The sequence below is a fragment of the Salarias fasciatus genome, chromosome 5 (genome assembly GCF_902148845.1).
Source record: "Salarias fasciatus chromosome 5, fSalaFa1.1, whole genome shotgun sequence".
In the NCBI taxonomy this organism is placed as follows: domain Eukaryota; kingdom Metazoa; phylum Chordata; class Actinopteri; order Blenniiformes; family Blenniidae; genus Salarias; species Salarias fasciatus.
In genome coordinates, this window is record NC_043749.1 from 10,473,052 (window position 1) to 10,612,839 (window position 139,788).

At 42.8% G+C, this 139,788-nt stretch overlaps 10 protein-coding genes and 9 non-coding genes across 23 annotated transcripts; 13 read left to right on the forward strand and 6 right to left on the reverse strand.

The window, feature by feature from the left end:
- Positions 1–7,155: 7,155 nt before the first annotated feature.
- On the reverse strand, positions 7,156–11,997 carry LOC115389187 (zinc finger protein 263-like). Its single transcript, XM_030092646.1, has 2 exons — positions 11,754–11,997; positions 7,156–10,138 (listed from the first exon to the last, which is right to left on the reverse strand). The coding sequence occupies exons 1-2, from the start codon at positions 11,932–11,934 to the stop codon at positions 9,219–9,221; spliced, it is 1,101 nt and encodes a 366-aa protein (XP_029948506.1). The 5' UTR covers positions 11,935–11,997; the 3' UTR covers positions 7,156–9,218.
- Positions 11,998–13,019: 1,022 nt separating this feature from the next.
- Positions 13,020–16,936, forward strand: gnl3 (G protein nucleolar 3). The gene is made up of 15 exons (XM_030092576.1): positions 13,020–13,111; positions 13,290–13,348; positions 13,488–13,628; positions 13,763–13,882; positions 13,965–14,033; positions 14,115–14,250; positions 14,342–14,445; positions 14,762–14,912; positions 15,041–15,128; positions 15,283–15,460; positions 15,554–15,696; positions 15,898–16,034; positions 16,128–16,273; positions 16,475–16,547; positions 16,633–16,936. The coding sequence occupies exons 1-15, from the start codon at positions 13,099–13,101 to the stop codon at positions 16,731–16,733; spliced, it is 1,659 nt and encodes a 552-aa protein (XP_029948436.1). The 5' UTR covers positions 13,020–13,098; the 3' UTR covers positions 16,734–16,936.
- LOC115389367 (small nucleolar RNA SNORA47) lies at positions 14,542–14,676 on the forward strand. The gene has a single exon (XR_003931595.1). It is a non-coding gene; the product is annotated as a small nucleolar RNA SNORA47 (small nucleolar RNA).
- On the forward strand, positions 15,748–15,821 carry LOC115389364 (small nucleolar RNA SNORD19). The gene has a single exon (XR_003931592.1). It is a non-coding gene; the product is annotated as a small nucleolar RNA SNORD19 (small nucleolar RNA).
- LOC115389365 (small nucleolar RNA SNORD19) lies at positions 16,323–16,402 on the forward strand. The gene has a single exon (XR_003931593.1). It is a non-coding gene; the product is annotated as a small nucleolar RNA SNORD19 (small nucleolar RNA).
- A 125-nt stretch (positions 16,937–17,061) lies between the features above and the next one.
- glt8d1 (glycosyltransferase 8 domain containing 1) lies at positions 17,062–20,379 on the reverse strand. Of its 2 annotated transcripts, XM_030092578.1 has the most exons (10): positions 20,296–20,379; positions 19,942–20,185; positions 19,617–19,715; positions 19,258–19,468; positions 19,051–19,168; positions 18,896–18,980; positions 18,471–18,583; positions 18,232–18,398; positions 18,003–18,115; positions 17,062–17,843 (listed from the first exon to the last, which is right to left on the reverse strand). In XM_030092578.1, the coding sequence occupies exons 2-10, from the start codon at positions 19,955–19,957 to the stop codon at positions 17,659–17,661; spliced, it is 1,107 nt and encodes a 368-aa protein (XP_029948438.1). In that variant the 5' UTR covers positions 19,958–20,185; positions 20,296–20,379; the 3' UTR covers positions 17,062–17,658. The 2 variants fall into 2 exon arrangements, with proteins under 2 accessions (XP_029948438.1, XP_029948437.1); XM_030092577.1 differs by lacking the exon at positions 20,296–20,379 and having other exon boundaries at positions 19,942–20,279.
- Positions 20,380–20,568: 189 nt separating this feature from the next.
- spcs1 (signal peptidase complex subunit 1) lies at positions 20,569–21,875 on the forward strand. Its single transcript, XM_030092606.1, has 4 exons — positions 20,569–20,734; positions 21,270–21,329; positions 21,417–21,503; positions 21,617–21,875. The coding sequence occupies exons 1-4, from the start codon at positions 20,699–20,701 to the stop codon at positions 21,740–21,742; spliced, it is 309 nt and encodes a 102-aa protein (XP_029948466.1). The 5' UTR covers positions 20,569–20,698; the 3' UTR covers positions 21,743–21,875.
- On the reverse strand, positions 21,794–29,032 carry nek4 (NIMA-related kinase 4). The gene is made up of 16 exons (XM_030092605.1): positions 28,735–29,032; positions 27,573–27,839; positions 27,266–27,463; positions 26,749–26,856; positions 26,367–26,521; positions 26,069–26,213; positions 25,381–25,986; positions 25,251–25,295; positions 25,023–25,166; positions 24,643–24,801; positions 24,454–24,520; positions 23,799–23,911; positions 23,591–23,679; positions 23,273–23,487; positions 23,053–23,189; positions 21,794–22,638 (listed from the first exon to the last, which is right to left on the reverse strand). The coding sequence occupies exons 1-16, from the start codon at positions 28,822–28,824 to the stop codon at positions 22,540–22,542; spliced, it is 2,637 nt and encodes an 878-aa protein (XP_029948465.1). The 5' UTR covers positions 28,825–29,032; the 3' UTR covers positions 21,794–22,539.
- A 3,819-nt stretch (positions 29,033–32,851) lies between these two features.
- camk1b (calcium/calmodulin-dependent protein kinase Ib) lies at positions 32,852–63,941 on the forward strand. Of its 2 annotated transcripts, XM_030091407.1 has the most exons (13): positions 32,943–32,957; positions 34,616–34,635; positions 38,479–38,592; positions 52,591–52,722; positions 56,632–56,706; positions 58,627–58,765; positions 59,222–59,348; positions 59,516–59,591; positions 59,715–59,827; positions 60,265–60,343; positions 60,521–60,608; positions 60,858–60,987; positions 61,076–63,941. In XM_030091407.1, the coding sequence occupies exons 2-13, from the start codon at positions 34,625–34,627 to the stop codon at positions 61,171–61,173; spliced, it is 1,182 nt and encodes a 393-aa protein (XP_029947267.1). In that variant the 5' UTR covers positions 32,943–32,957; positions 34,616–34,624; the 3' UTR covers positions 61,174–63,941. The 2 variants fall into 2 exon arrangements, with proteins under 2 accessions (XP_029947268.1, XP_029947267.1); XM_030091408.1 differs by lacking the exon at positions 34,616–34,635 and having other exon boundaries at positions 32,852–32,964.
- A 9,971-nt stretch (positions 63,942–73,912) lies between these two features.
- On the forward strand, positions 73,913–73,985 carry trnar-acg (transfer RNA arginine (anticodon ACG)). Its single transcript has one exon. It is a non-coding gene; the product is annotated as a tRNA-Arg (tRNA).
- A 191-nt stretch (positions 73,986–74,176) lies between these two features.
- Positions 74,177–74,249, forward strand: trnar-acg (transfer RNA arginine (anticodon ACG)). The gene has a single exon. It is a non-coding gene; the product is annotated as a tRNA-Arg (tRNA).
- A 13,626-nt stretch (positions 74,250–87,875) lies between these two features.
- Positions 87,876–87,948, forward strand: trnar-acg (transfer RNA arginine (anticodon ACG)). Its single transcript has one exon. It is a non-coding gene; the product is annotated as a tRNA-Arg (tRNA).
- Positions 87,949–88,352: 404 nt separating this feature from the next.
- Positions 88,353–88,425, forward strand: trnar-acg (transfer RNA arginine (anticodon ACG)). The gene has a single exon. It is a non-coding gene; the product is annotated as a tRNA-Arg (tRNA).
- Positions 88,426–89,477: 1,052 nt separating this feature from the next.
- On the forward strand, positions 89,478–89,550 carry trnar-acg (transfer RNA arginine (anticodon ACG)). Its single transcript has one exon. It is a non-coding gene; the product is annotated as a tRNA-Arg (tRNA).
- A 3,726-nt stretch (positions 89,551–93,276) lies between these two features.
- Positions 93,277–102,018, reverse strand: ccdc3b (coiled-coil domain containing 3b). Of its 2 annotated transcripts, XM_030091533.1 has the most exons (4): positions 101,764–101,986; positions 101,540–101,681; positions 97,561–97,735; positions 93,277–94,369 (listed from the first exon to the last, which is right to left on the reverse strand). In XM_030091533.1, exons 1-4 carry the CDS (start codon positions 101,840–101,842, stop codon positions 94,088–94,090), a joined length of 678 nt encoding a protein of 225 aa, XP_029947393.1. In that variant the 5' UTR covers positions 101,843–101,986; the 3' UTR covers positions 93,277–94,087. The 2 variants fall into 2 exon arrangements, with proteins under 2 accessions (XP_029947393.1, XP_029947392.1); XM_030091532.1 differs by having other exon boundaries at positions 101,540–102,018.
- A 1,328-nt stretch (positions 102,019–103,346) lies between these two features.
- trnar-acg (transfer RNA arginine (anticodon ACG)) lies at positions 103,347–103,419 on the forward strand. The gene has a single exon. It is a non-coding gene; the product is annotated as a tRNA-Arg (tRNA).
- Positions 103,420–104,012: 593 nt separating this feature from the next.
- Positions 104,013–107,737, forward strand: sys1 (SYS1 golgi trafficking protein). Of its 2 annotated transcripts, none has more exons than XM_030091535.1 (4): positions 104,013–104,181; positions 105,740–105,994; positions 106,072–106,139; positions 106,457–106,890. In XM_030091535.1, the coding sequence occupies exons 2-4, from the start codon at positions 105,836–105,838 to the stop codon at positions 106,695–106,697; spliced, it is 468 nt and encodes a 155-aa protein (XP_029947395.1). In that variant the 5' UTR covers positions 104,013–104,181; positions 105,740–105,835; the 3' UTR covers positions 106,698–106,890. The 2 variants fall into 2 exon arrangements, with proteins under 2 accessions (XP_029947395.1, XP_029947396.1); XM_030091536.1 differs by having other exon boundaries at positions 104,021–104,171; positions 106,457–107,737.
- Positions 107,738–110,902: 3,165 nt separating this feature from the next.
- Positions 110,903–113,035, reverse strand: LOC115388406 (neuritin-like). Its single transcript, XM_030091537.1, has 3 exons — positions 112,953–113,035; positions 112,034–112,187; positions 110,903–111,316 (listed from the first exon to the last, which is right to left on the reverse strand). The coding sequence occupies exons 1-3, from the start codon at positions 113,002–113,004 to the stop codon at positions 111,088–111,090; spliced, it is 435 nt and encodes a 144-aa protein (XP_029947397.1). The 5' UTR covers positions 113,005–113,035; the 3' UTR covers positions 110,903–111,087.
- Positions 113,036–116,512: 3,477 nt separating this feature from the next.
- On the reverse strand, positions 116,513–120,962 carry LOC115388403 (translocon-associated protein subunit alpha-like). The gene is made up of 9 exons (XM_030091531.1): positions 120,817–120,962; positions 119,760–119,878; positions 119,579–119,663; positions 119,333–119,460; positions 119,072–119,206; positions 118,684–118,760; positions 118,101–118,179; positions 117,422–117,515; positions 116,513–117,268 (listed from the first exon to the last, which is right to left on the reverse strand). The coding sequence occupies exons 1-9, from the start codon at positions 120,884–120,886 to the stop codon at positions 117,204–117,206; spliced, it is 852 nt and encodes a 283-aa protein (XP_029947391.1). The 5' UTR covers positions 120,887–120,962; the 3' UTR covers positions 116,513–117,203.
- Positions 120,963–139,788: the final 18,826 nt, after the last annotated feature.

Below are 139,788 nucleotides of genomic sequence, written 5' to 3' on the forward strand. Positions count from 1 at the left end.
GTGGATCATCGTCACTCCTCTGAAGCCTGATAATGGCCCCTTCAGGAAATCACAACCCTATAGAAAATCTCTCAATAGAGGAAAAAAATGACGCTGTTGTGTTCAGCATCGCCCATCTTCACTGCTTTTGTTAAATCCTGCAGACCAGTGAAACACCTCAGTGATGGATAGCTTCATGAGATTTATTAAGAAGAATACAAGAGTTTCTGATTTCAACCATCTTTTGTCACATTCTCTCTCATTTCTATCAACACCTCACAGCGTGAAAAACACCAAAGGCTCTGATGGCGGAGGAGCTTCTACCAGTGTGGATCTGTGGACCTATTTTAGGCCAGAAAATCACAATTCTCCATATCAGGGTGTTCATACACCACACCTGAAGTACTGGAGCAGAAATGGGGCCCATCACATCAATTCCTGCAGAGATGAAGGTCATCGGTCTATCATAAGACGATCACAAAGAGACAGTCACTCTCACAAGCATGTTGTTGATTTGTGGATGTAAGCTGCAGGGCAGGGAAAACCCACTAATCCATGAGAGGAATATAGAAATATAGAACCAAAAAGGTCTCACTGGCCTGTATTTTTTAAGAAAAAAGCTCTTTGCTATGAGGTGAGAGTGCTAACCATGTGACAGGAAAATGTAGTGTGGTAATTATGTATCATCATGAAGCTGCACATGGGAGAAAGGACACACTCTTCCTGCTGAATGACGGACAACATCTGACCAACCAGCATTCAGAACACACACACACATATACATTTTGTCTGTATATTGATCTTTGGCTGAGAATAATATCACTAATATGAGGTGTAAGATTGATACGGAATCATGTTCTCAGTTAAAGCTAAGCAGAGGAATTCGGTAAAGCATTCCTCGAGCATTTGTTTGACTCAAAGCTTGTCGTTCTGGCTCCGTCTAGAATGCTGGATCTTTTTTGTCTCTCGGCAGCCGGCTCGACAGAGGGCCTGCTAATACTTCTATCCCCTCGTGTGTTAGAAAAATGCTTATTTCTGTCACTTCTGTTTGATTATCCCTCCACCCCACCACCACCATCCCGAAACCCTGATTTATTTGGCCATGAACAACCAGGGAAAAGAGACGCTCTTGTTTGGAGAGATGCTCAAAAATATGATAGTGCATGTAATCCCACAGAGTCGCAGCTTCAGATGCTGCATGTGGACCTAAGCTGTCGTTAATATTGAGAGCTACAGTGAAATACGGCGGGCAGGAGACAGCCGGGCTGCATGAGGCAGGAAGAGAAAAACACACAAGAAATGATTTTGAGAGAATAAGAGGGAACGAATAATTGTAGCGTAAGAGTTCAGATTTGAAATGAGCATTCAGGACTTGTTCACCGTGTTTGTTTAGCATCTTTTACGTCACAGTAAACACGATCCATGGTGGAGCAAACTTTTTACTTCATCTTTAATTGTGCTTGTAATAAATCGTGTTAAAAACCATGTGAAAAATAAAGATTTCATTGCCCAACATTGGGAGAAACACAACATAATTCTTGACATGACAGCGTTTTGCAAATATTTAGACTTCATGATGTTGCAATCTTATATCTCATCCAAAAGGCTTGAAATGAATTTGAAGCTTTTGCTTGTGTAACTGCAGTTTTGAGTTTTGTGTTCTACATTAGGACCTGCCTTGTAAGATAAAAGCTCATCGGTCACCAGCACATCGTTTTCGTCAAACTGACCCAATGTTTAAAGTTCTCTGTCCCCTCTTTCACTGTAATGAAAACTACGGCTTCCATTTTACACTCTTACCAAAGATTTATTCCAAACTGTGTCAACCCTACACAATAATAATTCTCCTAAAGCCTCTCTGGACCCAGATGTTTTTCATCCTTCTTGCATGTTCCTCTCTTCCGCTGTGTATGAGGCTTAGACCATCTCAAGTGAAACTTTCTAGACCCCCGCCCCCTCATCGCCTCCTGAAGCTGGCTGTAGGAGTGAAAAACAAAAAGTCAGATGAGTGCTGTTGTGGCACTTGCAACTGAAGTCTGTAATCCTATTATGCACAAATTAATACCCCGCGACGCTTATTATGGATTTTCCGAGAGATTAAATATAGCCCACATGCCAAATCACATTAGTGTGAAACCAAACCTTTTAGAGACGCCTTAGAGACATCAGCTGCAACTTATAAAGCAAGTAAAAAAATAATGAAGGGGAGGCTGATTTCAGCAATTAGTCCCTAATCTTTAATCTGCAACCGTATTTTTTCTTTCTGATAAAGCTATCTAGAAAGTAAAAAATATTGAAGAAATACTTAAAAATCTACATATTACACTCCTGCTGTTACATATAATGTCTTATTAACTGATTATAACTGTGAAATAACTCACGATTCACTTATAGTTTTGTTATTCTAAAATCAGCTTGCTGAATGTTTGCTGTTGTGTGTGTAAATTGCTGTGAGGCTGCAGAGCTGCTGTCTCTCTCTGTCCTGCACTGTTAGCTTTTGGTTTAGCATTAACTGAAGGATTTTTTTGTGTTATTATTTCACTTGTTTACTGGGAGTATAGCAAAGAGTAGGTGCTTGATACACAATTTTAATGGTCATCATAGTCAATCATCTCCATAATCTATAGCCGCATCAAATTTGAAATAAATGAGAAACTTGAAAAACATCTGGTTAAATTCAGTCAGCTCAAATGAAAGCAAATGACTTTTCCTTTTCGAAACACAGGTCAAACACCCGGACTTACTTCAGATCGTAAAGTAAGACTCTGGATTTCTTTTAAGCGTCTGTTTTCTCTGCGATGTACTAACGAGGCAGCATTCATGCAGCTGCTGCTTTATTTTATTAACTTATTTATCTTTTTATGATTGATTGCCTCTTAGATCACATAAGCCCCCCCTGCCAAAGAGCCAAGCTCGCTTTGGTTTCAGCAGTTCTCCAGAGGGGATATTATTTCATGAAAGAAAAGAGGGATCATACTGCTACAGCTGTAATCCTGCAGTCTGCTCTCAGTGTCGAACCAATCAATGTCGTCGCACAGCAGTCACAGACACACTCAGAGATATGTGAGATTTTAGCAACTAATGTTTTTTTTTTTTTAATGCGAATCTATTATACTTGTGGGCGCATGTGGTGCAACGAGAACCGGAAAGCAAATATGAAAACATCAGCAGGGACACAATGTTTGTTTGTCACCACTGGATAAAACTGTGTACTTTCTCAACCAAAACAACTGATTATAAGACAAGATAAGATAAGATAAGATAAGATAAGATAAGATAAGATAAGATGAAATCATGTTCAGGATGCTTCATGCTGTCTGCTATCGTCCCTGAGCCTAGCTCTCTATAAAACGTGTCTTAGAGATTGATAACTTTAGGAGATCTGTGGGGAATAATGACACACACACGGCTAATTGAACAGCAGATCTTCTGGTCCTGCCCGGGGCGGACAGCAGGAAAACAGCACACAGAGTCTGTGCATTCAAAGTCTGTGGGTGTGGAGAAAATCTGTTACTCATAGCTGACTTACAAAAACAAAACGAGATGAGAATAGGGCCACAGCACCACACTCAAGGGGACACGCACAACATACTGCGCTCAGTATGTGTTGTTTAGTCTTGCAGCCTCAGGCGTGTCAGTGGCGGTCCAGCAGATCTGTGACTGGAATCACAGTTTGTGTATTATTGGACACACAAGCTGCTGTACTTCCCTGTGCCATATTGAGTAAAAAAAGAAAAAAAAAAAAAAAAAAAAAAAAAAAACCTAAATAAACTCATACAAATTCTTTACCTGCACTGATGTTAACCTGCGTCACCCTCAGTGATCCTTTGTTGAGCCTGTGTTTTGTTTTGTTTTTTCAGATCATAATCATCCCTTTTTATTAGATGATCGCTAAGCATGACACATTCACTGCAGGACGCTCCGGGTCCAAATGAGACTGAAACGGATGCAGCAGATTTACTGCTGAACATCAGGCTAAACAATTTAATGAGTCAGAAGTGAAACATTTACATGCAAGTTCAGGTGGATAAATGTGATAAGGACATTTTTCATATTTCAAGCTACATCTCTCTTCTCCAGCCCATCATTAAGGATTTTAGTCTCACAGTTTTAAAGCTGTTCTTGACTGAATTTGTGCTCTTCATAAAGTGAAGATTTTGACAACATCTCCAGGCAAAAGGACCTAATTAGGATGCGTAATAAATGAATGTGTCAGGAAGCTGAAATGTCCTTCAGAGGCGTGCGTACAAATACAAATAACACTTGTGAATATAGCAGAATGATTAGTCTCCTTTTTGGTTTGAAAATAACATTTTCAGTCGTGCCAAATATGACTGCTTTATAGCTGAATATCCACCTGAGCCACTGAATCCCAACCATGTGAATAAAAGTAAACATTTGCAGCCTCTCGGGTCGTGAGCGGCCGCCTTCCCAGAATACTTAGCATGGAGATCCATCATGTCTGAGCTTGTTCAGTCAATCATCAGCTATCAGCCACTGAAGCACTCTCAGCTCATTAAATATTGAAAAAAACAGCTATTTTGGGATTTAAGGAAGAGAATGATTGATCACAGTGTCATCATATTTATGAGAAGTTAGACTGCGTGGTCTTTGAGGGTTTTTTTTCAACAGAGATGACAAATGGAACTACTTTCTGGGTACACCGCATTTTAAAAACTGTTAATTGACGCCACCACGTCTCATTTATGGTGCGACGTAACAACCCAAATAGGAAATATGACAACTATGGGAAATCAACAAGTTCAAAAATAACATAGAGAGGCCCATAGAGAGGAGCTGCGGTTAATGATCCCACCTCGAGGAATGAAAGCTCCCAGTTTAAGATCGACAAGAAATCAATAACATGGATGATGGATGTTTTTACGTCAAGATAACACTGATATCTTTTTTCCCCAAAACTCATAGCTCTTGTTTCCCTCTCAGGTTCAGCTCTGGTTTTGATTTCAGTTTGTATTTGTGTCCCTGCTCCCCTCCTCTGGCCCTGTGTTCTCCTCTGTGCTCCCTGATTACACCTGATTGTTGTCAGCTGTGCCTTGTTGCCCCCCTCTCTCCCCTCTGTGTGTGTTTATGCACCGTCCTCAGCCTTGTTTTGGGAAGCCTTTTGTTTTGGATCAATAAAATGTTCCTGATTTATCCGCCTGCCTACTGGGCCCTCTTTTCGAAAACCACCAACACCGTCGGTCACAGCTACACTTTCTGCCAAACCGAGAATCCGAATGATTGCTGCTCACTGTGAAATCCACAGAATAACAGCAGACACTGTCACCAGTTTAAATAAAAAAAAGCAAAGCTGTTTAATTTCTTCTCTCGGCAGGGTCGGCGCCTTTATTCAAATTTTTTGAATTGCATGCACAAGTCAAAGTAAACTCCAAAAGAAGATGTAATATTTTCATTTAAATGAGAGATTAATGGATTAAAGCTGGCCACTAAAAGCATCTGTGACTCAGTGGCAGTTTGGTGTTTTAATTATATTTCCCTCCATCACAGTTTCACAGGCAACACATACCGGTCTGCCACAAGTTGACACAATGGTGATCAGGGTGATTGCTTGACAGAGGATGAATTTTGACACCCAGATCATCATCTGATTGCACAGCGGTTCGGTTGTGATTACACCCCTGATTTGGTAATGTAATCACACAATAGCAAGAGTGTGCCACTTATTATTGCATGACTTCCCCCACGACCGCTGCAACTAATGCAAACTTCAGCCCGACGCCACCATCTGATAGGAGCAAATGAAATGCAGCGTATCAGCCCATCTCTCTGTGTCTCCTGGCTTCATATCACCGGGGTCCCGGGCCCTTCCTGCTGTGTGCACGGACCGTTTCCTCCCGGCGCGCTGATGAGATGTGGCATCTCCCTGCAGATCACAGTGTGGAGTGGAAATTCAATCTGCTACCGAAGGACTCCTTGATAGTGAAATTATACTTTCAATAGTCATGTCCCCCTGGAAGCAATGTCTGTTTTGTGAATGCGGGAGCTTCGAGCGCCACTGTGACTTTGATAAATACGACTAGAATGAGTGCCATGTGTCATACATCGCTGGAAATGCACGGTACAAGTTCCATTTCTTCATCAATATTCAGATGCATGTTGCTTTTTCACTTTAGCGCCACTAAAAATACTGACGGCAGTCTTGTTTAAAATGCTGCGCACGCTTTGACAACAGGAACGTTTTTCACTTGGTCTTGTCACCGTCCATCCATTGTCAGTCCTTGAGTGATAAATAATCTATGAAGCACCTTGAAATTTTGAAGTTACAGCTCTGGCATGTGTCACAATTTCCCATTCAGGATGATCCAACCTCACAGATCCTCTGCATGTGAGTTCAGAGAGAGCTGCGAAAAGGGAAGTGCCCCACCAGGTGTTGTGAATCTGTTACTACAAAGAGAAACACCGTCTGAATCTGCTATTAATGCATTAGCATAACAACATATAAAAAAAAAGAAGTCATGCATGGTTTCCAAACAAGTTCACACAGTGTTTACGGACTATTTTGCTCTTTGGATATGAGCAAAGGTTCATGTCTTGATATTGTGTGAGTAATATAAAGCTGCAGGGTTCAGAGCCCTGAACAAGTCACCTCAGACAGCATGAGTCATTCCTTCCAATTTTTTGGTTTTTTTTTTAATTTATAAAACACACATCCACCCACACACACAGGGGAAACATGCAAACACAGAAATGTCCCAAAACCCGACTTCATCCAGGGATAAAGGGTATGAGCGTTTAACAGCTCAGTAAATAAAATCTAAGTCTATAAATGAAAGGATTTAGTTGTTTCTTGTGATTATATTTCATATTTTCTAACCTTCATGATGTGTAATTTTGTTTATTTTCTCACTTTTGGATTACATTTTTTGTTCTTACTATTTCTAATAACAGTTCCTTTTCATTTGTTAGTTTTCAAATGTTTTTAATGAATTTTCTTGCATTTCTAGCTCTTATTTTCTTCCTCGTTTCATTATCAGCGAAGCAGTCTAAAATTGCATTCCTGCTTGACAAGTCATTAAGATTTCACCGCTTAAATGGTTTTTAAGAAGAGACAATGTTCTAATCTGTACTATGATCATCCACCCACTTAGTGCTCCTTACTGAAGTGTTACCCTTTATTGATATTTGTATGCAAAACAAGACAATTACAAAGGACGTTCAATTTACTACTTTATTAAAAAATAACATTTAATACGATGATACAACACTGTACAGTGGAGTGTGTGCGGGGGAGCTGAGGCGTCCCAGAGAAGAGTGAGTGAGGGGCTGCTGGTCGGCTGTGAGCGACGCTCGGTCTCATGCTGCATTCACCACACGCAGGAGGAGCAGGAACAGGAACAGGAGGGAGGCGGGACTCGGCTTCAGACAGCCGAAGCTCTGAAGGTACAACAAACTGTCAGGAACGCAGTTTCCTTCACTGCTGTGCAGGGATTCCATCACAATTGATCATTTTTTTTCATTAAAATGGACAGATAATATGGAAGGCCTCCAAACCCTGAGTTGCTATCAGTCGTCGTTCTGGCCCACCCCTCGTGTGATGAATGCAGCATTAATCCTGAGAGGAAGAGTAAGGACTTCATCTTATAAGGGAAATATTGATCATCTCTTATAAAACTCAACTGAGGCCGCTGCTAAAACACCCCACATGTAAAGGATTAGTGTGGCAGTGAGACGAGTCTCTACAAGATAATACTGCAGGGGCGGTTTCTGCATCGTCCTCCACGATGCCGTAGTGCATGTCACACCAGAAGATTCCTCCAGGTTAAAGTCAGGACTAGTGGTACTTGTCAGAATATCACATTATTTCAGAAATTCATGTGGCAGTCTCACGGCCAATTTGCCCATTTTCTGTCCGAGCGGACGACACGAAGCGCAGACGGTGTAAGACGGCAGTGCTTTAGCTCTGCAGACCATGCAGCACACAGAGGAGAAACTAATGTGGGACAGGAAGAAGGTCAAACAGAAGGAGCAGATCCACTCTTGCATATCTGTTAACGTTGACTTTATAAGCTTCTTTTTGCAACTTTAACATCTTTACTTATATTTTATCAGACATGTTGAACCCACAGGTCAGAAATGTCACTGTAACCACATCTGATCCCGACAGCCAACAATCTGCAAATAGTGTAACACATAAAAGTTCATGTAACTAACTTAAGAGCCGGACATTTATATATTTTTGCAAAGTTGGAAGCCATATTTCGTGACAAGTCTGTGGCTCCGACAATGATAAGGCCACCTGTCCCTGTGCTACAACAAGAAAAACAAAAAAGAAAGACACTAATTCATCCAAGGGGCGTAACATGATGGTTCACACTGCAGCAGCGTTTTGAGTGACGGGTAATAGATTGGATCTATTCCTCTTCTTTCCCTCTTCGTCCTCTTGAGGTCGTGGCGGCAGTACGGAGAGCAGATGAGCCCGTTTCCTCCCTCAAAGTCCTCTGAGCTCTGTTCTTCCAAAAGTGAGGGTGGAGATGTAGACAGACGGATAAACGGAGTTTGGTAATACAAAAATAATCTATACCATTCACACCTGGCCGGTCTGAGCTGACTTGATTAAATTCTGATTTCAGTTGAAACTTCAGATTCAAAAATTCGGCTTTTGGGTTTTTTGGTTTTTCAAATTAACATCCGACATGATTTTTTTTTCCTTCTGTCACACTGCTCCACCTTTATCTGCATATTTTCCAGCTGCTGCATCAGTACTGGAAATCATATGTGCCAAACTCCTTCATTGTACCATATAAATACAAAAAAAAAAAAAACAACACAGATGTCCCAAATGTTGAGTTTTCAAACTCGACTTACAGAAATGAAATTACAGGCCGATGACGATGGTGCCGAACAGTCTCATATTTCTCGACGCATCTCAGTCTCAAGGCATGAGTGGAAGACTTCACCATGCTCGTTATACTAAGGAAAGGCTAGATAACTAAGATAGGCTAGCTAATAACTCAAATTGTCGCTTAAAGATTTATTACTCTGTGACAAGTATAAAATTAAGAAAATGACATATTAAACTGGCTAATACAAATTCTAGTGAGGGACTGAGAAGCATTAGTTGGATGTTTTTGTAAAATTTTTTTCCCCCTAAAAAGGTGTCTAAGAGTTGCAGGATCTCTACTTCTTGGAAGGTCAGAGTAAAAGCCTTTTGCGTCCGTTGGCAGCAACTTTAGCTTTCGATAGAAAAGTTTCCGAGCTGTTTTGACGACGCGCCGGCATCATTGCCCTGAGAAATACGTTCCCTCGCGGCTGTGGGTCTGAAGGTGCCTCTTGATTTTGTCGGAGCGGCTGAAGCACTTGCCGCACACGGGACAGCTGTAGGGCTTCTCCCCCGTGTGGATCCTCATGTGCACCTTCAGGTGAGCCATCTGCGTGAAGCCCTTCCCGCAGATCTGGCAGCGGAAGGGCTTTTCCCCCGTGTGGCTGCGCTGGTGCTCCTGGAGTCTGCCGGAGGAGCTGCAGCACTTCCCGCACACGCCGCAGCGGTAAGGCTTTTCCCGGGTGTGCACCTGTACGTGCACGTGCAGGTGCCCGACGTGACTGAAGGCTTCGCCGCAGACCTTGCAGCAGAACGACGACATGTGGCCTTGTAGGGGGGATTTCTGATGGGGGCAGTCCACGGCGTTGGCGCCTTGGTTCCGCATGTGAGAGCCCTGCACCCTGTTCGCCCCGGTCCCCGCTCCTTTGGCGCCGACCATCTGCCCCCCGTTCTCCACCCCGATAATGTCAATGTTGTTCTCGTTGGAGCAGTTTGGGTTGACGGGCGCGAGGGGCTGGGCGCCGCTGTTGGACGGCGTGGAGCCTCTGTGGCCTCCTCCGCTCTCCGCCTTCACGTGTCTGGATGGGACTCGAGTTCCGGGGTCTCTGTCCCTGTTCTCCACCCCCTGACTCTGGGGGATGTTGGACGTGTGCGGGCCATCCTGGGGGTATTCATTCTGAACGCGAGAAGGCGTAAACATGTTCTCCGGTGTGCTGCAAGAGCCATGACCACGGAGCTGCCCGTCTCCCTGGTTGGCCCGCAGGTCCCTCTTGTCCTTTATCTGAATGGGAATCCGCTCCTCGTGGCCCATGCTGGGACTCCACTCGCGCCGTGGATGCTCGCCGTCCTCCTCTTCCAGGAGCGCCATGGATGGACGATCTGAGGAGGCAATGAGAGAGGGAGGTTTCAGCAAAAAAACTGAAAACATGGCTTTACAGGTCAGAGTGTCACAGGTCCATTCAACACATCCTGTTACTCCCAACGTTTGAAGATTCAGTTCGTTCTATATTTAAGTAACTTTAATGAAGTTCTTAAAATGATGTGTTGACACTAAGTCAATACAAGCCCCTTCTATCCAGATATTTTTACACTGTATTACATCTCTCTGTGTGAACACTGCAGAGGCAGAACAGCTTCTCCCAGGTACAGACAGAAGCTGTCTGAAGAGGTGGGCTGGCGCCGCAGGAGATCACATCGTAATGAGCAACTCACTGGACCTCACACACTCTAAGCCACTCGTAGAATCACACATTAGGGAGCCCGGTATTGATTTCCTGAGAACCACTAAAATGAAGTGGTTAACTTTGAAAAAGTGATTTAAAAGTGCACTATTTTCAGAAAATAGCCCCAGAGAGGACACATAATCAATAGCAGGTTAACTCTGGTTTAACTCTACCATGTAGAATTGCAATGTTTGTTGGTTGTTACGCCAACAGAAGCATGCTTCAGTGACACAACAACAGTGTGCATTGTGTTGAATAAGAGCCAGTAGACAGTGTAGTGACATTCCCCAAGTAGTTTTATAGTTTGTGAAAGAATCTGAAGATCAAAGCAGTATGACTTGTATTTTTGGAACACAACTGGCTGTAATAACTGCCAATTTATTCTGTTTCTGCAGCTTCATTATGACACCCAATAAATTCAGGTGTGTTAGAGCAGGAAGACACTGAAAACATACACCACTATACAACCCTCACTTAACAGGAGTGTTCACTTCACAAGCTCAAAGCTGCTGGGTACCAGAACAGTGTCACAAAGTATTCATGATAGTAGTTGTGGAAAACTTAATATGCAAGTTAACATCTATAATATTAGGGTTCGTGATTATGAGGGTAGAACTTGCAATAAACTGAATATTCTGCAGAATGTCTTGGTATTATCCGGAGAGGTTGCCAAACTAAGTTCCACAAATGTTCAGGAAACCTGTGGAAAGTGGAGGCTATGTGAAGCACTACTACGGTTTACCTTTCAGTGTTTTATAAAATCACGTTGTTGTTTATATGTGAGGGGAGCTGCAGATCTAGAATTTTAAATTGACAATGCACTGATGCTAATGTTGTTGGCTAAGACTGACATGTTAGCCGACAGCATTAGCATCTTTAGCTTCGACACAGTCTGACAGAGGCGTCTCAAACCAGAATAAAGAGAGAGTACTGACACAGCACTTATGTGTTTATTTTATTATGTGCCTGACATTTAAAGTACCCCTCGAATGAGTGAAATAAAACCATTAACATGCACCAATAAGTAAAATGCTGTCCCCAAGTGATGCTAGCATGCTAACTTAGCTGGCTAACGAACAAAGGTTGCTAACGTGCCCAGCCGCGTAACAACAACCAGGCTGGAAGCGACCAAACTTAACTTGCTTTAAAGTGATAGATTAGAATTCCGAGGCTGCTACGTTTGTCCTGCATGTCGTCGAGTGGAGCCCAGCTAACCCAGCGTGCCCGCAGCTTCTCTGCGAGCTGCACCGTTAGCCGTGCGCGGAGCTAACCTGGCCATATCTCGATGCCTGCGTCCCGCAGCCTGCGTCTCAGATGGTCGTTCTCCCGCTCCCGGATAGCGATCTCCTCCTGGTACTCCAAGATCGTGTCCTCCACAGACTTGTAAATCTCCTGCGCAGCAAGCATGAGGCGCTCAGTCAGGAAGACGTTGAGGAACTGCAGTTTGGTCATTTTCGTGGATTGCACGGACCTCCTGCTATCATCCGAAATAGACCAAAAAAATGATGCTGGGTCGATCACGTGACCCAGCCCCCTCTTCTTCTTCTTCTTCTTCTTCTTCTTCTTCTTCTTCTTCTTCTTCTTCTTCTTCTTCTTCTTCTTCTTCTTCTTCTTCCAGTTCAATTATGATAACAGTTTTATTTAAAAATTACTTGATATATTCGTATTTTAGGTTTATGATCCTTGTTTGCTGTTTTTTTGGTGCCCCCCCCCCTCCCCCCCACCTGTCATTTGTAAAGTCATGTAAAGATAAATATACAGCTGCATGATATTAGTCAAACATGTAATATCATTACTTGAGTGTTGCCCATTGGTATTGCTACTTTAGGTCTAAGACCCTCAGCATTTACTCTTCCATTCTATTCCTTGGCTGTGGTGGGCAGTGACCCACAGTAGTGACCATCCATTGTGGGTTTGTTTGCACCCCCCCCCCCCCCGCCCCCCCCCCCCCCCCCCCCCCCCCCCGCCGCGCGACGCCAACCCCACCCCCGTGTGTGTTTAGTTATTAGTTACTTTAGTTACTTTGGGTTCCTCCCACATTAAAAAAATATGTATGTGAGATTAATGGCCTCCATTGCCCCTTGGTGTGAATGTCAAAATCAGAATCAAAAACAGATTTATTGCCAGGTATATAGTAAACTGTGCAAAGAATTTATTTTGATGTTGGTGCAAATAGAAATAATTCCCTCTAAATAGAGGGAATTATGAGGGAAAGAAATAACACAACAGCAATAACACAATAAATATGATAGATAAGATTTAGAGAACTGACATGATTTACAAAAATTAAAAATTACAAAGGTAAAAGAATATTTACAGTAATGGTTAGGGTTTGGGTCTCGTTTGAGTAATGTTTAGAATGTGCGTGTGTGGTTATGTTTTTCCCTGTGTTTGATCTTGTGGTGGACAGACCAGACGACCTGGATGTACCTGTCCTCGCCGACTGTTGGGACGTAGTAAATGGGGTGTATTCATTGACACGTGCACATGCGCCTCCCGGTCAGTAGGGGGCGCAGCGTGACTTTTACAGTGACGGAGGAGGAAGTGACGTCACAACAGTGTCGAGGGGCGCTCCACGTGTGACCCGAGTTTCAGTCGCGTTGAGATTCATCTACCATGAAGCGGCCGAGTGAGTATCAGCGAATAATAACTTTACTATAACATCACATGTATATTGTAATCGACTCTGTTATTCCAGGCGTAACTTACTTTTATAACCCGCGGCTGCAGCCTGCGATAGCAGCTTCATGTGGCCAGTCTACGTTCCACGAGCTAACCTGTCTACTTCTTATATTTTTGTTATTCAGAGTTGAGGAAAGCTAGTAAGCGGCTCTCATGTTCCAAACGGTACAAGATCCAGAAAAAGGTAAGCGTGTTTAACTTTGACTAAAACAGCTCAGTATTGGTCCTCGTGCGGCCTGTCGAGGTGTGAAGGGCCTTCGGCTGCTTTGACACGTGCTAGCTCCAGATGAAGATGACTTACTGGCGCGTGTTTTGTGTTTCAGGTCCGGGAGCACAACAGAAAGCTCAAGAGAGATGCGAAGAAGAAAGGAGTGCACAAACGAACGAAGAAGGACCTCGGAGTGCCCAGCAGCGCTCCTTTCAAAGAGGAGGTCCTGAGGGAGGCAGAGCAGAGGAGACTCCAGGTCAGCTGGCCTTAACCTGCTTCAAGTGGGGAATAAACACTAATCCGCAGTGTTATACCTTCACTCAGACCTCCACCTCAAGCTGGTTTCATTGACATTTTCAGTAAATTAAAGCCTTTATTTACATCCTGCAGATTGAAGAAGAGCAGGCGAAAAAAAAACAAGCTAAAAAAGAAGAGCGAGCACAGAAGAGGAAGAAGGAGAAGGAGGCACCAAGCAAAGAAACACAACCTCAAGCCAAGAAGGCTCGCAAGGTAGCACATCAGCGCTGCAGTCCTCTGTGTCTGTGAGGAGAAGTCTGACTGAAATAAACATCTATTTGTTTTGTTTGTGCAGGAAAAGGGTGAAAAGAAAAGAGATCCAAACAGGAACTCAAAGCACTTCCTCTGTGCTGAATTAAACAAGGTAAACCATCCAGTCTGGTCATGGTCTGAACTGCAGGACAGACACTGCAGTTGCTGTCACTCATTTGATCTCCTCTTTCAGGTGATCAATGCATCTGATGTTGTGATGGAGGTCCTCGATGCCCGCGATCCGCTGGGCAGCAGGTGTCCACAGCTGGAAGAGGCTGTGCTGCAGAGCGGAGGCAATAAGAAATTAGTTTTGGTTTTAAACAAAATAGGTGAGACACTGACTTTTAGTGAGATGCGTGTGGTGGTTATTCCGGTTTTTGATACTCGGTTCCATTGTATTGACTCGTTTCTCTGTTGCAGATCTCGTCCCAAAGGACATCGTGGAGAAGTGGATACGTTGTTTACAGAAAGAGTTTCCTGTCGTGGCATTTAAAGCATCAACTCAGGTTCAAGACAAAACAGTGGTAGGAGGTGCTTTTTAACCTTAAATGAAAGGACATAGTGAGAGGTCTTTATCACAGAACTCTACCACAGGACTGTGGTTTTGTGTTACTGCGTTGTGGAGGATTGAGAAGGTTCAACAGCTTGTGTTGTGCTGTTACAACTGGTTATAACCTCCTAAAGTAAGCGACAGCTCACATAATCAAGCCTCTCTGTTCCATACAGAGCAGCTACGTGTGTTTGTTGGTCATCTTTTAAGAGTCCCGGCTGTCATACGCTCTGTCAGCTGTCTTGGTTTGTGTTACAATATGTTCATATTTTTCTTTTTCTGTTCACCAGACAGCCAGAAAGAAGAGAATCGTGGCCTCCAACGATGTGGTGAACATTTCCAGAGCAGCGACCTGCTATGGAAACTCTTTTCTCATGGAGCTACTCACAAGCTACGCTGCTAGCTTAGAGGAGGGCGTTTCACTCAGAGTCGGTGTCGTAGGTACGCAGAAGCAGCTCTTACAATCAGCGTTTGGTTGTAAAGCTCAGGTGATAGAGTAAACAAAAATATTTGAAATAGATTTTCAAAGGATGTAATTTCGATAACCTTAAACCTCTTTTTATCCTCAGGCTTTCCAAATGTAGGCAAGAGCAGCCTCATCAACAGCTTGAAGGGAGTCCTGGCGTGCAATGTTGGTGTCTTAAGAGGCGTCACAAAGTAAGTAACGGTTAAACTTATGAAATTTGATCACTGTCTGCTTGAACCATTTTTGATTTTAATACAAATAACTGGAAAAAAAAAGAATTAAACGTTGTGCCAAAGTTTGCCTGCATGTGTATCAATATTGACCTTTAAAAACTTTTTACTCAAGATCCATGCAGGAGGTGTACATATCGAAAAATGTGAAGCTAATAGACAGCCCAGGAGTTCTGGTGTCGCCGTCCAACCCGCCAGAGAGCGTGGCTCTGAGGAGGATGCAGGAGGACGACGACAGTGACAGCTTGCAGGAGGCCGTCAGGACTCTGCTCAAGCAGTGCGACAAGACTCAGGTAGGCAGAGTTATGTCATGAATGAAGTCGTCGTCCAACCGATCTGGGAAATCACATAAATTAAACAGCGATTTGTTGACTGCATTATTTCAGGTCATGCTTCAGTACAACGTCGCAAACTTCAGAAATGCCCTGGAGTTCTTGACCATGTTTGCCAAGAAGCGTGGCTACCTGCAGAAAGGTGGAGTTCCCAACACCGAGCAGGCGGCTACCACCTTCCTCTCTGACTGGACGGGGTGAGTGTTGTTTCCCCGTCGAAGGGTCGGGCATCTGCAGGGCCTCGCTTATGGACATGAGGACAAAATGCAAATCTGGAGTTCACTGTGAAGACTTCTAATCCAACTCTGATCCAAACAGCGCTGTGCAGCCGCTGGACGCACAACACAGCTCCATTCGTCAGATTTTTTTTAATGGCAAAAATGTCTGTGTCCCCTCAGAGCCAAACTAAGCTACCACTGTAAAGTACCAGAGAGTCACAGCCTCCCGTCGTACCTGTCAGACACGGTGGTCGCAGACATGCAGAAAGGATGGGATCTAGAGAAACTGAAGACAGGAAATAAGGCAACACTGAAAGGTACCTTGCATTGTACACTGGCACTGCAGTTTGATCAACATTCTGTCTCCTTGCAGTATGTAACCACTTCTGTGTTGTTGCTTTTTCTTTCAGGAGTGAAATTCCCACACCCAGCCAGCAGTATAAGCTTCAGCTGTAAGGGCCTGACTGCAGGCCTGCTGAATGTGGCCGACGTCGCTGAAGCAGGGCCTGCAGCCGCAGCCACAGATGAGGCTGAGCAGAATGATGAGAACCACGAGGTAAAACTGCCATTCTGCATTTTTCTAGAATGACATCAGTCTGCTTTCTTGGAAATGAGGAAAATAAAGCTACGCAAGTCTCGATTTTTTTGTGAAGACTTCAGATCCAACTCTGATCCTGCTGGCGGCAGCATTTTCTCAATATCACACTGTTTCTTTGATAACTTCAATTTTAAAGATGTTAAACATCTCTTCTTGCAGCCTGAACCAACAAATGAGGACTTACAGGAAGCAGAGGAGGAGGAAGAGAAACCACAGAAGATGTCATTTAAAGGTAAACTGTCTTGAAGACCTTTTTCTTTTATTGCCTGAATTTCAGCCATTGGAGCTCTTCTTTACATCTCATGTCTTTCTTGCAGAAAAAACCAGTCAAGTGAGGTTCCAGTCTGCCCCCGTTGACATCAGTCTCCCGACCGAACAAACGGACGACGCCTACGACTTCAACACAGACTTTAAATGAGCTCTGCTTCACACAAAGACTGAGATGTGAAACGTGACCCTGCTATTGTCCCGCCACTTCACCACCTGTGCTGTTTTCTCTCTGTAGTGTTGATTCTGGGTCTGATCACTGCCAGTTTCACACAATCCATTGTAAATACCCCCTGCTGTTGAGGGATTGCCTTTTTTGTAAATGCAAAGAATACTGTAAATAGACAACCTGCTATAAACCCTATAAACACTATGCAGCGTTCGGAATATTTCATTGCATCACATTCAGAAGAGGAGACCACAAAACTAATAAACACGTCACTTTTATTTCATGTACAAAAACAATATTTACACCAGCAAGGTGACCGTTATGTATAAAACAAATCCTGAAGCAGGCCAACACTTGGCTGGTAATTCCTCCAGACACTTGCTTAGTGGTCTGAATATGGTCATTCAAAGGAAATGTACTGCTATCAACATAAGTAGCATAATTAGTTATGGAGGAAAAAGATTGGTTATGAAGGAAAAAAAAATGTTCAGTGACTTATTTCACTGGGACTGGTTTAGAGAGTACCGTCGAGCTGCTGTAGTGTGATGAAAGCATCTGCAGCTTCTTAACTCTGAGAAGAGTGTTGGATGCAGCAGATACAGAGTAACATCTTTTGAGAACATCCCATCTGATCCCAGCACTGTTGAGGCAGCATTTGCACATGTCAGCACAGTTATACACAATTTTAAAAAGAATTGAATAAATTCATGTGAAATAAAGTTATTTGCTCTTGGAAGGAAAACTCAAAGCAAGGAGAGTGGTGTAATACTCTAGTCATAAAAAAAAAACAGGAAATGTGCTGTATGAAGCTCCACATGGTGGAACTGAAAAAGGTAGAAGGCTTTGCTTAGATCCTGAGATATATCGAGGTTTGTTTTTGCTCCCAAAAGTCCAGTATAGTCTCCGTCTATCTGTCCCCGGAGTGTCTGCGCACAGGATGAAACTTTCCCGTGGGGTCGTCGATGAACCACTTGTCCCACACGTCGGAGAAAGAAGACACTCTTCCCCACGGCTTGTAGTGTCCGTTCCAGTGAAGGAGCTTTGCTGCTTTTACAAACTGGGCCGAGTAGCGATTTCCAGCACCGGTACTACCTGAAAGGGTTTATAAATATTGTTTTAGTTGTTTAACTAAATAGCATTTTCATTTGAGTGATTACATCAACTGAACCTTCTCATAAAGATAAATTCAGGGAAGTTCCATAACAGCTTAAAAGTTCTCCACTTCTTTATCAGGAGTGAATCAAAACTTACCGAGGTGCCTCACATGCCACATCGGGTCCACAATGGAGTGACGTTTGTAAAAGACAATGAGGAGCGGAGGAGTAATGATGCTCTCTGCAAGTGTTTTACTGTACAAATCCTCCCTGAAAAAAAAAAATAAAAAAAAACACCAAAGTGAATTCATATTTTATACTCAGATGAAACCAATCTTTTCTGTTTCTTCCTCTTGAGCTATCGAGAAGTGAGGGGATTATCTCACTTGGTGTTGAGCTCCATCCAGTGCTCCAGCTGCTGCGTGATGTTTTGGTTCTTCCATTCAGTCAGGTTAACGACGATGACCCCGGGGTTGAAGGAGCAGGTGTTGGCTCTCATCCCCAGCGTCTTGATCGCCTCCTTCTTGAAGTCCAGGAAACCTAAATAGTTATTCTATTGAAAAACAGACATTCAATCAAGCATAACTTTTTTTGTTTTCCTGCTTCTCTACAAAATACAACCTACCTGAGTACCCGCCCCACGAATGATCCCCTTTGAAGATGCTGAGTCGCAGTCATCCGAGAAGGCAGCTGCATGACCTGGTCTGAGGCTGGTTTCGAAAAGCTCCTGAATGTCTCCTAAGATACACCAGAACAAACAAAATGCAGCATTTTGAGTGACGTAACGAACTCCAGAATGTGAAAAGCTCTCATTAACTAATTTCAAAGCAAATTAAATTAGAACAACTGGACTTGGGAAGACATTTTGGCCCCTCATCACACTGTTTTCTCAAGTAAACTGGCCAGCTGGTCAAGAGAACTAACGAAAACAGTTGGACAAGGGCCGAAACATCCTACGCGACATCTGATTCAGTTTGCTTTGAATTGCCGTCGCCTTCTATCAGAACGTGGGAAAATAACCATAGACTCATGAAGTAATGATTTTCATACCTTGCACAATAACATCATCATCCAAATAGATGGCTTTCTCTGCCTCGGGTATGTAGGCTGGCAGGTAATACCTGGCAAAAGTCAACTGAAAAACAAAAAATTAAGAATTTTGCAAGACGTGAATGCAAATATGTAGTCCGAGAGGATTTTCTTACTGGTTTTGTAGCTTCCAGTATCTGAGGATCTTGAGAAATCTTCCCACTGAGGAGGTCAGGATTGAAAACAGCTATCCTGTATTTAACGTGCTTTAACCGTATGTCACTTAGCCACTCCCTGTTGGCAAGATAAGAATGAAAATGGGTTGGTGACATCTGCAGATGTGTTAGTGTCTGTCGAAAGAGAGATTTGCTGTACAATCTCACTTCAAGTGACTGACGGTGTCATTCAAGGTGACAACGGTGAAGACAACGTTGGCTTTGCTGTTCTGGTAAACACTGTTCATGGCAGCAACCACAGCACCGAGTCTGTCCTCGACGGCAGTGATGACAACTGGGATGGCATCTCCTCTTCTCACCAACTGCAATTTGAGGTCCGGGGACAGCTCGGACTCGAAGGGAAGAATCATCCCCACATCTGAACGAAAAGAAACACACCTGAAATTCCACAAATTTCCATTTGATGCACTTAATCTTTGAGAATGGATAGATTTTAGATACACAGCATGAGAACAAGTGTACCCCACTTTGTAGTACAAACCAAAGCACAGAGAAAAAAAGCACACCTGAGTTTTCTTTGTGTAAAAAATCGCTGAGGTTGAGGAGATTTCGTTGAACTACGATCAGAAAGGCCACAGCCAGGAGCACAAGGATGATCACGTTTACTGAAAGGCAGTAAGGATGTGGCATTAATGGGAGCTTGGGCGGATCAGTGTGTGAACAATGAAAGTCACATTTGTAAAGAAGCACATCTGGACATTTTTGGACAGTCGGTGCATTTCAGTTTTAGCCAGCGGGTCTTTTATAATGTGCACTTCTGTATTCAGTCATATTGTATCAGACACTCTGCAAATGCAAATAACACAAACTGCCCCATTCACGTTGACCTACCTCTCCGTAGTGTCATGACAATGGTCTCATTCGTGCCTCCACCTTCTCCAAATAAAATCTAAGAAATAAAATGTCAAAAACGTCTAGTGTGGAGCATGCAATGAATGAGGGCAGGCTAGCTGAGGACAGCGGAGATGAACCCGATCGGCTGAGTGGTGACCCCGGCTAAACGCAAGAGACCTGCTGTCTGCAAAATAGCCGATTTTCACCTGCACGTCGAAGGGCTGACGTTGAAAACACTAGTCTGGATAGTTAAAAGGAAAGAAGAAGAGAGGAAAGTAAATCACGTTTGAAGCCAAACTGCCAACTCAACATCAACAAGTTTATCCCATCCTTTATCAAAAATGCACTCACAAATAGACATCCACGGCGCGCCTGATTGTACATTGTCATATAGGAGTATTTCCAGTCATGAAACTGCAAGAATATGTACATAAAGTACCAAAATACTACAATAACTTGCAATAACGGATAGACATGTAGGGATAAAATATCCAACCCAGAATAAAACTGATTAATATCTGGTCAGGCAGTTATTTAGACTCCTAAATCTCATAACAAACACAACAACAAATTTGACCGTAACACGTAGCGTCGTGCCCAATCGCTTGTGTATGAAGCTTTGCACATGCGCAGTGCACGCCGGGGTCCTGCTCACTGGTGCGACGTAGCGTATCGAATCCCGGAAGTGAAGTTTTCGTGCTGCTCTCGCTAAATCTTCCAGGTTTGTTCTGCCCTCGCCCGTCAAAGTGCAAAGATGCTGGCCATATTCAAGACCATCCCCACGCATATGGTAAGAGACAAGTACCCCATCTGTGTGTAAACTGAAACGTGAAGTGTGTTTTATTCATGCTGGCGCGAAGCTATCGTTAGCTCATCCGCATACATGTAACAGCTGCAAAGCAAATGCTCCCTGCATCATAATTACAACCATGTTACCATTCTTCCCTAAAGATAGCCATCTACCGAGATTATTTTCGTTACTCATACACTCATTTATATATCGATTCATCGCTGCTTTAGCAGCCCCTAAAGAGCTTTACACTGTTAATCACATTCTCACAGCCAGATGGAGGGGGCGCTCTGTCAGCGGGGGGCAACTTGTGGTTCAGTGTATCTTGTTTGTAATGAATAAACTTTACACTTCCAACAACTAAACTTTCAACCACAGTCAGGTCTACATTTGATTGCTTTTTTTCATAGCCATCAATATGGTTGTTTTATTTGACTAATAGGTTAAAATGTCCCTGTTCCTGAATTAATGCTGACCTTTTTTGAATTAATGCTGCTGTTCATCTGTGACCTTTTCTTTTAAAAATGTGTTGCAGGATTACAAAGGTCAGAAGCTGGCTGAACAGATTTTCCAAGGAATAATACTAATCTCAGCGGTAACTCCACACAACACATGCAAAGCAGCAACAAAAAGGTAGAAAGGTGTCACAGTTTAATTGATGGCATCTGTATCCTCTTTATAGGTGATCGGGTTTGTGTATGGTCTGATCGTTGAGCAGTTCGGATGGACAGTGTACATAGTCCTGGGTGGTTTTGCTATATCATGTGTGGTAAGTTTTATTAAAGATCTAAAGCATCTAAGTCCCTATTCCCCCCCCCCCCCACACACCCCCCACACTGTTAATTCTTACAGTGGATCAACTGGTTTTGCTCTTTCCTGTAGTTGACCCTGCCTCCGTGGCCCATGTACAGAAAGAATCCACTTTCCTGGCAGCCGGTGGTACCAGAGAGCAGCGGCGAGTCCGTCCAGAAACCTCAGGAAAGCCTCAAGAAGAAGAAGCACAAATAACTCAAGTTTCCCTGCCTGACTGTTAGTACAACTTTTATATCTGAATTTATTTTGAAGATTTGTCTCAAGAACCACAGTTAACTCATAAAAACTCTTTGTTACAGTGTTTTGTCAGCCCAAAATAAAAGATGTTTAAAAAAAAATACTGATTCTGCCTTCCTGTTATAGATATGGGTTTTGTTAATATTTTTTTCTGCATGGTGACTAAATACAAAACAATCCATCGATTTATTATGCTGCCATCAAAATAAGTATTTATATTTTCAACTTGGGAAAAATGTTTATTACAAATAGTTAAAGTTCTACATTGTTTCTAGTTTACATTATTTTGTTACACAAGTGCAGTAGAGCAGCGAGTGTTAGCTCTTGAAAAATACAGCATAGTTGAAACAATTACTGAAATCCTGGCTTGTATTACAGAGAAGCTGTTAATTCCACTACAGCACATAGAAAAGCATGGTACGTTCAAAGACCTGAACTCTTTTGCATAGGCATCATGGAAACTAATCATTTTTAGATTCTACATTTATACTACAAAAATAAATATGTACACATTTAAACATGATGGAGACCAATATGGAACAGATTTCTGAATATTACACTTGAAAAGGAAACTGTCACAGCATGAGAGGTCCTTTGGGAGGACACGAAATTCTTGTTTCTGCTTGAAGGATGAAACTTTTTGTCCCCAAAGACCAGAAATTCTGCAATGCAACACCTTCCTGGATCCACGCCTCTTCTCCAGCGCAAAGCCAGTCTTCACAGTTGAATGTATATGTCCTTATATGAAGATGTTTTTAAACCTTGAAGGCAATATCCTCAAAGAATTTCAGCTGCCTCACCATCACAGCATACGCCTGGTATTTTTCATCTCCCATCTGGTCTCGAAGGAGCAGCTGAAAATGAATGAATCAAAGCTCAGATGAGAAACAAAGGGCAAGAGGTTCACAGCGGGGCCTCTGGGTAATGCACAGTGCAGGCAAATGAATGACGCTGTGCATGTAGAGGCAAATCCGTCCCAGAGGTGCCTGCTGAAATGAACTGGTGGCTCAGTCTGCTGGTGTTTCTTCACTCCAGGCATGTCAGACACCTACTTTTTAAAGTTCACATGTTTAAATAGTCACAGAAACTAAACTAAAACCAAGCACTGGCTCATTTTTTAAGTTAGAAATCAACCTGAATGTTGGAAAAAAGAACAGAAAAAAAAACTGGACTACAAATGGGATCAGTTTGATCAAGGTCAAGTTTTTGTTAACAATACTGTGTTATGATGAGAACCTGCACATAATGCTAGATGGTGTTTTACTCACTTCTCTTTTGGCTTCATCTTCCTCCTCCATGGTCTCCAGCACTTTGTCCAGCAGCTTGACTCCGAGGCCTTTCACCACATCCGTCCTCAGGTGTTCTACAGCTCGTCTTATCTTGGTCGGTCCAGACGGAGAGCCCTCTGCAGAGACGAGCTTGTTCAATGAAACAGAAGCTCCAGGATGGCCGAATAACTAGAAAGCGTGATGGACAAAAGCATCTTACCTGTTATGACTTCTCCGAGGGAAAGGTTCTCCGCCTCCTCTCGAGCCTTCCCATGAAGCACCAGGGTGTCCCTGTACTTCCTGTTCAGTTTAAATTCTGGCAGAGCGGTCGAACCCAGCCTGCTTTTGGCCGTGTCACCGACACCATCAACGTCCATCCTCAGCGTCTGAGTCATCATGTGGACCAAATCCTGCATGTCGTTGGATTCAGACTTTCTGCAGAGATCCAGATGTAACATTTATTTCAGTAGAACTTGTTATAAAAACCTTTCGAGTTCTGTGAAGTTAATGTTGATCGGTGTGTTGGAAATGCTCTCACCTTTCTCCACAGTCTCCTTCAGAACGCTCTGTGGAACTTGTGGATGAGCTGCACTCGTCTTCATCTGATCTCTGCTCCAGCAGTTTATCCTGTCGTCACACAAAATCAGCCGGTCTTACAAAGTTCACAATCAGTGATCACTGTCCTTACAACAGGTACAGAATTCAGACGGGAATTACAAATACATAGCAAAAAATGAGTGTCATACCTTACTGACAGACTCAGTGATAGAGTCTGAAACAGATCGACTGACCGGGGCCCTGTAGTCCTCAGACGTTGTGGAAGAGATGTCATAGGATGCTCTCCGTGAAGCACCAACACCTGAGGAAGGCAGATTTACTTTTTCAAAGCCTCTGATGAAATGAAAATGTCCAGACATATGTTGTTATGGGCTGGTATGATAACACTGTTGACCATTATTACATATTAACAAACAGTTTTATTTGGCGGCTGTGGTTCAGTGGGGAGAGCAGTCGTCTTGCAGTCGGGAGGTTGTTAGTTCGATTCCTGTCTCCCCCTGTCTGCATGTCGAAGTGTCCTTGGGCAAGACACTGAACCCCGAACTGCCCCCAGTGGATGGACTGAGCGCCTTGCATGGCAGCCGCCTCCACTGGTGTGTGAATGTGCGTGTGAATGGGTGAGTGCGTTAATGCAGTGTAAAGCGCTTTGGACTCTGTCAATGCAGTGTAAAAGCGCTATATAAGTGTAGACCATTTACCATTTACCATTTACCCTGTAATAATGTACTGAATATTTAAATGAAAATGTACATATGTTTTGTTTTCTGGTGTAAAAAAGAGATCCAGAATCAAGCTCCATTCGGTTCAATACTTTGCTTCCAGTTTAAATAAAGCAGAAAGTACCTGAGAGGTTGGTGCTCTCTTGTGACTGCCTCAGTCGTCTTCTTTCTCTGGCAGACAGAGGACGGTCCTAAAAACACAATTCAACATCATCAGTGACCGATTGACGATGTTCACAGTTGCTGCAAAAACACAGTCCAGAAAATTATAATATATGGTGTAAAACACTAAAAAGAGTTGATGCGCTCTGACCTGTGGCCTTAAGAAGCCATCCTTGTCAGAAGTGACCGATGTGGAGGCTGCAGTGACAGGCTCCCTGCTTTCTGTGCTCCTCTTGCTCTTTTTCTTTGGTTCCACTGACACACTCTCAACAGGAAGTTGAGGCAAAGGTCTCTGAGTCTGAAACTTGGACTATTGGAAGATATAACAAGATGACATTTTTGTTTTATTTAACCCAACTTAATACTTACATAAAATAGTTTAAAAACATTTCCGCATATTAGCTTGCAGGTTTAGGGGTTTTTTCTTTTCAAGAATTACAAAACCAATGAGAAAAACGACTGTGAGCTGAATTAACACATAATTTTCTGTGATAGTATTAGAATGATGAAGTTTGTGCATTCTTGGTTCACCTTGCCCTGATCCTGTGCTCGTCTCTGTTTCTCTCTCTGTTGTTTGGATATGGATGGTTCAGATGAAACATACAGAGGAGTCTGGCTTGGCACGGCATGGTTTGGTTTACTGACCACTCCGAGTGATTCCTCTCGAACAGGCTCCTAAACACACACAATCACAATGAAATACTGTTTGGAGTCTGGCATTTCCGGAAAAGATCCCTCCAGATCAACATTTCTACTCACTAGTACTGGAGGTTGCAACAGCATTTCTGTAGATTCAAGGTTGTCCTGTAAATACAAAATAAAACATGTCAAAATTAAAAGAGAGCGCTCCACAAATAAACAAAAGAAGGGTATTGTTATGGGTACTCACTTGAACATCTGAGGTATGTGGGCATTGTGCTGATGCTTCAGTCAGTAGGGTCACAGTGTCATTTCTACCGTCATGCTCTAACTCCGCAGCCTGTCTGATGTTCTCTAAATTGGAGTTCTGCGCATCAGCCTTTTTGAGTAACTCCGCTGTATCTTCCTTACCATCCATATCTGACACGTGTTTCTGCCCAGACACAGAAAATGTATCCCCCGTGTTCGGCGTGGCCTGAGACTTGTTGTCTAACAGTCCATTGGACGCCGTTCTCTGTTCTCTGTCCCTATGGAAAACACCCGATACGGCGTGTAGAGGGGACCTGACGGGGGAAGGAGGGGGAGAAAGATCCGGTTTCTCCTGTCCTCTGCTGTGAGCCACAGGCTCACCGGCTGCACCGTGGTCTGACTCGACCGGCTGGGGTGTCTGCACCTGTCTCTTCGCCATGTGGTCATCCTGCTGCAGCTGGACGTCAATGCTGCTGACCGTTGTCATGGATACAATGCTGGCTTGGAGAGTGCTGGGTGAAGAAGGTTTGGGTGGTGACGGTGACTTTGGCGAAGTGCCGCCTTGCACGCCATTTCGACCTTTCTGCTGTTGTGGCTTTTCTTCTTTCTGGGAACAGAGAGAAAAAAAATCGAAAAATCAAAATCCTCTGTAATGTGGGAGAAAACAGAAGCGTCCCTCATGAACTCACCCGTTTCACCCTGGCAAGAGGTTCAGGTTTGGGGCTTGGAGGCTGCTTCTCAGGTTTTGGCTGACATGACGCCACAGAAGCTGCACTGTTGCTCCTACAGTCAGCGCCGCCACTGACGACCTTCTTTCTTGACTTGGCAGTTTTTCTGAAGATGTGCGGATAAAACAACACAAACACGTCTGAGTGAACTGATTGTTCAGTCTTGTCTTTGCTGAGATGCTTTAAACTTAACTTTAAAATGCAGTTTTTCCATTGAGAGCAGCAGTCATGAGTAGAAGCAGAAGCGAAGGGCACCTACTCTTTAGTGGCTTCCAGGAACATGGCTATCTGTCGCTTTATGTAGGGCTGTCGGAGGATGAGTTTGACATCAGGCCTGTTTTCGGGGTTTTTGCACAGCATGCTCTTGATTAGGTCTCCAAGCTGTGGATCGTACCGACTGGGCATCTGTGGCAGCTGATAATAAGCACACCAGAAGAAAAGGTGTAAAGCACATATTTTCCATAGCATCCATCCATCGGTCTTCTTTACAGCTTAGTCCACATGGGTTCCCAGTGGCGGTATTCTCAACAAAGAACCCAAACGTCTCTGCCCCCCACAACTGTCTCTGGCTGCTCCTGGGAGGAACCTGAGCCGCTCAGTAATCAACCTAATTATTCAGACATAAAAACTGTGAAACTCACCTTTCCCTCTACGATACGATACACCAGTGAGTTCATGTCTTTGGCATTGAAAGCATGTTTCAACGTGGACATCTCATACACACAGCAACCCAAAGCCCAGACATCTGACTAAAGAGAAAAATGCATCAGCTGTAAAGCAGGTACAAGTCATACACAACCTTAATGAAAGCAGAGGATGGAAAACTGAAATCAGGAACTGCGGGCACTATAATGATAAAACAGTGAAGTGGGATTAAACTACTAAATGTATGATAGTCCATCCGGAATAAAACAATTTATAAAGTAATCTATTCTTTGTGTTGAAGAGTGAGGTATATATCAAACTGTTAAACAGATGTTTATCCCACTAGTACATCAAATAACGTCATTGCTCTGTCATAAGAACCTCGCCTTCATTGATCATGTTTTTCAGATTCTAACTAAAATCATTCTGGCAAATGTTCACCTTGAAAAAAATAGTTGTCTTATTCTATCCTAAAAACAAACATGACACATTTAAAACAGATGACTTATGTACCTTGTGATTGTACGGTTTATTAGAGAAGAGTTCAGGACTCATGTAATAAGGGGTCCCGATGAGCGTGCTGGCCATATCATTCTGGTTTTCCAGGACTCGTGCGATGCCCAGGTCCCCAACTTTGATGATGTTGGTTTTTGTCAAGAAGATATTCTGTGTTTTAAGGTCCCGATGAAGAATGTTTCTCTCATGAAGATACTTAAAAAAAAAAAAGTAAAACCACAACAGTGAATTCAGATGCTACATTCTCATGTTTGGATGAAATCATACTTAGATTATTGCAAGATTTATTTTCAGTGTATTTTACCTGCAGCGCCATGGCTATCTGGACAAACCACTCCACAACCTGCCTCTCCGGTAACAGCTCTCCTTTTTGTTGTTTGAGGCGGTGATAGAGGTCACCACCTTCACAGAAACCCATCACGATGTACAGCTGGCAGTCAGCTCCTTCCCAAGACTCCCTGTACTTCACAATGTTAGGATGTCGCAGCTGGGACAGGAGCTGAGCCTCCTGCTCTGCAGCTCGCCGTTCCCGCTTGGAGGAGGTGGTTAAATTCAACTTCTTTATGACATACTGTAGAAGGAAGAGGAAAAAAACAGAAGCATGAAAAGTTTTTTTTAAAAATCTGTACAAATTTAAAACTAATGGAAGAAGAAGCTATGCCAATCAGTTATGGACTCATAACTACTCATCGATTAACACAGCTGCCAAACATACAATCTATATTCCATTCACAATTTGCACACTGTGGGTCATGATGTTTGAAATTTAAATCAAATACAGTAGCAGATAAAAACAGTACCGAAATATAGAACCAAAAAACAAGCAATCTCTGAGTTTAATAGAACATTTATAGTCACTGCTAGAGAAATCTTATAGCCTGAGAGAAAGAACAACCCAATTCCAGTGTGCTGTAAGTGCACAGAAAAACAGAGAAGCTGTCAGAAGAGAGAGGGTTTAAGATGGAACCTTTCCTAAGATATTTCAGATTGTTCATCATGGGCTTTGTGATCAGTGTGACAAATATTTTCAAGATGTTTCTCGTTCTTTGCAATAAAGCAATAAAATAAAGATCAAATATCCGTAAAAAAATTAAACAGCTTGTGCCATGTTATGTGGGTAACGAATAGCAATTTATACAGAATATTATTTCATGTCAATAAGTCATGAAACTGTGACAATTCAGATTAAAATTGCTGGAATCAAACAATATCCAGGAACGTCCAGGCAAGACTTCTGCAACGCAAACAGCGTGTTTTAACCATTAACCAAACAGCTAAACTAGGACTGCTGCAAAGACAACAAATCAGTGTTTTTAGCTGACTTCAGCTAACTTCAAGCTAGCAGCGCCACTCGTGTGAGGTGTCAGGAACTCGACAAAAACAATGAAGATCTGTTTGAAAAGGCTGCTTAATAAATCGCAGTTGTATAAAATCGGGAGCTCTGTTTTCCTCTCTTGTTTCGTTACCTGTCGTCGGTCAGTCTTGTGTTTAACCAGGTTCACTTCTCCGTAGCTCCCTTTCCCAACGACCCTGATGAAAGCATAATTATTCATCATCCCTCAAAAGCTTCATAACGCGGGTCCGAAACAATGAAGCGTTACTCCGCGGAAAGCTCTTCGCTCTTATCTCGTCCCATAATCCAGCGGCACAGAGGGTGGAAACATGTGAAATCTGTTTGGGAAAAGTTGGAAACGGCAGGCTGGGGACGTGGAAAAGGCAGGAAATCAGAACCCGTCCGCAGTTTTTCGTCACTAGGCAACTGTCAGCTCGCGGGGCGGCGGAGGGGGATGAAGGCGCGCGTGATGCGGGCGCAGCGGTGAGTTCACAGCGCAGCGACACCCAGCGGCCGGAGGTGGAAACTGGAACATAGTTTTAATACTCTGACATAGCGAGAGGCGAAAGCTGCAAGTGTGGTGAGTGAAAATAAGAAAGACCCTAAAAAAATCTGTTAAAATCGCTCGGTACAACTTCAAAATGTCAAATTATCTTTGATATAAACAAATAAACAAAGTTTGATGAAGCTATGATTGATTACTTCAGCAAGTTTTTTTTTAATCACTTTAGCATATGGAAAAACTATCTGTTGGTATGGGTAATTTTGGTTTGAGCTTTGTGAATGAATACTATAGGAAGTGAAATGATGTTGAAAATGTGTTTAAGCTTCAGAGTGCCATAGTGGGGAGTGTTTTAAAGATATTGAGTGGTATGAGCATCAACAAAACCACCAGGCTGGACAGCATACCTGCACGTTTCATCATCGACGCTGCTTTGGTGTTAGCTCGTCCAATCACTCATATTGGAAACTTGTCCTTATGCATATGTCAGCTTCCTGATGAACTCAGTGGCGAGAGTTGTACCATTGTATAAAAAGATGAACAGAACTGAGGTCAGTTTTTATAGGCTTGTATCAATCTTGAATGTTATGTAAAAAAGCTATAGAAAGTGTGGTCTTTAATCAGTTGAATGAATATCTCGATCAAAATGGTCTCTTGTATGAATCTCAGTCAGGGTTTAGAGCCAATTATTCCATTGATACGTCTCTTATCTCGATGTGTGATTGAATAAGGGAAGGGTTTGATAAAGGTCACTATGGTGGTATGGTGATGCTTGACCTTCCAAAGGCTTTTGGAGCGGTGGATCATTATATTTTTTTGGAGAAACTCAATAAGGCCCTTGGGATGGATGCAGGGTCTGTAGAATGGTTTCATTCTTACCTCAGTAAAAGACAAAAGGCGATGTGAGTGGTGAGGTGTCATCTCGTAGAAAAATAATATGGGGTACCACAGGGTTCCATTCTTGGACCATTGCTGTTTCTGATTTATGTCAACAATATGTCCAGAGCAATACAATGTAAATTTTCACTTTACTCTGATGACTTTGTATTACTGGTGTCCGGAAAAGATATATCCTATGTACAAGAAATTCTTAGTGTGGAACTGCATGGTTCATGAATGGCTAACAGACAACAAGCCCTCCTTACGCTTAGGTAAAACTGAAAGTATCGTCTTTGCATCAAGCCAGAACCTGAAGAAACAGGACTCTGTGAAGGTTTGGTATGCTGGATGTGACTACTGAGTAAAAGCAACAAATTTCCTATCTAGGTTTAAATTTGGATCAATCATTGTTGGATAAAATAGCTGCCCAAAATGTAATCACAAAATCTAATTACAAACTCCAGTTACTTCGTAGAACTACAAGAAAAACTGATACATAGCAAGAAACTGTTGGTGTTTGCTTTGATTCAGTGTAACTTCGACAATGCCTGTTCCTCCTGGTTCAGTGGTCTCACTCATAAAAGTAAATCTTGCCTTCAAGTTGTACAAAATATTGCTCGTATTAGTGTAGAAGAGTTTGTAAAAGTGGACATGCATACTGTTGATTATCGGGTCCAAGCACTAAAGCTCAACCATACGTATGATATTTACCATGGAACAGCCCTGTTGTACCTTCTGTCCAACGTAGAGCACAGTAATTAAACATGAACGAGGATCAGTGCCTCATCTTTTGTTGTATGACCAGCTGTTTATAGCAAAAACTCTTTTATTTACACCGGTATCAACTCTGGATTAATGTACCTCTACTGATCCTTTGTTATTTTTATTTCAATTATGTTAATATTTGTTGATCGGAAGGATTTAATTTAGGCCTTTTAGGCTTCTCTCCTGTCATTTACACTCAGGTTCTATTTAGTTTAATTCTGTATTATGTTCTTATGTGGTACATATTTAAATAAAAGGAAATAAGTCTTTTTCAGGAGCCTCATGGTGTCAGCAGCCCTAAAAGGGGAGCTGCCCAGTTGGCAACAAAAGTGGGCTATTTATGTTTGCAACCTTCATATGAAACTTCATGTTGGTTTGATTTCCCATCAACCTCCTGTGTTTACTTGAAAAAACTTCTCAGGCTATTTATATTCAAACTCAAACATGAATTTGTTTTAGCTTGTGCTTCTGTCGGCTCCTTTATAAAGAAGAGGGACGCTCAAACAACAGCTGTGATTAATCATTTGGACGAGGCTTCCTTTAATTTCCCAGCACACACAGTACTCTTTTGAACTCATAATATTCATCTGTGCTGCTGAGTGCATGTTAAGATTGTTGCGAGAACAGTGAGAATATCTCCATATGTATGTTTTAACAGAATTGTCTGGGTTTTTTTTCCTCTTTTTTTCTTTCTTTTAGAGGGTTAGTTCAAAAGTGGCTGATTGGTGAATTTTAAAAGACACGTATCTGGATATCTGTGTTGGCAACCAATCCAAAGTGTTCCATAAAGTGGAATCAACTCCTCACCCTGATTGTGGTCAGGAAAAGAGGATTAGACCTGAGTACTGAAATTGAAACTGTTGATTTCAATAAAATTGATTTACATGAAAAGTATCATACACAATCTTTTTGTTGAGTTTGAAGGATAAATGATTGCCTCTCAGTAGCTAAAAGTGTTAAAGAGAGCCACTAGTGGCAAATCTCTAAGGTGTTTCCTAAGTAAATGCTCAGTACACCTCTGTAGGGCATCAATAATAATCAGAGGCATAATGCTTTTATCTAATTCTAAATCTAATTGACCTTGCACGTTTGAGGGTCATTAATCCACTAGATGGAGCACCAGACCATCAAAAACTGACCCTGCACAAACACTAACAAGCCTTACAGAGTGCAGCATGTCAGTGTGTATGAACATGGAGAAGTCAGTTGTGTGCATTTTGAACTGTGCATGTTACTGAACAAAAAACTTTGGGGGGGGGGTCTTCACTTCAAAGGTGAGACCACTGATCTGTAACAGTAGATCACATGCATCATCACCAGGGCTGAAGCCTATATAGTCTGAATTAAGGCTGAGCAGACCAACAGACTGAAAATCTCCATTCAGACATTCAGAGACACATTTGCAAATGCGGCCAATTTGGAATCACCAGTAAAAGTATCAATGTCTTTTGGATTCAGTTGGAAAATACCTGGTGGATCTGAGAGCTCCACCCGGAACACCTGCAGCATTCGGTTTATTCAGCCTTCTAGTCATGGAGAATGTTATTATAATAGAAAAATACTCCAGATTTCTATGTAAACTGCTTTGCAGAATGTTACACTTATTTGAAACTTTTTCATGACTGACTGTGTTTTAAGTCTTTATCAGGCAAGTGAACACATTTAGCAACATCCTCATCTCTTCCTGTGTCCTTCACAGAAAACATGAGAACATTTTTCAGACACTGATCAGTTTTGCCTCTGTCCCTTGAAAAAACACAACTTACTAGTGCTGAAAGTCATCTAAATTGTGCTTTCTCTTATCGAAATTGTATATTTCAATCACGAATTATGGTTGAAATATAATGAGTGCTTTTAAAAAAATAATAACTCGAGTTGAAATCCATTTCCTGAGCTGTGCCTTCTCCTCCTCCATGCAGGGCCGCAGCAGCAGCTCAGGTGAGGGTCGTTCATCACGGCCGCTCCGGGTCACCTCCAGGCCCACTTTATATCTCGGGCGCGCGGAGTCACGCGGGGAAAGGGGCGGAGCTGTTTACCTGTGCGCCGCAGCCCGGCCTGTGATTGGTCCGCCGGCCGTCCAGCCCCGGGGTGACGTCAGGAGCAGCGCTGCCGGAGAGGCGGCGGAGTGCGGCTTCAGTAGAGCGCTCCGAGCCGCAGACCGACACGGAGGAGGACACCGGGCACCGACGCTGCACCTCACCCACAGCAAATTCACAGGTACGAAGCAAATAAGCCCCGCCGCACTCTCTTCGTATAAACTTTACATTTTGCGCCGTGGAGGAGGTCGTACTGACGTCGCAGCGTGGTTTCTCCGTACAATTATCACACGAACTGTAGTAAACCTTCACTCAGCCTTATCTGGACTTTTATTATGGGCGTGCGTGTGTGTGTGTTCTTGATTGCATTTTAAGTGTGATTTACTTTTGGAATAACTCTCTATAGCGTCACTCTATGAGGGAGGCGGGTGGAGATGACAGCAGCCTCGCTGGGGTCATTTCCCTCTCATTCACATGAGGGGGACTTGAATGAAACTGAACCTGCAGTTAGGAAGATCAGATACTGACATGGAGTGTGTCAGGGACCGAAGTGACTCGTCCACTTCCGTTGACTGGGACTACACTGCTCGTGTGGATTAAGTCAAGTTTAATTAGTGTAATCTGACTATTAATGACAGGGTGGCGTTGATGTTTACAAGAAAATATGGTGACGATGCTTTTTCGTGTGAATTTGTTCCCAAAGACAATACTCTGAATGTTTCCCTTTCCTTCCATTTTCATTCAGACTCATTCACTTTCTCTTTCTTAATCTCTCTCTCTCTCTCTCCTCCCCTCTTCAGTCTGTGGGATCTTGTAAGAAGTCTGCTTATCAATTAATGAGCTCCTCTTGAAAGGAGATTTGTTGTGCGTCATTGACACCGGCTGACCAATCACACTGCGATTTAGAAATCTGTGTGCTCCCAGTCAGACACTCATACAAGCCAAGGATGGTGCTGTTTTGGATGGCACCTGTTCTCTGAATTCAGTAGTAATGACTAGTAAAGCAGACATAACATAGATTAACAGTGATTTACCACTTGGTTCTTGTCTGTTGTCTTTAAATATCACCTAGCAGGCAAAATAGGGCATTTGTCCTCCAACTTATTTGTCTAAGTCAACAGTTCGACCTATTGAATCTGTTTGTTGTTGCTGTTTTGTGCAAAATGTGAACAGAGTTTTACCATTTCATCTCCAGCATTTTCTGTGTGCTTCATTCTGGACAACTTGTACATGTGTTCTTGTCTTCAAATTGTTTAAAAACACTAAATTTCCAAAATGTAGCTACATGCATAAACTATTGCAAAATAAAAAGAGAAAAAAAAACCACTGTGAGTTATATAGAAGTATAGTAAGAACAGGAATGGAATATTTTTGGTATGTTTGATCCATGAGTTTTTTTTAGAACTTGACAGGAGCAGTCCTCACAGTTTGGAGCTGTGCCAGACTGTCTAGTGAGATATGACATAATAGTAGTAAAATTGAGCCAAGATCAATATTTGAATGTTTTCAGAGGCAAATAAGAAACAACGAGTGACTTTGTTGGTTTGGTAGCATCATTATAAATGTAAAGTGTTGATATCTAAAGAAAAAAGTTGATACAAACAGACTTTATTATACGTTTCATTTTAAAACTGAGATATATATTGTTTTCCACCATTGGCATTTTTTTTGTGTTCATCTTTGATTCTGTGTCACTATGCGTGTGTTTAAGTGTCACCACTCATTTTAACGCCACTGCAGTGTACGCTGCGCTCTAACTTGTAACTACGTTTCATTTTTGTCACACTTAACTGTCGTCGTGTGTATATGTGTGTTTCTTCTGTCCACTGCACAACACAGGAATGGGAAACCAGTGAGTACAGCGACTCTCTCTGTGTCAGTCTCCAGCCAGGGTGAATGCTGCATGTCACCTAGTATTCAGGGAATGTGGTTTTGATATTGTGCATCTCCTGATCTCAAGCTTGTTAAATCCTTTTGCCTCTTGGGGTCTGAGCAGCTTACCGTACTGGCCAACAAGTCATGCCATCTGTGGACATTCAGGGGCCTCTGTGGCCCTCTACATGCTCATACCTGCATGTGTCTTTCCTCTTCTCTCCTATACTTTTAAGCTTTGCCCTGATCTGCCCCCGTGTGTCTGAAACATAAACCTGATTCTGCTGTTTATAGCATTGTGCCTGTTTGAAACAAACAGACCCCCTTGCTCATCTATACAAATGTCCCTAAAGCTCCAGTGGCTTGGCGTGCTGTTTTACATGTGACATGAGGTTGCCCAATGAAAACCAGAACCATTTGCTGGGTAACCAGTGGCAAGTGAAGGTTGATGCTTTCATAGATTTTTTTTTTTTTTTAAATGACTTTGATGTTGAGCACCGCTCACTCACAGTGCATGAATTTATGTGAATATACATGTATTTACGTATGAGCAAGGTGAGATGCTACAAACAAGCAGTATGTGAGAGGTGTTTTCACTGTTTCTTCAGCTTCCTTTAAAAAAAATAAAAAAAGCCGCGTTGTTATTTTTAAATCGAACCACTGTCATGGTCTGCCTGAATTCTGGTTCGACACTGACAATAAGAATAAAGGTGCAACCGTTGTTTTGGTTTGTTTTTCTTCCCACTTGTCTATACTGATTTTTTTTCCAATTGTTTTATTCTTGTCATCATAGAGTTGTAACTGGCACCATACAATAGGCTTTGCTTTTGTTGAAAACAGTCAAAAGTACAAAGTTGCCTCCATGAATTTTCACTACATCATCCTGAATCCTATTGACCAGACGATAAAAAGTTACATGTCATCCCAGTGTATCTAAAAACACTAATATCCTAATATTTATATAAATAGTACAACTTCAATTTACTCCAGATCACATTGTAATGAAAACATTGACATGAAAATCATGCCTGTAATGGATCGTAAGGTTCCATCGAAGGAGACTGGTCAGACGTACTTTGGAATGGAGTCACGCTCTGCTCTATATTCTGTTTGTTTATCCTCTCCGGTACTTATTAGGAATTGCGAGCAGAGGCTGCAAAATGTCAGATTTACCGGCAAAGCTCTCACACACTTTCAGCTGGACTTCCTCTTACTGCTTCCCTTAAGCACGTTACTTTGCATGCTGTTTGTTCATGTCTCATTTAGACACGCTTCCTTTTACTTCAGTTGCTCAAAAATAACAAATGATGCGGTCTAAAAATCAGCTCAGATGGGATTTTTAAATGCAAACTACAAGCCACGGTCATGGTGCTTTAACATGACTTTTTTTTTATGAATAAAATACATTTAAAGTAAATGTGACATACTGCATCCAGTTGAAGTAACCAGAATGATTCCCGGCTCAGCTGCCACCTGCCATTAGACACTAAAGCAATTTAGACTCCCAGATACCGCCGCAGTGACGTTGGGTTTCCATGGCGACACGTATGAAGCTGACTTCTGGCATTAGTGGAGGTAGCAAGAGAGAGCGCGCGTGCGTGTGTGCGTGCGTGCGTGCGTGCGTGCGTAAGTGTGTGCGTGCATGTGTGTGTGTGACTGCAGCCGTGATCGTCCATGCCCCAGTAACAATAACTCTGAAATGACTGTAGATGTCCCCTGTTGATGGCTTAATGTGCCTCACACACACAGTTCAGCACTGAATTGAGCTGATTCTGAAGCAGTTGGAGGATGATTAGCTGCCTTGTTATAAAGTCTTTATCAACGCAGCACTTGTGCGATCCAGAACAATGCGTTACATTATCTCATATATAGACAGGCTGGCTGTAAAGTTGCCAGGCAAGCAGCAGGAACAGAGGAGGAGTGAGGCACGGTGATATGAACAGGGCTATTTTAGTCCTGGAGGTCTTGAGTTATAGGCACTTTCTGGGTTTAAATGATGATAACTGAGTAAGAAGGGTCCTTTGAAAGTGTGGTTAGGACAAACATCTTAGTGTGTTTGTGACTCAAAGTTTACCACTGTACCAGAGATCATTCCTTTATGATCTGGACCAAAAAACCGATGACAAAGTTAATTTCGGTTAGTATTTCTTCATAAAGAAACACTCAGTCGTTTGGTTTCTAAATATAATTTCCTTAATTCCTGAGTGTAAACTGGGCTTGGCTTTACTGTAGTGTCATGAAACAAATTCTTGTTGATTATAAATATGCAGGAGCCTGATTGCACTGACAACTTTTCATAACAAATCTGAACAAAAGATGTTTTCTGTACATTTAGAGCAGATTTTGAAAAGAGCATTTGTTATGTGATACATATTTTCTGACATTACTGCCATGACTGGAATGCATGTTTCTCGTAGTTATAACTCAAAGACCATATATGAAGATGTTGTCCAAATATTTGTGATGTGAATGTTCCCAAGAGCCATCAGAACCTCGTGACATTATATGAAACATTTAAAGAAAGTGCTATGTTTTGATGAGAGCTATTAAATTTTTCATGTAAATGGGATATGAGCTAGCCATATCTGAACAAACTCTTTCTTCCTTTTGATGCCCACTTGTCATGCCATTTGGATAGCATAGATATTGATTGTGATTGCTGTGTATGCTCCACAATGATCCCTTCACAAGTTAAAACAAACGGACCTATCAGTTTCATTTATCTGTCTTGTTTGTACCAAAATAATAGTAACATTTTAGGACAGGGTGCAGGCTAAACAAAATTGGACCTTGTGGAGTGATTGGCTCTGGGCTTGAACTTTAGAGATTTCTGGAAGATTCAAAATCTACCAGAAAACATAGAAATAGAGGCTTGTGTCTATACACTAATCATGATGGTGGCCACTGCTTTTCCTCAACATCACAAGCAAGATTGTAAGTGTATCAGACATTTATACCGTGACCTTTTCAGTACTGTCAGAAGCACACCGTGTGTAATATTGAAGTGGGATAAGAGGCAGAAGCATTGGAACTTTTTTACACCCAGAAATCCAATCAATATAATAGAGAAATAGTGAAATGATACAAAGCTGCTGTGATCAGTCAATGAACAGAAGTTGTAAACACTCCTCACATAAACAAACGGAGGTAAGGAACAGGTGTTTCAGTAAAATGGATAATGTGCTGTCCGAGCTTCTGATTAGTAGGTTTTGTTGTCAGTGCTTTACATATGAAACGAAGCAGGATTCATATCCAGCCTCCGTCAGTTTAGGGTGGTGAATTTAATCTAACAGGATGCTGTTGGTTTGCCACGTAGCTGCACCACATTCAGCTGTAATTTGCACTTGTTTCCTTTGCTGACAGTGTGAAACACGAGTGACTTTTCTGCTTGTACATGATTTAACTTCAAGAGTTTTTTTCGTTGCTGTTCAAATAATTAGATAATGCACAAATGTTTCATTTTAGTACTTTTTTTTTCTTTTATAGTCTGTAGAAAAATAATTTCCAGAGGGACCACGCAGACTCTGTTAATGCTAATTTCAGTAACCACAACCTAATGATGTTAGTACAGTCAGGGTAACTTCCTTTAACTTGAAACTAAAAATTTCACCAGTATTTTCCAAGTGTTGCTAACAGTGTACACCATCAGTGTGTTTGAAAAAGTTTGAGACGCAGCTAAGATGTTGTCCATGTTTTGAAATGTGAAATCACCTTACGATTATGAGCCCCATCGAAGTATAAGCCAGCTGTTGGGGAGTTGACGCAGACAAATTACTGATAATATTAACCCTTTTTTATTCCTTTTCCTGCTTTTCCTCATTAGTTTAGTTTCTGACCGTCACAACAAGAAGATGCCACTGGGAGAGGAATGCCACGCCTGGAAAAAGAAGACTGCAGATGTGAAGGAGATTTATGATTTCAAAGACATCTTGGGAACGTGAGTTACTTATATGAAGCACTCCCCTTTCATCTTTGCACAATGCTTTTTCTTTGGCTACAGTCTGAATATAAAGTGTGTGTGTGTGTGTGTGTGTGTGTGTGTGTGTGTGTGTGTGTGTGTGTGTGTGTGTGTGTGTGTGTGTGTGTGTGTGTGTGTGTGTGTGTGTGTGTTTATTAATTATACATGTGATGTTTATCAGTAAGTGGATGTCTCATATGAACAAAGCACATTTGAATAAGGATGTGTTTTTTTCAGCAGATTCTATTAAATTGATTGGATATTTCGTCGTGCATATATTTAGCCATGTAATTATTGCTGCTGCTGGAGAGTATAGTGATCACACTGTGTAAAGTGCACTCAGGTCCAAATGGACTGAGAATAATTACATGCCGTCAGAGCCTCACCCTTTACAGAAAGATTTATGCTGATACATTAGCTGCCAGCATTTGCTTGGTTGTAAAATAGAACTGTGATTTTTCTTTTTGAGCTGCTTTATACCAACACAGCTCGATGAGACTTACAGCAACTCGTATAGCCGAGCCCACATGAGTGTCACCAAGTATTTGGTGACTGTTCTTGCGCGCAGCCAGCGCTCGCAGCTCCGTCATTTGTGTGTGGCCTTCTTTTTGCGCATCTGTGCCTGCCGGGCATTTTTATGGCTGCAAATTAGCCCATTCATGCGGTGGTGAGGAGAGCGGCTTCGCTGTAGTTTGCGCTTCTGCAGCTCAGGTGAGGAAGAGCAGTTTTGTCAACGTATCTCTCTTTGCTTCGGACTGCACTTTTGTCAGGTTTATTTTTTTGCCCTTTTTAATGCAAACAGGACTCCATAAGAACGCAAGGTCACCCTGTAGATAATGACATCTTTTATTTCACTCTGATTCACTCATCCTCTGTATCCACTCTGCTCAAAGTGCAGTCACGAGGGCTTTAGCGTTTCCCGGCTGACTTCGGGTGTGAGGCGGCGTACACACTTGACTGGCTGCCAGTCCGTCACACGGAGTCAGACGATCCCTCTCATGTTCACACCTACAGAGCGTTTGGAGCCGTTAACCTAACAAGCATGTGTTTGGGGAACTGCACAGCGGTGGTCTGTGTGCTCACTCGATAGTGGGAATAGCTTCCTTATTTTAGAACCTTTCTATTTGAAGTATGCACTGTATTTTACTTTTTCTCCAAATATCTAAAAACTTGCACTGAAGTGTGAATTTGTCAACATGTCTTTGTGTTTTGTCCTGTTATATACTGGTGACTTCACCAGCTGGGTTGATTTAAAATCTAGACTATTCCAAAAAGTGTTGCACTGGTAATCCGCTCTTATAATGTAAATAAAAACAGTGCCTGAGAGACATCTGTTGGCGAGTAGTGGATCATAAATTAGCACATCACTGAGCAACACCTCAGATGCAGTTTCAGTGAAAACCGAACATGATACGCCCAACAAAGCAGTCATTGTTATGTTGTTGTATCGGATTCAATCAGATTGTACCTAATAACAAAAGCAGCTGTCAAGGATAAAAAAACATTGTTTGGTTTTTGTATATACAAAGCTGTAGTGACCAAAACATCTCCCCGTGGAAATGAATGTAGACAAACCACCTGCAGAAGAACACAACATGTTTCTCGTCACAGTGTTTAGCTGTAAAACATAACCAGCACATCCTGGATCTCTGTGTAGAAAGAATGGCCCCTTCCTCATGTAATCTGGTGTCACCAGTGAAACGAGAATACCACCATTTTCCTGAACACTATTATGGCTACAAACATATGTGTTTGAGCTGAACGTGACATTAGTTCCAGTCTTGAGTTCTGACTATCTCAGGGTGTGTTACTGGGTATTTACCTCTGTATCATCCCACATTGAAATGTCTAGCTGAAGCTATTAGAAAATCGTTTTAAATAGTTTTAATCATTAGAATAACTGTCGGATGTGTGTTCTGTCACTGTGGGTGGTGAGAGTCATGAGACAGGATGTTTATCCAAGGTGTTTCGCTTCAGACTCCTCTTCCGTACGTCAACATCCGTGTCAGACACGGATTCATTTGTGTGAGCACTCACCAAACCGACGACCAAACCTAAGCTGCGATGTGTGAAGATGATTTATTCTGTAGCGTTTGTTAATATCTCACGGGGAACCTGATCAGACGTTACATCTAATTTATCATCTCTCCTAAATGCTTTGCCGTCATGCCTCCACTTCCACACCTGTCCCCATTTCAGGGCTGAGGTTGTTCACGGGGAGATTACCGGTGCGCCGCATCGCTCAGCTGTGTGCCACATTCATTTGCCATTTCTGGATTGTTGTCTTGGTAACAACCGGAGACACTTTCCATAATGGACTCAAACAGTAACTATGGAAACAAAGTTTTTGATTTGCTATTAATAATCCACCACCGGCTGCATATGTTTTCATTGTGCAGCAGATAAACCAGCTCTCTTTTGTACAGGAAAACACACACACACACACACACACACACACACACACACACACACACATACACACACACACACACACACACACACGTATCTATCTGTGAATGTACTCATGTTACACTAGTTTGTTATCCACTGATATTTTGGTTACAAAGACGCAGCGCTGCTGGTAATTTATGATGTAATTACATATCGAAAAGGAGAGCCTGTCTAAATCAGATACCTGCTAGCCAAAAGTATAAAAAAAATAACCAAGCATATGCTAAATCTGGTCATTTATACTACAAGCATGCAGTCTGTACTAATGACTGATAATAATCAACAATTCTGGACCATCTGTTTGGATTAGGTTTATATACTCATCAGTTCTTCAGACTCTGCAAAGCAAGTCTAAAAGCATGTTACTTCTCACACTCTGTCATTTTCTTTAGGTTATTTCAGTGACATAATTATCAGCGACACAGTTACTTTAAACTCCACGCCAGTGGCCCATATTGGTCTGGCCCGATAATCCCCAGATGCAGCCACATGTTTGGTAATCAAACCAGACGGGGATTAATAATGCACAAACAGACAATGGCAGTTTCCCTGCAATCAACTCAAATCCTCTCTCGCCTCCCGTCTTTCGTTTTTTCATTTCATTTACTTATGTTAATCTACGCTCCTCCCTCTCGCTCTCATGTGACCGACCCCTTCTGAAAACCAAGTCCCTGCTGTCAGAAATCCAGCTCCATTATGGCTCCCCCCACCCTCCCTCTCACCTGCTCCCTTTTTCCTGGTTTCACACTGCGTTCGCTGTTAAATGGGGATCCCAGAGCATCCTGCTGCCCTTTGATTTTCAGCTGAAATTAAAGCATTCATTATGCAGGGATGATGAGACACACAGCTCGGCTGAACACCAACCAGGCTGCAGATCCTCTTTGGGGTAGTACAAGCAAACCTCAGATTAAAGGCGAGTAGCAAGCTACTGTCACGGTCACATTTTTAGTTTATTGCAAAACAACAGTGTCACAAGAAGCTCCAGTAGAGCACAGTCACACACGTCCCCCCGTCTTCTTGGTGTTGAAGGTTTTATATTCTCATTACACCCTTTTCTTTACAAAGAGAATTTCAAATATTGGCTGCGGCATCACTTTCAGTGTGTGATCATATGAATCTGAAAGGTTATTGACAGATAGCTGATGTATGTGGGGGTTAACAATGTTATTGTATGGATGCTATTAGTATAAATTATTGGCATCTGTTGTGCTGTACTGTAAAAGACACAGTTATCAAGATTTATTTATTTTTTTGTTTATGCTCAGAACTGTTTTTAGTGTCAGTTTTTTTTTCTTTTTTTTTTTTTGAAAATCTTTTGCTGGATCTCATTTGAGGAATTTATGTGTTTGTATAGTAACCGGCCCTTCTTCGTGTCTGCTGGCCTTTTAGCTTCTGTTTTGAATATATTTTTGCTTTTTTAAGCATTCCCACACTCTACCGCAGACTTTGGGATTTCTCTGCTGATGACAAACTGCACAGATGAACCACGCTGACTTTTCTGACATTTAAATGGTTGCAAATGTTCTCATGCCGCGAGCGGTGAGGGGAAGTTCTTGGCATTTCCAAGGCCGGAATAGATGGTGATCACACAGAGGACATGAAGCAACAAGGGACGGGGCTTAGGAGGACTTGGAGAGCGAGAGTCGGGCAGTGTGCTGTAATCATCTAAAATCGGTAGGCCTGATGGATCGGCCCCAGCCTGCCTCTGTCACTCATGGCGAATAGTGACCCAGTGGCCCCTGCCCCGTGCTGGACGGATAATCAGCTATTGGCCACGATTGATCTGGAAAGAGTGCTGCTTGTCTGTACGCCGGTATGTGAGAGACAGAGGAGAGTAAAAGGTTCCCGTTATCGCTAATTGTTGCCGTATGTTCTGCACACGCTGTCAAAGTTCTCGTATTTGTGCCCCGTTGGTTCGTTCCGTTTGTTGACCCGTGCCTCTCCACCACTACAGTCTCTCTCTCGCCACCCCTGTGAATGGATAAAGAGGGTCCATTCATCACACTTCTGTTTTTTTTTTTTTTTTCCAACCGTGAGCACTCGAGCACGCACGCAGACTGACACATCTCTCGCTCTCTGACTCAAACCTTTCTCTTTTTGTGCAGAACATCACAGGAGTGAACCTATCCTCCACATGAGAGTTAAATGATTAAACTCTCATGGTTTTTACATGTTAGTCATACTTTTGATTATGCATGAATAAAAGATTCTGTGATTGTGTGAGCTCGTCCTACTGACGTTTTGAAGTTTATACCCAGAAGCCATGCGGTTTGTTGTTGTTTTGCGATGCAGAACTCACAGTCGGGGCTCGGACAGAATCTGGTAGTCAAAAGAGGAACCTTTTTCTCCATTTGTTTCCCTCACACTTGTGCCTCTTGGCGAGAATACATGGGTTTTAACTCTGATTTGCCACTTTGTCTGAGAGCCCTCTGCTTATGAGTGGAAAGGTTCAATAATCCGCACTAATTGGTGTGTATGTGTGTGTTTGGAGTGTTTGGACGCTCATGCTTGTGTGAATGAATTTAGGTGTGATAAGAGAAGGGACTTTAACTCTGCTAATGTCCTAATTACATTTACATGATTTTTAAAATGTATGTTGTTGGTTTTTTTGGGTTTGGTTTCTGTCATTATCCAGTAATCAATTAGATTATATTCCCAGGCTTTAATTAAAATGTGAATTTACCAGACGGTAGACTAACGCAGCAAGTTGAACTCCTTACAGTCTGTTTTCAGGAATGTACTGATGCATAAGATGAGCCTCCTGATGTAGATCATGCACACATTTTCTAGTCGTGCCAAAAGATAAAACACTGGGAGAAGATATGGGGGAGTTAAAAGAAAATAGAATATGAGATAAGCAAAACATGCAACATTTTTTTCACTGAACATCTTTACAGAGCATATAAAATATTTCTATTATTTTACAGTAATTGCATGTTGTTGGAGCGCATACTGTGATATAGTTTACCTCAATTCCAGGCAAAAAAAAAAAAAAAAAAATCAGCATGACTTACATGTTCATTCGCCACCATATTTCCTGTCATCACGTATTTTAATGAATGTGTTTGAGGTGACGACACTGTGAGAGCCCGTATTTAAAGGACTGTCAGCCCAGATGGACTTTTTGGAGGCTATTTCTGTTCCCTGCTTGCTCATCAGTGTGTGTGTGTCGAGTCGCAATCATGAATTCAAAGTGATGATTATCAAAATAGTTGAGACAAAAGGAAATGGCCACCTTTATGGAACAGATGAGTCTCCCAGCATGAGAGCTGCCCCACTTCATCTATTTTTCATCTCTGTTTCTCATTGCATTTTTTCCCCCCTCTCTCTGTCCTTACTCTCCCTCTCTCCTCTTCCATTACCGTTGTTTTCTTCCCGCCATATTCCTGCGATAGACTTTTATGACAATTCCAGTTGCCTCATCGTTCCTTAAGCCAGTAATATCTGTTTCTCAGCAGGGATGTAGCCCAGAGACATCGGTGGACTTAGAGTTCAAAATGATTGAATTACTTTGCTTTTCCTGGGTTGTCTTTAGCCAAAAAGATGTATTGTGTTTAAGCTGCGGGATGGGATTAGCTGAGGTTTTCTTTCATTAAAAAATAAGGAGGCGGACATATTGTGCAGCTTCTGTTGCGGGCCTCAGAGCGAGGGGGCACAGGACGGTGTTTTCCCATGTAATTCTTCCTCTGCCCCGATCACATCATACAGGAGTTATGAGTAAGGCTCGTGGCACGCGAGCCTGTCTCTTTCTCCTCATCCGTCTTGTTATTGCCTCCCCCTATACTAGATTGCGTGAGCAGACATGATTTATGTTTTGACACTCCGCTGGTCACCCGGAAGCCAAGATATGAAACATGAAGAAGAAGAAAAAAAACAGTCACGGAGGATTGATTGATTGCGATCCAGTCATCGTCTGGACACGGCCAGCAGAGTTACGCTCCGCCGTTGACAAATATGACAACTTGGAACTTCCAACTCCGACCCAATCCTGAAAATCCATCCCTGCTTATGGCATCCTCAGCCCTTCAGCCCTGCCCTGACCTAATTCGAACAGAAGTCTGCATCTCAGCACAGCACAGCTCAGCATGGCATAGCCTCTAGTTCCTGGAATACACACTCAGTCGCCCACATGCTCTCTCTCACACACACACGTACACACACACACACACACACACACACACACACACACACACACACACACACACACACACACAGAGTCTAACACAAACACACACATGTATATGCCCACTGTCTGGCCCACTTATGCATCTCCATCTGCTCACAGCAATATATCCTCCCTAACAGTTTTTAATACACTCCCCGGCTTGTCATGTACATCTTCCCACAGTCTTCGCACACAGTTATAATCCCTTATTAACCACATTCCCGTAATTTCAAGCTGTCCACATATCAGCAAGCTTGAAAAGACTTTCTCTATGGCTATTTTCTCTAGAAGTCCTTGGGGAAATATACGTCTTGCTTTCCAGCTTAATTACAATCCGCTGTATCATTTGGTTCAGAATTTTTTTTCGTCTTTGCAACTGCACTTTTTCATGAACGTAGAGGGTTTGTAACGAACATTTTTCCCCTTAATGTAGTTTAGGCCTAAATTAGCCACAGAGTAAAAACCATCCAGATATTTGCTGAATTCCAGACTGCCTGATGAGCCAATGCCAAATATTACAAATCTCCTGTCAGAACGCTTTCTTCTTGTCGTGGCGACTGAAATACGTGTGTTTGACTGGCCAGGTGGTCGACTCTCTTCAACAGATATTTGCTAACTTTCTTTGGTTTGATCATCTGTTGGGAACTACATTGTTTAGCGCAAAAATAGGAATGAGATTTTAACTTTGAAACGAACTGTGAAATCAGCACAGCTAACGTTTTTTTTTTTTTTTTTTCTGTTTTAAAAATACAAAAACCTGTCACACCTCAGCATGCATTGATCTACAGCTGTTGGAATGAGACACTTTAAGCAAAATGAGTAAATGTTGTAACTGTTGATGACTTTTTGTAAGTGATAAACATCTTATCTAATTCCTGTCGGGAACCGTTTCAGATGTGACTTATATTACTCATTGTTCTTATTTTCTCATTTGGCTCACCGGTTTTCAAGTAATAGTTAATAAATTAACTCTCAGTGAGTCATTGCAGCGTCCTGGGGTCACGCTGAGTCAGATGTACGAGCTCCATCGCTAAATTTATACAAAAAGGATTATTAAGATGAGGGTTAACAAAATGATATATCAGTGATTATGTTCAGTTTTCAGAGAACCAAACAAATCTCTTTCTCATTGCAGTTCTAATATCTGGTGATTCCCAAAGATTGGGAGAATATTCCTACTATTTATATTTAAAAAAGAGAAGGCTCTGTTACTGTCAGGATAAGCAGTCCGAGATATTTTATTTTCCTCAATGATTGAACTCAATTGAAGAAGATGAAGCTTGAATAAAAGAAAAACTTAAACGAGGTAAAAGCATAGTGGTCTCTCAGTCAGCTGCTGTTATATTTGAATGTGAACGTTCGCTCTGGAGTCTAAACCCGTCTTTCACTGCGTGTCTGTTCCAGACAATGATGAATTTGTCAAAACATAACACATATTACACTATTCTCAGTAGACTGAGGTTTAATTTGGACTTAGTTTTTAATCAAACGAGCGTTAACTGGTGTTTTTCTACGAGAAGGTGAAACACGAAGGCAGGATCATAGATCGTGACTCATACTGTAACATTTATACTGCTGCTCTAAACCCCTTCACGTTTCAGGAGAGCGACTGTTGGTTGTGGTTGTGCAGAACAGATCCTCACTTTTGAAAGGCCCACAGAGTAAAGATGGTCTTTCTGTGTGTCCGGGCCAGAATCACAGTGGGGTTTCTCTCAGCTCTGATTGGACCATCTGGTCCGTCCCTATGTGTGTGTGACCTTTCCACAGTTACCATTTTGTCATCTGCTTACACACCTTCTTGACCAACTTCTCAGCGGGACAGATGGCACAATGGGTTGGAGGCTGAGTTGGAGTTTTGGTCAGTGTTCCTAAAATGCTACAACATAGCAGGAGTATTTTTAGAAAAGCGTGCCTTACACAATAGCTCATTTAGCACATGTATCAAGCATCTTTGCGTTGGCGTGGACACAAGTGTGACAACAGATAGTGAAAATAACCAACAACGTGTGATTAACAGTTGGTACTCGAAGGTCTTGGCGTTTATTTCTACAACATCTTAAATGTTTCATTTAAAGAATGTGGCAATAAATTGTCGGAAAACCCAGAAAAAAAGAGAGGAAAAGATGCAAGACTTGGTGATTTTGAATTCACCCGAGGTACAGAGTAAAAGCGTAACAGTCGTGTGTGAGGACAGACTGAAGGCAACGTTGAACATCTGTCTTCAAAGCGGGGGGGGGGGGGGGGGGGGGGGGGGGGGGGGCATCCATTGATCCAGGAGGTGATTTAAAAAAGAAAGTGCTCTAGTTTCATTGCTTAACAGGGTATAACATGTTTGAAAATAGAATTAGTTCAAATATTTGAGCAGCTTTAGGCTCTACAGCTGTACATCTTACTAAGCGTATTTGTCTTCATGTGTGTGGAGAATTCCTGATGATACGCCCCACTGTGTTTGGACAGCGGCAGGAGTGTTTTTACAAAGGGTTAAGTCGCTAAGAGCTTTTTGTGTGTGTGCGTGCGCGTACGCTCCCCGGACCCGGGTCCCATGGCGGTGATAAGAATGTCCTGTTTGGAGCAGGAACAGCTCAGTAAACACAGTTGTTTTTTTTATAATCCATCTGAAACCTCCTTTGCTAAGATTAAGCTTTCAGCAAACTCACAACACACTTCGCTCCACCCATCAAATATTCATCACAGTCATGTTCCTCATAGTTGTGGGACGGCTCTCCGCCGGGTTTCCTTCACTGGAGCGTTTCTTGTCAGGTCTTCCTCATGCTCTGGGTCACGCTGGTCCTTCGGTTTGACACTTTTGAAGATATGAAGTCATTCATTTTCCTGAACGCTGTTGAAAAACTCGCTACGCTGTCACACTGCCGCACGCCACTCACAAGATTATCTTTTGTTCCATACATTGCTCGCTGCTCCCTATACTCTGCTGCCGTGCATTCCCATGTCATTATCTACAGAAATGCCATAAGAGGCGTGAACCTGTTATTAAGAGATTGGGAACAGAACTGATGGAAGCGTTGTTAGTTTTGGCTCCGGAGAGGTGGAATCAGAAGGCCGTTCATGAAGAAACTCATTTTATTGCTGAAAAAAGGAGCCTGAAACGAGAGAAAATGATTTATTTTAGCATTCATGTGGTGCATCCTGTTTATGATGGACAGTTTCTAAGTGCGGTTTTGTAGTTTCTTAATCATTTCAGATCTCTGGATTATTTGCAAATCTATAATAAAATCTGTAATCTAATCTAAATCTATAATCTAAATCAGTGTCCATGGACATTGCCCTCAGTGTGTGAAATTGTTCAAAATGTAGCTTTTACCCTGAAGGTTTTCAACATTTTGATTCCAAGCCTTGAAGTTCCCACCAAGTGACAGCAAGTACTTTGGGAGTAAATTAGTTCTCTTTACGCTTCGTCTAACGTATGAAATGACAGGAATGCATCAAATTCGTGTTTTTCAGGTTGAGCATGCAGACTTCTTTCCAGCATGCTCTGTTATTCTATCTGACTTTAGATAATAATTATTGTATAGAGGTAATAAATGACTCATTATAACAGTTTAGAACTGAATGTAAAGTAAAACCGATGAAAGGAAATTGCAGTTAAGATTTAGTTCAAAACCAAAACTGGCCCATAAATTGTGCGTCTTCATGTAAAGATAGATCTCTTATACTCGTAAACGTTTTTTTTTAATTTTTTTTTATTTTTTTTTATTTTAAAATTTTCAATTGCAGAATGCCCAGAATTCTGCCAGAAAATACCTTGGAATAAAAGAGGCAAAGTATAGGAGTTTGAAGGTAACTGGGAAAGTTCACTCTCTATATAGAACAGTTTATAACTCCTTTGCACTGTTAAAAAAAAAACAAACAATTTATTTCATTTCATTTTGTTTGATCTGCTGGTGACCCAGAGTTAATCCCTCTGGAGGGAAGATATATTTGATCACTTTGAATCCCTGGTAACAATAATTCAGCATGAATGGGGATCCATAACCCAGAGGAGGGATATATGGACAATTACCTCTGATTACCAAGAGTAACAACAGGAAAGACATAACTGCTAATGGGTTTCTTTGAACCTGTTGTGGAACAGGTCTCTGCACAATGAACAATAAGGTTTCCTGATCCTGAAAAAGAAGGAAATGTCTTCTGTAACTTCTTGAAAACAGCAGCCAGTAATGTTGGGTCACAGGAAGTCACAATACAAAGATTCTATTCTTCATATCCTGCATGTGCAGATCCTGTCTTGTTGATTGCTTTCCTATGTATTTCACTTACCAGCAGTTTACTTTATCAAAGTGACAACATCATTATCTAATTTGGTAAAGTGTGAAACTGCATGTGGGGGGAAAAAGAAACCCCACAACTATGTTGTCAAAGACATATTGGAGTTCTTAAATGTTCCCAGTGTTTGTGCGAACCGCTGTTTGACACTTCCCCAGAGTCACCCGGTCTGTCAGTGCATGCATGGAGAATGTCAACGCGATCCTCCAGATGCTGCAGAGGAATGTGCAGCGCTGACAAACCCCTCCACACAGCTGGATTCCTGCCAAAGCTAATGGCCTTTCTGTGGCAGTTTTACTTTCTTCTTGAAATGTGGCCACAAGGCTTCACTCTCCAGGCAGCTGTCGACTTTAATCAGACCGGGTTCAGAGCTCACTGTTAGTTTTACGGCTAATGAAAGGGAGATCATCTGATTGTCTATTGATTACTCTCACAAGTGTTCAGTGTGAAAACCAGAGGTTATAATGTGCTTTTCTGTGAGGTGAGTGTAGCATCAGTTGGCCTGCTGTATACAGTATTTTCTAAAAATTTCAGCAAAAAGATATCAAGCAACGCCGCCATTCTGCTTTGTTGCAAAACGTGATGCAACTCGCTTGACTTATCTGGACGGCATTGGCTCTGCACAGACGACGGCATTGTTAATGGAGGACGTGGTCGGTCACACTGGTACGAAAGCGTGCAGTCCTCCCCTGTTCGCCAGATAAAGTATCTGTAAACTCACCGGCTGGATGGCTGTGGTTCCTCTCTGCCCACACGTACTGCTATCTGTGGGCACAGCGATAGTGATGCAAGAGACAAGCGTGGCTTTATTTTTAAGCAGGGGATCATATTCCAGTCTTAAGCTGTGGGTCAACATCTGTACTGTAGGTTCTAGTGGGTCGTTTCTTAAAAGATGGCGGTGCCATGATTTCATTACCAGCCTGGTTATTATAATGTGCCTGTAGATAGTGTCATAATAAACAGATGTGTTCATCGTAAACTCATCTTATGTAAATGCCTGGTCGGATGCAAGACCTCAGGAAGTATGTGCAACATCTGGTAAGCAGTGCTTCCTGTAAACATGCACCCACACTGACCAGAAATGGTTTCCTATCCAGAAACAAATTTCACAGTGGTTTTTCATGTGTAGTTTTAGCATCGTATTGAGACGTTTTGGACAAACCGACATTTTAAAGGTCATGAGAAACAATTTGAGTATCTAGTATCCAAGATTTAATTGGATGTCGTGTTATTAATGAGAGCAGGAGAAGTCATTCAAAACTTGGTGAAGCTTTCCAGGAATAGAAAAGGCAGAAATTTGAATATTGACTGATTGAATATTTATAAAAATAGTGTTTCTACATTTATGTGAACCAGATGAAACAGCATCATAAAAGCACGGCCATACGCTTCAGATAAAACTTTGAAGATATGTTTCATTATTTCATGAGGGCTTTTAGCAATATCCCATGAAAAGGGGTGTTTCAGAGTGGATATCAGAAGAGCTTTGTTTCAGTCGGAGGCTCTGGGCTGGACACTGAACGCAGAAATATATCGACAGACTTGTTAAGGATTCGGGAGGAAACAAAACACAAGATGGATTAGTTCTGAGAGGTAGCTCTGCTTTGATGAACTCTGAAGAGTTGAATTAAAAATCTATTTGAATCGACTCGTATCTAAATGTCCACTGATACATTGATCCGATTGATTATTCATTAACTAACACTGACAAAGGGGAACTGACTGTTGTCGCAGTAAAGGAAGCTTGGTTTGCCATTTCATACACACACGCACACACACACTCACACACACACAGGCTGACACTAAGCGAACAGCAACATACACACTGGACGGCTCATCTGACTGCCACAATAACAGAGAATCTCACTTATGACCAGTTTGGAGTCACCAATCAAACTCCTGATCGGGAGCATAGTTTACGTTGTCATTCCATAATTCCTCTATTATCCATGAGAGCGAACGTTATGTGCATCTGTGCTTTTGTCATATTACAACTGACTTGTATAAAAAAAAAAAATAGTTGTCTCACATCATCCAGTTAATAGAATTTTTAAACTTCGTGTGACCGGCTCTGCATTCAGTCAACGCACTCATGTTATCTGCTGACATGAGTATATGCGTGATGCCATAAAAATGACCTTCTGACTCATCTCTGCACGCCATGTCTGGAAGCTGCATATACATGGAGATCCCAGTGCGTGCAAGGACTCCGCGATGTTGAGTTTAGTAGCTTTTGCTGAGAAAACAGTCCACTTTTGGCACATTAATGCTTTTGAGCCTCATCTTTTCAGGAATTTTGGATTTCTCTTACACAGCACTGTGACCGTCACATTACTGGTTTGAGTCAAGCCCCACCCCAGGTGGAGGCCTATACATCACGGGTTTTGATGGTACAGCTTTAGGTCCTTTGGAGTTTGAGGAGAATGCAGGAGGTCATATGAAATGCTTGCCTCCACTGGTAAATGGGTCATGGGAAAAAGGAAAAATTCTTGAGTTCTCCCTCTGACTGGATCCCGCTGGATTTTTGTTGGTAGGGAAACAGAGAGAGGAAAAAGTAGATCAAGTAGTTGTTCATACATCAGCATGCTACACAGTAGAAAAGCACGACTGCAAACTGTTTTTTTGCAAACTGTGAATCGAGTTATATCATGTCTGATTTCCCACACATAATGCACACCCCCACACGAACTCCTGATATTCTGTGCTGTCGCCATTCTGCTGATTGATGAGCATCATGAGTCAGGCTATAAATTTGGACCATTTTCTGGCCAGTATCAACATTTCTGTTCGATCTCGGTATGTCCAAATCATCCCACTAGGTTGTAGGCTCTCCAAAAACTTGACTCAGCAACCAAAATGCTTTAGGATGAGGCCGCCGGCTAAAAATAAACACAATTCGGCTTCAGGAAGACAGAATTTTGTACATTTTAACAGTCAATGCATCACAAAAGTTGGGCTCATTTAGCAAAAAAAGTGTAAGTTTCCTTTCTGTTTGTCATGTCAGTGATGTGTCTAAGTGGCCTGCCTTGATGAATGGACTGAGGTCTGACAGACGGTCCTGTGTGTTTGTGTTTCAGGGGAGCGTTCTCTGAGGTGGTCCTGGCCGAGGAGAAGAGAACTCAGAGATTGGTCGCTATCAAGTGCATCCCCAAGAAGGCTTTGGAGGGCAAAGAAAACAGCATTGAGAATGAGATAGCAGTTCTGCACAAGTGAGTATTTTATCACATGTTAAATCAACTTCAGAAGATCCCGTAGTAGCTTTATCTTCCTCAATAAACAATAAAACATAGTGTACATTATTGTATTGTGTATAATTCAACCTTGCATTTTATGCCTGTCTGCATTGTAAATACAATCCTGTAGCCGGCATCTGAAATACTAGCTACAAGGTTCCAGACGGTAAATTTTTCATCACTGTATCTCCATTACTGCATGTAAGTTGTATCATATTACAAGAAATCATACACTGTAGTAAAGCACACACTGTATATTATGTATATACGATCGCAAAATGATACTGACTTAAACGTGCGTCTTATACTTAACGTCATATTGACGTTCTAGATACAGCAAGGGATTTAGATAATTTATGTCGAACATCAAACATGTAATTACATTTTAAAAATGACTTTTCAAATGGGTTGTCATCTAAATGAATTAAAAAAATTATGTTTATTCGTCCAAGCAGAAGTCTGGCTGATCAAAAACAACAGAATTAATGAATAAATGAATTAAATATAAAGTTTTCTGTTATCATGATCAAAAATTAGCTCTTGAAAATTACGTTGCTGCTTGACTTGTTGGAGATATCGCTTAAAAATACAAACATGATGTCTTCTTTTGAATACAGCTGTGTCAAATTAAGAATAGCATAATAGTGCTATTCACAGAACTGCGTTTTGTTCCTCTTCACCTTGCTAATTTTCACATTTTCGCTTCACTTGTGCTCGAGCTGTAATGCGTCGTTATATTAAGACAAAGAAAGTGACAGCAGCTCTCTTTGTAACTGCGGAGCGGCTGAGGTGTACCTCTCTTTTAGATGCGGTGAATTAGAGACCAGAGTGAAAATGGTTGATCTACATTGGGTCCCAAGTTATTTTTAGAGCTCCTGTTGCCTGGGTTACAGGAGACACACAACTCTCGCCAATATACAGCGATGATCCGTCCTGAGGATCGAGGAGTGGTCGGCTTCAGTTTGCAGTGCGGCCACAGTTTTCATAAATTAGGAAAATCAGTGTAAACTTGAGAACCACTCACTGAGCTTTGAGAGAACGGCTCCGTTGCTCATCTCCACTCGCCACCACAACCACCGCCTGCTCTGTGTACAAAGAAGTAGACAGAATGTGGCTGCTAAACATTTAAACGGTAAGAAAAAAGGCAGCTGTTTATTTTCCTGATCGGTATTTTTTACAGCGGAAAGCAATTTGTACAGTGTTATGTTGCTTGTTTTAGAAAAAGCCGCTGAAACCCGACTCAGGAAAACTACCATCATGTTATCTGGTGCGTTTATTTGTATCTAAACAGTGCATCAAGATAGCAATTCCTCAAAGAGTTGGTGGAGCCCAAACTAAAGCTCAAATTACAGTCTTCAAACTTCCTTTTATGTTTTCCGCAAATATGTTATTCTAATTTGTAAGTTTGAGAACAAATTGTCATAGTTTTCTTGTGTTTTGTTGATCAACCCTTTATTTGAAAAACCGTATTTACCCTCACAGCAGCGTAGCGCTGAAGATGTACGGCAAAGTAAACTGCACGACGCAGCCGTCTCGTCCAACTGTTGCTCTTGAGTAAACACTCTCATTTCTCGTCTGTCTCCATCTCTGCTTCCACTGTCTGGGAGCCGAGAGCCTCACCTCTCTTTACTGACTTCTGTTTGGTCACTCGACCATATATCTCACTTTTTCCCTGCAACGGAGGGCAGAGCACGCTCCAGACTGCTCATCAGTACATTACAGGGAAACAATAATGTCGTGGTGGTTTTTCTTTTCATGCGTTTGAACTGCATTATATATGAATAGCTGCTTTAATGTTAACAGAAAACAGAAGTTAATGCATTATGACCTAACTGTACAGAAAAAGATGATGTTCTTGTACTATCTTTATCTGTTTCCTGTTTTCTGCATCTCTTTTTCTCGTGGTTGTTCATAGCATTCAGATTAGATCATTGCTTTAGCCAGATAATTCGATCTGTGCTAAAACACTTACTCAAACACAGCTATCGCTGTTGAAGCCAGCTTTACTCGTTCCATTCAGACGAGCTTGTTTGGAGTTGTCTCCTTGCTCTGTTGCTCAACTAAAAAGACTGATTACAGTGGCTGAATATCATACCTGAAATATGAGCTGCAGGGGTCAACAGATCCATCGTCGCACAATGGTGAACTCTAGATAATGTGTGTATCAGACCACAAAGTTGTATCTGACACCTCTGCAACAAAGTATGAGCTGATGCTTATAGTTTCTCACGGGATTATATATTCTGCCTGATGTTAAGCAAAACGTGTCATTTCACACAACTGATCTGTCAAAAAAATGCCACAACGTTTAAAACATGTGACTGAGCTCAACTAAACGTAGCCCAGCTCCTGGCAGAACTGTACAACATGATGTACAGCAGAAAACTACAGTGTTTCTCAGTAGGTTTATCGAATAAGACAGCAGGTTTCACTGCCTCCCCAAAAAAGGAAGCAGGGCGCACTGCGAGCTTCACCCGGATGCCAACTGTAGTCATTACTTGCAGCAGAGTAGACAACCCTGTTGTGTAATTTGTTGACTTCTGTGATCTGATGCCTGCTGAGACACATGGGCGCTGACAGAGGTCAAGAAATCACACTGGCTCTAAATAGACATTTCAGCTCCCTGACAATCACCGTGACCAGAGTCAGCCAAAGGTTTCGCACTCAGCCGCCCACGGGGGGGAGAGGAGGATTGTTTACGGCGTGTCGTGGAACCGTCAGCAACAGCGTTTGTTTTAATCCAGCGCTCATCCTCCACTGAGTCCGTCTCTCCTTCCCCGCTGAACTAAGATGAATGAAGGTGTCCGTGCTCGGCTGCAATCTGGATGAGAGTCACTGCTGTAATCCAGCGTCGGCTCAGACGGAGTTAGCCGCGTGGCTTGGTGTTGACTTTGTCTGCCTCTCCTCGACTCAACACAGAAAGACACACAGAGTACTTTAACTGCGTGAGAAATAAAGTAATCAGAAAACGAAGCTCGGCCTCTCCGGTAGGTTTATGGTCTCTTGAACCACACCCGCTCCCTGATTGTGTGTTTGATAGATGCATCCATCATAATCTGTGCTGTTTCAAAACAACTGGCCCTTTCAGAGTTCAGAACCATTTTGATGTCTGACATAGAGAAAAACCAAGACGCCTGCAAAAAACTACTGAAGTGCAACAGATCGCAGATGTCTTGTTTGAACGGATCAGAGTATTTTTAATGTGAAATTCGTGTTTACTGCTGCAGTAATTTTGATTAGTTTGTTAAAACCTAAAGCAGAGTTGCATCAAGATAAAAACAGATGAAGCGTTGCTTCGAACTTTATTTGCAAACCACTCGCAGTGACAGGTGCACCTAGAGAGGGTGTTGAGGTGTGTGAGGGATTAAAGTGACACGAGTAATCCCATCCAAAGTTTACTGGACAGACAGACTTCTCCCATACAGCGGGGAGCCGGGATTAGCTCTGACACCCTGCAGCTGGGACTGGGAATACGTTCGATAGAAGACGGATGGATGGATATGTGGAAATTTGGCTCTTGTTGATCAAATTTGTTGTACGAATTTCACGTTTCTATCACTTGTAAAAGGCGACTCAGGTGCATGAACGGCACACGCTGATCACACAGAGAAGTACAATGGCAGTCTTGATCTGGTGAGTCATTTTCTCACTTCTGTCACTGCACCCACGGGTCTCGAGGCGCGGCAGAACACAGAGTTCATCCAATTAGGGAGCCGCATGCCGTCACACACAGGAGCCTCCTTTGCAGCCTAGCAAGACGATGTGAGCGGCCCGGCCCTGTGGATTCCCTGTTGTTCTACGAAACAGCCTCACGAGTGTTCTCAGGAAAATAACTGTCAGGGCAAAATACTCAACCGCTGTCTTTCTTTTTGTCTCTCCTCACAGGATTAAACATGCCAACATTGTGTCTCTGGAAGAGATATTTGAGAGCAAATCGCATCTCTACCTTGTCATGCAGCTGTGAGTACTCACACACGTGTGGGTTTGTGCAAGTCCTCTTTGTGTGATGTGTGTTTCAGACAACCCACCCGTGATGTCTCCCACACAGCGCTTGTCTCAGGCCATCAGTCGCACTGTGCAGCACGCTCACATGTGCATGGATACACACAAGCACACACACATGAAAACACTGAGCTGTGCTTGCTCGCGAGCAGCAGTGGGGAGTTCGCCCCCTCGCCGGCAGCCTGTCAGCGTCCCACCCATCCTCACCGATGTAATGTCAGAGAGAGCGAGGAAAGAAACGGAAAGGACAGACTGAGATCAAGAGGGCTAATAGCTGCGACGCCGCAGAAATGTAAATCATTAACACATTAATCACAGAAATGAAAGACCTTGAAATCCATATTGTTATCCTCCTGACTCACGCTCGCTCGCTGCTCCGTGTGACGGCTGCCTGCCGAAGCACGGTAATGAAGCTCTCTCAGTTTTGCTTTTAACTCAGCCTGAGGACGACAAGCAAACGTTGCAAGGAGATCTAAAAATGTTCACAGGAAAACGCACACATGAGGGAACTAGAAGTGTGCGAGCAAGGTGGCACAGGGGACACTCGGTTCTCGTGCACTGTGTGTTAGCAACACAGCTAAAAAGCAACAAAAAACACGTTTTTCACATAGTTCGTTGCTTCTAACATCCACCACAAGAGACATTTCAGCAGCGTCATTTTCACGCTGACTTCACAGGCCCTTCTTAGGTTGGCTTGTTTGAGTTCATGTCTCCTCAAATGTAATTTAGCAGCGGCTTGCCATAATCTGAAGCAAAGGAAATGTGGAAGTCCTCATGGCGACCACAGAAAACATGACTGGAGGGACACAAGGATGCAGCCCCATGTGTTTTACCCGGAGTGAGAACTGGAAGAGGCTTTAATACACTTCTACACAGAAAATAGTGTTTACCAGACATACACACAAAAATGAAATGCTGACTAATGTGAGGGTATTCATGAAGGGACATTTTTGTCATAGACCTTCAACAAGTAAATATCAACATTGAGATGCTGAGAGCCTGAAGTAACACATATGCAAACTGATATGTTTCTGTAAAGCCCAAACAGCTTTATTCTAGAAAAACACAAAAGAAAGTAAAAGTTTACTGCTGGTCAGTGGCTGGAAATGTTCTGGTGTGTGCTGTGTGTAATGCAAATTGTCTCAACTATTATGTAACAGCTGGGCAGTTTTCATCACAGTGTGAAATTCCACATACATTTGTTTCCGCAGCACACAAATACTGGTTTTGTTCTATGTTCTTAAACTGCAAAAGCCAGGACCTGAGACAAATAGCATATTATACATATATAATCAGTCAAAAAGGGATTTTTCCTTTAATTTTGTTGTTGCACACTATTCTGGTCTTCCAAAAACTTTATTTAAATAATAATAATAAAAAATCACCTGTAACCCCTTAAAGGAGCTAATGTTTTTAAAAAATGGGCCTGGAATCTAAAAGTGAAATTCATCACATTGATTTGTAGCATTTTCATCCATCCAGACTCCCACCAGCACCTGTTTCAGGTTTCACTGTTAAACTATTTCTGTTTCACTTTCAGAACTTAATTTCTAAAATCATAATAGTTTAGATAGGCATGGTCACAACATAACTTCATCTTAATCAATACAGCTAATCTCTCTCTCTCTCTCTCTCTCTCTCTCTCTCTCTCTCTCTGTCTCTCTCTGTCTCCCTCTGTTCGCTCGCTCTCTCTCCAGTAGTGGAGCGAAGTCTCCCTCTTGTGGTCTTTATCAGACATGTCATCAGTCTGGGCTGGACCTTCTTAAATTTAGCTCTTAAAACTTCTCTCCTTTAGTTCTTGTATTTCTTAAATTTTTTTTTTTCATTTTGAATCTTTCCAACAAAGCTTAATTTCAAATTGTTCATGTCTTGGTTTAGGGTGTCTGGTGGCGAACTCTTCGATCGTATCATTGAGAAGGGCTTCTACACAGAGAAAGACGCCAGTAAGCTCATTCAGCAGATCCTGGATGCTGTTAAATACCTCCATGACATGGGCATTGTGCACCGTGACCTCAAGGTGAGTCCGCGTTTCAATTATCTCTCTTGAGATCTCTTGAGAACTTGTCAAACATTCTTTGAATTTTTACAACAGTTGTAGAAACACTTTCGTGCTTTATGTTTTATATTTATAAAACTTTGAAGATCTTCATCTTGATCAATCACTGGTAAAAAGAAATGCAGTTTCAAGCTACGTCTAAATACCTGCCATGAAATAAAACATTTTGTGTTCCCCTGAATACTTGTGTGTGATTCTCTGTTTGCTTTCTGAAGGTAATATCATGTCAGCAGGTGTACGATCGTAAACTAAAGCACGCGTCAGTGTTGCTTTTATAATCCTGCCTTCATAAGCGTATAATCTCTTTATGGAGATTATTAACCGTGTACATGTTGTGACCGTGGGGCTGTGTCTGAAGCTGTGTGTGTGTTCTCTTCTTCACATCTCTGGCTTTTGTTTTGTCTCTTTGAATCACAGCCCGAGAACCTGCTGTACTACAGCATGGACGAAGACTCCAAAATCATGATCAGTGACTTTGGCCTTTCTAAAATTGAGGGTTCTGGCAGCGTGATGTCCACCGCCTGTGGGACGCCGGGATATGTTGGTAAAGATTTATTCCTAACATTTTACATTTAGATACACTTACGTGTTGTTAGCGTTTGGCCAATAGAGGCACAGCTGAGACTTCTGCAGATTCGACATAATGAGGTTTTACCTGTATTCTATAATCAGTTGTGTAACTTTGTTTTATATGTTTTTTTCCTCTTGAAGCTCCCGAGGTTTTGGCTCAGAAACCCTACAGTAAAGCAGTGGACTGCTGGTCTATTGGTGTCATAGCTTACATTCTGTGAGTACGCTTTCTTTCTTCGAGAAGGATGTAAGATGACATTCTGTTGGATCCGACCTCAGCGGTGAAAACATCAAAGCATCAGTAGTGAAACTTTAAACTGCCTTCTGCTCTGTGCCTCAGGTTGTGCGGTTACCCACCCTTCTACGACGAGAACGACGCCAAACTGTTTGAACAGATCCTGAAAGCAGAGTACGAGTTTGATTCTCCTTACTGGGACGATATCTCAGACTCAGGTACAGCACGGACTTATCAAAGACACATAAAAATGTTAATTCTCACTCACTGACCTGACACTTCTCACCGTGAACAAATCCTCAGTACAAGACAGAGTCCATCTCTCTGCTGTTGAAGCCATTTTTTAAGTTTTCCATGTCGGTAAATGTTCTGTCCGATCCAATGTTGGTTCAGCTCGCAGGTGTTTCGCCCCCGAGCCAGAGCAATGATCTGCGGTTAGGTTTTAATTCCCGTCTTGGCCAAGACTTGACTGGGTCACTGTTTTCCAGCAAAGCTCTCTCCAACTTTCCAAACAAATTATGCAATCAATGCATTGGCAAGTGTTCAGGCATATGGCATGACTCAGTTCTGGCTTTTCAAGCAGGGTTTACTTCTAATAAGACAACAAAATGACGTGCAGCTGATCACAATTGTGGTTTCTCTTCTCTTATTACAGCAAAAGACTTTATAGTGCATCTGATGGAGAAAGACCCAAACACCCGTTACACCTGTGAGCAGGCTCTGCAGCACCCGTGGTACGACTCGTCTTCGCTCCTGTCCCCATTACAAACATGTCTGAAAAACCTCGACACTTGAGCTCATATTTAAAGAGTTTTATTTTGGGCAGCTGTTACTGCATTAATTCAATAATTACTTCAGTCCATTATGCGAACACGCTCACACTCGCAGATGTTTCTGGTTCCCTCTGTCAGGATTGCTGGAGATACTGCCCTGGAGAAGAACATTCACGAGTCTGTCAGCGCTCAGATCAAGAAAAACTTTGCAAAGAGCAAGTGGAAGGTAAAGCGTCCAGATTTATCTTGGACGAATAATACATGGTGGATTGTTCATTTCCCTCTAGTATACAGCTTAGTTACAAGACTGGCTTTAGTCTGGACTTCAGGAAGGACTCTGCTGTCAAGTCTGGCCTTTTTCTTTTCTGTGAATCGGTGTAAGCTTTGTGTCAGAAGGGTTCTTAACGGTAGTTGAGCATAAATTAGATGAGACGGTTCCTGACGAATTCCTGGATGTGCGGCTTTTCTTCCACAGCAAGCGTTCAATGCCACGGCGGTGGTTCGTCACATGAGACGTCTGCAGCTGAGCACCGGTCAGGAAGGACCCAACCCCACGCTGCCCAGTCCCTGTCGGAGTCACCTGATGATGCCGGGGGAAGACGCAGGTGCCCCCTCATCTCACCCGTGCTCTTATTAAGGCAGCCGCACATTCCAAGAAAAGCACTCACTGAATCCCTGCTCCCTCGTTTCCAGAGGCCTGCGGCGAGGGCGGCTGCTCCCAGAACGTGGACGGAGGAGCGGATCATCTGTCCAACTCTACCTACCGCTGCCACCCCACCAGCAGGGTGTGATCCCCACCCGCTCCGTTCGCCCCTTCAATCAGCCCCGAGTCACTTTCCAGTTTTAACCCCGTTCGGTGGAACCAGAGGCGCCGTCTCTCCCCTTATCTGGTTAGGAATAAAGCATCATTCCAACCTCTCGCCTGCAGGGGGAGCAAGCCTGTCCAGCCTGGGAAGGAAGACATAAAATGAGTTGAGGAGGAGGAAGATGAAGACTTGATAATGATGGATGTACTAGAGCAGATTTTTTTTTTTTGGGAGGAGTTAAATAAAGGGGGAAAGGATACAGAGGAGGGAGGGAGGGAGTGACAGCCTCCTCCACCAGCGTGTCTGGGGAATTGTGTTTGCCGAAGCAGGACAGAGCTTGTTGGACACTGTTTTATTACAGTTATTTTATTATTATTATTTTTTTTTTAAATCAACGTGTCTCTCTTTGTTATGATTGTTTTGTATATTTTGTGTTGTCTTTTTGCCTCCTACTGTTCTAGATTGGAGTGTAAACCCAGAAACAATATCAGCATGACGAGGAGAGAACTTCCCAATGCATGCTAGTTATATTTACAGACACGCTGCTGCAGGAATGCAGCATTAAAGTATGATGCAAATGAATTGTCGGATCAACAGAGCATTTTACTGTGTTGCAGTATTTGAAACGAAACATCAAATAGTCCTACGAATACAGATATTCAGTGTCTTTCAGTCAGGTTTTTAGACAATCAGCAACAGAGTAGTTTATGCAAAGAGGACTTCATATATTTACTATGTAGCCGTTGTGTTTCCATGCAGCAGTTTGGCTTTCTGAGAGGAAAAGGCTTCTAATTTCTCTCTTTTTGTTTGTTTGTTGTTTTTTTTTTTTAAACCCAAAACCTCTTTAACTACTTGAGCACAGGGATTTCTCTTTCTCTAAGGTGCCTTTAGGATTTACAGAATGATGGGTTTTTTTGGTGATGGGTAGCATCTAAAAAGTGTGTTCCTGCAGAGTCACTGCGACACAAACTTCATTGCTTGTTTATGTGTCACATTTTCAGCTTCAGATGCGGATCCTTTTACTTTCTCTGAGTCGTTTGGCAAGTACTCTCAGACTGAGGCCGGAAAAAAACTGATTTTGTTTATCACAAGGCAAAAAGAAATAATAATGTCGCAATGAAAATTGGTTAATCAATATTTTTGCGTTCGTCAAAGATACTTTTCAATGCATGTAGCCTTTCTTCAGGTAGGCTGAATTAGATTACATTATTTTTGGGGACGCATATTAAATTGCAATTGCAGATTTTATTTTGCATCTGTCTCCATGTATTCTACTGTTACTGTGTGCTGTTAGTCCCTTTCTATCTCCATGTATATTTCCCATAATTGAATTGTTTAAAAAAAAAAATCAGATTCACAACAGTTATTTTTACATTCAGGTCCCTTTAAAAGCACCAGTGTTGATCTTTTATTCAGCTTTTCCAAAATAACTACACTGCACATTTCTGTGATTTGTGTTTATCATGTTGCTGCTTACCTGCTTTGGATTGGTAATCGAGGAAAATGTCGCTAAACAATCCATACTTCATCCTCTGGGACCTTTTAACAGCGACACACTACTCTGAAAAACTGGCGCAGGTGAGGATCTTCTACCAACACAAACTTGACTCAGCCTCTCATGTTGTTCTAGACTTGATATAATAATGTTTCCTTTGTAAGCTGTTTCATTTTTCTCTCTGACACATTAATAGTTCTGATATAATCCGGTGCTGGTTATGTATGTTTGCATGACGTGGCTTGAAAATCGTGGCATTCTTTCTACATTGTGATCAAGTTGCAGGTGTCAGGAGATGAGTGCTGGTAAAATTCAATTATTTCTCAGAGGTTTTAATTAAAACATCCCGTCGTGCAGACAGGAGAAGCGCTAGAGATGTTGTAACCATGGTGCAGCGGGGAAAAGCAAGATTAATGTGCAGCTACAAGGAGTTTTTTTAGGCTTTGTTTTTGCAGTTTTTTTTTTTTTTCTGGATAGGCATTCAGGTGTATATGGACAGTGATACAACTGGTAATTTCAAACTGCATGTAAAGCATATTCAAATAAGTATTTTTTTTTTCAAAATGAGGAAGTAGTGATGTGAATCTAAATAATAAGTATTATTATGAGAAGAGGTACATGTCATCAGCAGATCCTCTTTTATCAAAACAATTTGACTTCCTGCACTCATTTATAGTTCATATTCAATATACTGCAAGGTCTTATGCAGGTCAGTACAGTTCATGAGGAATTTAATCAGAAACAATTAGTTTTCACCATTTTTATTATTATTTAGTGTTTTTAAACAAGTGAATAAGAGATCCTAACCATATCCCTGTACCTGACCACTAACACAACAGAGAATAGAGGCCGTGGTGACATTAAGCTCACAAGTTCTTTTGAGTGTAGAACATGCTTTTAAAAACTGCCAAAGTCTAAACATAATGATAAAATTGATAAATTCAGTATGTTACATGTCTTTACACTGCACCAAAAAAAAAAAGGATTTGTATGAGTGTTTTTCCTTTGATTCGATCGCTCATTATATGCTTATAGAAAAAAAAAAAAGACCAACGTGTGGTAAGATTTGTTGTACAAATGAGTATTTGCACCATAAATATGTTGCCTTCTAATAAATGCTATTTTGGGCTACAGTATAAACAGATGCAATGCATCATGGGTTTTTGAAAAGTGAACTTTACTCAGTTTGAAAGCTGGTGACTTGTGCTTGGAGCATATTTGTAAGTGAAACACACATTAAAACCCCTGTCTATGCATCGCACTCGTGTCTGCATTCGTTTATGGAAGGAAGATCACATATCCAGTGGATCATGTTAAGACCGGTCGCATTACCAGTAAAGATAGATTCTGGACCTCAACAGACACGTGGTGATGGAAGTATTGCAATCTTGGTATTGATCTTCACAGAACTACTGCAGAACAAAGTCTTGCAATTTTTGTGTTTCAGGTTTGAGCATATTACTGCAATGTATAATTTCTACCTTTAAAATCAGTAATTTCATTATTATAGGCATAAAAACACTTGCTCTTTCTTACTTAAACTGTGAAAAAAAAATACTACAGTGGTGTTTTTCTCCTCTTTCCAATAAAATAAACACACAATTAGGATGAAACTTATCAAAACATAAGGATTTATGTAATTTAACTACAATTAGAAAGGTTGAAATCCTTCGCTCCAATATTTGTTCATGAAAACAGCAAACACAAAAAAAAAGCAGGAAAAACTGAAAAGCTAATAATGCATTTTGAATAAAGCAAAGCTGAAGTCAGCTCACTTTCTCTGTCCTTTCGTTTCCTAACGTAATATTACATGAAGAGCGGTGAAGTCCTGCAGCAGTTGAGCTCACGAAATACTTCTGTGGCTGGAGCGGTTTGTCGTGAATGTTAATTTCATAGTCTGCTACTTGAAGCCTCTCTGCTCTCATCCTCTCCAAAGAATGCTGGGTAATTGAGGTCTGCGGCTTGGCAGCCGCGGCGCTGTGTTGGAGGAGAGCGAGACGCGAGAGGGAGCCTGGTGGTCGACCTCATTCAGGAGACGGTAGGCAGAGTGAAAATTATGCGGTCAGACCAGGAACAAGGGACTGATTCAAAATAATGGGGAAGAAATTGCCTGGATCACAAAGGTGGACGTGCCGAGAGGCGGAGGCGAGCGGAAAGAGTGATGTTAAACCTGACAACCGAGGATGGCACCATGAGATGGCTGGCAGGGTTGGATTTCAATCCAAAACAAAAGCAGAAGCATGGAGATGAAGCTTGTGCTGGGTTTGCATCCTCCTCCCAGCATGCTGCTGCTGCCCATGCTTGTTTGGAATGTGAAATACAGACTTCAGAAGTGAACAGCTCGCGCCTCAGCCACCTACGTTGGAAGCTGATTTATCTGCGCGGTGGTCGTAATTTAAAACTTTTACAAGCAATGAAAACAAAATTGCTGATGACGAAGCCCATGAAGATGTAAAGACTGACTGGCAGCATGTCAACAAGGTGCAGAAACACAAACACACCCACTGTGAAGGCAAGACAATGAGTTCCTTCACAGATCCACCAACTTATGAACTTTACAGCGACTGCTTTAAATCAGCAGACAGGATCAGTTTTATGTGTGTACCGACAGACGATATGGCATCAAGACTGCTCAGATAGCTGCTCTGAATATTATCAACGTTTTGGATGGTTTTACACTAGAAGACTGTTGCTCCATTATCAACCAATCAACTAATAACTAGAGGTAAGAGGATTATCAGGAGGCGCTGAAGCTCATGAAGCAGAAAACTATCATGTAAATGTAACAGACATGAACCAACTAGATCATCCACTACTAATGTGTCATTCCTCGATTGATATCTGTTGTTTAGTTTGATAACTTAAGTCAACACAAACTGGTTCTATGCTGGATGTTTAACTATAATTACAATTCTTTGATGATTAAAAAACAGTTTTTATAACATCAGCTGGAAGATTTACTCTAAAATCTCGAAAATCATCACTTTCATTGTTCAGTTTCTTCAGTGCAAAATTATCAGTTATGCTGCAGGATTTGTTTGTTATTGCAGTAAACCACCTGGCTGTATTCTAGGTTATTTTGTGGTCTCACCCTGTATCAATTTGATTGAGGCACCAGAGAGAAAAATCAAGGATTCTTTAAGCCAGCAGTGTTTGTGAATACTTCAGCAACATCACGGAGTAAACCATTTTCTAACTCTGAGATTTCAGTCTGGACCAAATAGCTGACAAACCAGAACTACTGTTTGTAAATTTATCAGGCTGAAAAAAAAAAAAAAAAAGAAATCAATGTGGTTTCAAACCACAAGAGCTCCCAGAGGTCTGCACACTCCCATCCACAGTGACCTACTGCTCCTGCTGTAAAGTGATACTCTGACAATGATGGAGATCTCTGATAGAGCTGATAACACACTGCAACTGACAGAAAAGCTCCAGCTCTGTGAGTCTGGGAAGCAAATCAAATGTATTTAGGAAAATTTTTCATGACTCAAGGTGACCTGTTTCACCTTCTGGAGGTCAAAGTGCTGAGTTAAGGTTTGAAATGAACGCACACACACACACACGCACACACGTCTGTCAGCAGGAATTTATTGTACTAATATCTGTCAGTGCTCCCTGAGTTTTTTTGTTTTTTTTTGTGCCCACTACATCCACACTGTCCATCAACAGCTGTAGTTCTTGTCTAAGCTGTTCACTATTTTTCCACTCTTTTCCCGTTGAACAAAAATGCAAATATCACCTGGTGACTTTGTGAGGCCATTCATTAAAGGAAAACAGGGGGATGGAAAATAAGCTCCTAAATAAAATAAATTGAGGAGGAAAATCCTAATTTGTTACATAAGTAACTTTTTCAACTGAGTCAGATCGCAAAGCCAAATAAAGACATAGTTCTAGTAAATAGCTAGTGAAACCCCAGGCTGTCATCGACAAGATCTGAGCTGCTCCCAGATTGACTGATGGAGTTCATTTCTTTAACCAACATCCAGCCTCGTCGCTGCTGGTGAGGTCCAGTACAGCCGTTATGTTACAGAGAGGGTTAGGCTTCCCTCCCTGCAGGGATAACACACTTTAACCGCTAGTATTTGTGATCTCATTCTTGACCTGAGGTTTATGACCGTAGGTGAAGGCGGGAATGTGAGTAGTAAACAGAGAGCTGTGCCTCTCGGCTCTGCTCTCTCTCACCACGTCACAACAGTCTGGATCGCCGAGCACATAGCTGCCGCCGCTTGCCGCAGCTTGCGTCCGATCCCGCAGCCCTCCCTCCTCTCGCCCATGAAAAAGACCCCAACATACTTAAACCCGTTCACCTGGGGTTAAAGGGCGGCCTTGTCGAACAGGAAGGGCGTGAGTGCAATGCAACTGAAAAGTATTCCACTGAGAGGCTTGAAAACTCTCTCATGACTGTGAAGTATCTGTCCAGATAACCAGAACCCCCGTCTGCAGCCCGGCCTGGCCGTCTTGTTTTGATGGTAGCTTGATGTGCACCAGCTGGGTTCATCCTGAACAGGCTGTGGAGGTCCGGTTAGGACAGCCACCTGCAGAGCAGCACAGACCGCAGGAGAACGCTATGCACCACTGCAACGATGAAACAACTGCTGCATTTTAGGTTAAATGCTCAGCAGTATTAGTTTGCAACAATTTCATCACTTTTGCGTTAAAAATGTGCACAGTGCCGTATTTCTATAAACACATCATTTGCAAGTGAAGCAAAAGATGTTTGACAGCGTATTTAAATGATCTGAATCATCTGACTCACATTGATTTCAATGCTGGTTTACCATCTTTCTCATATTTGACCTCTTGAACCCGAGACCACAGTCATTTTGCTGGGAACAATGCAGAGAAACTGAGGATAGGAACATTCACGTTTTTACCTAAGCTTCAATTATCATTCATGATTAAGCTTGGATATTTTTTCATGAAAAACAGACCATCGAACACGAACGTGCGCACACACAAACACACACACTACCCTAGATTTCCCTCTTCAGCTAATCACTGACATCTTTTTTCCTGTGTCTCAGTTAAGCATTTGTTTAGAAAGCAGCTTCAGATAACTCCAAGCATCTTGGCCTGATATTTTCTTTGGACCAAAAACACGGGAAAACAGACAAAAATGATTACCGCTCAAAGATTTTCTAGTTTCACTTCTCTCCGGTGCTTGTGGTCTCTCGGTGTTCTGGGAAAGAAAACCAGGCTGTTTGAATTTAAAGCAGTTAAAGTCCCGGAGGTGCCGGAGCTCAGCAGAGGGAAAGGTGACTGAACTGCACAGTGAGATCATCCTCCTGGTTGAGCCCCGCAGATGAGTGACGGACAGTTCGCTCACTGAGAATGACTCATTCCAGCAGGGCTGAGTGGGAGGAGATGGTGTGAGAGACTTTCTCTATTCAACGGTGTGAGCAAGTGAATCTGAATCTATATCCCACAAAGATATTGATGTCCTTCTGTGCCTTCTTGGAGAAGTTACTCGGGCTCTAAAGACAGAACACCGCAGTTTATGCAAAGCTGCAGACCCACAGAACCCTGTATGACTGTGCAAACCACAGTGGGTAATAATAAACAGGATGAAAAGCAGGGAAATGGAGAGTATCTGGCAGAATGAGGAGCTCCACTAATTTTCCACTTTTGGGAAAGTTCACCCTGCAATTAGGGTCAAACATGGCCAGAAAACTAGACATTCATGTTACTTTCATTAGTGGTGCATCTGATACCGGCCGTGACTCCGCACAGGAGATGACGGCAGATGAAAAGAAAACACACAATCAAGAGGAAAGCATGAGAAGAGAACGTTGTCATGAAAGAGTGTTATTTTCCACACCTTTGCACATCCAGAATGGGATTTGTCTGAGTTTGTGGGGACAATGGATCAAAGCGAACATCAAAAAGGGTGCAGAGTGGAATTCTGGGTCGCCTGAGGTCACATTGGGGGTCGCTTGAGTGTGAAAAGTGTGCTCGTATGAATGATTCCTGATGACCCAGTTTCACTCATTCATTCACCCCGGCCAAGTTAGCCGCCAAATGTGCAGTCACACTCCCTGGAGGGCTTCTGAGGAGAGTTACACATTTGAACTTTTTTCAAAACCCGATGCTGAGTCATCTTTAAATTCCATTTTCCTCATCTGTCCCTCCGATACGTTTTCACTTATTTTCACACGAACAGGCACACTGCCTGAATACTACATACACATGTCTGCAGTCCGCAGGGCCGTCATCCTGGAAATCTTCTCAACTGGAGTCATTTATGTTCACGTTTTTAAACTCAGCCTTATTATACAGGACCAGTCTGTACTGAGGTCCAAGGAGTGTTGTTGATTACAAGAGCTGTAATTTAAATTTGCACTAACATGCCCAGTGAGTCATCACAGGACTAATTTCACTTTTTTTCAAAATACAATCCTTTTCACAATGCTGGTTTCAACTAAACACTGAATTATGCGTTGAAAGGTCTTCTGTAGGAAATCTGTTCATGAAATTAATTTCAGAATGTCTTTTCTTCACAATATTCAGGATGGCAGCTCTTTGACTTCTACACCTTTATCCGTTGGGAATAACGTCCGTATTTTGGTCCGTAATACCAAACTGTACCGCAGGATGCTGTTAGGAGTCACCTTACCATCCAACGTTGCTGTCCACTGAGTGAGAAAAAGAAGCAGCTTGGCAGATTGAAAAGTAAAAAAAAAAAAAAAAAACTGCAGGGATCTGAAGCTCCATGTGCTGTGTGTTTCTGGCCTCTCCCTGCTACAGGGAGCCTCAGTCGAATGTTGGTGTCTTCATCAAACCCACTAACGAGCCCTCGTTGCAAACAGGTGTGCTGCAGACTGAACATGATAGTCGACTTTACTTTGCTGACCGCCGTCAGAAAAAAAGCAATGAGAAATCAGCTTCGCTTTGCTTTATTTTAGTGTGTGTCATATTGTGTGTTAGTTCGGAGGACTGGTCAAATGTGGGGAAGGATGTGAAGAAGCTGGGGTTCGATTCCCAAAGCAAGCTTCTCTCTGGTCCATTAAACTGCTCCGTTGCACAGATGTGAAAAAGAAATAAGTCCTAATGCAAAGGGTTTAAAACTTCAGCGTTGTACTACATCCATCCAGCCATCTATCTTCTCCTGGACTGCTATATAACCTGTTCAGGGTCATGGAGGGTCCCATGGCACGTATAAAGCATATATATATATATATATATATATATATATATATATATATATATATATATATATATATATATATACACCTGTCTTCATGGTGGCTTTGTAATGTAGTAGTAAGTCTAACACAAATTAGAGAAGAAAAAACAGACGGAGACAACAGTTCCTCTTCTTCTGACCACATGGTCTCTTTTTTCATGTTGTTGGAATCAGTAGGATTACGATTGTTGTAATACAAGTTTGTTTCTTTGTACCAGAGATGGGGACTTGACTCGTGTGACTTGGACTCCAGTCGACTCAAGTCTTTGTTTGTGACTTGACTTGAAAAACAAAAGGAAAGATTTGAAAGAAGTTTCAATATGAATCTAAAATTAATATCAGATATTACCAATAGGAGCTCAGCTTTAGAATGGTGTTATGGTTGGATCAATACCTTGTTAGTCATGTGCTCTCTGCCAGTGCCGAACACGTTCTTCGTCCTTCAGCCAATCAGAGAAGGGCTTTTGGTCCCACAGCCAATCAGAGGAGGGAAGCAGATTTAGCAAAGCAGGAAAATTGACAGGCTAGATTTCTCAGCCTCGCGTTTGAGTTGTAGTGTTTGGCTAAAAATACAACCTACAGTGAGTGTTGCTGAAGTCACTGTCTCTGATAGCTTTTATTTATAATTTGCTCTCTGGGTGTTACTGCTGCGGCTGTGAGAAGACTCGAAGTGAAGCAGGCAGTTCCTCTGCCTCATGGTAGGGGGCGCTCCAGAGTCCAGAGACTCAACGCTGAAGCTGCAGAGGAAGAAACCTCGAGATCATGTTGACCACCTGTCCTTTTCACCCGGAATCCAGGGTCAGTCTGTTTTCTAAACTGGACTTTAAAGCGATACTTCAACATTTTGGCAAATTGGCCCATCTAGGGCAATTCGGTAGTCATTTAGAACAGCATACTTACTTTTTTTGTGAGGGCGAGCTGTTGTTTATTCAGCGGTGCGTCTGAGGAGAGCTTCACGGCGGACATAATGGAAGTGGACGGTACAGTTGCTTCCCTCGTCAAACTCATCAAATACACAATCCAACAACCCCAAAACACACTTTGGTGGACACGTTATAATCCGCAAATTCACTACGCTGTGAAACACCAACAAATAATATTGTAGCGTTACGACATTGAAGCAAATACTGGGAACTACTTTTTCTTTTGAGATCACTACGCCCAGACGCCATGTTTAGTAAGTAGTTCCGTCTTAGCAATCTTCGCAAAAAAACCCTCAATCTCTTAATTTTGCATTAATATTTCACAGCGTAGTGAATGTGGGGATTATAACGTGTCCACCAAAGTGTGTTTTGGGGTTGTTGGATTGTGTTGGATTGATGAGTTTGACGAGGGAAGCTACTGTACCATCCACTTCCATTATGTCCGCCGTGAAGCTCTCCTCAGACGCACCGCTGAATAAACAACAGCTCGCCCTCACAAAAAAAGTAAGTATGCTGTTCTAAATGACTACTGAATTGCCCTAGATGGGCCAATTTGCCAAAATGTTGAAGTATCGCTTTAACTTGAAGCAGGAGGTTAAACTTTTTTTCCAGAAGCATCTGAGTATGAACTCCATTCACAAGTAAAGGTAAGACCTTAATAACACTTTTTTCTTGTGCATCATGCTTTCTAAATACCAGCGTTTCCTTATGGACATTAGTATATACTAATTTAATATTTCATCCTTAAATATAGTTTCATACTCTGAGTGAAGCAACTCTAATGGATGTGGTTCCAGGGTTAATGAAGTGGGGCTGCATTATGAGGTAGTGGTTAGCTCTCTCTCTTCACAACCAGAGGGACATGGGTTCTGTTACTGTGTGGAGTTTGCATTTTCTCCCCATCTGTGAATTTCCTCTCACAGTCCATAAACACGCATGTGAGGTGAATTTTAAATTGTCCCTGGGTGTGAATATCATTGCAGGCAGCTGCCCAGGTTTGATCATTAAATACTGACTACACCAATCTGATTGTACTTATCAATCATGTATTGTAGATGTCATCAAGCAAACCCTGCGTTGACTGTGAGATTCCCAGACTTTCAGGCAACATGATCTTTTTTGCATGCAGTGAAAATTGAATCAAGGGCTGAAAAAGTAAACTTTGCAAAGATGAAGTACCTAGAAATTGAGTTAAAACTGAGTAACTTCAGTAAATAAAGTTTTAAAGTTCATTAAATATTGTTTGAGATGGAGTCAATCAAGTACTGGTTCTAAATGAAGTAGTTATATGATAAAACACTGTTATTGTTGCTTAAATTCTAACTGTTTGTGTGTGTGCCTCTCTGTTTGGACCTCTGTGCACCAGTTCACTGTTGGATCACTTTTATCATGACGCAGTTGCATAGCTCCACGTCCCACCCCGTGGCTCCTGGTTTTATTCATCTGATTGCTCTGGTCCCTGAAGCAGCTCCACCTTCAAATCTCATCCCCACAGTTCAAGTGATGAGACCACAGCTCTTTAAAAATAGTTAAAACCTTGATTTGCAACAATAGCTGCCATTTCAAATCAACCAAACTGTTATATCTGAGATTCACACAACAAAGGAGCTGTATGGGGATCGTCACTGGTTCACACAAAGCCACAGCCATGCTCTCAAATCAAAATTTCCCAAAGCTCTTACAAGGAGTCCATGCAGAAGCACAAAATATGTCTGAACATCAGAAGAATCACTCAAAAATGCAATAAACATCCGGTGTGGAAAATATGGCAACACAAGCCTAACTTACCCATGGGTAACCATTAAGATATAAAAACAGATTGGCAGTACTAACAACAAACACATGAGCTGGAATTCTTTGTTTCCCACACCCTCCCTTATGGACCTCATCAGCGACACAGACAAAGAAAAACAGAATCATTACAAGAAGATGGATGTGAAAACAAAGGCAAGGCAAGAAAAGGGCAAACCAAAGAATATAAATGTGTTTGTGGTGAATCGAAAAACAGCCATTTAAATTCAAATTGGGAAAAAGGAGGAGGTTGACATGAAAATAAAAATGAGAGAAGAATTTTACCCTTGAAGCGCTTTAGTCATGAAATAAAGTTGCTGTTTTCTGTTTTTTTTCTTTTCGTCGATAAGTGCAAACAAGAATTTTCCTGAGAGAAAAAATAATGATGAAAACCCAAATTCTTCAGTGTGATCTACGACCTCAGTCATAACCAAGCCAAGAAACTTCATCTGTTGCTATGGTCATTATTGTTGTCTCAAAGTGAAATATTGAGCTCACCCTTTTTGGCTCTTCAAGAACTTTATGCAGAATTGCGTTTTCTCTCTGGGGTAAAAGGATTGGGCTTACAGTAGAGCCGAGGCTAAAAGCATGGTATTGTGATTTTAGTTAGACCGGAACAGCAGTGGTCTCTGAGGGAAAGTGCACACATCAGTCATTCTTATTAAAACAGACGTGGACAGGCAACAATGAAAACTCCCTCCGTCTTCGCCAGAGCTGGTCAAGTGTGAAGAGAGTTTGAGGAAATATTTTCACTCAAATATCAGCATGTTCAGCGAGCTGCCTGGTGATGCTCTTCATGTGAAACAAAAGACGTAAAGGCCCAGTAACATTCAGCTAGTAACTGACAGGGAGGAAAAAAAAAGGACCTCTGCTTGGTTACAAAATGAAACCAAAACTTTCGACAGAAATTTGATGTGAAAACTTTACTCCACAGTAAAGACTACAGGTCAGACATTTCTAAACAAACTCAAAACAGCGCGGACAATGGTGTGTCTGCTGAGTACTGACTTTAGTATGGTATTAGCTGGAAGCTACCTTCAGCTTCAGTCCAGAAAGAGAAGATAAAGTGTTCTTAATGTCTGCTGACCACAGTTTGGAGGCTGATGCAGGAACAGTTAATAAGAGGAAAAAATGCTTGTGGACAGATACAAGCTCCATGTAGACCCACAGCGGTGCCCTCAGCACACTTCCCAACTCACCAGTCAAGGAGTAAAACAATCTTATTGTTTTTTCCACCAACGTTAAAGGAAGTGTCTTCACCAAATTGAGCCATCGATAAGAAGCATCCTGACAGAAACTATGGGAAAAGGTCATCACTTCTGTATTTTTTGTGGGCCAGTGGCGCAATGGATAACGCGTCTGACTACGGATCAGAAGATTCTAGGTTCGACTCCTGGCTGGCTCGGTGCTTTTAACTGCAAGGTAAAGTCATATCCAGGGCTGGCTGTAGGCATAGGCGAACTTGGCCGCCTGGGCCTAGGCCGGTGCGGAGCAAATCTTGTATAGTTCTCCTTTAAGTCACAATTAAATGTAATCATATTTCCCTCTCCTGGCAGACAAAATTGTGGAAAAAGGTGGTCACTGTGCTATTTTCATGGGCCAGTGGCGCAATGGATAACGCGTCTGACTACGGATCAGAAGATTCTAGGTTCGACTCCTGGCTGGCTCGGTGCTTTTAAATTCAAGGTAATGAAGATCAGCACACACCTACAAAAGAAGTAAATTTCTAGGTTATGTCTAATATCTCGAATATTAGCATTCCTCAAAGTTTCTCTCAGTGCCCGCTTGAGTTACAGTCAGCATGTTTCATGCAAATGCTAAGTCACTATGAGAAGCAATTGACACTCTCCTGGCAGACGAAACTCTGGGAATTCGTGACCAGCCTCTTTTTGTCATGGGCCAGTGGTTCAATCCGTTAGGAAAGTCGTGACGTATAGGCGGCCCCCGCAAGGCGCACTTCCGGGGCCATTGGTCTGCAGCGGTCCATTCAAACCTGGTTTGTTTACTGTCAAGACGCCACAGTGTTGTGTCCCTCAGTGTTTTAATAGATCGGAGACTAAAGGAATCACTCAAGTCTCATTCTACCGTTTCCCTGCTGATGATCAAAAGAAGAAGAGATGGCTGACATTAATCAGGTAAATTGCAATTTGAAGTATCGCGCACGTTAGCACATGCTAGCTAATACAGTGCTAACATTACAGATGTTGCATACTAGACAAATATTTAACTTTTTAGTTCAGTCATCCGGATGCAAACGTGCCATCTAACTACTCCTCAAGGATCGATGTTTTGTGTGTTTTATATTATTATTCATTGTGGTCTTGATGAAGAGAAGAGATGATGAGTGTCTGTCTTAGTTAGCTTCTGAGTTAGCTTCATGTCAGCTACAGAAGCAGACAGTCGACATTATCTTGTGCCTGTCATGATCGCAAACGAGCCCTTCGGTCTCCAAGCAAAATAATTCTCTACGAGAATCCAAAGCTAGTGTGAATATTCTAAGAGCCTTTTATTAGAAATGCATCTCCTTGTACTAAAATGTGTAACTAATGATCCCTGCTGTGTTTTTTCTTACCACTGTATGTTTTTAAAATTCTGGAACTGCAACCCTGTAAATTATGAGTATTTATGTTTTCCATCAGTTGCTCTTTCCATACATATGACAGAAATTATCTCAAAAAAAGTATATATAGTCTGAGGAAGTCTGAAATTGAAGTCTTTAATTGCCAGTTATTTCCATGTATCTTTGTACACATAACTAATACCAATTTTACAATTTGTAATGATCTGTCCTCCTTCGCAGGCGTGACAACTTCACTCCAAACCACAACGCAAGAGTGTGCAGTTGGCATTTCCCTCAGGGCAGAGCTGCTGGGCCATCACGGTTTGTGCGGATAGTGGATAAAATACTGAAAGTGTGTGTCTGTCTTACAAATCTGCAAACACCAATTCTGCATGAAATGGCATGATAGGAATGATTCAGATGTGTAAGAAATAAATGCAAAGTCATGAATGTATGAACCTTTATTATAATAAAGTGTCATTTGCTTAAAGTGTGGCTCTTCTTTATGGCATGCATTCTGTAGGCTGGTGGTGCAAATTCACATCTCCTGCAACATCTTCGGCAAGAAATGATCTTTGTAGAACTGTTCCAGAGCGTCCATCAGAGAACCAGTTGCTGCATCCAATTGCAGAAAGAAGTCTTTTCTGTCTGCTGCCTGCAGGACAGTCTTTGTTGCAGCTGTCCAGGGACATTTGACCTACAGATGGGAGAAACAGTTATGCCACATAATAGCAACTGTGTAAAAATGTGAAAATAGAAGATCTGTAAGCTGTTTTCCACTGTTTTACCACCATTTTAGAATGAGGTGAGTAATAATAATAATAATTAAAGCCGCGAGCGGCGTCAAAAGGCCCTCGCCCGCCGCTTACCTGACCCGCCCCGTTTTATTCTTTCATTGATGTTTGTCAAATTTGGCACATTTCCATGGCAACAAGTAAAATTGATTTGATGGGAGATTTTTCACTTTGGCCCATTAGAATAACATGGGGAACTTCAGCCATCGCCACGGCAACACCGTTGATATTACAATATGGTTACCATTTGCTTTTTTGATCGGGACGACATGAAGGAATTTTCACCCAAATTCCATACATTTCTGATAAACTAAGAATTTTACTCCCCATACAGATTTTATTTTGATTCTGTAGGGGGCGCTGTAACGCTGATTCTGAAAATTTCACTGTCAATGTGTCCACATAAGAAGGGTCAATAAGTGTTTAGTATTTGGCTGAGATTGGATCTGTTATGTACGAATGGCAGCCATTTATCACACTGAAAAAATGGCAAAATTTGACATCAAGTTTGCGGCATTGCCACGCGGAAACCGTGATCTGAAGATTTGTGAATTGGATAACTTTTAATTGTCTACTTGTGTAGATGGTGTCCACCAAATTTCAGCTCATTTGGAGAAGCGCGCGATCAAAACGAACATTTTGTACGACGTCCTGGAAATCGCTGACTCAGCATTTTTGAAAATTCAATCCCAGCTCGCTGCTTTCCTGCCGTTTTGAGGTCGGGGTCATAATAATATTTTTTGTTTGTCCCGACAACGCGCATGTGTATACCGAATTTTGTGGCTGTGCGACAAAGTTTATTGCGGACGCCCTCTCATTGACACAATGCATTTTGGGTTTTGCAGGTGGCGCTGTAGAGCCAATTTTTAAATCCCAATATTGAAATTCATATTAAAAAAAATTTTTCGCCGGAACTGAATTTTGTGCAAAATTTGGTGAGTTTTCGAGCATGTTCAGGGGGTCAAATTCCAGTTTAAAGAGCAGAAGAAGAAGAAGAAGAAGAAGAAGAAGAAGAAAGAATTAAAGCCGCGAGCGGCGTCAAAAGGCCCTCGCCCGCCGCTTACCTGACCCGCCCCATTTCGTTCTTTCATTGATGTTTGTCAAATTTAGCACATTTCCATTGCAACAAGTTAAAATTGATTTGATGGGAGATTTTTCACTTGGGCCCATTAGAATAACATGGGGAACTTCAGCCATCGCCACGGCAACACCGTTGATAATACAATATGGTTACCATTTGCTTTTTTAATCGAGACCACATGACGGAATTATCACCCAAATTCCATTAATTTCTGACAAACTAATAATTTTACTCCCCATACAGATTTCATTTTGATTCTGTAGGGGGCGCTGTAACGCCGATTTTCAAAATTTAACGGTCTGTGTGTCCAGGAAGGAAGGATTAATCAGTGTTTAAAATTTGGTTTGGATTGGAGTCATTATGTAGAAATGGCAGCCATTTATCACACTGAAAAAATGGCAAAATTTGACATCAACTTTGCGGCGTTGCCACGCGGAAACCGTGATCTGAAGATTTGTGAATTGGATAACTTTTAATTGTCTACTTGTGTAGATGGTGTCCACCAAATTTCAGCTAATTCGGAGAAGTGCACGATCAAAACGAACATTTTGTACGACGTCCTGGAAAACGCTGACTCAGCATTTTTGAAAATTTAATCCCAGATTGCTGCTTTCCTGCTGTTTTGAGGACGGGGTCATAATAATATTTTTTGTTTGTCCCGACAACGCGCATGTGTATACCGAATTTTGTGGCTGTGCGACAAACTTTTTTGCGGACCCCCTCCCATTGACGCAATGCATTTTGGGTTTTGCAGGTGGCGCTGTAGAGCCAATTTTTAAATCCCAATATTGAAACACATATTAAAAAAAATTTTTCGCCGGAACTGAATTTTGTGCAAAATTTGGTGAGTTTTCGAGCATGTTCAGGGGGTCAAATTCCAGTTTAAAGAGCAGAAGAAGAAGAAGAAGAAGAAAGAAAGAAAGAAAGAAAGAAAGAATAATATTTTTTGCAAAAACAATGTGCGATTTTTTTTTCTGCCATTATTTCGCCCACATGTTATATATTTTCGGAAAGGCCTCGACAAGCCCGACGCGTCTGTGAGGTGTTTGAGAGTGTGAATGTCTGTGGTCGAGCGCTACGCGCTCGACAAGTCATGTTTGTGTGTGAGAGTGTGTGTGCGTTTTTTGTATTTGTACACGTGTGTATGAGTGCATGTCGGGGTGTGTGTGTCTGGACATGTTGGCCTATGTCTGAGGTCGAGCGCTGCGCGCTCGACTTGTCACTTTTGTACGTTTGAGTGTGTGAAAAGCCTGTGGTCGAGCGCTGCGCGCTCGAAAATTCGTGTGTGTGTGTGCATTTTTGTGTTTGTACACGCGTATGTGTGAGTGCGTGTCGGTGTGTGTGTGTCTGGACATGTTGAATGATGTCTGTGGTCGAGCGCTGCGCGCTCGACTTGTCATCGTTGTGTGTTTTGAGAGTGTGAAAGGCCTGAGGTCGAGCGCTGCGCGCTCGACTAGTCGTTGTCTGTGTTGCAGAAACAATAGGCCCTTCGCCCTTGGCAGGCCAGGGGCTCGGGCCTAATTAAAGCCGCGAGCGGCGTCAAAAGGCCCTCGCCCGCCGCTTACCTGACCCGCCCCATTTCGTTCTTTCATTGATGTTTGTCAAATTTGGCACATTTCCATGGCAACAAGTTAAAATTGATTTGATGGGAGATTTTTCACTTGGGCCCATTAGAATAACATGGGGAACTTCAGCCATCGCCACGGCAACACCGTTGATAATACAATATGGTTACCATTTGCTTTTTTGATCGAGACCACATGACGGAATTATCACCCAAATTCCATTAATTTCTGATAAACTAATAATTTTACTCCCCATACAGATTTCATTTTGATTCTGTAGGGGGCGCTGTAACGCCGATTTTCAAAATTTAACTGTCTATGTGTCCAGGAAGGAAGGATTAATCAGTGTTTAAAATTTGGTTTGGATTGGAGTCATTATGTAGAAATGGCAGCCATTTATGACACTGAAAAAATGGCAAAATTTGACATCAACTTTGCGGCGTTGCCACGCGGAAACCGTTATCTGAAGATTTGTGAATTGGATAACTTTTAATTGTCTACTTGTGTAGATGGTGTCCACCAAATTTCAGCTCATTTGGAGAAGCGCGCGATCAAAACGAACATTTTGTACGACGTCATGGAAAACGCTGACTCGGCATTTTTGAAAATTCAATCCCAGCTCGCTGCTTTCCTGCTGTTTTGAAGTCGGGGTCATAATAATATTTTTTGTTTGTCCCGACAACGCGCATGTGTATACCAACTTTTGTGGCTGTACGACAAAGTTTTTTGCGGACTCCCTCCCATCGACGCAATGCATTTTGGGTTTTGCAGGTGGCGCTGTAGGGCCAATTTTTAAATCCCAATATTGAAATTCATATTAAAAAAAATTTTTCGCCGGAACTGAATTTTGTGCAAAATTTGGTGAGTTTTCGAGCATGTTCAGGGGGTCAAATTCCTGTTTAAAGAGCAGAAGAAGAAGAAGAAGAAAGAAAGAAAGAAAGAAAGAAAGAAAGAATAATATTTTTTGCAAAAACAATATGCGATTTTTTTTTCTGCCATTATTTCGCCCACATGTTATATATTTTCGGAAAGGTCTCGACAAGCCCGACGCGTCACTCAGGTGTTTGAGAGTGTGAATGTCTGTGGTCGAGCGCTACGCGCTCGACAATTCGTGTTTGTGTGTGAGAATGTGTGTGCGTTTTTTGTATTTGTACAGGTGTGTATGAGTGCATGTCGGGGTGTGTGTGTCTGGACATGTTGGCCTATGTCTGAGGTCGAGCGCTGCACGCTCGACTTGTCACTTTAGGACGTTTGAGTGTGTGAAAGGCCTGTGGTCGAGCGCTGCGCGCTCGAAAATTCGTGTGTGTGTGTGCGTTTTTGTGTTTGTACACGCGTATGTGTGAGTGCGTGTCGGTGTGTGTGTGTCTGGACATGTTGAATGATGTCTGAGGTCGAGCGCTGCGCGCTCGACTGGTCATCGTTGTGTGTTTTGAGAGTGTGAAAGGCCTGAGGTCGAGCGCTGCGCGCTCGACTAGTCGTTGTCTGTGTTGCAGAAACAATAGGCCCTTCGCCCTTGGCAGGCCAGGGGCTCGGGCCTAAAGAAAGAAAGAAAGAAAGAATATTAAAGCCGCGAGCGGCGTCAAAAGGCCCTCGCCCGCTGCTTACCTGACCCGCCCCGCTTTATTCTTTCATGGATGTTTGTCAAATTTGGCACATTTCCATGGCAACAAGTAAAATTGATTTGATGGGAGATTTTTCACTTGGGCCCATTAGAATAACATGGGGAACTTCAGCCATCGCCACGGCAACACCGTTGATATTACAATATGGTTACCATTTGCTTTTTTGATCGGGACGACATGAAGGAATTATCACCCAAATTCCATTCATTTCTGATAAACTAATAATTTTACTCCCCATACAGATTTTATTTTGATTCTGGAGGGGGCGCTGTAACACCGATTTTCAAAATTTCAATGTCAATGTATCCAGGAAGGAAGGATTAATCAGTGTTTAGAATTTGGTTTGGATTGGAGTCATTATGTAGAAATGGCAGCCATTTATCACACTGAAAAAATGGCGAAATTTGACATCAACTTTGCGGCGTTGCCACGTGGAAACCGTAATCTGAAGATTTGTGAATTGGATAACTTTTAATTGTCTACTTGTGTAGATGGTGTCCACCAAATTTCAGCTCATTTGGAGAAGCGCGCGATCAAAACGAACATTTTGTACGACGTCCTGGAAAACGCTGACTCAGCAATTTTGAAAAGTCAATCCCAGCTCGCTGCTTTCCGGCTGTTCTGAGGTCGGGGTCATAATAACATTTTTTGTTTGTCCTGACGACGCGCATCTGTATACCGAATTTTTTGGCTGTACGACAAACGTTATTGCGGACCCCCTCCCATTGACGCAATGCATTTTGGGTTTTGCAGGTGGCGCTGTAGGGCCAATTTTTAAATCCCAATATTGAAACACATATTAAAAAAAATTTTTCACCGGAACTGAATTTTGTGCAAAATTTGGTGAGTTTTCGAGCATGTTCAGGGGGTGAAATTCCAGTTTAAAGAGCAGAAGAAGAAGAAGAAGAAAGAAAGAAAGAAAGAAAGAAAGAAAGAATAATATTTTTTGCAAAAACAATATGCTTTTTTTTTTTCTGCCATTATTTCGCCCACATGTTATATATTTTCGGAAAGGTCTCGACAAGCCCGACGCGTCTGTGAGGTGTTTGAGAGTGTGGATGTCTGTGGTCGAGCGCTACGCGCTCGACAAGTCATGTTTGTGTGTGAGAGTGTGTGTGTGTTTTTTGTATTTGCACACGTGTGTATGAGTGCATGTCGGGGTGTGTGTGTCTGGACATGTTGGCCTATGTCTGAGGTCGAGCGCTGCACGCTCGACTTGTCATTTTGGTACGTTTGAGTGTGTGAAAGGCCTTGGTCGAGCGCTGCGCGCTCGAAAATTCATGTGTGTGTGTGCGTTTTTGTGTTTGTACACGTGTATGTGTGAGTGCGTGTCAGTGTGTGTGTGTCTGGACAGGTTGAATGATGTCTGTGGTCGAGCGCTGCGCGCTCGACTTGTCGTCATTGTGTGTTTTGAGAGTGTGAAAGGCCTGAGGTCGAGCGCTGCGCGCTCGACTCGTCGTTGTCTGTGTTGCAGAAACAATAGGCCCTTCGCCCTTGGCAGGCCAGGGGCTCGGGCCTAATTAAAGCCGCGAGCGGCGTCAAAAGGCCCTCGCCCGCCGCTTACCTGACCCGCCCCATTTCGTTCTTTCATTGATGTTTGTCAAATTTGGCACATTTCCATGGCAACAAGTTAAAATTGATTTGATGGGAGATTTTTCACTTGGGCCCATTAGAATAACATGGGGAACTTCAGCCATCGCCACGGCAACACCGTTGATAATACAATATGGTTACCATTTGCTTTTTTGATCGAGACCACATGACGGAATTATCACCCAAATTCCATTAATTTCTGATAAACTAATAATTTTACTCCCCATACAGATTTCATTTTGATTCTGTAGGGGGCGCTGTAACGCCGATTTTCAAAATTTAACTGTCTATGTGTCCAGGAAGGAAGGATTAATCAGTGTTTAAAATTTGGTTTGGATTGGAGTCATTATGTAGAAATGGCAGCCATTTATGACACTGAAAAAATGGCAAAATTTGACATCAACTTTGCGGCGTTGCCACGCGGAAACCGTTATCTGAAGATTTGTGAATTGGATAACTTTTAATTGTCTACTTGTGTAGATGGTGTCCACCAAATTTCAGCTCATTTGGAGAAGCGCGCGATCAAAACGAACATTTTGTACGACGTCATGGAAAACGCTGACTCGGCATTTTTGAAAATTCAATCCCAGCTCGCTGCTTTCCTGCTGTTTTGAAGTCGGGGTCATAATAATATTTTTTGTTTGTCCCGACAACGCGCATGTGTATACCAACTTTTGTGGCTGTACGACAAAGTTTTTTGCGGACTCCCTCCCATCGACGCAATGCATTTTGGGTTTTGCAGGTGGCGCTGTAGGGCCAATTTTTAAATCCCAATATTGAAATTCATATTAAAAAAAATTTTTCGCCGGAACTGAATTTTGTGCAAAATTTGGTGAGTTTTCGAGCATGTTCAGGGGGTCAAATTCCTGTTTAAAGAGCAGAAGAAGAAGAAGAAGAAGAAGAAGAAGAAAGAAAGAAAGAAAGAAAGAATAATATTTTTTGCAAAAACAATATGCGATTTTTTTTCCTGACATTATTTCGCCCACATGTTATATATTTTCGGAAAGGTCTCGACAAGCCCGACGCGTCTGTGAGGTGTTTGAGAGTGTGAATGTCTGTGGTCGAGCGCGACGCGCTCGACAAGTCATGTTTGTGTGTGAGAGTGTGTGTGCGTTTTTTGTATTTGTACACGTGTGTATGAGTGCATGTCGGGGTGTGTGTGTCTGGACATGTTGGCCTATGTCTGAGGTCGAGCGCTGCGCGCTCGACTTGTCATTATTGTACGTTTGAGTGTGTGAAAGGCCTTGGTCGAGCGCTACGCGCTCGAAAATTCGTGTGTGTGTGTGCGTTTTTGTGTTTGTACATGCGTATGTGTGAGTGCGTGTCGGTGTGTGTGTGTCTGGACATGTTGAATGATGTCTGTGGTCGAGCGCTGCGCGCTCGACTTGTCATCGTTGTGTGTTTTGAGAGTGTGAAAGGCCTGAGGTCGAGCGCTACGCGCTCGACTAGTCGTTCTCTGTGTTGCAGAAACAATAGGCCCTTCGCCCTTGGCAGGCCAGGGGCTCGGGCCTAATTAAAGCCGCGAGCGGCGTCAAAAGGCCCTCGCCCGCTGCTTACCTGACCCGCCCCGTTTTACTCGTTCATTGATGTTTGTCAAATTTGGCACATTTCCATGGCAACAAGTAAAATTGATTTGATGGGAGATTTTTCACTTTGGCCCATTAGGATAACATGGGGAACTTAAGCCATCGCCACGGCAACACCGTTGATATTACAATATGGTTACCATTTGCTTTCTTGATCGGGACGACATGAAGGAATTATCACACAAATTCCATTCATTTCTGATAAACTAATAATTTGACTCCCCATACAGATTGCATTTTGATTCTGTAGGGGGCGCTGTAACGCCGATTTTCAAAATTTCATTTTCAATATGTCCAGATAAGAAGGGTCAATAAGTGTTTAAGATTTGGTTGAGATTGGATGTGTTATGTACGAATGGCAGCCATTTATCACACTGAAAAAATGGCAAAATTTGACATCAACTTTGCGGCGTTGCCACGCGGAAACCGTGATCTGAAGATTTGTGAATTGGATAACTTTTAGTTGTCTACTTGTGTAGATGGTCTCCACCAAATTTCAGCTCATTCGGAGAAGCGCGCGATCAAAACGAACATTTTGTACGACGTCCTGGAAAACGCTGAGTCAGCATTTTTGAAAATTCAATCCCAGATAGCTGCTTTCATGCTTTTCTGAGGGTGGGGTCATAATAATATTTTTTGTTTGTCCCGACAAGACGTATGTGTATACCGAATTTTGTGGTTGTACGACAAAGTTTATTGCGGACCCCCTCCCATTGACACAATGCATTTTGGGTTTTGCAGGTGGCGCTGTAGAGCCAATTTTTAAATCCCAATATTGAAATTCTTATTAAAAAAAATTTTTCACCGGAACTGAATTTTGTGCAAAATTTGGTGAGTTTTCAAGCATGTTTAGGGGGTCAAATTCCTGTTTAAAGAGCAGAAGAAGAAGAAGAAGAAGAAGAAAGAAAGAATAATATTTTTTGCAAAAACAATATGCGATTTTTTTTTCTGCCATTATTTCGCCCACATATTATATATTTTCGGAAAGGTCTCGACAAGCCCGATGCGTCTGTGAGGTGTTTGAGAGTGTGAATGTCTGTGGTCGAGCGCTACGCGCTCGACAAGTCATGTTTGTGTGTGAGAGTGTGTGTGCGTTTTTTGTATTTGTACGCATGTGTGTGAGTGCATGTCGGGGTGTATGTCTCTGGACATGTTGGCCTACGTCTGAGGTCGAGCGCTGCGCGCTCGACTTGTCATTTTTGTGCGTTTAAGTGTGTGAAAGGCCTTGGTCGAGCGCTGCGCGCTCGAAAAATCGTGTGTGTGTGTGCGTTTTTGTGTTTGTACACGCCTATGTGTGAGTGCGTGTCGGTGTGTGTGTGCTGGACATGTTGAATGATGTCTGAGGTCGAGCGCTGCGCGCTCGACTTGTCATCGTTGTGTGTTTTGAGAGTGTGAAAGGCCTGAGGTCGAGCGCTGCGCGCTCGACTAGTCGTTGTCTGTGTTGCAGAAACAATAGGCCCTTCGCCCTTGGCAGGCCAGGGGCTCGGGCCTAATAATATTTTTTGCAAAAACAATATGCTTTTTTTTTTTCTGCCATTATTTCGCCCACATGTTATATATTTTCGGAAAGGTCTCGACAAGCCGGACGCGTCTGTGAGGTGTTTGAGAGTGTGAATGTCTGTGGTCGAGCGCTACGCGCTCGACAAGTCATGTTTGTGTGTGAGAGTGTGTGTGTGTTTTTTGTATTTGTACACATGTGTATGAGTGCATGTCGGGGTGTGTGTGTCTGGACATGTTGGCCTATGTCTGAGGTCGAGCGCTGTGCGCTCGACTTGTCATTTTTGTACGTTTGAGTGTGTGAAAGGCCTGTGGTCGAGCGCTGCGCGCTCGAAAATTCGTGTGTGTGTGTGCGTTTGTGTTTGTACACGCGTATGTGTGAGTGCGTGTCGGTGTGTGTGTGTCTGGACATGTTGTATGATGTCTGTGGTCGAGCGCTGTGCGCTCGACTTGTCATCGTTGTGTGTCTTGAGCGTGTGAAAGGCCTGAGGTCGAGCGCTGCGCGCTCGACGAGTCGTTGTCTGTGTTGCAGAAACAATAGGCCCTTCGCCCTTGGCAGGCCAGGGGCTCGGGCCTAATAATAATAATAATTTATTTGATTTAAAAAGCGCCTTTCAAAGCACCCAAGGAACCCTCACCCTAACACACTCTTAAGTTATTTCTTAGAGACAATGACAGCTTGATTTCAAGTCATTATAGCCACCTGTTAGCATTTAGCTAACAAGAGACACAACACGTTATATATCTATTTGAACAAGTGAAATGTTACATAACACAAATCTATTCATAATATAAATCTATCTCAGTCTTAACCAAGGCTACTTAAAAGCCAAGGGAGCGGTATATACAGCATGAAAAGCCAGAGAGCACTGGTTAACTCACCTCGACATCGTAGAGCTTCTACTTCATAGACGCCTGGACTTTACCTTTAATTACACCCTGTGTAATGCTTACATTTGCCACCCGACCGGAGTTACAAGAATTCAGACCCTTTTGAATCCTCTCTGAGGTTTCCCCGGAAAAAAAGAAGCAACTGTAAAGAGATTTACGTCTATTGTTTTGAATTGTTTTACACGTTGTGCCTACGGAGCGCAGACGCGTTTGGCCCCGGAAGTGGGCGTATCCTTGTGGAGTGATGTCGGACTTTCCTAGTGGTTCAATGGATAACGCAACTGACTGTGTATCAGAAGATTATAGTTTGGACTTCTGCTTGTCTCATTTGTTAGATACAATTAGGGCTGGGCGATATGGCAAAAAAAATGATCACGATTTTTTTCTTCATATCATTCAATCTCGATTAAAATCACGATATGTTATATTGTTTTTAAACCAGTTTTAAAGCATCTGCACTGAAAACTAGAACTACAGAATTGTTTAACATTTTATTAACAAACCAAGTAAATAGCAATGCAAATTAAATAATATAAACATAGAAAAATATAACAACAATCTCACTGAACAGTGCAGTAAATGGAAAAAAAATCTAGCACCAAGATAATAAAATCTTGCGATGCATTGTTTTTTCAGTAAAAGAGAAGAACTGAATGATTGTTAGTTAGAGTGTGACAGTTTACAGGCCTGAGGATTTTTGTTGCTATAAAATATTAAAAAACTAAAGAAACCGCCTGGGGATAATGAAGGTGCTTTAGAACAAACATTATTTTCAAGTTCTGATGCTAAATATGCTGCTGCCATCATTAATGCTTGCACCAAATGTACAAAATTTAAATAATCTAGATTGGACAGATTAGACTTAAAATGTAACAGTACATAACTACAATAATATAAAAAAAATAGACAAAAGTAATCGTTTTTCTCCTCTTAAAATGTTGCTCGTATGGTGCAGTGGCCTGAAAAGACGACATGGAGTCAATATTCGACGTGCAGTCAATATTCGTGTTAAGATAAATATTCTGGTTTCTGAAACATTTGGAATAACTCCAGGGAGATCCTCATTCAGACCACAGCCACAGACAACGTCATGACTGCATTTGCACTTCATGCCACTAGGTGTGCTGTTTGCATGTTCAACCTTGTTTTACACAGACACCACAGAAGAAGAGGGGCGCTGCAGCGCTGCAGGCTCTCTCTGCATGTTGTTAGAAGAAGAGTGTTAGCGGCAAGACATGGTGATATGTTCAATAATGCGATGCCCCGTCATTTTCAGTAAAAGAGAAGAACTGAACAATCGTTAGTTAAACTGTATCACCAGTAGTTCCTGGACTCAAAAGACCAGATTCCTTGCGGATCGGTGTGCTAGCAGCGGTATGCTAGCAGCGGTGCGGGTGGAGCAGCCTTTCCTGTCACCAGCAGCCTCATCTTCAGAGGATAACGCCGAGGCATTACTGACTTCCTCTGCTTCGCTGCCCTCAGCTCCACGTTCATCTCTGTTTACTTCTCAGACAACTTACAGGCGGGAGTTGAGCAGGAAAAAGTCGACTGTGATTGGCTGTGTTACGCACATTTCTGCCATGTCTGATCGAGTAAATGTGCTCTCAGCTGATCACCGTGATCGACTGGAAATTAAGCGCGATCACCAATCACGATCATATAATCGCCCAGGCCTAGATACAATGTTCATACTCCAACATCACGAGGACGGATGCCGCCAAATTTCTGAAACTATTCTTTTAATTTTCAAGATTGGATAGTTTGGATCAGAATAAAAACATTTTTAGCTTTAGTTAGGCCAACTCTGCCCCACCATCGTGTGTATGGTCAACATCCCGCCCCAGTTGGCCCACTATTAAAGTGCCTGGACAAATATAGGGTTCAAAAGGCTGACATCCCATTGCAGAGCATCACGGGATTGGCGGATCACTGTGATGTTGTTTACATTGGCTACCTATACTGCACTGTTCTGCTTTGCACTTTTTTTCTCTTCTAACTTCTTACTAACATGGTTTGAGCCCTACTGGCCTGAGGCCCTTTCAAGTTACATGAAACTCTCCTGGCAGACAAAACTGTGGGAAAAGGTGCTCTCCACTGCATTTTCACGGGCCAGTGGCGCAATGGATAACGCGTCTGACTACGGATCAGAAGACTCTAGGTTCGACTCCTGGCTGGCTCGGTGCTTTTAAATTCAAGGTAATGAAGATCAGCACACACCTGCAAGAAATTAAATTTCCAGGCAATGTTAAGTATTAAACAAAACGTTTAATTGAAGTCAGCGTGTTTCACTCAAACTAGTCACAATCAAACGGAATTACAGCACTCCAGATTAAACTCTCTGGCAGGCGTAACTATTGGAAAAGTTGGTCAGTATAACCTTATCAAAAAAGTATTGGGTACCAGGTGCTAATATAAAATGGAAATTCCTAATAACCAAGTCAAGGCAGTCAAGTAGAGCTGAGTAGGTACTCATGGAAAAGGGCCATGTTTCATCCAAGCGATCAGTCAGCATTCAAAGGAATTGTGTGAAACGCTCCTGGCAGACAAAACTGTGGGAAAAGGTGGCCAGTACTGTTTTTCCATGGGCCAGTGGCGCAATGGATAACGCGTCTGACTACGGATCAGAAGATTCTAGGTTCGACTCCTGGCTGGCTCGTTTATTATCTGCAATTGATTCAGAAGTAGCATTGGAGATTTTAATTTACATACGAATGTTGTAAAAGCAGTTGCAGAGAGAGGAAGAGGAAGACACTGACAGACCAACCTGCATACTGCATTCATCATACTGGAAAGTGAATCCTTCTCCAGGTGATGAAAGAAGTTACATTTCTCCTGCTTCATCCAGGAAGCCCATGGACAGCGTCCTGGATGATGAGACTGAATTCCTAGACTGAACTCTCTTGTCTCCCTCCGTGAGTCTAATATGGACGGATGTGAGCACACAGTTCTGGAGCAGCTCTGCCAGTCCCTAAAATGACGTGCTAAAGTGTCAGTGCAAAAGGCCGAACACACTGAAAGGTGCACAAGAAAACTACTACACACAGGTCCAAACACATCTGTGTTTTGCTTGAGCTGGTTGCACAACACTACACCAGGCCAATCCGTCAGACATCTGAGACAAACATTGCTTCGCTTTTAAATGAAGTGCAGCACAAAACTGCTGACAACAGGAAAAAGAGAAGAAAAGCACTGGTGTCTCTGACATGGAGCTGAGGATATAGGCGACATGGTAGCGTGTGAACATGAAAATTGTAGAATGAAGTGGTTCCACTGAGCCTGTGTTGAACCTGAAGACGCACCTGCAAACATGATGTGTGGTTTTGTGGCTCTTGCACAAACTGAAATGTTGTCGTCATTAACACAAGTTGCCTTTGGAATGACAGTGTGACTCTACAACTTCCTGATGCTGTTTGCACAAAAAAATTAGGATTATTAGTTTTTTTCCTGATACTTTTTCCAGTTCGACTCCTGGCTGGCTTGTTTATTATCTACAATAGATTCCGAAGTATCATCAAAGGATTTAATTTGCATACAGTTGTTGAATATGGAGAGGATTCGCATTTGTGAAAGTCTCTCACACTGCACTCTGCTCAGTTTAAGTGAAGTGAGCATGTTTTACTGAAACAAGTCACAAAAGTGAAGAATTCCAGATGAAACGCTCCTGGCAGACAAAACTGTGGGAAAAGGCAGGTACTACTGCTTTTTCATGGGCCAGTGGCGCAATGGATAACGCGTCTGACTACGGATCAGAAGATTCTAGGTTCGACTCCTGGCTGGCTCGACACTTTTAAATTCAAGGCAACAAAGACAAACACACGACTACAGGAAATTAAATTACATAGAAATATTGACGTTGGAAAACATTAGTGCTTTTCCGCACAGTTGCAGCGCTTCTCATCCTCAGTCGTTTCCATTACAATAGAGAAACTAAGATGGAAATTTACAAAATGTGAGGTCCTTGTGATTAACAATTTGACCATTGAACAACTTAATTCATTCTCGAAATTTCTCATTAGATTTGCTGTTGTTGTTCAGATATAGTGTGAACAAGACGGAATACAACATCCCAACACTCATCACAAATGGAAACAGCATCTCTGCTATCTGAGCCCGCCAGTGTGAGCAGTTAGCTCCATCCCCATGCAGAGTATTTTATCCACATGGTTGCGAGTGCAACTGTCTAAATCTTGCTTTGGGAGTCAATCTGTCAGAGCTGAACTTCTCTTTAAAGGGAAAACTGGCTATCCAAGCGCAGAACCAAGAACTTTCTCCAGATAATAAAGCCAATGTCAATGTTACAAAGTTCCATGAAGAAAAGAAAAAAAAAGCTCTCTCTTCTTTTTTATAATGTGATGTAATGATATGAGTGTGAAAGACTAACTGTAAGCAAAGAGGACAAAGGCATAGGAATAACGTGGCGGTATGTTGTATTAACAAACGGAGTGGATCGGTATTATTAATGTACAAAAACATGAATGAAAGTAACAGAAATCGAAGACATGTTGAAAAAAAAGGGCTGGATAAACACACAGATAGCCAGGTCCTCTCAAAGGGACCACCACTGTGCAGCCACAGTGCCTGACATCTGTTTTGCAGCTTGGCTGCGCTCAGTGGTTTATGTTGAGAAAGCAGTGTGTGTATATCATCTTTGGCTCGGGTCCATGGGAGCTTGACAGTTGGCTGCAGGCAAGGTTGTCTGATGCAAAGGTTTCATGAAGAGAAGAAAGGACCAAAAAAAGAAGAAGAAGAAGAAGAAGATGAGTAGTGTTGGAGTTGCTCTTTGCAACATTGTGTCGTTTTATGAGAGACATCAACTGATATAAAAGCTGTAAATGTTCTCTTCATGGGCTGCTTTACATCAGAACAGCCCGGCAACAAGGCTCCTGACATAAAACATGTTTTAAAAAATGTCTGGAAGGTTGTTTTTTTAAAGAATTTTTCTCCCTCCTCTCACCATGCAAACTCTGCTCCTCATTCCCTCCGTTTTATATGCAACACCATATGGAAGAAATTTGGTTCAGCTCTCCTGGAAATTGTTTCAAAATTTCATATGACACAATGTGTTTGTGTCTGTTCATTCCTTTAAGTGCACCAGATCTCAGCTTGAGAGGCAGAGGTCAACCTGAGGCCAGATTATTTTTAGTTTTAATGTGGCTTTTGAATCTGAACCAGTTTTTTTTTTTTTTTTTTTTTTTGATAACGTTTGATTTATTAGCTGTGGATTGAACTAAACGCATTGTGCGTGCCAGGAAGCATTTTTCATTTTTGTCTTGATGACATGGAGAGCAGGAAACATTACAAGTGAAATCTGATGGTTGTGCTTGACTTCATTACCACGCCATCTCACAGCTCTCTCAGTAGTCGCTTTGTTCTGCTCTTCGCCGAGACACGTTCAGAGACACTTTTGTTTCAGTTTAATCAGTGTTGCAGATCTGAACTTTAAATAATGTCAGAGTGTAGCAGGAAATGCAGTAAAATAACCACAAGTTGTTTAAATTGTTACTTGAGACCTCTCTCTGCAGATAATTGGAAAAGTCTGGAAGACTCCGTGAGACAAAGGGCTGTAAACTCAGCAACAGAAGTATTTCATACAACTTTCAGCGTTTTCCCTCAAGACGTCGAATGATGTGTCGGAACAAAAGCTTGTAAATGTCTGGTGGAAAACAACTGTGACTTGCACGAGTCTGCTTTTAGAATCCTCTGGAAGTGAACACAGATCATATTATTTCTTAAGCCAGAGTGAAACTCTGGAACAACAAGGCACTTATCTGCGAAACCGGATACCGATCAACCTGTCAAACTAGAGGCTTGTCTTCAAGACAAAATCATGGATGAGCTGTAAGTGTCTGCTCCAGCACTCATACTTCTTAGTTCATAAATGACAGTGAAAAAAAAGAAAGATATTAAATACCCCCCTTTTTTTAAATGATGTAATGAAAACAACATTTCAACCCAATACGCCTTCACTTGAATATAATAAATAAACACAGTCTACACACATAAACATTTCAAAAGCAATCAAGGTTTTGACTCACCAAGTCTACTTTTTCCAAAGATACTTTTTGCTGTTCCTGAATTCCAACAGTCCTTTTTCCATTTGCATGAAGGGAGTCATGGCAAGTCACAATTAACAGATACCTGAAGATCAGTGCTGCATTTGTTTCTCTAGACTGACCGTTTATTGACCATTAGAGAAAACATCCTCTCAGTCAAGGCATTTGATCGGTTGATTTTCGGGCTGCGCAAATAACAAATATGTTGGATTGATTTGTGCAACGCGATTGACCAAGGCTTACACGATCGTCCAATATGATTCCCACTGCTTGTTGAAGCTGCAGTCTTTTCCTCTTTGCTGGTTTTTCCATTGTTGAGCGCTCCAGTATCACCAACCTGCATCACACGTCTACCACAGCTTCTATTTTCAGGAATTGCACCTCATCAGTACCTTGCCATACCAAATGGGAAATGCTCCTGGAGAGTTGACATCCCCGGACCATTTTCTAGTGAAGCTGCTGTAGGTACAGACTGGTGGGAGACCTACACTGAGCGTCAGCTCTCCTTTCTCATTTTCTTGAAGTGTCACCACGACATGCCACCTTCTCTCTCTCTCCTGTAGTCTGTGGATTTCACCCCAGAGGCTACTTATCTCCTGATGTGACTCATGCAGCGTCTGGAGCAGGGTTTGTATCCCTCCCCACAACCGACGATCCGTTGATTTTCCTCTCTGCCTCTGTGCTATCCCTTTCTCTCTCCTTCCTGAAACCTCAACCGAAACAGCTGAAAGCCGATCCCTCTGAGCCTGATTCTCCAGGTATCTCCCTGGGAGTTTCTGTCTGGACTCTCAACTGTGCTCGCTCTGCAGAGCTGTTGGGATTTTCTCTGCAATACTACCTTGAAATGACTGCGTTGTATTTACCGCTGTATAAATGAAGACTGATTTCAATTTGTTTGAATTTGTATACCACAATCAGATTTTTTTAGAACAGACTTCATGTGGAATTTTTTAGATTCTTGATTCTTTCTGGTGAAATAACTCTTTAAAATGTGGCTGCAATTTCTTTTTAAGACACTGAGGACTCTTTAAACTAGAACTGGGGTCTTTAAAAAGTAGACAGAGATCCTTCAAAGAAGACTCGTAAACTAGACTTAGTCTGTTTAAACAATTGGATTCATCAAAGTTGCAACACTCTGTGGTTGTCCGTCCATCTTCTCTGCATGCTCCATCCGCTCCATCGGCTCTAGAGGGCTAACGGGATATTCTCACTGCGAGTCAAGAGCCATTCTGGCTCAGAAAAAAAATTCTGTGTAAATGTACATATTATAAGAAAAAAAAATCAATATAACACCTAAAGCTTTTGTAGAAGTTAATTTATTTAAATATATAGTCACTACTACAGATGTAACTATTGGCAAAGCAAGCCAAATGTTTATTAAATGTTTATTTTTTTAGTATCAAAGAAAGCATAGTAATCATAAAAGCTATTGCATATGTCATGGAAATAGTAACTTTTTATTTCTGACACAGAAAAAGCCAATCCTGAACCACGCCAGACACACTGGCTGGATTTAATGGGTGCTCAGCACCCTAGCTCAACATACAAAAATTAGACTTATATTCAGCATAGAACAAAGTGGAATGTGTAATGTGCTCAAGTGATAAATTCAAAGTATTTGAAGAGGAAAGAAGCTATCATGAAGTCTGAAGCAATTTGCCTGACACTTGCATACGCAATCACAGAATAATGTACATCCACTTCCCCAACAGTCTCACTTTACATTTTAGCCTTATAGGTTTTATATGTGGGAATCTAAAATTAACCCAATGCCACATCTTGTAAAAGATATCAGCATGTAGTTCTTTACACACTTCTGTCCCAATAATTGGGGGATTCGGACATCATTTGAATCAATAATAAAGCCTTTGATAAAAATATAAAACTGTCAAAAACGACATCAGATTTGGAGCATATTGTAATTAAGTCTGATTTGTAACCAATGCATGATGTGTCCCGCACAAAAAAAAAAGCATAATTCATCAGAGAAGATATTCAGTTTCAACATTTTCTACTTCTTGCTCCATCAGTGCATCTTCCAGCTGCAAAGTTTGATCATATTAGGATGTGTAAATGTTTGTGCTGCCACCGAGTTAAAAAAGAACAAAGGTAAACGTTAGGACAGACAACAGGATAAGATACTGAAAAAGAAGTAGATGGCCCACTAAAGAGCAGCCTCTCGGTCTCAAAGGCACGATTCAACTAATCCTGAATGGTTGCTTCTGCGACATGGAGAAGACAACTGAACACGGAAGCTGGACAGGTCTAGTTTTTTAGCTTCTTTTTGAGTGGTTGGGTCTTTCGGTCCTGTGTGGTGTCCTGATCGGGGTGAGTTTGGGCCGTCCGTGACTCATACAGCTGCTTGAGGCTGATTGTCTGTTGTTCCTTTGTATTTTCTCGCTGGGCCTGGCGTAGCTGACGCTTCATGGTCTTCACTCGCTCCCTCAGGTGGTCGTTGGCTTTCTCCAGCGAGCGAACTTTCAGGGACAGAGTCCTCACCCTCTCTTCCTCCTCAAACAGAGCCTTCTGCACAGTGGAGCACAACAGCTGGAATGACAAGAGGGAAAGAGCCATTCTTTAATCTTCCTCAGGTTAAAGGTAAATGCTGTACGTCTCTTCTTCCGTATTCCATCCTCTACTAAGTACTGATGTCTGACAGTATAATGTGTTTGCTGCAACAACTTTATGTATTAGCAAAAAGAAATGTACCTAAATAGGACTTTTGGGAACAAAATACACATCCGTAACTTGTGCTTAGTTAAGGGCACAATGGACATTATCAAATGGAGCAAAACCTTCAAAGCAAACTGAATCATCCCATTAGAGCTGATCATACAGCATCGCAATATCTAGTGCTGCTTTAAAAATCACAACACTGTTGGATTCAAAGAATAAAAACATGCAGAAGTTACCCAAGAGAATTCACTCAAAAAAACAAGGTTAATAAGTCCTTTGTAATGTAATAAATGTACATCTCCAGTGAGTTTCACAGGTTAAATTATGCATTTGAATTATGGACGGCAGGGGACTCAAAACAAACCCACAAATGTACGGGGACCACATGCAAACCCCACACAGAAAGAAGGCTTTAGCTGTCATTTTTCAGCCATGAGCCAGTGAACAACTGCTTCATCCTCCTGCTGTGCCATTTGTGTGAAATCGTATTTGGAGACGTCTCCCTTGGCGGCGGATGCTAAATACTGCTGTCACATCCAATTTAGTTTTGTTACTTTTCTGACGTCGCGTCAGATCTACTGGTTTTGATGTGAAGTGAATTTCCCTCAGATAAGTCAAACCAGATATCACTTCTGGCAAGCCCTTCAGACCGATAACCAGCGCCAACAGCTCATGAGTCCTGCAGCATATTCCACTATTCATATATGACTGAGCCAAAAAATAAGCATGTGGATGGCTGCAGCCTGAAAAATGAGATGAAACTCTTGAAAACACAAAACTTGCTTATAAAGATTCTTTTTTTTTTTTGTGCACTGTTTTTGGTACTGTCTGACATTATATATCAGCTACATATTCAAAATTCTATTTATATGAGCCAAAGACAAACACAACAGTCCAGCCTCAGGTGGCCGCTGCGATCAGTCCGAGGTACGGGAAGACTTTACACCACATACTCTTTCTATTTCAGTAGGACACCGCTGTGAGGTGAAACCCCACATGCCTGTGAAGTGTGACAGACAATCTGAAGGCCTGGACCTTTTCAAGGTGAAAATACGAGCTCCAGATGCCTCTGAGTGCACGCCTGTCTGCCTGAGTGTGGATTTCCTCTGCAGATCCTAATGCTTCCACATGGCCCAGCGTGAAACGCTGATGTAAATTCTCTGCCATCAGATAACAACCGCAGCGGGTTTTGAGGAAATGTTAAAAATGTGTTGCCGGCTGCCAGCCCACATCACTGGTTAGTACATTACTAGTAATTTTAGCTGTGGATTTTTTCCCCAAGTGCTTGTGCTTGTGGCCAAGAGGGATTCCTGTGGAAGGATGAAACTTTATAAAGCAAAGAAGGAAGGAAACTGGTGTGATTTTTGAATATCCGAACCTAAACTGTTAATAATAAATAAAAAATTTGATGAACTTGAATGATCTGGGAAATATGCAGCAATTCTGTAGTCTACATTCTCACACATCCAAATCCAGGGTCATTTTGGATGTAACATTTCAGTCTCACCCTTTGCATCAAATGAATGTTTTCAGCAGTGTGTGCTGCTGGAGCTCTTCTCTTCTGGGTATGACAAGAAAATCCTCAAGAGAAACAGCGATACTCCTAACAGATGCAGCCGAGACAGAGATGTTCTGACTTTTAAGCCTGTTTTTGGGATGACAGAACCCTCACATACAAAGGATCTGACATTTTCCAGAGTACGGTTCTGTTTGACAGACTTTCCTGGCGTGGTGAAATGCCTCCATCTTCCAAATCTCAGATGTCACTTAGTGACGGATGCAGGTTGAGTACCCAGAAAGACTTCTACTGTATCATTTCTACTTGGTCACACGCAGATATGAACTCGGGGTCCAACTCTCCACAAGCAATGTCGTGATATAACGTTTTCCTCAGAGCTGTGATCTTCATATCCTGTGTGCTGCGATTAGTTTCACTCAGATCAGATCACCTCGACATGACTCCTGGAAACAAAAAACTGTGGGAAAAACCTCAAATGTTAAAATAACGTTTTCTTTTTTTTTTTTTTTCCACCCTCTAGCATTTAGTGTGAAATCTTAAGACAACCCTAATCCATTTGATTCACTTCAGTTGACATTGGAAGAGATGACGTGCCTTACATGACCTGGAAAACACTTGTTCGGTACCAGGAAAAACACCGTGTTTCTATTTTGCGAAGAAGAAATCTAATCACTGAAATGATGTCAGAAAGCAGCGCCGATATCTTCATTTCACTCTATAATCATGACTGCAGACCTGACTCAAAAGTTTGCTGTTGATGGAAATACAAGACCTTGTTTTCATTCTCTTTGCCCATGAAAGATTTTTTTTTGTTGTTGCTTTTAAGCAAAGTCAGCAAATGATTGAAAGCAGACAGAGGAGGACTGACCTAAATCAGGGGGGGATTATGCCAAAGGCTTAAATTCATTAGAGGAGATAAAGCAGTGGTGAGTGGCTGGAAACCATTTGTTGCAGGAAAGTTTATGAAACCGAGCAGCTCCAGATGCTTCACTGATGTTTCGCTACAAATGAGCTTGGGGTAATTAAACTTTTAAATGAGAAGCAGTATGGGTGTGGAGCAAAGATTACGTTTATTCATTCAGGTCAGTTTAAATAAATCATGTACCTGCTTGGCCTCCATTGCAATCCCAAAGTTTTCATGCGATCAAGTTTATAATCCATCTACTTTCATTGGTTTTACTTGAACTAGTGATTGTGTCAGTGATCTTTTAAATGGATCTTTCTTTGGCACACAGTGACTTCTTTGTCTTGCCAAGCCTCAGAAAATGTGCTTCTGGTTTCCCATGGATTATAAACACATTAACTTGCCAGATTCTTCACAATATTGCTTTGGAAACAACAGGCAGCAGCACTGGATAGTCTTTGAACGTCCCACAGAACGTCTGGCTGCAGTGCCTGATTGCACTTTTCCCTCTGAAGTTATGTGTGAGGCCACCATGAACCTGAACCAGCTGCATCAAAAAGGTACCGAGTAAGATATACGACTCTGAGCGGGCCGAGCACTCGGTCACGTCTGAGCTGGTGGTTTCGAGCGTCTACGTACCCGGCTGTCCTCCTGAGCCTCCCACTGCGGGGAGAAGCTGTGGACTTGGGTTCCAGGTGTGCAGTTGGAAAACTGGAAGAAGCTCGAAAACATGCGGTGGTTCTCAGGAGTGTCTGGAAATATCGGGTCCTGGAAGTTTACCCCATGAGGGACAATGTTGTAGTTCTCATCCATCCTGCGGGGCGGAAAAGGGAAAGCAGGTGATCGACGCAAGAAAAGACACGCGTTTGCAAACATACAATAATTATGCAAAAAAAAGTGAATTCTCAGTAAAACAAATAATTCCTGTGTAGCTAAAAACTCATTTTCAGTGAGTCTTGAGTGAGTTACGGTAGCTTAAACACCTCTGGATGAAAAATAGACCTATATATATGTCAGTGGTGAAGGTTAAAACATTTTTTGGAAAAAAAACAAAAAAACAAACAAATTCAGGCAGAATTGTAAACAGGCGCTGTCGCATTTTCATGTAAATCCAAGCACTGTGCGGATTATTCAAACCAGCAAGCTACGAGCCAGGGGGATCTGTGCTGTGTGTTTCATATCTTTAGGAAGTCTTAAAGCTGCGTATTATTTCCATACATCTGGAATCCATCTTGCATCCCTCGAGCAACATCAAAAGTTTGGCTGTCCCTGTCGCAGACTCTGTGTGTGTGTGTGTGTGTGTGTGTGTGTGTGTGTGTGTGTGTGTGTGTGTGTGTGTGTGTGTGTGTGTGTGTGTGTGTGTGTGTGTGTGTGTGTTGAAAGCACAGGGACGCTTGGTTTCAACAAACCATGTCAAAGGTCAGATACAATCAGACTGACCAGGAGGTCCCGGGAATTGTGGGTCCAGAGGAGCTGGTCTGAGCTCTACAGTGGTGAATGAAGGCTACTGAAAATTAGAAAGATGAAATAGAATAGACTGACACTATGGAGTATTCATGCATCCCATCATCAGCAGTGATTTTCACCTCCATCGACTGATGACTTTTACAGGCCCACCAAGAAGTCTGTGCTATTTTAATATTTTATGTACAATGTCACATTCAGCATTATTATTGGACGGGAAACTATATAAATATTGCTTGATTCAAAATCTATTTTATGTTCTCAGTTCATGTCTTTCGTGTTTTAGCATTATGTTGCTTTTTCTATGACATAAAAAATGTTTGGGGGCTTGAGGGAAATGCAGGCGAAAGTTTTTAAAGCAAACATATGTCTGAAGCAAAACACTCAATCTGTCTCATTTAAGGGTCCTGGGGGAGATCTTCAGTCGCATTTTTTTCCTGGCTCTCTAACCTCTGATTTGCCCTGTCCGGGGAGCTTACACTCATGATTGATTGGAGAGACTATTTTAGTCTGAGACTATGCTTTGGCAATGTTTGCTCTACAGGAAATGGACACTCGAGACTGTGATGAGAAATAGTGGGTTTGACTCACTAATAAAACATCTGGGATTCGGTGATGTGGAGTCCTACCATCAACAATGCTTCCAAACTCCAAACATATCTCATGATGAGGATTCTCAAGTTAGTTCATTGGTCCCGCAGAACGACATGCAGAGACGATTCCTTCCAAGAAGGACAAGAAGAAAAACAAACAAACACTGACATCTCTCTCTATGAATGCTTGGGAGCGTTGGCAGAAAATTCCAATTTCTGTAGGAACCACTGAATATGGGAAATATCTGGAGCTTAGTGGAAGATTACAAAAAGAGCTTTAATTATAAACGACTAAGGAATCGCACTGGATCAAAACTCTTCCAGAAGCGAACAAGCACTGACAGGTCACCTCAGTGGTTATGATGTTCACAAATACATGACCAGACAATTATTACAGGGAAAAAAAATGCTTTCTGAAAACTCCCCTTTATTAGTCATACAGACACTCCAGCTGAGGCTGCATGGACCATATCAAATGCTGATTCAGTAAAAATTGTGGCACAACAGTTACAGGGGGTGTAACCCTGCATTTCAACCGAGTTCAAATTGCAAAGCATTGTGGGATTCACAAAGGGAAAAGAACCACTATGGAAATGCAGCCACAGGCCATGACTGGACACTATGAAACGCAGCTATGATGACAGCTGGGCAAGGAGAAAGTCAGACGTCATTATTCAAATAGTTCAGAGGAGGAGGCTGCTGATGAAGCTGAAAGTCTTTCGAAAAACGAAATTGTTAGAAAAGACTTGTTGACTTTTCACATGTTGCTATATTCAAATAGGCTTGACGATGAAGGTGTTATCCAGGTTCTCAGGAGGAAAAAGCTGCATCGCCCTCAGTTGTCTTGAGAAAGCTGTCAGCACTGCCAATCTGACAACAAAGTATAAAGAACACAAATCCTCAGAGGAAAGACGTGAATAACAAAACCCTTAATAAGTGCATTTTTTTCCAGATTCCCATTTGAAGCACGTCTTGTTTCCTGTAAGCTTATATCCTTTAAGCTGAAGTTTGCTTGCTACAGAAAACGTGGGTAAACATTTTTTGGGGGGGTTCCCCTCTATTATGTCCTTAGTAAACACTGACAAAGAGTACTGTATTGGTTTCCTGGGATAATTACTGCTTCTTAATTGTCTTCAGGTTTGAAGGCAGACGGAGCTCCGCCGTTCCTGGCTTCGGGAGGTTTCAGATCGTGGTCGTCCGCCTGATTGCAGGGATAACATCCGGACGTTTCCGGCTTCACTGCAGGGGACAGAAAAGTCATCCCTGATAGTGCGATGAACTCAAGCTGGAAAATCTCCCAGTAAAACCTCCGTGTGTTCACCACACACACTGCAGAAACCTCACACCAGTGCCACTCTGCATGTATGATGCATGACGTGCTATTAAAGAAAAAAGAGAAAAAGCTATTGTTGTTGGCAGAGCCTGATGTGGAACAGTGGAACGTTAAAGTTGAGGAATGTTTTCCAGTGCCCCTCTATGAAAATCTGCCTCTTCTTCTGTTTAAGGGCAGGATATTGGAGAAATATTGGCGCGGCCTGTCAGCACGAATTCCCGTCAGCGGACGGCACACTGGCGTGTTTCAGCGGGGCAGAAAGGTGGCCCTGCCGACCGCCGGTGCGCTGATAACTCTCCTGAGCGAAGGGTCTTTGAAGGAAAGCTGTTGGGAAATGTCTGGCTCAGTAATTACCCTGGCTGGAATGCAATAGACGTTTCCTGAGTAACAGTGTTGTTTCAGTCCAACGCAGACGGTTGACAATTAACCTGCCAGAGAGCTTTTTGGAAATTTCAAGGGGAAACTTGCTGGTTGGACAAACACAATGTGAAGCAGGGAGGTATTCCAAAGAGAGAGGATGAGGATAAGCACTTATCTGCATTTGAGTTCTATCAGACCAACACAACTTGAGCTACATGGGAGGAGAAAAACTGCACAGGGTATCTTCTAATGTCGTCCTGATCTGTTCAAATCCAAGTCGAAGTGTCCTGACTTTGTGGCTCCAGCTCTGAGTTTCACTTTAGGAGAATAACACAGTCTCATCTTTTAAGATCAGGATTGATTTCCACATTTGTTAAATCTAACAGTGAGCGCTTGCTCAGGTCAGGCTGTGAGCACTGAGCTTATCTCCTCTCAATCTCCACACAGTCAGATTCATTGCAAATGAACTTCATGTGTGCCTCTCCTGTGGTTAGTTTTCTTATCAGTGAACCTTCCTGCAGGATTTCTCACAGTGGAGCTGAAAGTGTGTGATGGGCGCCTCCTCCTCTCCAAGTCTGCACTGTGTCTACTAACATACTGTCTGATGTCAAGGGATCTTTATGGATCAGTGCCATGAGGCGGCTGTGTTCTAAATGATGCTTCATAAATAAAACTGAAGCGAATTGCTTTTCGTCTTCAAGTTTAAAAACAAAACAAATCTGAATTATACAGTTCCAAACTGAACAGCATGGTGTGACAATACTGGAAGAACCAAAGGCATGTCTGGAAAAGAAGTTTAAAACTTAACAAAACCACTGATGGCAGGCTTTTTGTCGAACTAATCTTACTGAGTGTGTTTGTGCTTCACCTGAGAAAGAAGTAGTAGTTGTTGTTTTTGAGGACACTGTAGGAGAAGCAGGAGAAGTAGCCCAGGCCGGTGACATTGAACCTGGAGCCGGCGGGCACCTCCAGCATGCTGCCCCACGCCTGGTCGCACAGCAGCTCGATCTCTGCGGAGAAGAGCAGGTCGGAGTCGTGCTGCCACGGCAGGTAGTTGTACACGCTGTAGGACTCCTTGTGCAGGGCCAGCACCTTGGCGAAGACGATGATCTCCGCGAGCTCGGCTCGGCACGCCTCCGTCTGGGGTCTCCAGTCGTGGGGCAGCTGGCATCCCAGGCTCCCATCAGGACCAGCCGCGGCCAGGAGAAACGCAAAAATAATCCACATGGCGCGTGAACGGCAAGGGGAAGTGGGATCAATTAAATCCAGAAAGAAATAACAATAATAGTAAAAAGCTGCAGGGCTTTTAACACGTGCACATAATTCCAGCAGTGGATGCAGAACTAACAGAGCAGCTTCCCTCTCTGCAGGAGGATCAGCCCATCCAGCAGCATCCTCTGCACAAACCACGCTCACCTTTATGATGACAGCGGGAGGAGCGATGGAAAACACCAAGCGAGCCTCACTGGAGGTTCAACAAATAAAGATTATTGGGGAAAAACAAACAAATAAACAAAAAGAACCTTCAGCTCCAAGTCATGTGAAACTACAAAGCGTTTAATAGAACAAAAGCGTGGTCAGAACATCACAGCAAACAAGACCGAGCTTAGAATAAAGTTCAGGAGAGACCAGTGGCGCCCCCTGGCGTCTGTTAGTGGAAGTGCATGAATATTCCTCACCACTGAGCCAAGCCTCAGATACCACAGAAGGTTTTTCACATCACATCGATTTTGACAAAGGAGTTATTTTGGGCTCCATTAGGACTGGTATAAAAACACTCGGGGGTGAAGTATATCATGAATATTTCAACAAATCGACTCAGCAACAAAAATGAAACGTCAAAACAGACAAATCCCAAAGTCAGGGACTAATCTGATCAAAGTTTAGCAAAAAGCAAATGGAGCAATGGATACAGTGACTAAGGATCAAAAGAGTCTAGATCTGATCCCTGACACGAAGGAAAGAAAAAAAACAGAGGTTTCCCAGAGTTTAAATTATTACAAACTGCTAAGGCTGCACACCAAACAATGTATCACGGCTTAATTGTTTGAAAATGTTCAAAGGTTAAAATGTTCTGTTTTGAAATAACTATATTTTTAGTAGAGCTAGTTAACATTTATATTTTTGGTTTTCAGTTTTAATGTTTTCAAGAAACACGTTTTTGCATTTATACCGTTGTGCTTCATTGTGCTGATTTATTAGAAATGTTTAGTGTTTTTGTTCTTGCATGTGTGTTGGACAGTTTTATATCTGCACCTAATTCTTTCCATGGCCGTCTTTAAGTGATGCTGAACAAAAATGTAATCTCAGATATTCATCTGTTGTTCCCCTGAGTACAGAGATGAGCATCATAGTACACACTGAAGGAATCAATTCTAGATTATATTTAGCATTCTGAGGCCCCAAGGCAAGAAACCATCAGGAACTCTGTGTTTGCTGGTCTGAAGCCTGACAGACAAAACTGAGGGAGACGGTGGGCTAGCCTGCCCTGTACATGGGAATGCTCAATTTTGAGAATAATAGCAGTTGTGAACGCCTGTGTGAGACGCTGTGTTCTGGTCAGTTCAAGTGAAGTGAGTATGTTTCAGTCACAATCAAAATAATTACAGTAGTATGGATGAAACACTCCTGGAAGACAAAATCGTGGGAACATGTGTTGAATACGATGACATCATGGGCCAGTGGCGCAATGGATAACGCGTCTGACTACGGATCAGAAGATTCTAGGTTCGACTCCTGGCTGGCTCGGTGTTTTTAACTTGATAATAATGTAGATTTGACTAAGAAGTAACTCATACTTACAAGTACACTCTGTGTTCACCATGTCTGAAATTGTTCTCTCTAAATGTGGAAATATTTTATCTTTTTTTCTTTTCAAGTAGAACATCTAAGAACCCATAACAGTTATTTTTGAGTGACTTTGTCGTCCCAAATCTTTAGAAAGAAAAAAAGAAATCATCATATAAGAAACATTTTGAAAGAAATAAAATAACCATGAACGCAACAAAAGTTTCTGATTTATTTTCTATGCAGTATTTGTTTATTGGAATGTTGGAAGCATTGAAAGGCTCTTAACCAGCTTTCGGCAGCCTGGCGGATGTAAAACTAAAGAGAGTTTCAAAATAAGTGTTGCTAGTACGATTTAAAAACTTTCTTCCAATATTAGAAGAACTATTTTATTTTGAGGGGAAAATATCTTAAATTGGGTAAGAGGTAACGATGCTATGTTATTTCAGTGTGCGTGTTGAGTGACTGAAACGACATAGAACGAAGTTTGCAGCCAGTAACGCGTTTTACTCTGAAAGGAGGCGCTTAGAGTTGAAGTTTTTCTTCCGGTCTTGGTTTCCGTGTTGTTAACCCTCCGCTGCGTGTCCACCCCCGGTCCAGATCCAGGTCCACTAACAACAAAGCCAGTCCGCAAAAAGAACAGGGTTTAGAAAGATTCTGTTAGCGACAGGAAGTGCTGCTGATCCAGAACCGTCAGCTGATCCGTCTGTCAGGTTTGTAAATGTGTTTCGCTTCAAGTCTTCTGTCGCTCTCTCTCTCTCTCTCTCTCCCTCTCGTATGCTAGCTAGCTAAGTTATCGACGCTCGTCTTGTGTTCGTTTTGCTTAAAGTTTCTGTGGCGAACAAACCACAAGATGGTGAAAACCTCCGTCTGAGTTTATTCCTGAGGTGTGTTGGGCCTGGGTGTTACGGTGTGATTGCAGTGATTCACGCTTTACGTGTCGGTGTGCTGCATGTAGCATTAGCTTTACCTCATCCTTCTGTTTGTGTTGGTGGTAACAACTACATTTTCTTACGTAGCTTTATAGTATTTTAGAACACTCCTTATTGTTTGTAATTCTTTTTTTCTTGAATTTTATTTACCTCGAAGTAGAATTCACGCCAAGTAAAGTAATGTGTCACATTTAAAATAAACTAACATGCCTAGAGTTGAATTTATAGTTTGGAGACAACTATATCAATCCTCCTTCACTTATAACAACTTGATCGTGTTCAGGAGCCAATCCCAGCTAAATGAGGTCGAGGGCAGGACACAGTCTGGACGGGTCGCCCGTCTGTCAAGGGGAAACACACCACTCCCACTCATTTCGGGACAATTTCTGGTCACTAATGAGCCTCACGCTTGTCCAGGGTGTGTCCTGTTCTCATCCACAGCTGGGGTTGGTTCCTGTTTCAGCCCAAATAACTGGAAATTTTGCAGTTTAATTTTCCAGAATAGTTGGCAATCTTATGCTTAATCATTGGATGACATTATCACAAATTTTCTTTTGATCCGTGACATTAGACATTTAAGATTAGACCAGAGACCAGGGTCAGGTGAAAATGATTATTACTTATTGGTGAGAGTGCTTCATATTAATTGTGAGATATTTTTATAAGAATGAGACAAAGACTTATTGTCATATTTGTCAGGATTATTTCCTGTGAAATCTGAGGATATACTGTTTATTAATTTAAAAGAATGATTTTTTTTTTCTATTCTAAAGTCTCTGATGCTCCATTTATGTCGGCAAAATCATTTTATACCTGCCATAAGCCTCTGTCTTTTGTTTTATTTACTCTTAAGTATTAAGTTAAACAGAAAAGAAGTCCTGTTTGCATTCCCTGAGTGGATCTGCCTCCCAAACTACATCATCTCTGGTGCCTTCTGATGTCTGAATGTAAACAATGAAGGAAACACTCCAACAAACGACAAGCGGTGAATCATTGTAGGAAAATACAGCATCAATAAAACCCAGCAAGCAAACTAATAATTCAAAGGGAAAGCTGGTAGCTGTGGTTCATACAGAGATTGATTCTTCTATTGGGTCATTGTTTAATTGTCCACACATACTTCTCTCCCTTGTTCATACAAATATGAATCTTAAATGTGAAGCTTGAATCATCAATGGTGAGTCGACATAAGGTTGATGCAGATAGATTAAACATGAATAATACGAGCAATCCTTCTACACTTCTACTTTCTCTTTCAGGTATTACTGACCTGCTCCTAATGAACACACAACATGTGTAATAATTGCAGACTTTCAGTAGAACGTAGCCTTCTTAAACTTTGATTGCAGGAAGTGGCTCACTGGTGGCACTGGATGGACCAGCTGGTAACAGTCGGGGCCAGCTGCTAACACCCTTCAGGCCCGTACATCTGACATCAGCCAGCGATGGCCAACTTCCGCAGCTACATCTGGGACCCCGTCCTCATCGTGTGCCAGATCGTGCTCATGCAGTGCATCTACTACAGCTTCCTGGGCCTGTGGCTGGCAGGAGTGGACGGCCTCGTACAAAGCAGCCGGTCACTCGACCAGATCTTTAGTTATGAAGTAAGTCAGGTTTGTTTTGTTGTATGATTTTGCACACATGATATGTTTTTTTTTTAATGTTTGCTGTACCTCGGCAGGTCCTCGGCTTTGCAACCCTGCAGGGCAGGCTCTCGATGATGGCGTTTATCTTGAACTCTCTGACCTGGTGAGAAATATTTTCAGTGTGTCTTCAGTGTATGTCATGGCTTCTAGTTTTTCTCCCCCTTTTTCCACCTTTAAATGTGTGTCGTTTCTTTACTGTGTTTTTGATGGCCCAGAACACACTCAAAGAGGTCTGGTTATGAAAAGTATGCAGGACAAATCCTCCCAACAGCAACTGCATAACAATACGGGGTTTTAAAATGTCTTATTTACACAGGATAGACGTCGCTTATGGATTTTTTTGTTGCACGGGTTGAACTTTGATACGTTTACATCAGTCTTATCTGATAACGCATCGTCTCTGTGTCTCTGCTCCCACAGCGCTCTCGGTCTGTGGTTCTTCATCCGCCGAGGCAAACAGTGCCTGGACTTCACCGTCACCGTGCACTTCTTCCACATGATCTGCTGCTGGATCTATAACTCCCACCTCCCGGCCGCTCTGTCCTGGTGGCTGGTCAACGTGGCGTGCGTGGCGCTGATGGCGGTGATCGGGGAGTATCTATGCATGCGGACTGAGCTCAGGGCCATTCCCGTCAACAGCGGACCCAAATCCAACCTGTGAATGCCCTCGGACTCCATACAGACAGTGCGAGGAGGGTTCGGCCTCCAAGAAGCAGCTGAGGAAGATGTTCCACTCTGTACATGGTGGATTGACACAAATCCTCTCATCAAAGTGACTGACGGGATGAACTGATCTATTTATTCTCAACTGCCCATTAAATTGTTGGACAGTATTAACTGTAGCATATTGATATGCTTGTTTTAATGCTTTTGGAAGCAATTTACATTCATCTTTAAACTTAAAGACTGTAGGTTTTGGCTTTTTGTTGTAGTAATGTCATTTTTCTGTTGAAATCCGTGTGACCTGCTCCAGTAAAACGTGTCACACTGACCAACGTAAGTTATCTTTGACGCTTCTCAGAGCCTCTTCTGAAATGCAATGTTGGGTTACAAGAGAGAGACAGTGAATTCAAACATAGGAGAGATTTCTGCCTCACAATTCAACCCATTGTTGGTCAGAATCTAAAATATATCATGCCTGCTTTTACCCATCAGGATACAGTTTTGTGTACGTTCAGTCTCCAAGCTCTCGTTAGAAACCTTCCTCGTCAGGCTCGCGCAGCTTTTATCACATCGAGCGCTGCAGTGTGGTCACATCTGGGACAGTCTGACATCCACCAGCTGCGTCTGTGTTTCTGAGAAACGCCGTTTGAGAGGATGCAACTCGATGTGCTACGTCGGCCATTTCTAGAATATACAAGCTTTTTTTCCTATTGTGACGGTTTTTAAAAGTCCTCTCTGATTTAGCAGGGTTTTTATTTTCTTTCATTGGTGAAACGTCGCAGCTTCTGTAACAGAGTTATATATCTTCTCTGTCTGTGGTGACAAGTGCATGATGGAGTGCATCAGATGTTTTGAAGAAGCGCTTTATTCACTCAGTGTTTGGTTGGATGCATCCAGTCTTCTTTTTTTTTAATACTTTCACACACTGGAAACTGGGAAGAAGCTAACAAGTTCAAAAGAAATGGAACCCACCATCTTGCAATGACTGGTTGCATGGCAACAGCAGCTTCTTTTTTTAATTTTATTCTTTTGTTTGCTGTAAAGTACAGTGATACAGCAGTGGAAACAGGAAACTGTTGGGTTAATAGTAAAGATTTAATAAGATTCCCTTTTATGGTCGCCTCAGCACATTTTCAGCTCTTTAACGGAAGCAGATAGCGGCTCTCATTCCCATTTTCCAAAACAGTATATACAATAGTTACTGGAGTTAAAGGAAAAAAAAGGTAATTACACTTGCACATTAATTACACTGTAATAACACTATAAGGTAATGAGATTGAATTGCAATCTCAGATTCACCTGTTTAATTTTCATTTATCCATTCAGTGTGCAGTTGGATTTCTGCTCTAAAGTTTAAAAGTTTCAGGTCCCTCACATTCATAAATTTATCTCTCCCAGCTTCAAAGTGGCAGAGTGATGTAAAGCGAATAAAGATTTAAGCCAAAATGTCTTCTTTTATTCATTGAATATATTTTGTTCCACCTCATGACTCTCGACTGTTTTTGTCTGACTTCACTGACTTCATTAACAGATGCTCTGAATGATTTCATATGGAACATTTTTTGCTTTTTTTCCCCACATGAATCTTTTAAAATGATTCATTAAAATATAAAAAGATCAATAGACTTAATAAACTCAACCATTGCTTGAAATGCACAATAACCAAGAATCCTGTGAAATCCAGCTGCTCGTTATTCTTCAGACATCAGAAATGGGTCATCTCATGACGGCGATGTCTTCCCCGGCTCATGGATTTTCCACCTGGGGCCGTGATCCCTCATTTTCTCCCACCGCTGCCTCTGCAGGAAGTGTCCAGGTGGGAAGAGGCAGATGGGAGCACACTAACGAGTCGGAGAAGCACTAGTTGCAGCTCTCATTACTAACACTTTGCTCCGGGGGGAGACCAAAAACAGAAAGTGTTGTAAATGAGCAGCATCCACTGATTAAAAGTGCCACTATTTCACTGCTTTGTGTTTCTAAATCGGTGCCGTTTTCCCGAAGGTGATTTTCTCACACACACACACACACACACACACACACACACACACAAACACACACTGAGTTTAAACATGGTGCTTTATTATTACAAACATCTCACTTTTTTTCCATATATTGCTTTATACAGTCTTGTAAATGGTGTGCTTTTTGTCAGGACTGAAAAAACACTGAGCGCGTTCTTACATTCAGGAGTTGTTTCCATGTTCACGCTGTCATCGGTGTAGCATTATTGTGGTTTTTATGATCACAATCATTTTCATGCTCTCTCCACCGCGTCCTCCCTGAAGAAGTGGCTGTACATATTGCTCATGCTTCCAGGACGTCACGGTTGGCTTTTGATTGCGTCATCGCCGTCAGACACGCAGTGGACGACATGGTGCTACAACTCTGAAACCTGAACTCAATAGAAACATGCTAATGTGGATCAGGGAGGTGGGAGTTTCTTGCGGGTAATAAAATCTGCATAACAAAGGATGCTTGCTGTTTACACCGAGGATCTATTGCCTCACTTCATGCACAGATCAAGACCACTGTACACTTTGTCCAAGGCCGAATTTAACAAACAGTCCTCTTTTTTTTTTTTCTTTTTCTTTTTCTCCAAAGCATTGTCACAACAATTTTCATGCATTTGGGATTATAGCGATGACAGAAGATGAGCAGGAACAAAGAAATTACACAGTTTGATCATTTCTATTTGGACTATTGGTGTTAAGGGACACAGATTTTGGAAAAACAAGATGAGTTAAACAAGCTGACACTCTCAGTCTTTCGCAAGAATTTTCTTTGAAGCGTTTTGATTAAATATTTTTAATCAAAAACCCATCCAGATATTGACTCGATATTGCAATTACTGTCTGTTTTCTGTATCACTCAGGCTGGATATTGTACTGATCGAGCAGCAACAACCAACCTTTTGTCTTTAAAAAGACTCCTGGTTTGAACCTGCCAGTCTTTAGACTGAGTTTACATGTTCTCCCTGTGCCTGTGCTCACTATCTCCAGCTAAGCTGACTTCCTCCTACCATCCAAACACATTGTTAATGAACTGCTGACTCTAAATTTCCCATAGATGTGAAAGTGAGCATGATTGTCTTTCTCTCTGCATTCGTTCAAATATAGAAGACAGATGATTTGGTGTTTTTTTTTATAGCAGTGCTCATAAATTAATGATCTTCATATAAAATCTAACACATTTCCCCATTAAAAATTCATTAAATGCTTAAATCTGATAAACTGAGTAAGTATAAGCCTTTCCCATGCTGTGTGTGTGACTGCAGTAGTTCAATACTTTGACGTCAAACGTAAATCATCACTTGCAGATGAGTGATTTTCACACTATATATTAAAGACTCTTGAAACAACATTTAACACTCACACTTCATACCACGAACATCGACTCTTGAGAAGTCTGCGTAATGAGAGCGAGAACTCATCTGAACGGTGACGGAGGTGTAGGATGTGTGTTTTTTGGTGTCTTCATAGCAGCCGTGCAACACCGGCCCCCCGAGGGACCGGATGCCGTGAGGGAAACGGGGTCAAAAGTTGTGTACAAGTTGCTTGATTGTCGCTCAACTACAACAGTTATTTTAATTTAAAACAAACAAGCTGAGAAGGCGTTTCGCCTGTTGTACGTCTGAACACTGGTGGAGTTTGATGGGTTTGGATCAAAGACTGGTTTTGTGCTTGAGGTCAAAACATTTTAATATATTTTGCAGTGTCCCTTTAATGTTTTTGACAGTGTGATAAACATCTATATGTCTTTACACAAACTTACTACTACATACAGTGTGGCTTATTTTGACTCTCGTGTCTCATCTGATGTAAAAGGATCATCATTTTTCATGGTAAACAGGACGTAATCAGGAGGAGGGCTCACTGTCTGATTCTGGAATGAACAGCCGACGTCACGGATTTCAAAATGACCCTTGAACTGAACTGACTGAGCTTCACAAAGATAGTAAACAGTGCATGTTGTGCTGGATTGCATTAGATTGTACAGGTGAGTGTGATAACGTGTCTGCCCCTGGCGTCGGAGTCACACAGAGCCAAAGTATCTTCTGATCAGACTTTCGCCACACTGTGTCTGAAAACATGGCCGTGTTTACGCTAATCTGCCTGAACTAATACGTTGGAAACGTGATTTTTCTCCACCACTCCGCCAGTTTGGAGACATACGGGAGGAACAAAGCTGGAGTATTTGTGGGGGATTTGAAACATAATTCATCAGAGCAAATATTGATTGGCTTGCCGCAGACATCCATGGCTCTGTGTTTACGCAATCCTTTAAAACACTTGTCCCGCTTAAATCCTTGGCTGTTAAGTTTGAAGCACAAACCCCAGAGAGGATCCCTCCTCACCCCGACCCCCCCTCCACCCCCCCACCCACCCGGTCTATAGGAGCGACCAGTTGCTCCGGGTCACGGCCAGCATCAGCGGCAGGGCGAGGGCGGCCAGGGGCGAGCTGACGCTGGGGGAGGAGCTGGGGCTGCACAGGTCAAACAGGCTCCCCTGGAAGCGGATCTTCCTGGAGTCCTGCCGCAGCGTCTCCCAGATGGAGCTGACTTCCTCCTGACAGTCGGACAGCGCCGTCAGGGCACACGTGTGGAAAGCTTCCCAGTGGCTGTGGCAGACGGAGAATCGCCATCGTCACGTTTGACATTTGTCTCGGAATCCGCCGTGACAGCAGCGTGCAGACACGCTCCGGCTCTGGCGGATTAATCCGCTTGCCAATAATCTATCAGTCAAACGGGCTACGATGGGCTTCAAGTGAGACAAGCTTTAATTACCATGGCAACTGCATCGGAGAGTGAAACAATATCACAGATGATATTACAAGTGGGCTTTTTTCCTTCAGCAGAAGGCTTAAGTGTAAATCTTTGTCTTGGATATACAGAGCCGGGGTTTTAAAGTGCGTGCAGTAACAATGACAAAACGCGTCCCCAGAATTTCATTACTGCTGCAGCAAAGTCATAAATTATTTAGCACAATAGCTCAGTGTCTCCTCCGCCATTCATTCCTCCTGCTCCTTTGTAGAAAGAAGTTACAGTGCAACATCAAAATGACAGAATTAGCAGACAGTGGAAACATGAGACTCATTTTGTATAAACTGAGATTATGGCAGCTGCTCGTTTGTCTACAGTATTTAGGAAAGAAATGCATAACTCACATTGTATTTTATTGCATTTCATCAAACCATATATAAGATAATTGATATGTGGTATTGTGTAAATTTACTCCTTGTCCTCTTTGCTTCATCCATTCTATTTGCTAACTCCACTGGGAATGACAAACAGATACTGGCGTGCTGGCTCTCAAGCTGATGAAAAGTTATTATCACCTGCACACGGCCGCCACTCCCCGCTCGCTGGTCACGTTCTCCTGGTAGTTGTCCATGCTCTCCCCCAGCTCCAGGACACACACGGAAAAGTCCTTATAAACGTTCTCGCAGCTCACATCTGCAGAGTCTCCTGACGCCCAGAGGGACAGGAACACTGCAGAGACAGAGACGGAGACAGAGGAGCACTTCCATCACCTGGCAGGACAGAACCACACCGAGTGGTGAGAGTAAAGAGTAATCTGAATGCTGTGAAATGTGGAGAAGCAAAATCCCTGAGTGAGCGGGACGGCTTGCTTTTTGAATAATGCTCAAGTCACTTCCATACCTTCAGTACATTCAGAGAGCACGCACAATCATGCAACTTGTGTACACAATTCCTCTTTCGTGCATTTACCACTCTGTCATCGTGCAACTGCGATTTTGCACAGTAAGAAATATACATTCTTCCTGAACTCCATGTTCGATGGATGTCAGTAGGCGGCGGGCTGTGAGGCAGATGTTACCACAGATAGTCTCATACCCACTGCAGCTCATGCATGGCGTGCAATGTCCTATTATTTACAAACCAGGAGCTAAAACATGCCAACAATAAATGCAAATAAAACGCAACATACTCAACACATGTTATTAAAAGTGTTTTCAATGTTTTTATTTGCAGATGTTTCATGGCCAAAAAGCGTGCACAGAGTCTCTCATGTCGGGCTGTCCTCCGAGCAGTTGACCACGGTACAGGTCTTAAAAGCACCGCGCTGCATTGATGGAGATAAATAAAGATCAGTCTCAACGTGATGGTGCGGTTAGAGAGAACGATCTGATCTGATCTGATCTGATCTGATATGATCTGATCTGATCTGGTTTCTGTGTCGAACCATCCCGGCAGGCTGGCAGCAGTGGAGGAAGGAGCTCTGAGATGTCTTACCCAAGGCAAAGGCAAGGATCCCTCCGATTTTCGTCGACATGAAAAATCCCATATCATCCCATTTCAGGCAGGGCGGAGGGCGCGGGATGCTGCCGAGGCGAGGCGAGGCGCTGAGCAGGGATCCGGGACGGAGGAGCGGCGTTGACTCACGCGGGGCTGATTAGCTGCCCATGCCTAATGTGTGTCGGTGTGTCTCGGTGATTAAGCAGCGATAAACACTTGCTAGGTGTGTGTGTGTGTGAGAGAGAGAGTCTTTTCCCTGCTCCGGCCCGAGTGCTGCTGACGTTACCTGCCCCCCGGCGCGCGCTGAGCTCATCTTCCCCTCGTGCGCACCGGACAGCCCTCACCTCCCCGAGCAGGGCAGCTCAGCCCGGACCCCCCCTTCAGTCCCCCACCCGGGCCGTCCCGCCACCGCGGTGCTCTTCACTCTCCTCGGTGTCTTCAGCTGTCCCTCACTGACCACTCGGCTCGAGGTCAAAGGGAATCTGAAAGCGCGCGCTCAAATTTTAATGTCACGAAGAAGCAATGGCTTGAATTATTTATGGAACTCCCCGAGATAATAAAAATACGCATTTTCACAAGTTTCAAACTGTATTGTTACAGAAAGGTCCACATGCATCTTAATAATAATAATAATAATGATAATAATAATAATAATGATAATGATAATGATAATGATAATAATAATAATAATAATGATAATAATAATAATAATAATAATAATAATAATAATAATAATAATAATAATGAAATGCACACTTTTCAGAATTGTTACAAATAGCAATCTAGTAACAATATTTTTATATATATATATATATAAATATGAGAAAACCTTGAAAAATATGAAAAAAAAATGACTCCACACCAGTTAACAGGGCAACAATGGAACCACTACACCTCAGTGGTTAGCAGTGTCTAAAGCAAGAACGTCCAGCTTGGATTAACAGTTGTGCACTTTTGTTCCACAGTCTCAGTCTGAGTCAAAAAGGTGATTCTTAACTGATGTGTAAGTGGATGGTCATAACAGGGGTGACAATAAAAAGGCTATGCTATAGAGCACTGAACAATAAATTAAACTTAGTTCTTTTCAATATGAATAGATATTGTAGAGGCTGCTGCTTCTTCTTCTGCTGTGACAGCAAATTCTAGAAGTTCTTTACGTGTCTTGTCTTTAAGTTGGGCCCTAATTATTATTATGTAACTGTTCTGTAAGGTGATGTTGGGAAAATGAGTTGTGGATCTATTGTGTAAATCTGTGAACCTGTGTCCACTTCAATGGAAATTAAATGATCTCTACCTCTCTCTCTCTCTTTCCACTGTGGGAGACCAAAAAGTCAGAACACCAAAACCCTGGACGAGGAGGCTGTCTCTTAAGTGGACTAGAGCCGTGATTGAGGGATCGCAGACAGAACATCAATCGCGGTTGATCCATTGAGACAGCCTGGATTCAATGGGTGCAATTCTAATTGGGCATCAAACAAAAGAGCTGCTCCACTGATTAATCGAGGAACCTGGACCCAGTGGGTGTAAGCGTTTACTTAACCCCGGGCTCCTACCATGTGGAACCGGCTCCCAGTTCTGCTCCTTCTCTCGTTTCAATGTAATTTCATTGTACTACTGTAATTTCATTGTATTACTACATGTCATTGATGATTGTTCCTCTTGTATCCTATGTACTCTGTGTTTATATATGAATTGTATGTAGATACAAGAAACTGTCTGTCCTATCTCCTTCTCTTTCTGTCCCCTCACCCCAACCGGAATAGCAGAAAGCTGCCACCTCTGAGCCTGGTTCTGCAAAGGTTTCTTCCTGTTAAAAGGGAGTTTTTCCTTTCCACAGTGGCTTATGCTTGCTCATGTGGATCTGTTGGGATTTCTCTGTAAAAGTGTCTACAAACGACCATATTGTAATTGGCACTTCATAAATAAAGCTGAATTGAATTGAATTGAATTAAGGTCCATCAAGTACCTAGGTTAATCATGTTGCCTCATATAGTGAGGGTTAAGGGCTTGAATCAAAGCCAGGGCTTTCTAAGTGGAGTTTCCATGTTCTTCTTTAACACGATTTTTTTTTAATTATTAAAATCATGACACTGTCCAAAAACATGGATTTCAAATTAATTCCTTTCATGTTCTTTCTCTATGCCTCTTTCTTTTTGTTGAAGAAGTGTTAAAATCAATCCCAGCTCAGAGGCCAAGACAACCTGGACAGGTTGTTAGTCCATCACAGAGCAACCACAAAGGCAGACAAAGAAATGAACCCCACGGGAATGTTTTTAGACCACAGAAGAAAAAGCTTTCAGCAACTGTTACAGTTGTCAGGTGCCGAACTGAAAGGAGAAGACATGAACAGATGATATTAAACACATGCAGCACACAACCTGACTTTTTTTAAATTGTCCCTATAAATAAATAAATCGACCATACACACATGGTATTAATTTTTGGTCTGATCAGGGTTCAAGTTTTTTATTTTTTTTTAATAAACGACACACTATTTTCTATCTCATCTTTCTTTCCTTAGCATGCAATCAATACTCAGTGGTTACTGCAGTGTTAAACATTCACAGATTTTTGGTTTTTCACTATATGTTACATCACAGTAATGTGCGTGGGCGATTGTCTGTCTCCCTGCTTTCACCCAGCGATGGACGAGCAGGCTGGTGTATCCTGCCTCTCGCCCAGTGTTTACTGGGATGGGCTCCATCCAGTCCTCTGAGACCCTTTCTGGATACAGCAAGTGTAGGAAATGGAAGGATGGATCGATGGATTATACCTTGAGCATGAAGACGGCAATGCAATCTGTCTCACTCTGATGCAACTAAAATTGGTTGATATTTACTCTAAAGTCAGACGGGAACCTAAATAAATGTGAATCAGTTCTCGACAAATACCAGACAAGAAAATAAACGGGAGCTAATATACACAAATTCAAAGTGATGCTTCATTTACTGCAGAAGTATATTTCCTGTCTTTATTTTATGTTACATGTTAGAATATATTTGACAGTGATGCTGGGTTTTTTTTTTATTATTATTTTTTAGACTAATTTAATCTCTGTGGCTGCTTCTCAGATCAACTCCAGCAAGCTATGACAGTATCTAACTTGCTGCATTATCAGAGAAGTGAAACACCATCAATATGGTAGCTTTCTGTTTTTTTCTGAGTTTTGACCTGTCGTCCGTTGGATAACTGTGTGGGCAACACAAGTTTATCATTCAATTTACTGTGATGTTTTATGTTTATCCACATTTATATACATTCCACATTATATTGAGACTAATTGTTTGCAAATGATGACCCATTGATACCTGTGTAACAGGCACATTGCAATGCAAATAAACAACATTCCAAAAGAACAATGCACAAATTGAGTAATTGTTTTTTAAGCCTTTTATTGTTTTACAAAAAGGTCTTGTATCACAATGAACGGCATACATCCTGGAAGACAGCACCATGCCGCCCAGCAGGGAGCCTGAAGCGCTCCACCAGACCCTCTTATAACCACAAGGTGAAGAAAAACACCTGCAGAACGGCTGAGAATACTGTCTCGTGGTTTGTTGTACTTGCAGCTGCCATTACCCCTCGCCCACTCGAACAGGAAACTTCTCCTAGACAGAAAGTTTATCGAACCCTCAGGCAAGCTGTAGCTGGATGTTGGGAGCACAGGGCATCAGTGTAAATGGACTGCATCCATTTTTTTTTCCATAGCAGGACCACATAATTACAGATAAGGCACGGTGGTGTTTGGATGGCAGGGAGAGCATCGTCTCATTCTACAAATAAAACTTTTTTCACTTTATCCCAATAACACAGACAAGACACTGGCGGTAATAAAATTAAATTGTGATTATGACTCCTCAGCATTCATATGAATGCTCTTAAAGAGAACAGTTTGTTCCACATCCCTTTTTACTGCAACTGCTTTTCATTTATTTATCAAATCACCTTTCATCCACATACAAATAATAAAAAAAAAAAAGTCCCTCTAGAAAGGTATTATAGTTGGGTCCTGTTAGTGTTGAAAAGGTCGCACATTAACAAGATGACTGGAGTCCAGGCTGACCTCTGGTCAGGATACCAGCAGCAGCCTGAGGGGAACAGATCCAGACCAGCATTCACGGCCCAAAACTGAACTCCAGAAAAGTTGCTCCACAAGATCCATAAACAGAAAATCGAGTCGGGTTATTGTAGCAGGAAGTTTTGAAAGTCTGCCAAGTAGTTTTGACGACCGAGGAAAAAGTGACAGGTTTACTGGTCTGTCCCAGCTGCCCTCTTGGTCCGTTTCCGGGGAGACGTTTTAGGAGAAGCCTTGTCTGGAAGACACATTGACAACATCACACACTGCAGGCTGCTCCACGCTCACGGACAGCAGCAACACAGTGACAACGCCGCGTCACCCAACAAGTGAGCAGAGACTGACACTGAATGCAGCAGTTGAAAAGGATGCAGTCTGTCAGTGAACCTACTCATAGCGTTGAGGGTCTCCTGCGGAATCCAGCTGATGTCCACGTCGCTCATGCTGCTGGTGCCCTTCTCTACTTTCAGAGAAATCCTCTTTTTCTGCAGGAACCAGGCCCAGAGACAGACAACACATCGTATCTTTAATTTACTTCATCCATTATTGTCCGACAAAGTCCATTTATCCAAGTTCAAATGAAGTCTGAGTGCTTTTTGATTCCTGTACATTTCTGGTAATGAGGAGAAACGAAGAGGGAACACGTTCTTTTTAAAAATGCATAAGTGCATTTACAGTCCTGTCGGTTTGGGAGGCGGCATCATGCACTTCCGCTGGATGACGTATCAGTAAACATCTCTGAGTGAAGGAAGAGTTATGAGAGTTCTGAAATTTTAAAATGCAAGAAAAGGAGGTCCTGTGAAGTAAAAATACTTCAATATTCAAAAATGTGGCACAAATTGAGATATAAATGATGAGTTTGTTCATAAATGTGACAGCGTGGATATTTATTCCATGAGATGTTTAAACTGAAGGCTGGCTGATACCTTTGGTTTATAGGACTGCTATGAATCAAATGAATATGCTTTATTTACATCTGCATTTATCTTCTCCTAACTTCATATGGAAAGATTAGATTTTAGATTAAAAAAAAAAAAAAAAAAAAGCAGTGATTGGAAATAGATACACACCGTTCTCGTCTCCAGGACCTGATACACCCCGAAGAGCATCAGAGCCACGAGTCCAACCAGGAAGACATACATGAACATCCTGCAAACAGAAGGACACACACTTCAAATCCACACAGAAGAATAAACACAATTGCAGCCTCACACTTAAACCTGTCCGTTAACTTTCAGCACACTACCATAACTCCCTGATGGAGATTTTTAATAGCGATTCGGATGCACTCTATTTTTCCCCAGAACAATTTTCCGGTGACAGTTTGTGCGTCTTGCAGCACAATCCTGACAACGAATCTCCCTGTGCCAATTTCACACCTCCTTTTGCAGGTTTTTACATGTGCGGTAGCAGTCTGGGGGAGATGCTATTGTGAAACCGCAGGGAGTTAGATAAGCTTCTGGGAGTGGAGAAATAAACAAAGGGTTTGGAAAAATAATAAATGATAAAAAGCTGAGAAAAAGACAGATAAACCTGTTTAATGTTTCCACTGTCTGCTCATTCTGTCAATAGTGTCATTAGTGAACATTTCATACACATTTCCAGTTGAGGGAATTTGACAGGATGTACTGAAAAAATGAAATAAAGGCTCACGTTTCTCCATCCAGTCCTTCCTCCAGCTCAGTGATGGTGACGGTCTGGTTGTAAATGGCAGTCTGGTACCCGTTGCCCTGATGAAATATTTCATATGTTGAGTCAGCAAAGACCAAAAGCTGGATAAGGTTTGATTTATAGAAGGTTTTTTTTAATCAGATATCCAGTGAGAATGATTCAACACTTGATAATAGTGTTGAAACAGCGTGCAAGGCTCAGCAGGGAGAAATAATGTCAGCCAGGACCCACTAGTACTCCCAATTTTCCTTAAAAATATTAAAAGAGAAATTCTACTCTTCTAAAATGTCTTTCAGACAGTAATTTCTCAAAAAAAAAACAAAAAAAAAAAACTCCCACACACACTCAGCAAAGTCACTTTATTTTCTACCTCAGTGTCCAGATAGTTCAGAAGGATGACGAGGCCGAAGGGCCGGCCAGCCATTTGCTGTGCTGGGATGAAGGAGTACTCGAAGGAGGCTTGAGCCTGGGGCTGGACCACGGTGTTCAGGGGCAAAGCGGTGAACTGTAAAGAAAAACACATATTGGTTTATATGAACATGTTGAATCATCTATTGGAAAAACTTAACTTCATTACAAGAGACACTGATTGATTATTAATCTGATGCCAGTTGTCTCAAACCACACTTACATTCTGAATGTAGAACTGGAAGTCTTGAGGGTAGCGGAAGGAGGCCTCCAGTGACTGAACGGTGAAATCCTGACTCCCCTTATTGGTGAAACCCACCAGAAACTTCACGATCTCATTGGCAGGAAATTCTAGATACATTACGAACAGAAACAACAGCAGGACAGAGTGCAGGATAAACGATACTGTAGCATTGCATGGTGTCAAATTACTCCATCTTTCATCAAGAAATGTCCAAGCTGGACCAACCTTCTCCTGTCATGAAGATGATGGTTGTGTCGGCGTCCGAGTGGGAAGTTAACTGCTTATCAGCATCGTCTTCGTCGTCTCCTTCCTGATGAGGAAAACATCATGACACTGTTTTCTGACCATGCAGGTGTCAAATTTGACAATCTTCCCACTGCTCATCAAAGGGACCTTTTTGACATACCGACTGTTGTACTTGATCCTCTTCAACGAGCATCTCCTCATCGTCTTCCTCGTCATCTACTGCAGCGTCCGGGTCCTCGACGGGGTCCTCAGCAGAGTCCGAGTCCGCACGGACGAGGCCTGGATGGTGAGAAACCACAGCCAGTGAATATGAATGATGAATAGGGTGAAACTGTGTTTCGTTGCTTCATAGAGAATAGCTTCTCACCAAGCAATAATTTCAGAATTTGAAAGCCACATTCGTACACAGTTTTGTTCCAATTTCATCTTGCACATACTACAATTTTTCCCATGCATGCTTTGATTTTCATCTTCCATGTTTATTTGAGGCTAACTAGTGACTCTAAATGACCTGTATGTCTATTATTTGCCCTACACAGGGGATACACCCACAGTCAGCTGGGATCAGCATCAGCTCTATGACCCTGAGCTGGAGAAACTCCACTACAATATAAATAGATGGATTTATTGTGGGCTTTTATCAGGATTTTGAACAAATTCAGAGTTTTGAGTGGTTAAAAGAACTGAAAACCATCATTGAAATGATTCTAAAAGTCTCTTCTGAGCGGAGTTTGCAGATCTTTCTCCTGACTGTAGCGTGTGTCAGCGGGAAGCAGCGCGAGACGAGCCCCACGCGAGCAGCTCAGTGGTGACGTGTCCCAGCAGGAGGCAGCGGCTCTGCTCTCTCTCCACACATCTCCAAAAACTTCACCTCAACTTCAAAGACCCAACCTGGAGGAGGAGGACGCCTCACACAGCTTGACGAGATTCCCCCTCCTTATTCAATAGTTTGAAGCAGTCAGCTGCTGTGTGGCCGATTCCATTCATTCCAGAGTAAAAGCTACAAACAACCCGCTCTGCTATGAATGAACACATGAATGAAAAACACGTATAGGATCATTAGGAGGGTTGAAAAAGGAGCGCTGAGGAGAAGTTTCCTGTGTGTAGCTTTGCGTCTGTGCCACGTCGATGTGTTGGACTATTGACTTTTAAGCTGACACCGACGAGAAGCGACGAAAACAAGGCGATTTCTTTAAAGCGAGTAAAGCGAGGCTTACCGACGGACACGAGTCCGCATGGGAAGGCCAGGAGGAACAGCAGCAGCAGTTTGGAGCCGAAACTGAACATGTTTTCTTGCAGGGTTGTGGACTGGAGTTAGTAACACATCAGCGTTTGGGAGCAGAGAGGCCAGCGGGGGAGAGCAGGGGCGGGATGAAGAGCAGGAGGAGGAGGAGGAGGAGGAGCTGACGCTGTTAAAGCTGAAGCTTACAGTTTACTTTAAAAAAAATGAAAATTTTAAAAAAGTTGAAGCGAACTTTTTTCATATTGTATTCACTCAGAACACATAGATGGAATTTACAGATTGCAGATTTGTAGGTTTATTCGGTTGAAAATGAGGAACAAAAAATATTGAAAACTTCCACTCAAGTACTGATATATTCTTTTAATGATTAAACAAACAGTCAATCGCAATTACATATATGGTTTTTAAACTATTACTTTCACGGAATACAAAGCATTGCACTCACAAATGACTGTCTTAGTTTCCTTTTGGTTGGTATGTGTTTCACATAGCCTGCCACCAGCAGGGGGCGCCATCGAAGAGCTACCTTGGTCTTCGTTCTGAAGGCTTTCAACGTTGCCATTGATATGGACCACAAAGATCAATTAATGAAAGACTCTTGTGTGGGTCAGATCAGTAAAATAGTTTAAACCTTTAAAGTTTTATGTGTGATTAAGTGTCTATATGTTGGCAAAACCAAACACTACAAAAAAATATTACACCAATCTCAACATAAAGCCAATTTTAATGAAAGCCTCTGGTGCAAAATACAGTGTAATGTCAAAAAAAGAAGAAAAAACCCGTCTCCTACAGGTGTGGCATTATGCATGTTTTTACAGTCTCTCACTGACAGCATGACTGCGAGCAATGATGGAGGTAGCTTTCACACTGATATCTCAGCTTGGGTTTCAGTCAATCAATCAATCTTTATTTGTAAAAGCACTTTTCATATTTATAAAAACAACACAAAGTGCTGAAAAGTAAAAACAGTCATAAAAACAAAAAAGAACAAAAAACGCATCATCGATGAGTATGCACGCACACATGCACACACACACACACACACACACACACACACACACACACACACACACACACATACAAACAGACACGCTCCCATTTTGTTTTGCGCTAAAGAGGAGGCATGGCATGGCACTGAGCATCATGGGAAACACCACCAGTGGGGCTGCCTACACCGGGAGAAGTCAGAGGTCATGACTGCCAGGGGTCCAGCACCAAACCCCCAACTAAAATAAGAGATACGATTATAAAGTAAAATAGTAAAATAAGTTAGAGGTACATAGTAAAATGGAATAAAATTACATAAATGATGATGGGAATAAGAGGACTATAAAAGGTCAATTAAAAGCCAGATTACATGAAAAGGTATGTTTTGAACCTCCCTTTAAAAATATCAACAGTCGGCGGTCTTGAGGTTTTCCGGCAGGCTGTTCACGGCGGGGGCCGTGGTGGCTAAAGGCCGCCTCACCGTGGGTCTTGGTTCTAGCTTTATAACACACAGTAGCCGCTGCCAGAGGACCTCAGGGGCCGCGAGGGTCGATACGGTAAAAACAGATCAGCTAAATAAGAAGGCGCAAGGCTGTTAAGACATTTAAAAACTAATAAGAGAACTTTGAAATCAATCCTGAAGCAGACAGGGAGTCAATGCAGCGACTGTAAAGCCGGTGTAATGTGGCCCCAACCCCTGGTCCTCTTCAGCATGCGTGTGGACGCGTTTTGTAATAATTGTACGTTTGAAATATTCTTTTTAGGAAGACCAGAGACCAAGGCATTACAATAGTCCAACCGGCAGGAGATAAAAGCATGCATTAGCACCTCTGTACTGGCCTGAGAGAGAAACGGGAGGACTCTGGCTATATTCTTAAGATGATAAAATCCAATCATAGTTATATTTTTGATGTGTGGAATAAACTTTAGCTCAGAGTCAGAAATCATGTCCAGGTTTTTAACCGATTCTGCTGGTTTAAAATCTAGTAATTTTGGTAAAAGTCTCTCCCTCTGGTCTTCAGGACCGATAACTGAAACCTCAGTCTTGTCCTGGTTGAGCTGTGGGAAATTCACTGCCATCCATGACTTGATGTCTGAAATACAGTCAAAAAGGTTTTCTATTGGCCCTGAGTCATCAGGAAGCACGGCAATGTTCTGTTTTCTGTCCAGTACTCTGAAATATGTGTCTGGAGTTTATAAAAAAAACAAAAACAAAAAAAAACAACACTTTTTCTTTTAAGTTTGGAGTTTAAATTGAAGGCATTGGCACATGTAAAAAAAAAAAAAGTACATAGCCATGCTTACCATTTCTTGCTGCTTGTAATACAGAAAAGGATTAGGGCCACTGGGGGGGTGGGGTGGGGGGGTGGGGGGTGGGGGGGAATTACGTTCTCACTTTTAAAGGTTGTATAGAGGATTTTCCATGGAGAGAGAAATCCAGTGACTGTTAGTCCTTTTTGAAATGCTGCGCATACGTGACCCACACCCCCTCCTCCCCTGCTCTCTCCGGAGGAACTCCTCCTCCTTACGCAGAAAGTAGGATGTAGGGACTTAGCATCATACCGCTAACACATAGCTACCAACGTGTCCTTTTGAACAACACAAACACAGCGAATATGAGTAAAATCCTGTACTTGCGCCAAATCCTGTCCCTGAGCCGTCCCTGCTCTCGGGTGGATCAGAGGAGGACGGGGAGGTTTGTGTGGAGCTGCATGACTGGAGCAGAGGCTTGGAGCTCACAGCTGATCTGTGTGCGCTGCAGCCTGCAGGCGTAAACAAACCCCCCTCCTCCTCTCACTCTCCGGACTTTTTCAGACAAGTCTTGTTTTAAGATTAAAATATACATTTTCGCCAAATGGCAAGCACGTTGCTGCTATGATTAAGAAAAATTGTCTCAAGTCTACAGGCGAAAAGGTGTTGATTGCGACAGCAGAGCCTAGCATGGGTGGAGTCGGGTGGAGCGCATGGGGGAGTGTTGTGCCGACAACAGGAGGACTGCGGTCAAGCCCGCCCTCATTTCAGAAAGCACGGTCAACCTAGCACTCAATTGACTCTGTGGTGCGCGCATACTCTGTGCATTACGGGAACAGCGTTTTCACAGTGACTTCACAATAAAAGTTGGGTTAAGTTGAATGAGATCTTCCTTTTGATTTGGTTAACCGAGTTAGTTTCCTTAAGTTTTCACGACCTGGAGTGACAGGCACAGTGAAACTGATATTCTCCTGCGACAATACAAAGTATCAAAATAAACACGAACACACACCAAACACGAACAGACGCCCAAAAAAAAAACAAAACAAAAAAAAAAAAAATCCTGTTGGCAACAACCCAGTCCACTTCTCACTGAAAGTAGGCCCCCCCAGGGTGCAATTCACCAAGTGTCATCCAGATCTGATGTGTATTTTCAAAGTAAGAGCCCTCTGAAAAAGCGCATTTTTGACTCATCCAGCCAAATTCAAAGTTGCATTGCTCCAAAACGCCTTGTTGCCGAGCAACAGTTCCACTTCTCACTGATAGTCGCCCCCCCCAGAGTCCCAGTCACCGAGTGTCATCCAGATCTGATTTGTAGTTTCAAAATAAGAGCCCTCTGAAAACTCACATTTTTGACTCGTCCTGCCAAATTCAAAGTTGCATTGCTCCAAAACGCCCTGTTGCCGAGCAGCCATTCCACTTCTCACTGATAGTCGACCCCCCCAGGGTCCCAGTCACCGAGTGTCATCCAGATCTGATTTGTAGTTTCAAAATAAGAGCCCTCTGAAAACTCACATTTTTGACTCGTCCAACCAAATTCAAAGTTGCATTGCTCCAAAACGCCCTGTTGCCGAGCAACCATTCCACTTCTCACTGATAGTGGGCCCCCCCAGGGTCCCAGTCACCAAGTGTCATCCAGATCTGATTTATAGTTTCAAAATAAGAGCCCTCTGAAAAAGCGCATTTTTGACTCATCCAGCAAAATTCAAAGTTGCATTGCTCCAAAACGCCCTGTTGCCGAGCAACCATTCCACTTCTGACTGATAGTAGGCCCCCCCAGCATCCCAGTCACCAAGTGCCATCCAGATCTGATTTGTAGTTTCAAAGTAAGAGCCCTCTGAAAAAGCGCATTTTTGACTCATCCAGCCAAATTCAAAGTTGCATTGCTCCAAAACGCCCTGTTGCCGAGCAACCATTCCACTTCTCACTGATAGTCGACCCCCTCAGGGTCCCAGTCACCGAGTGTCATCCAGATCTGATTTGTAGTTTCAAAATAAGAGCCCTCTGAAAACTCACATTTTTGACTCGTCCAACCAAATTCAAAGTTGCATTGCTCCAAAACGCCCTGTTGCCGAGCAACCATTCCACTTCTCACTGATAGTGGGCCCCCCCAGGGTCCCAGTCACCAAGTGTCATCCAGATCTGATTTATAGTTTCAAAATAAGAGCCCTCTGAAAAGCGCATTTTTGACTCATCCAGCCAAATTCAAAGTTGCATTGCTCCAAAACGCCCTGTTGCCGAGCAGCCATTCCACTTCTCACTGATAGTCGACCCCCCCAGGGTCCCAGTCACCGAGTGTCATCCAGATCTGATTTGTAGTTTCAAAATAAGAGCCCTCTGAAAACTCACATTTTTGACTCGTCCAACCAAATTCAAAGTTGCATTGCTCCAAAACGCCCTGTTGCCGAGCAACCATTCCACTTCTCACTGATAGTGGGCCCCCCCAGGGTCCCAGTCACCAAGTGTCATCCAGATCTGATTTATAGTTTCAAAATAAGAGCCCTCTGAAAAAGCGCATTTTTGACTCATCCAGCAAAATTCAAAGTTGCATTGCTCCAAAACGCCCTGTTGCCGAGCAACCATTCCACTTCTGACTGATAGTAGGCCCCCCCAGGGTCCCAGTCACCAAGTGCCATCCAGATCTGATTTGTAGTTTCAAAGTAAGAGCCCTCTGAAAAAGCGCATTTTTTACTCATCCAGCCAAATTCAAAGTTGCATTGCTCCAAAACGCCCTGTTGCCGAGCAACCATTCCACTTCTCACTGATAGTCGACCCCCTCAGGGTCCCAGTCACCGAGTGTCATCCAGATCTGATTTGTAGTTTCAAAATAAGAGCCCTCTGAAAACTCACATTTTTGACTCGTCCAACCAAATTCAAAGTTGCATTGCTCCAAAACGCCCTGTTGCCGAGCAACCATTCCACTTCTCACTGATAGTGGGCCCCCCCAGGGTCCCAGTCACCAAGTGTCATCCAGAACTGATTTATAGTTTCAAAATAAGAGCCCTCTGAAAAGCGCATTTTTGACTCATCCAGCCAAATTCAAAGTTGCATTGCTCCAAAACGCCCTGTTGCCGAGCAGCCATTCCACTTCTCACTGATAGTCGACCCCCCCAGGGTCCCAGTCACCGAGTGTCATCCAGATCTGATTTGTAGTTTCAAAATAAGAGCCCTCTGAAAACTCACATTTTTGACTCGTCCAACCAAATTCAAAGTTGCATTGCTCCAAAACGCCCTGTTGCCGAGCAACCATTCCACTTCTCACTGATAGTGGGCCCCCCCAGGGTCCCAGTCACCAAGTGTCATCCAGATCTGATTTATAGTTTCAAAATAAGAGCCCTCTGAAAAGCGCATTTTTGACTCATCCAGCCAAATTCAAAGTTGCATTGCTCCAAAACGCCCTGTTGCCGAGCAACCATTCCACTTCTGACTGATAGTCAGCCCCCCCAAGGTCCCAGTCACCAAGTGTCATCCAGATCTGATGTGTATTTTCAAAGTAAGAGCCCTCTGAAAAAGCGCATTTTTGACTCATCCAGCCAAATTCAAAGTTGCATTGCTCCAAAACGCCCTGTTGCCGAGCAACCATTCCACTTCTCACTGATAGTCGACCCCCCCAGGGTCCCAGTCACCGAGTGTCATCCAGATCTGATTTGTAGTTTCAAAATAAGAGCCCTCTGAAAACTCACATTTTTGACTCGTCCAACCAAATTCAAAGTTGCATTGCTCCAAAACGCCCTGTTGCCGAGCAACCATTCCACTTCTCACTGATAGTGGGCCCCCCCAGGGTCCCAGTCACCAAGTGTCATCCAGATCTGATTTATAGTTTCAAAATAAGAGCCCTCTGAAAAGCGCATTTTTGACTCATCCAGCCAAATTCAAAGTTGCATTGCTCCAAAACGCCCTGTTGCCGAGCAACCATTCCACTTCTGACTGATAGTAGGCCCCCCCAGGGTCCCATTCACCAAGTGTCATCCAGATCTGATTTGTAGTTTCAAAGTAAGAGCCCTCTGAAAAAGCGCATTTTTGACTCATCCAGCCAAATTCAAAGTTGCATTGCTCCAAAACGCCCTGTTGCCGAGCAACAGTTCCACTTCTGACTGATCGTCGGCCCCCCCAGGGTCCCATTCACCGAGTGTCATCCAGATCTGATTTGTAGTTTCAAAATAAGAGCCCTCTGAAAACTCACATTTTTGACTCGTCCTACCAAATTCAAAGTTGCATTGCTCCAAAACGCCCTGTTGCCGAGCAACCATTCCACTTCTCACTGATAGTGGGCCCCCCCAGGGTCCCAGTCACCAAGTGTCATCCAGATCTGATTTATAGTTTCAAAATAAGAGCCCTCTGAAAAGCGCATTTTTGACTCATCCAGCCAAATTCAAAGTTGCATTGCTCCAAAACGCCCTGTTGCCGAGCAACCATTCCACTTCTGACTGATAGTAGGCCCCCCCAGGGTCCCATTCACCAAGTGTCATCCAGATCTGATTTGTAGTTTCAAAGTAAGAGCCCTCTGAAAAAGCGCATTTTTGACTCATCCAGCCAAATTCAAAGTTGCATTGCTCCAAAACGCCCTGTTGCCGAGCAACCATTCCACTTCTGACTGATAGGAGGCCCCCCCAGGGTCCCAGTCACCGAGTGTCATCCAGATCTGATTTGTAGTTTCAAAATAAGAGCTCTCTGAAAACTCACATTTTTGACTCGTCCTACCAAATTCAAAGTTGCATTGCTCCAAAACGCCCTGTTGCCGAGCAACCATTCCACTTCTGACTGATAATAGGCCCCCCCAGGGTCCCATTCACCAAGTGTCATCCAGATCTGATGTATATTTTCAAAGTAAGAGTCCTCTGAAAACTGACATTTTTGACTCATCCAACCAAATTCAAAGTTGCATTGCTCCAAAACTCCCTGTTGCCGAGCAACCATTCCACTTCTGACTGATAGTCGGCCCCCCCAGGGTCCCATTCACCAAGTGTCATCCAGATCTGATGTGTATTGTCAAAGTAAGAGCCCTCTGAAAAAGCGCATTTTTGACTCATCCAACCAAATTCACAGTGAGATTGCTCCAAAATGCACTGTTGCCAAGCCACCATTCTGACTGATAGTAGGCCCCGGGGGCTGCTGCGTGTGATTTTGCCTGCCGCCGCAAGGCATGATGGGACGCGGGACTGGGTTTTGGGCCATTTCTTGCCGGTTTGCGTATTCTGTGTGGTTTATTTGTGTTTCATTTATTATGCATGTGTTTTGTTCATTGTTGTTCTCTGCTGTTGCCGTGTTTTCCTTCATTTTGTGTTCCTTTTTGTGTGCACCGTGGCTCAGGGGGACCTTTGGGGGAGGGATGCGGCCTTCGCGCCGCTGGGGAGGGCCTGTTGCTTGTGAACCTAAAGGTCAAACTCAGTCTCCTTCGTTGTCTCCGCCGCTCGAAATCGCCACATTGGTGTCAGAAGTTGGATGGAGCCACGGCAAGCTTCAGAGAGAAGACGCCCGGAGAACGCAGGAAGGATCGCCGCGCAGTGGGGGACTCCGAGCCGGCCCGACGGGTCCAGCGATCGGCCGAAGCACCGTCCAGAAGCGGCGAGGATGGCTGAGGACGGTGGCGATCGCGTGGATGCGGGAGCTCGCCCACCCACCGCTCCAGCGAGAGCCGCCGTCAAGCTGCCGAAGTATGATGGCGCCGGCTCACTGGAGCTCTTCATCAAGCAGACACGAGTCGCCGCAACGCACAACAGCTGGAGTGGCCAAGACATCGCCGCGCATCGAGCCCTGGCCTTGGAAGGCAAGGCCCAGCAAGTTCTCTTCGACTTCGTGCCCGGAGAAGAGCGGATCCTGGCCGCATTAATCACCGCACTGGAGCGGCGCTTCGGGCGGCGCACCATAGAGGCCGCTGAAAGGGAAAAGCTGAATAACCGCCACCGCCTTCAAGGAGAAGGGCGTCTTCTTTGGCGGCGTTAGCCAGTTGAACACGGGGCGGCGGTGATTTGGCGCCGACCCGCGGTGTGGAGGAGATTGTCTCGGTTAGTTCTGCTTCCCAGAGTGCCTTCTCCAGGGTCTGTGGTGTAGCGAGCTGCACATGCTGATGCAGCCGCCTGGGGCGGGAGTCCTTGCTGGAATGCATGGAGGAGTTACTCCAGTTACTCTAGCACGCTTACGGGGAAGGTGGGGAAGCCCTGCCGTGCGAATAACTGGACGTCAGTGGCGAAGGAGCCCAGGTTTTCTCCTTGGCGACGGCGGCGGTTATTCAGCTTTTCCCTTTCAGCGGCCTCTATGGTGCGCCGCCCGAAGCGCCGCTCCAGTGCGGTGATTAATGCGGCCAGGATCCGCTCTTCTCCGGGCACGAAGTCGAAGAGAACTTGCTGGGCCTTGCCTTCCAAGGCCAGGGCTCGATGCGCGGCGGTGTCTTGGCCACTCCAGCTGTTGTGCGTTGCGGCGACTCGTGTCTGCTTGATGAAGAGCTCCAGTGAGCCGGCGCCATCATACTTCGGCAGCTTGACGGCGGCTCTCGCTGGAGCGGTGGGTGGGCGAGCTCCCGCATCCACGCGATCGCCACCGTCCTCAGCCATCCTCGCCGCTTCTGGACGGTGCTTCGGCCGATCGCTGGACCCGTCGGGCCGGCTCGGAGTCCCCCACTGCGCGGCGATCCTTCCTGCGTTCTCCGGGCGTCTTCTCTCTGAAGCTTGCCGTGGCTCCATCCAACTTCTGACACCAATGTGGCGATTTCGAGCGGCGGAGACAACGAAGGAGACTGAGTTTGACCTTTAGGTTCACAAGCAACAGGCCCTCCCCAGCGGCGCGAAGGCCGCATCCCTCCCCCAAAGGTCCCCCTGAGCCACGGTGCACACAAAAAGGAGCACAAAATGAAGGAAAACACGGCAACAGCAGAGAACAACAATGAACAAAACACATGCATAATAAATGAAACACAAATAAACCACACAGAATACGCAAACCGGCAAGAAATGGCCCAAAACCCAGTCCCGCGTCCCATCATGCCTTGCGGCGGCAGGCAAAATCACACGCAGCAGCCCCCGGGGCCTACTATCAGTCAGAATGGTGGCTTGGCAACAGTGCATTTTGGAGCAATCTCACTGTGAATTTGGTTGGATGAGTCAAAAATGCGCTTTTTCAGAGGGCTCTTACTTTGACAATACACATCAGATCTGGATGACACTTGGTGAATGGGACCCTGGGGGGGCCGACTATCAGTCAGAAGTGGAATGGTTGCTCGGCAACAGGGAGTTTTGGAGCAATGCAACTTTGAATTTGGTTGGATGAGTCAAAAATGTCAGTTTTCAGAGGACTCTTACTTTGAAAATATACATCAGATCTGGATGACACTTGGTGACTGGGACCCTGGGGGGGCCTATTATCAGTCAGAAGTGGAATGGTTGCTCGGCAACAGGGCGTTTTGGAGCAATGCAACTTTGAATTTGGTAGGACGAGTCAAAAATGTGAGTTTTCAGAGAGCTCTTATTTTGAAACTACAAATCAGATCTGGATGACACTCGGTGACTGGGACCCTGGGGGGGCCGACTATCAGTGAGAAGTGGAATGGTTGCTCGGCAACAGGGCGTTTTGGAGCAATGCAACTTTGAATTTGGTTGGATGAGTCAAAATGTGAGATTTCAGAGGGCTCTTATATTGAAACTACAAATCAGATCTGGATGACACTTGGTGACTGGGACCCTGGGGGGGCCTCCTATCAGTCAGAAGTGGAATGGTTGCTTGGCAACAGGGCGTTTTGGAGCAATGCAACTTTGAATTTGGTAGGACGAGTCAAAAATGTGAGTTTTCAGAGGGCTCTTATTTTGAAACTACAAATCAGATCTGGATGACACTCGGTTAATGGGACCCTGGGGGGGCCGACGATCAGTCAGAAGTGGAACTGTTGCTCGGCAACAGGGCGTTTTGGAGCAATGCAACTTTGAATTTGGCTGGATGAGTCAAAAATGCGCTTTTTCAGAGGGCTCTTACTTTGAAACTACAAATCAGATCTGGATGACACTTGGTGAATGGGACCCTGGGGGGGCCTACTATCAGTCAGAAGTGGAATGGTTGCTCGGCAACAGGGCGTTTTGGAGCAATGCAACTTTGAATTTGGCTGGATGAGTCAAAAATGCGCTTTTTCAGAGGGCTCTTATTTTGAAACTATAAATCAGATCTGGATGACACTTGGTGACTGGGACCCTGGGGGGGCCTCCTATCAGTCAGAAGTGGAATGGTTGCTCGGCAACAGGGAGTTTTGGAGCAATGCAACTTTGAATTTGGCTCGATGAGTCAAAAATGTGCTTTTTCAGAGGGCTCTTACTTTGAAAATACACATCAGATCTGGATGACACTTGGTGAATGGGACCCTGGGGGGGCCTACTATCAGAAGTGGAATGGTTGCTCGGCAACTGGGAGTTTTGGAGCAATGCAACTTTGAATTTGGCTGGATGAGTCAAAAATGTCAGTTTTCAGAGGGCTTTTACTTTGAAAATACACATCAGATCTGGATGATACTTGGTGACTGGGACCCTGGGGGGGCCGACGATCAGTCAGAAGTGGAACTGTTGCTCGGCAACAGGGCGTTTTGGAGCAATGCAACTTTGAATTTGGCTGGATGAGTCAAAAATGCGCTTTTTCAGAGGGCTCTTACTTTGAAACTACAAATCAGATCTGGATGACACTTGGTGAATGGGACCCTGGGGGGGCCTACTATCAGTCAGAAGTGGAATGGTTGCTCGGCAACAGGGCGTTTTGGAGCAATGCAACTTTGAATTTGGCTGGATGAGTCAAAAATGCGCTTTTCAGAGGGCTCTTATTTTGAAACTATAAATCAGATCTGGATGACACTTGGTGACTGGGACCCTGGGGGGGCCTCCTATCAGTCAGAAGTGGAATGGTTGCTCGGCAACAGGGCGTTTTGGAGCAATGCAACTTTGAATTTGGTAGGACGAGTCAAAAATGTGAGTTTTCAGAGGGCTCTTATTTTGAAACTACAAATCAGATCTGGATGACACTCGGTGAATGGGACCCTGGGGGGGCCGACGATCAGTCAGAAGTGGAACTGTTGCTCGGCAACAGGGCGTTTTGGAGCAATGCAACTTTGAATTTGGCTGGAAGAGTCAAAAATGCGCTTTTTCAGAGGGCTCTTACTTTGAAACTACAAATCAGATCTGGATGACACTTGGTGAATGGGACCCTGGGGGGGCCTACTATCAGTCAGAAGTGGAATGGTTGCTCGGCAACAGGGCGTTTTGGAGCAATGCAACTTTGAATTTGGCTGGATGAGTCAAAAATGCGCTTTTCAGAGGGCTCTTATTTTGAAACTATAAATCAGATCTGGATGACACTTGGTGACTGGGACCCTGGGGGGGCCCACTATCAGTGAGAAGTGGAATGGTTGCTCGGCAACAGGGCGTTTTGGAGCAATGCAACTTTGAATTTGGTAGGACGAGTCAAAAATGTGAGTTTTCAGAGAGCTCTTATTTTGAAACTACAAATCAGATCTGGATGACACTCGGTGACTGGGACCCTGGGGGGGCCGACTATCAGTGAGAAGTGGAATGGTTGCTCGGCAACAGGGCGTTTTGGAGCAATGCAACTTTGAATTTGGTTGGATGAGTCAAAATGTGAGATTTCAGAGGGCTCTTATATTGAAACTACAAATCAGATCTGGATGACACTTGGTGACTGGGACCCTGGGGGGGCCTCCTATCAGTCAGAAGTGGAATGGTTGCTTGGCAACAGGGCGTTTTGGAGCAATGCAACTTTGAATTTGGTAGGACGAGTCAAAAATGTGAGTTTTCAGAGGGCTCTTATTTTGAAACTACAAATCAGATCTGGATGACACTCGGTTAATGGGACCCTGGGGGGGCCGACGATCAGTCAGAAGTGGAACTGTTGCTCGGCAACAGGGCGTTTTGGAGCAATGCAACTTTGAATTTGGCTGGATGAGTCAAAAATGCGCTTTTTCAGAGGGCTCTTACTTTGAAACTACAAATCAGATCTGGATGACACTTGGTGAATGGGACCCTGGGGGGGCCTACTATCAGTCAGAAGTGGAATGGTTGCTCGGCAACAGGGCGTTTTGGAGCAATGCAACTTTGAATTTGGCTGGATGAGTCAAAAATGCTCTTTTTCAGAGGGCTCTTATTTTGAAACTATAAATCAGATCTGGATGACACTTGGTGACTGGGACCCTGGGGGGGCCTCCTATCAGTCAGAAGTGGAATGGTTGCTCGGCAACAGGGAGTTTTGGAGCAATGCAACTTTGAATTTGGCTCGATGAGTCAAAAATGTGCTTTTTCAGAGGGCTCTTACTTTGAAAATACACATCAGATCTGGATGACACTTGGTGAATGGGACCCTGGGGGGGCCTACTATCAGAAGTGGAATGGTTGCTCGGCAACTGGGAGTTTTGGAGCAATGCAACTTTGAATTTGGTTGGATGAGTCAAAAATGTCAGTTTTCAGAGGGCTTTTACTTTGAAAATACACATCAGATCTGGATGACACTTGGTGACTGGGACCCTGGGGGGGCCGACGATCAGTCAGAAGTGGAACTGTTGCTCGGCAACAGGGCGTTTTGGAGCAATGCAACTTTGAATTTGGCTGGATGAGTCAAAAATGCGCTTTTTCAGAGGGCTCTTACTTTGAAACTACAAATCAGATCTGGATGACACTTGGTGAATGGGACCCTGGGGGGGCCTACTATCAGTCAGAAGTGGAATGGTTGCTCGGCAACAGGGCGTTTTGGAGCAATGCAACTTTGAATTTGGCTGGATGAGTCAAAAATGCGCTTTTCAGAGGGCTCTTATTTTGAAACTATAAATCAGATCTGGATGACACTTGGTGACTGGGACCCTGGGGGGGCCTCCTATCAGTCAGAAGTGGAATGGTTGCTCGGCAACAGGGCGTTTTGGAGCAATGCAACTTTGAATTTGGTAGGACGAGTCAAAAATGTGAGTTTTCAGAGGGCTCTTATTTTGAAACTACAAATCAGATCTGGATGACACTCGGTGAATGGGACCCTGGGGGGGCCGACGATCAGTCAGAAGTGGAACTGTTGCTCGGCAACAGGGCGTTTTGGAGCAATGCAACTTTGAATTTGGGTGGAAGAGTCAAAAATGCGCTTTTTCAGAGGGCTCTTACTTTGAAACTACAAATCAGATCTGGATGACACTTGGTGAATGGGACCCTGGGGGGGCCTACTATCAGTCAGAAGTGGAATGGTTGCTCGGCAACAGGGCGTTTTGGAGCAATGCAACTTTGAATTTGGTTGGACGAGTCAAAAATGTGAGTTTTCAGAGGGCTCTTATTTTGAAACTACAAATCAGATCTGGATGACACTCGGTGACTGGGACCCTGGGGGGGTCGACTATCAGTCAGAAGTGGAATGGTTGCTCGGCAACAGGGCGTTTTGGAGCAATGCAACTTTGAATTTGGTAGGACGAGTCAAAAATGTGAGTTTTCAGAGGGCTCTTATTTTGAAACTACAAATCAGATCTGGATGACACTCGGTGACTGGGACTCTGGGGGGGGGCGACTATCAGTGAGAAGTGGAACTGTTGCTCGGCAACAAGGCGTTTTGGAGCAATGCAACTTTGAATTTGGCTGGATGAGTCAAAAATGCGCTTTTTCAGAGGGCTCTTACTTTGAAAATACACATCAGATCTGGATGACACTTGGTGAATTGCACCCTGGGGGGGCCTACTTTCAGTGAGAAGTGGACTGGGTTGTTGCCAACAGGATTTTTTTTTTTTTTTTTTTTTTTTTTTTTTTTGGGCGTCTGTTCGTGTTTGGTGTGTGTTCGTGTTTATTTTGATACTTTGTATTGTCGCAGGAGAATATCAGTTTCACTGTGCCTGTCACTCCAGGTCGTGAAAACTTAAGAAAACTAACTCGGTTAACCAAATCAAAAGGAAGATCTCATTCAACTTAACCCAACTTTTATTGTGAAGTCACTGTGAAAACGCTGTTCCCGTAATGCACAGAGTATGCGCGCACCACAGAGTCAATTGAGTGCTAGGTTGACCGTGCTTTCTGAAATGAGGGCGGGCTTGACCGCAGTACAGGACTGGGGGGGTACGTAAAGTGCGTAGGAGCATGACAGTTACGCTAAAAATGTCGAGAGATTGATTGACACGTTAGAAAACCAATAGATAACTAGGCTGCCTCGTTATTGATTGGCTAAAGTAATGTTGATTTTACAACCTCCAGAGTTGATTAATTTTTATTTTTTTTTTTTTGATCATGATAAAAACAAGGCTGCTACAGCTTAGTAACGGCATTTTTTATCTTTAATTCATTTTTGTTAGTAATAAAGATCTTCTATACAACCTTTAAGTATGGGTACCTGCATGCTTTATCTTCTTTAGTGGCAGCCACGACCAAGTGAGAGATGAGAGCCACAGTTCCTCCGGTCTCGTGGTTCTTTTCAGTGGATCTATACCGTCTGCAGCATCCGCTCTCACACAGCTGTCTTAATGTCACAACCACAAGACCTCGTAACCTCACAAGTAGGTTGAGTAGGTCACTTCAAGACCTGTGTTGTGCTGCTGTCCCTGTCCTTTGCAGTTCTCTGCTTCTGTCCCTGCACTAAACTGTTATAGGTTTATGTTGTCCACTGCATACAATGCTCTGCATTTACTATTTACAAGTACCACTTACAACTTCTGCAAAAAAAAAAAAAATACAGAAAAATCACTTCAACACGTGTGCATTTTAGTTTTGGAAAGCACACTGGGAAATCACTCGTAGGACCCAGGGCACTCCCCAAGCAACCCCACTCACTCACGGTCTGATACATGAATGAAAAAAAGGTGACAGAAAATGAAAGCCAGAACACAAGGACTAAACTAATAAGCACAACTCATAATAAAAAAAGGAACAAATGTGAACACAAAAAACACAACGACTCTGAACGGCCCAACATAACCCCTCCTCCAGCATGCCCCGCGGCATACGGCCGGCAACAGCGACCCCCTTGGTCGCTATAATACTATAATCAAATGAGCACCTGCAGCCATTTGACATTTTTGACATTTTTACAAGCGGTAAGCGCAAAATAATGAGTTCACTCATTTTCTGCTCTTCCACTGAGGATATTGCTTCCTTGGGGACAGCTCAGCCACATACAAACCCTGCCCAGTCCACAGTGCCTTCTGGGTGTGATGGATGGAATATGTGATCAGCCACTGTTTTGCTTAAAAAAGACAATAGATGTCTTCTTGATTGATGACATAAACATGGCCGTGACTTCACCTTTAGTCCACAAACCTCGCAGGAAATCCCCCAAGAAATGTTAGTGAGTGGGAGGTGCCAAAAAGACCCGGGCAAGTGTCTTCAGAGAATTCATAGACAAAATCAAACTACCATCACTATCAAACCAGTGGTCTTGGAGGGTATCAACAGGCTTCCCTCCACTTAGCAACGTAGATATTTACATGCTGTCTTACCTACCTATCTACCTACCCACCCACCTCCCAATACCTACCTACTTCAATATACCTACCTACTCACCTCCCTATACCTACCTACTTACCCACCTACCTGTTCAATTCAATTCAATTCAATTCAATTCAATTCAATTCAATTCAATTCAATTCAGCTTTATTTATGAAGTGCCAATTACAGCATGGTCGCTTCTAGACACCTTTACAGAGAAACCCAACAGATCCACATGAGCAAGCATAAGCGACTGTGGAAAGGAAAAACTCCCTTTTAACAGGAAGAAACCTTTGCAGAACCAGGCTCAGAGGTGGCGGCTTTCTGCTTTTCCAGGTGGGGTAGGACAGACAATTTCTTGTATCCACATACATTTCATGTATAAACAGAGCGTACATAGACTACAAGAGGAACAATCATCAGTGACATGTAGTACTAGAATGAAATTACATTGAAACGAGAGAAAGGAGCAAAATTGGGAGCTGGTTCCACATGGTAGGAGCCCAGGGTTAAGTAGACCGCTTGCACCCACTGGGTCCAGGTTACCTCAATCAATCAATGGATCAGCTGTTTCGATTGATGCCCAATTAGAAACTGATTGCACTCATGAAGTCCAGGTTGTCTCATTAGATCAATGATCAGCCACGATTGATGTTCTGTATGCGATCCCTCAGTCACGGCTCTAGTCTACCTTAGAGACAGCCTCTTCGTCCAGGGTTTTAGTGTTCTGACTGTTCCTGCCTACCTAACTATACCAACCTACCCACCTGCCTACCTTCTTAGCAATACTTTACTGCCTACCTACCTACTTACCTATACTTACCTGCCTACATACCTATACCAACCTACCTACGTATACCTACCTCCCTACCTACTCACATGTACCTACCTGCCTGCCTACCTACCTCCACCTACCTACTACCCACCTGCCTACCTACTTACCTATACCTACCAACCTAACCATCTATACCTACATACCTACTCACCTATACCTGCCTGCCTACCTACATCCATACCTATACCAAACTACTTACCCACCTACCTGCCTACCCATCTACCTATACCTACCTATCTACCCACCTATACCTACCCACATAGCAAAATTAGTCTGGCCCAGTAGTGGCCCACACATCTCACTCACACTTGGCCCACATACCGCAATGAATTACGGCACTTGGGAGGGCCACCTCTGGTTGCCACATATTGCCCATGATTGTGCCATGTCTCAGCCACCTATTAGCCATACGTGGCCCTGTCCTGGCCCAGTGTTGGGCGAGGTAAGTTTTAGTTTTTCTCCCAGATGTCAACCACCTGTATGACCACAGCTGGCCCGAAGGAGGACCAGACAAGTTTCAGAACTGGTTCCAGATGTCAGCCTCAACTAAACCGTAACCGGGCCACTTCTTTCATACACTCACTTGCCGTATTTGGCCCAGAAAATAAAATGCTCCGACAATGACAGTATCAAATATTTATTTATTGATACAATTACAATATCATCTTAAAACAGTATATAAAATTAACAAGTTTAATACTATACATTTTTAAAAGCAAAGCAAAAGTTTTATACAACATATATCCCACACTGAATACAAATAACCCCCAAAAGTGAGATATGTAGTTGAAAACAGTAATGAAGCAGCAGAAATAAAGTTTGGGGTAAGTGGAAAACTTGTGAAGGACTGGACAAAGCAGAAGTTACTCTTACTGAAATGAATACAACAGAACAATTCGATGTAGTATAGTGTATAGTGGTAGTATAGAGTATAGTGGATGTTGAGCACATACAGAAGTCCAAACAGCACAGCAGTGTGAGTGTCCTTGATGCCATGCAGGATGATCTGATCCTCCAGCACCACAGCCAGCTCCGTCAGATCCTCCCCTTCTGGTATTCTGAGGATTCCCACGTTCAGTCCCCTCGTCATGTCGTCCTCCATGTCTGTGGGCTCCTCAAAGATAAAAAGAAAAACAAAAAAAGCACTGTTAGAGTTTTTACTTGTCTGCAAGTTCCAAAAAAGACATTTAACTCTAAAGTCCACTGGTTTGCTCCTGCTAAATCCATGTTGTCTCATGTCTCCATGTTTGGAGAGACTTTTGAGACTTGAAAAAAAACACACTATCACTGTAAATGCAAAGGAGAGCTAAACTTCTTCCATCATGACCACGGCTGGTTCTGTAGTGTTCAAGTGTTCTTCTGGGTTTCCCGTGACAGAAGTGCAAAACTTACCTGTCCATCTCATCCATGAAGCAGCCAGGTGGAGCAAATACGATGAGCTACAACAGAAAATCTGATATTAGTATAGTGACAATGGTTACAACACACTCAACAATCATAACTGTTTTGATTTTCTAGAGGCATGCACATACACTAATACTAATGCACTGATAATATAGTTTTTGTGTCAAATTCAACAATTTGCAGGATTTAAAAGCTGAAAAATATTTTAGATGGGCTGAGGGCAGCAGCATTGTACTGTATATTCCTCAACTAAATTGAAGACTTGGACCTTTAATTTAATAAAAATAGTGAACACCGTTCTGAAAAATGCTTGTTTTTGAATTAGCCTTTTAATGTCAGAAACATGCATGGAATCTGTACTGACAGATTTACCAGATTGACAGATTTAATCCTCCCGCCTGCACGCACTCTGCTCCTGCACCCCCACCCGCGTGCCCCACGTGACCCCCATCCACGCACTCCTCTCCGTGCACACCCCAAGCACACAAACCGACTGTCTGCCACGCCATCTCCCCCCCGCACCCACAAACGTCGTCAAACGTTGTCTGCTTTAATTCAACTGGCGTTTTCATGGTGCAGTCTGCACAGAGCAGGCTCGATTCAAGTCATTCACTGGGACAAGTTGTGAATTAACATGTTTAAAAACGCAAAGAGTGTCCCGCTCGTTGTCTTGAGAAGCTCCAGTTAGCATAGCTAAAAGTTAGCTAAAAGTCTCACGTTTAGCCTTCTAATAACTTAACAATTTAAAGGCAAGAAAAAACATCTGGGTAATATTCATATCATACGGTGACTTACCTTTTCTGAATATGTGAGCGTGACTGAACCCAGACTGAAGAAACACGTCGCGTGCAGCTGCAGAAACTGGCGGACGAACCGCCGGGCTGTTTGAATGCACGTTCAACGTGCTGACGTCATCAGAAGTGTCCAATGAGGAAAAGTATCATCGGTTCAAATTCCTAATTCCACTGGAATCGTTTTAATAAGTTTGGAAAGTTTTCTTTAGTGAACACAACATAAACATAACATCTTGAGTTATCACAACTGTTTCAAT

Bases quoted from the DNA above. Each gene is read 5' to 3' on its own strand.
- LOC115389187 (XM_030092646.1), bottom strand. From the start codon at position 11,934: ATGACCAAACTGCAGTTCCTCAACGTCTTCCTGACTGAGCGCCTCATG. The intron at 10,139-11,753 runs GTTAGCTCCGCG...TTGCCTCCTCAG, and splicing joins AGGCATCGAGATATGGCCAG to ATCGTCCATCCATGGCGCTC.
- gnl3 (XM_030092576.1), top strand. The intron at 15,461-15,553 runs GTAGGCAGAGTT...GCATTATTTCAG, and splicing joins AGCAGTGCGACAAGACTCAG to GTCATGCTTCAGTACAACGT. The intron at 16,274-16,474 runs GTAAAACTGCCA...CTCTTCTTGCAG, and splicing joins AGAATGATGAGAACCACGAG to CCTGAACCAACAAATGAGGA.
- glt8d1 (XM_030092578.1), bottom strand. The intron at 19,469-19,616 runs GTGTGCTTTTTT...CTTTTCGTTCAG, and splicing joins TTTACACAAAGAAAACTCAG to ATGTGGGGATGATTCTTCCC. The intron at 18,116-18,231 runs GTGAGATAATCC...TTTTTTTTTCAG, and splicing joins TGGATGGAGCTCAACACCAA to GGAGGATTTGTACAGTAAAA.
- spcs1 (XM_030092606.1), top strand. From the start codon at position 20,699: ATGCTGGCCATATTCAAGACCATCCCCACGCATATG. The intron at 21,330-21,416 runs GTAACTCCACAC...TCCTCTTTATAG, and splicing joins GAATAATACTAATCTCAGCG to GTGATCGGGTTTGTGTATGG. The intron at 21,504-21,616 runs GTAAGTTTTATT...TCTTTCCTGTAG, and splicing joins GTTTTGCTATATCATGTGTG to TTGACCCTGCCTCCGTGGCC.
- nek4 (XM_030092605.1), bottom strand. From the start codon at position 28,824: ATGATGAATAATTATGCTTTCATCAGGGTCGTTGGGAAAGGGAGCTAC. The intron at 27,464-27,572 runs GTAAAATACACT...TTTTTTTTTAAG, and splicing joins AGATAGCCATGGCGCTGCAG to TATCTTCATGAGAGAAACAT. The intron at 26,857-27,265 runs GTACATAAGTCA...TTTTCTCTTTAG, and splicing joins ATAAACCGTACAATCACAAG to TCAGATGTCTGGGCTTTGGG.
- camk1b (XM_030091407.1), top strand. The intron at 56,707-58,626 runs GTGAGTACTCAC...GTCTTGGTTTAG, and splicing joins CTCTACCTTGTCATGCAGCT to GGTGTCTGGTGGCGAACTCT. The intron at 60,344-60,520 runs GTACGACTCGTC...TCCCTCTGTCAG, and splicing joins CAGGCTCTGCAGCACCCGTG to GATTGCTGGAGATACTGCCC.
- ccdc3b (XM_030091532.1), bottom strand. From the start codon at position 101,898: ATGTGGATTATTTTTGCGTTTCTCCTGGCCGCGGCTGGTCCTGATGGG. The intron at 97,736-101,539 runs GTGAAGCACAAA...TCCGCCCCGCAG, and splicing joins AACTACTACTTCTTTCTCAG to GATGGATGAGAACTACAACA. The intron at 94,370-97,560 runs GTACGTAGACGC...TTGTCATTCCAG, and splicing joins AGGCTCAGGAGGACAGCCGG to CTGTTGTGCTCCACTGTGCA.
- sys1 (XM_030091535.1), top strand. From the start codon at position 105,836: ATGGCCAACTTCCGCAGCTACATCTGGGACCCCGTCCTCATCGTGTGC. The intron at 105,995-106,071 runs GTAAGTCAGGTT...GTACCTCGGCAG, and splicing joins ACCAGATCTTTAGTTATGAA to GTCCTCGGCTTTGCAACCCT. The intron at 106,140-106,456 runs GTGAGAAATATT...CTGCTCCCACAG, and splicing joins ATCTTGAACTCTCTGACCTG to CGCTCTCGGTCTGTGGTTCT.
- LOC115388406 (XM_030091537.1), bottom strand. From the start codon at position 113,004: ATGGGATTTTTCATGTCGACGAAAATCGGAGGGATCCTTGCCTTTGCC. The intron at 112,188-112,952 runs GTAAGACATCTC...CTGTCTCTGCAG, and splicing joins GATCCTTGCCTTTGCCTTGG to TGTTCCTGTCCCTCTGGGCG. The intron at 111,317-112,033 runs GTGATAATAACT...CGTCTGCCACAG, and splicing joins GGAGTGGCGGCCGTGTGCAG to CCACTGGGAAGCTTTCCACA.
- LOC115388403 (XM_030091531.1), bottom strand. From the start codon at position 120,886: ATGTTCAGTTTCGGCTCCAAACTGCTGCTGCTGTTCCTCCTGGCCTTC. The intron at 119,207-119,332 runs GTAAGTGTGGTT...TTTTCTTTACAG, and splicing joins TCCAGTTCTACATTCAGAAT to TTCACCGCTTTGCCCCTGAA. The intron at 117,269-117,421 runs GTAGGTTCACTG...TGTGTCTTCCAG, and splicing joins GGAGACCCTCAACGCTATGA to ACAAGGCTTCTCCTAAAACG.